General features: G+C 31.9%; 3 protein-coding genes and 1 long non-coding RNA gene across 4 annotated transcripts; 1 reads left to right on the top strand and 3 right to left on the bottom strand.

Moving 5' to 3' along the window:
- Window positions 1-45,283: 45,283 nt before the first annotated feature.
- LOC147808556 (uncharacterized) lies at window positions 45,284-48,395 on the bottom strand. The gene is made up of 3 exons (XM_087162613.1): window positions 47,412-48,395; window positions 46,763-47,278; window positions 45,284-46,705 (listed from the first exon to the last, which is right to left on the bottom strand). Exons 1-3 carry the CDS (start codon window positions 48,393-48,395, stop codon window positions 45,284-45,286), a joined length of 2,922 nt encoding a protein of 973 aa, XP_087018739.1.
- Window positions 48,396-48,418: 23 nt separating this feature from the next.
- LOC147808555 (uncharacterized) lies at window positions 48,419-50,476 on the bottom strand. The gene has a single exon (XM_087162612.1). It carries the CDS (start codon window positions 50,474-50,476, stop codon window positions 48,419-48,421), a length of 2,058 nt encoding a protein of 685 aa, XP_087018738.1.
- A 19,932-nt stretch (window positions 50,477-70,408) lies between these two features.
- LOC107436723 (cytochrome P450 3A11) lies at window positions 70,409-136,231 on the bottom strand. Its single transcript, XM_087163393.1, has 14 exons — window positions 135,946-136,231; window positions 107,635-107,731; window positions 100,994-101,046; window positions 99,400-99,496; window positions 98,451-98,567; window positions 96,303-96,391; window positions 90,409-90,554; window positions 86,591-86,703; window positions 84,312-84,459; window positions 76,873-77,033; window positions 76,135-76,231; window positions 72,806-72,944; window positions 71,360-71,522; window positions 70,409-71,279 (listed from the first exon to the last, which is right to left on the bottom strand). Exons 1-14 carry the CDS (start codon window positions 136,020-136,022, stop codon window positions 71,202-71,204), a joined length of 1,575 nt encoding a protein of 524 aa, XP_087019519.1. The 5' UTR covers window positions 136,023-136,231; the 3' UTR covers window positions 70,409-71,201.
- On the top strand, window positions 130,810-132,421 carry LOC147808554 (uncharacterized). Its single transcript, XR_015433604.1, has 2 exons — window positions 130,810-131,267; window positions 132,276-132,421. It is a non-coding gene; the product is annotated as an uncharacterized LOC147808554 (long non-coding RNA).
- Window positions 136,232-144,179: the final 7,948 nt, after the last annotated feature.

Below are 144,179 nucleotides of genomic sequence, written 5' to 3'. Positions count from 1 at the left end.
CATCTTTAAGATTAGGACAGGAATATGCTTATTCGAACAATTGAACTGAGTCTTAATTTCATTACTACCATTAGAGATTTCGAAGAACAATAGGAACGCAAACTTGATGTTTAGGTATTTACTGAAGGGGTTATAGATTCCCACAATATTTAAAGTGTTATTAAATATTTATCCCACTATAGTTCCCACAATATTAATTTATCACCTTACCAAAAATGTTTAGAAGCACAGGCGTAACTTTGCAAGCGTGTTAGTGTTCGCTCTTCACAAAATGTGTTTTTTCTATGAATAATGAATTTAATAATAGTATTAATTATTAAATTCTAATCTAATACTATCAAATTATACTATTTTTGAATTATACTATTATTATAATTGAATAATAATAGTATAATTTAATAAGAATAATAATAGTAGTAAGTAAATGATGAATTAATTCATTTTTTATTTGCAGGATTTAAATTAGACACATTTTGTTTAAAAGAAAATTAACAAAAAGTCAAACCTGGAATTTAAACGTAAGAATAAATAACTCTTACTCTACAAAAAAAAAAAATCTTGCAATTAAAATTTGACCAATTTTTTACTAGTATAATTGCTGAAATTTTTAACTGATTTTCTGTACATGATGAAGACACAATTTTCAAACGCTTACTGATCACTATTAGCACGACTTCTCGCCAATCAAAATTTTGATTATTTTTGGCCTGAACAAGCCAGGAGGCTCAAAACTAAAATGCAGAAAAAATGAAAATAAAAAATGCATACATATTTAAAATATCAAGTTTGTTCAGTAGACTACAAATGAGAAAAAAATTTATAAAAATTTTCACGCATAGCAAAAACCACAAGGGCAAAATTTTCAAAATATTCTATCATTATTCAAAATTCCACTTTTTTCGTTTTGGTAACAAAAATTCACATTTCTTTTTCAGAACACATATCAAACATGATATTTAAAAACATTTCCATTTCCGATTACACTTTTTAAAGGACTTTCCTTAGTGCTGGCCTTTAAAATATATACTCTCTGTGCATAGTTTATTTACTTAAATAAATTTTTATTCTCTAGCAAATCGAAAAGAAAAACATTTTAATATTTGAGTAAAAAAACAAGTTTGCTGAACGTATTTTAATAAAACATTAATGAGAATAAAATCAGATGCATATGGATAACTCTCCTGAATTATAAACTCAAAGGTCAATTTATTGGTTATATAGTAATAAATTGCTTTTTTTCCCCAAATGTTTTAGATCATAAAAACCAATTAGACAGGTTTCCTCCCCTCCTCTGCTTTGGAACCATTTTTTATATCATTTCGATTGCATCGCATACCGAGGATGTGGAGTCATTGTGAGTTTTTTCTTTTTTTTTTTTTTTACATTAACGAAGTTTATTTTATAAGGTAAAAGAACTTGTAAATGTTTGGGGAGCATATAGGATAAAATACATATTAAACTATTAAACACCAAAACGTTATAAATAATTAATTAAATAAGAAATAAAATAAACTGGAAAGGCGAAAACAAGATTTTTGTTTCAAATAATATTTCATTTAAATTTCACAAGAATTGTCAGAAACTTCCCTCTTCAGCAGCATAGCTGACAAAGACACGAGGAAGAGGGTTAGAACAAAATTTTTTATCAACATTATTTCCCAATATGTTTTCTAAGTTGGATTTTCGTTTTATTTTTCCCTACATGCATATTTTCCCCAAGATTTTTCTCACCAACCTTCGTAATAGCCACTCATACAACTTAGTTTGTTTTCTTCCTATGTCGATCTTTTTTTTAAAAAGAAAATATATAAATATTGAAATGTTATGTACGAAAATTTAATTAATATGTCAGTAGTAACAAAATTAACGATTACTTGCATATGAAAAAAAAATCAACTGAGCTTGAAAAAAATAAATATCTAAACACCGGGGATATATAAATTTTTGATAAAACAAGAAGTAATGTTACTGGCTAACTATCTAAAAGTTTTGGGTTTTTCGGATTGAATTCTTTGTAAACATCACCATTGTTATCATAGCAACTTTTTTTTTTTTGAAAATATTTTAAACTGTATTAATGTGTTTTACTCATTGCGGGGGAACATTATATAAGTATTATCGACAGAAAATTTTTGCAACTGAAATGGCCTGTTAGCGAAAAGACCTTGTCATTGAAATTACCTATCGACCACATGGATTCATTATCTCACAGATTCATTATATACCGTCTTTTTTCCTTCCCAATTTCACCCGTCATTCACTCCCTACATCAAGAATCGTTCACAATAGTTATTGTAATTGCTTTTGCGACGATAATCTACAATAATGTACATTAAAAACTAATCCTAGAAATAAATGTGTTAAATATTACTAGGAAAAAATTGTGTAATATACAACTTAAATGTGTAAAATACAATTAATGTTTCGTTTTTGCAATGTGATGTGAATAGAGGAGTGGGCAATTTTCAAATAAAATGCTTTTTTTCCGGCAACTTCATCATACTATTAAGATTTTGCACCAGGCTAGGTTTAAAAAATTTAATCATAAATATACTAAATTACAAAGAAGTGCAAGGGGCATAACGTCTAATGTAAAAAAATCATAAAACTAGTCTCAAAATTACGCATGACTTTCCCTACAAAATAATCTTTTCTTAATATTGTCGAAGAAATGACCCCTGTTGACGAAATGACCTTGCCGACGAAATGACCATGCCGATGTAATAACCTCGCCAAAGATATGATCCTGTGGACGAAATGACCATGTCAATGAAATGACCCTGTCGACGAAATGACCCTGTCGACAAAATGACCCTGTCGACGAAATGATTTGTCGATGAAATAACCCTGTCGATGAAACGATCATGTCGATGAAATGACCCTGTCGATGTAATAACCTTGCCAAAGATATGGTCCTGTGGACGAAATGACCATGTCAACGAAATGATCCTATCGACGAAATGACCCTTTCGACAAAATGACCCTGTCGATGAAATGACCCTGTTGACAAAACTACCCTGTCGACGAAATGATTTGTCGATGAAATAACCCTGTCGACGAAATGGCTTGTCGACGAAATGACCTTGTCGATGAAATGACCCTGTCGACGAAATGATCCTGTCGACGAAATGACCCTGTTGACGAAATGACCCTGTCGACGAAATGACCCTGTCGACGAAATGACCCTGTCGACGAAATGACCCTGTCGACGATATGGCCTGTCGACGAAACGGCCTGTCGACGAAATGACCTAGTCGATGAAATGGTCTGTCGATGAAGTGGTGTCGATGAAATGGCGTGTCGATGAAGTGATTGTCGATGAAATGAATGCGACCCTTGGTACATAGCCGTGGCTCCAATCAGAGGGGTATACAAAATTTAAAAAGCAAGCAAATGGGTAAAGACAATATAAGACATGATAATGAGTACAATAAGGATAGAATGAGATATATACAGGTATTTATAGAGAGATAATCTCGGTCACCTGCCTGCCTCGCCTCCCCCCTTGCGGGCTTCACGGGTGCACAGACAGGGACTTTGATTTGAGGAGAAAGGATAGTTGAAATTATTTGCTAGTTAAATCTTTTAGATAAAACTGCGTCTGATAGATAAAAAAAAACAGTTGCCGGGCTGTATTGGCTGTTTTCCCTAATGAGCTCGAAGTCAAAAATTTGGTTGTAGTTACACGTAGTGCATTTACGCGCATCATTGAAGAAAGAGATGCAGAGTTTAACCGTGTGTTCCTCAAATGAGTCAATGTTCAGATCTTTTCTGATGTCGCTTATTCTGAGCCTACGGGGGGCTCCCGTAATTCTCCTTAACATTTTATTTTGGGCTGTTTCTAGTTTACGCTTTTGGGATTTCGAAAGGGCACTCCATGCCGGGGCAGTGTAGCTCAAGATTGGCCTAATGCATTGTAGAAACAAAGTCCTTTTGGTCCTGAGGGCTAGTTTTGAGGTGTGGTTTAAGATGGGTTTTAGTGCAAAGAACGCACCCTCGGCCTTAGCAGTGATGCTGGAAATGTGGGCGTTCCACTTCAAGTTATGAGTGAGAGTTTGCCCAAGGTAGGTTGCCCTATTAACAACTGGGATAGCCTCCTTGAAGATGAGAATATTGCTGTTAATGATCTTTTTCTTGCGAGATTTTCTCAAAATGAGTAGAGATGATTTATTTGCATAAATTGCTATTTTCCAATTGACCCACGAGTTTTCTATGATGGGGATAGAGTGCCTGATATTGTTTATAGCCTTATTTGGGTTAAGCGATCTGCTAAGTAAGGCCGTGTCCAAGCACGTAGGTATAGTTTTTTCATGGGGGGTGTTTTGTGATTGAGGAATTTTTTATCTAGATGTAATTTAATTAAACCAGTTACATACATACAAGTAAACTCTTTTTGATTTTGATAAATTGATCTAATACAGAAGTTTTCAGTATAAGCTTCATTTAAAAGTTAAAAATCAAAACCTGTGATTTAAATGAAGATCAAAATAAAGACAAGCCATAAACTTCGTTAATCGCTTCCCTTCGATTAGGACAAACCACCGTTATTGTCAAAAATTCAAGTATAAAATATCAATAAAAATTCATCTGTTCACCGCAAATTATAATGCGTTTAAGCAGCCAAAATAATATATAAAAAATGAATTCTTTACGAAGTAGAATATATGGATAATTTTCAGAAAATACGACACATAGGAAATTATTTTTTTAATTTCTAACCTTTTGGATTGGAATAATATATTTAAAAAAAATAAATACTCGTTTATTAAAGTACCTCTAATATATAGAAAGCAATGTACAATATCGAGAGCAATATATAATAGTTAACCAGCATTTCGCAATTATTCCTTGGCATTTAAGTGCTAGAAAAATTACAATTTATAATTTTATAGCTTTTACTTCCATGTTCCATTTCATTTTTAGTTAGTCTTTGTGTTATTAAATCACAAGACTTTATTAAACAGCTCAGATTGAATAATATAGTTTATATTAATTATTTAGAAAACGCAGGAAAATGACAATGTGTAAAATCATTCCAAAAAGCTAATAATAATGGTGTTAAATAAACTTTTAAAAAAACTGTCATTTTATTTTATGATATCAGATTTCAATGGCAGTTACATTAAATTGTCGCATTTAACAAAAATTACACGTAGATTCATTCGTAGTACATTCGCAGAAGTCGGCAAATGAATATACCTTCGCACAAATTTTTCTTTTTGTTTTTTTCAATAATATCCTGTTAAACTACATTATTAAATAGAAGGTGTAAAACTTTAATAATGTAACAAAAAATTATAAATAAATACAAACGATATACAGCGTAAGAAAGAAAAAATTAGATACAAAGTCTCAAAATATTTCGTAAATAAATATTGAATGAAAAAATCCGTGTTTCGTAAGGTCACGGATTATCAAATTTGGATTTTGATAGGGTGGCCGCGGGCATTTCAACATTTAAAGAATTACTTATCACACTAAATTAAATTTAAATGTCAGAGAAACAATTAATTCTTTTTAATTTGTTGACTTTAAAAAAAGTTTTCGTTGCTTAATCAGTATAATGCATTATGTGTTTAAATGTTTTATACTCACACACACACACATATATATATATATATATATATATATATATATATATATATATATATATATATATATATATATATATATATATATATATATATATATATATATATATATATATATATATATATATATATATATATATATATATATATATATATATATATATATATATATATATATATATATATATATATATATATATATATATATATATATATATATATATATATATATATATATATATATATATATATGTGGTGCCAGCTCCTGTACACAAAGCCGATCTCAGTTCTCTGTGGTGCCAGTTCCTGTGCTGTAACCCGATATCAGTTCTCAGATCCGTCAGTTAGAAGTCGCCTTAAGCTAGAAGTCCCGCAAGTCAATGCAAGCTAAAAACTCATCCCTGTGCACGACGAGGAAGCAGTGGGGATTTCCCAGAGTAAGAGCGGGATGGAGAACGAACCGAAAAAGACGTGATAAACTCCAAAGAGGAGCTTTGATTATTCAAAACTTTTAAAGACGAACTCTCATTTATTATTATTTTGTTATTTAATCGTTAATTGTTAATCGTCCTCCCTATGTAAATTTAATCTTCAATATATATGTTTTTGTTAAAGAACGTGTCTTTTATTTAAGACGACCACTCATGCCGTCCCCACAATTTTCAGAAGCGGGATAAAGAAAAAATTGATAGTGAATGAATGGATTATGAAAAAGTGAGATTCTAAAAAAAAAAAGTTTTTTTTGATCATGAAACGATTGGATGATGAATGTAAAAATTGATGATGAAAAAATTGGATTATGAATGAATTGATAGTGAAAAAAATTGAACAGTGAAGAAATTTCAATTTGAATTGAAAACAATTTTCATTTTCCTCGAAACAAATACTTTTCATTCTCGTGAACAATTAGTAACCGAATGACATTGTGATGAAACTTTCGTTTCTTGTTTAAGCTCATATCTGCAACAACAATTGGGGTATGTACATTTTTTTCATTGATTTAAAATGATTCTTAACGATATTAAGCAAGTAAGCAAAGCATTGAAGAATTTTAAGACTGACAAAATAAAACTTCTACATAAGTTTATTTTCGATGTAGAAGGCGATCGGTCAAACAGAAAACGATTAAGAAATTTTAATGGTTTCAGTTTTATTTTGGATAGCGAAGAATTTAAAAATAAATTGAAAAATATCGAAAAAGAATTCACTCTTAATCAGTTAATAACTGTTTCCAATATTCTAAATATTTCATACGAAGGCAATAAAACAGAAATTGCAACAAACATTTTGACCTTGTTAATTGATTTGAATGAACTCTCTCAGCTTCTTAATGACGCCGCCTACGCGTCTAGCTCTGAGTCAGAAGATAACTCCTCGGAAGACATAAACAATCAAAACGAAACTGAAACTTTAAATAAAAAGAAAGAGAATGATTTTTCAATGCTGTGCAATAATGAAAATAAAAACATTGATTCTTGCTTAAGAGATAAAAATAATGCCTGTAGAAATTTTGAATTTCAAAATGTTGCTATTAATTATTCTGATATCGAAAGTACCATTTCTAAGTATAATGCAGAATCGCATGAAAATATTGTTCATTGGATCGAACATTTTGAAAATATTTCAAAATTGTTTAATTTGTCTGATTTACAAAAATTTATTTTTGCGAAAAGATCTCTTGGTGGGAACGCCTCTTTATTTGTCAGAACTGTCCCGGAAATAAATTCATGGCAAAAATTAAAAGAAGCTTTGATTGATGAATTTTCTTTCGAAATTAATTCTGCTAATTTGCATGATCTTTTGAATCGACGTAGAATGAAGGATTCTGAATCCGCTCAAGAATATTATTTAAAGATGAAAGAGATCGGTAATTTCGGAAAAATAGATGATGCTGCTTTTATGCATTATGTAATTAAAGGGATTAATGATAAACATGAAAACAAAATTGTTTTGTACGGCTGCAAAAATTTGTCCGAATTTAAAGAGAAACTCAAAGTCTATGAAATAATAAAAAGTGATTCTGCAAAGAGTAAAAGTGCTTTCGATAAAATCAAAACAAAACATGACTTTGATAGTAAATATAATTCTTATGATAGAACAAAAGCAAAATATGATGATAGGTATAATGTAAGAAAAGATGTTTCAAATAGGAATAAAAATAAATATGAAAATAATAATGAAAAGATAAGGTATAATACTGATGTTGAAACTTTTAATAATAAATTGTGTTACAATTGTGGTTCAAGAAATCATATTTCAAAATATTGCATACATAAAGATAAGGGTTTAAAGTGTTTTAAATGTGAAGCGTTTGGACACAAAGCTTCGCAATGTCCAAAATCAAATGCAAAAACGGAAGTTGCTACTTTAAATGTTAGCGTAGAGCCAAAGTTGTTTAAAATGGTAATAATTGATAACTTAAATGTGAAATCTTTGATTGATACAGGAAGTCAAGCCACTTTAATCAAAAGATCAATTTTCAATAAATTAAACTCTAAAGAACTATTTCCATTTAATTCTACTCTAAACGGATTTGGTAAATCAATAGTGACTCCATTAGGTTATTTTAAAGAAAGTATTAAAATTGATGATTTCAATTGTTTTTCTGAAATATGTGTTGTAGAAAATGATATGATGCCTTATGACGCTATTATAGGCCTTAATGTCTTAATGCAGGGTGAAACAATTATCAATGAAAAGGGTATCACAATTAAAAATAAAATTCAGTGTTTTGATGAAGAAAACTATTTGTCTATTTTACCAATTGATCTTACTATATCTGATGAGGTTGAAATTAACATAGATCCTTGTGTTCCTAATGCTTTAAAAAATAAGTTACAAAAATTAGTTTTAGATTATGCGCCAGATAAACTTAAGACAACTAATGTGGAAATGAACATTTTGGTTAAAAATCAGGAACCGATATTTCACCAGCCACGTAGATTGCCGTTTTCTGAAAAAAAGACTGTCGAAGCTCAAGTCGCTGAATGGTTGAAACAAGGAATAGTAGAGCCTAGTTCTTCCGAATATTGTAGCCCCGTTGTAATAGTAAAGAAAAAAGACGGATCTCCTCGTGTTTGTATAGATTATAGAAAATTGAATAAGATAATTGTCAAAGATAGATTTCCCCTCCCATTAATTGAAGACATATTAGATAGACTACAAGGTTCGAAAATTTTCAGTACGATTGATCTTAAGAACGGATTCCTACATGTCGATGTAAATAAAGATAGTAGAAAATACACTTCTTTTGTGACACATGAAGTACAATATCAATTTCTTAAAGTTCCGTTTGGACTTTGCAATTCTCCCGCCGTATTTCAAAGATTCATAAACACCATCTTCCGAACTTTGATTAATGAGGGTATAGTTTTACCATATTTAGATGACATTATAATTCTGTCTTTCTCCCTTGAAGAAGGTATTGAACGGCTTAATCGGGTGTTGAATATTGCTAGTGAATATGGACTTGATATTAATTTTAAGAAGTCCCATTTCTTAAAGAAGCGCATTGAATTTTTAGGTCATGTGATAGAGGATGGAAAAATATTCCCATCTACCTTAAAAATCAAAGCAGTTCTCAACTTTCCAGAGCCAACAAATTTGAAAAAAATTCATAGTTTTTTGGGATTGACCGGATACTTCAGAAAATTCATTCCGAACTATTCTATAATAGCTAGACCGTTGAGTGACCTGCTAAAAAAAGATCGTAAGTTTAAATTTAGCATTGAAGAAAAGAAAGCGTTTAATCAATTAAAATCTTTGTTAGCCCAAAATCCTGTCCTTTCAATATATAACCCTAAATATGAAACTGAATTACACACAGACGCCAGCTTAGAAGGATATGCTGCCATTTTAATGCAAAAACCCCCTGATGAAAAACATTTTCACCCCACTTACTATATGAGTAGAAAAACGACTGATGCTGAAAAAAAGTATTCCAGCTACGAACTTGAAGCTCTTGCTATCGTAGAAGCCCTTAAGAAATTTCGCATCTATCTGTTAGGTATTCCATTCAAAATAATTACTGACTGTGCTGCTTTTGAAAAGACTATGTCAAAACGAGATTTGTCGACTCGTGTAGCTCGTTGGGCACTTTTGCTGCAAGAATTCAACTATTTAATTGAGCATCGTTCTGGAAATAAGATGGCTCACATAGACGCCCTTAGTCGATCTCCAATTAATGTATTTTGTGTTACCGTCGAAAATATTCTACCAAGACTCAGATCAGCCCAAGATAAAGATACTGGAATTAAGACTATAAAAGAACTACTTAAAATTTCGAATTATGAAGATTATTGCAATAGAAATGGAATTTTGTATAAATTTGTTGATGGCAAAGAATTGGTGGTTGTGCCAGAAAATATGCAAATCGAAATTATAAGAACAGCTCATGAGAAAGGACATTCGGGAATTAAATATACGGAAAAAGAAATCGAAGAATATTATTTCATACCTAAACTTAGACAGAAAATAGAAAACCTCATAGCTAATTGTGTTCACTGGATACTCGTGAATCATAAAAGAGGAAAGAAAGAAGGACTATTGCATCCATTGTATAAAGAAGATTTGCCTTTGAAAACTTTTCATATTGATCATCTCGGACCTTTGGAGAGCACCCATAAAAATTATAAATATGTGTTAGCGATAATAGATGCTTTTACCAAGTTTGTATGGATTTATCCCACGAAGACTACTACGTCAGCTGAAACTTTAGCTAAACTAGAAATCCAAAAAACCGTATTTGGAAGTCCTTCCCAGATAATTTCAGATAGGGGTACAACATTTACCTCCAGTGAATTTGCTGATTATTGCTCGAAAGAAAATATTAAACATCATTTAATAACAACAGGTTTACCAAGAGCTAACGGACAAGTAGAGCGTATTAATCAAACCATCATATCGATTCTTTCAAAATTATCCCTAGAAAATCCGGCTGAATGGTACAAGCATACAAATAAAGTTCAACAAGCGATAAATTCAACCTATCAAAGAAGCATAGACACTACTCCATTTGAATTGCTTTTTGGGACAAAAATGAACACTAATGGACTGGGAAGACTAAAGGAAATGATCGAAAGTGAATTTCAGTCTCATTTTGATGCCCAAAGAGAGGAACTAAGAAAAAACGCAAAGCAACAAATTTTTAAAATTCAACAAGAAAATAAAAAGACCTATAATTTAAGAAGAAAGGAGCCAAAATCGTACGAAATTGGAAATTTGGTCGCCATCAAAAGAACCCAATTTGGACCTCATTTGAAGCTAAAACCTAAGTACCTTGGCCCCTACAAAATAACAAGAGTAAAAGGAGGAAATACCTATGATGTAGTAAAAGAAGGGAATCACGAAGGACCAAACTGCTCGACAACGTGTGCGGAGTATCTTAAACCATGGAACAGTTGCCAAGAAGAATTTTAGAGCTTGCGAAGAAGAAAGAATTAAAAGACGGAAGACGAAAGAATTTAAAGACGAAAGACGTGAAAGAAGACAAAAGAATTTAAAGACGGAAGACGTGAAAGAAGACGAAAGAATTTAAAGACGGAAGACGAAAAAATTTAAAGACGGAAGACGAAAGAATTTAAAGACGAAAGACGTGAAAGAAGACGAAAGACGTTAAAGAAAAAAAAAGACGAAAGACGTTAAAGACGAAAGACGTTGAAAAGAAAAGAAGACGAAGCCGTTGAAGAAGAGACAAAAGACGTGAAAAGATGGAAGAGTGAACGTGCCTGAACTGATACAATCTTACCTAACGTGCCTGAACTGATACTTACTTACCTAACGTTCCCGAACTGATACCTACTTACCTAACGTTATTAACCGAAAACATTTAATTTTCAGATATCAATTAAAATTTTCAGTCTGCTCTGCTCTTTCTTTTTTTCTTTACAGAGTCGCTGGAGGACCAGGCGAGATACAGGAGGGCCGAGTTTGTGGTGCCAGCTCCTGTACACAAAGCCGATCTCAGTTCTCTGTGGTAACAGTTCCTATCTGTGGTGCCAGTTCCTGTGCTGTAACCCGATATTAGTTCTCAGATCCGTCAGTTAGAAGTCGCCTTAAGCTAGAAGTCCCGCAAGTCAATGCAAGCTAAAAACTCATCCCTGTGCACGACGAGGAAGCAGTGGGGATTTCCCAGAGTAAGAGCGGGATGGAGAACGAACCGAAAAAGACGTGATAAACTCCGAAGAGGAGCTTTGATTATTCAAAATTTTTAAAGACGAACTCTCATTTATTATTTTTTTGTTATTTAATCGTTAATTGTTAATCGTCCTCCCTATGTAAATTTAATCTTCAATATATATGTTTTTGTTAAAGAACGTGTCTTTTATTTAAGACGACCACTCATGCCGTCCCCACACACACACACATATATATATATATATACACACAAATTAACATGAAAAACATGAATAAAATAAAAATAAAAAACTAAATGGTAGAGAAACAGGAATGGTAAAAGCAAATAGTCGTTGTCAAGACACATCTAATTGCCATAAATAATGCGATATTTCTGAATAAAGAATAATTATCCTAAGATAAAAATTATTCTTTATATGTGTCGATATCGCAAAAAACCTTATGTTGTAAAAAATCATGAAATAAAAGAAAAATGTAAAAGGAAATCAAACTTACCGGCGTGAATTAAAACGCGGTTTAGGTTTAAAAGTACAATAATAAAACAGTTAACAAAAATCGCGAAGATGTAAAATATTGCTTATAGCTTGAATCGAATATAATAAAATTAAAAAAAAAGAAGAAAAAAAACATTTGATCGAAGAAGAAGAAAAAAATGTTTAGGTAAAATATAAGTGCTGCCATCTATGAGAAACAATTAGTAAAAAGGTAATAAAATTGAAATAATAATAAAAATGTTTAACGGATTGAATAAATTAGCAGTCTTAAAAAAAAAAAAAAAAAAAATCATTAATAGGGAAATTAATTTAAAAGTTAGTCTATCAGGATAGAAAGCCGTTTATAGACTTATCCTTCATTCATAAAATCTAACATAATTTTACAGAATACACATATCCATCTTTCATAGGGTGACTTATTTAAAAATCAGAGCCTGCATACAGGAATAGAAAACCGTTTATAGGCTTTATTCTTCATTCATACAACCTTACATAATTTTAAAGTATACACGTATCACCTGCATTCATTTGGGGTGGTTCTTTACGAACCAGAGCCCATTCCACTTATACAAAAATAAAAAATAATTAAATAAATAAATAAATAAATAAACTGTTTATTATACTGGACAATTAAAATTAAATTAATTTTAAGAGGCTACAAATATTAAAAAGTAACTAAAAAATATTTAACTAATCCAGTATAAAAGGTCATACATCCAAACTATTCCGTCCAGTGGCTTTAGGAATAGTTTATCATAGTTAGTTCTTACCTTGAAAAAATCAGAGCTTATTCTTAAAACAGAAAAATTAAATAAAAATTAAAAATTAATGTACCAAGTTTTTTAAGATTTTTTTAAAATAGAAATTAAGAAATGAACTAGGAAAATGGCTATTAATTAAATCGTTTTTATATATATCAGTATCTAATAAAAACTCGTTATAGTTAGAATTATTCCTGTAAAATCTATGAATTTGATTGGCAATAATATTAGAAAAAACCTTATTGGCTAAGTTAGAGTTGAAATCTACGCATTTTTTAACTGGAAATTTAAATTCATTTCTTTTGTCAAAAAGTTTAAATGTAATATTTTTATCTGCATTAATATTAAGAGTCAAATCTAAAAAATTTGCTGAAGAATTACTATTATTGGTTTTATTAAGAATTAATTCATTTGGATAAATATGTTTTGCTAGAATATCGAAATCATTAAAATTAATAACTAATAGATCATCAATGAATCTGAGAAAGAGAGAATCAATTGGAAGATTAACATGTGATTTTACAAATCTATATTCTTGTAGAAAAAGAAAAATATTGCAGATGTTAGTACTGAAATTATTTCCCATGGGAATACCATTAATTTGTTGAAAAAGGTGGTCATTGAAAAGAATATAATTGTTGTTAAGGTTAATATGTACTAGAAAGTTCCAGTTATCTTCATTAATAATATCACTGAGATTAAACATGCTATGAATTTGAAGAAGGTCATCATGAATTTTATTAGTTGGAAGGGAAGTATAGAGGTTTTCGAAATCAAAACAGTGAATTGAATCTACATTTTTTAAAGTTTTTAGTGTATTTAAAACCTGAATGCTATTTTTAATATTCCAATTTAAATAGTTATTATTTTTAGTAAGTTTATTAATTTTGTTATAAACTTTTTTAAGAATGTTCTCAATGTAAATACCGATTTTTTTCATGTTACTATTAACGCCACTTGCAATAAACCTGAATTTCGTTGGAGTCTTATGGAATTTTGGATTGGCAAAAAGAAAAGGAAAATTGTTAATATTATTTGGTTTAATTTTAAGTCTTTTATAGATAGCATTAATTTTATTAATAATAATATCACTGTTGGTGTTAAGTTTTTTGTAGGTAATATTGCTATTAAGTTCATTGGAAAGAAGTTGTTTGTAAAAAAATTTTCAAATAATTGCAAAATTATTACTAGCTTTATCAACAGTGGTTATACAAAATTTATTTTGAATATTTTTAATATCTTGTCTTAAAACAGAGTTAAAAATTAAATCCTTTTGAAAAACTAATTTGTCCCTTTTAATATTGATTTTAAAATCTTTAATGATATTCTCTCTCCATTCAAAGAAACCTTCAATTGGGAAATTATGTTTGTAAGATAATTTTAAAATAAAATCATCGAGATTTTTAATAAAAATGGAAATAACTTTGTTTTTTGAAGTTGGAAAAGATATATATATATATATATATATATATATATATATATATATATATATATATATATATATATATATATATATATATATATATATATATATATATAACTATATATATATATATATATATATATATATATATATATATATATATATATATATATATAACTATATATATATATATATATATATAACTATATATATATATATATATATATAACTATATATATATATATATATATATATATATATATATATATATATATATATATATATATATATATATATATATATATATATATATATATATATATATTAGAGTTAAGCAGGGTTATGATATCTATCGATCTCTCTCTCTCTCTCTTTATATATATATATGGGTGATTCTCCCAAAATATGACTATTCACTGTCCCTTTCTCCAAGATCTAATACTATAATACTAGAAGAACATTTAAAAAAAAAAATAGCATTGCTGTTAGCATTTTTGCTAACATTAGCTGACTTTGCACTAGCATTGACTGTTTTGTATAGTTACAAAATTTAATTGAACTTAATTCATGTTACTTCACTTAATTTCATGTTTCACTTTAATTTCATGTTTCTGGCATGTCACAAACAATGTTTCCAATAATAGCTAACTTCAAAACTTCACATAAATTTTTCAATATCCAATTTTTTTAATCTCAACCGGTGTAAGCATTTCTAGAATATACGAGAGAGTATTATTTACAAAAACTTTGTTTAAATTAATTTTTTGCGTTAATAATTTGTTTGTCCCAAGAAAATCTGTCATTTTTCTGGCTACTTTTATTTAGTGATTTATAACCAAAATAGATAGAGCCAGCAATCAATATCTTATGTTAATAGATTGATTAGATGCCTTCCTATATGAACATGTCTTATTGCATGAATAAAGAACCAATTTTCTGGTTCAAAATCTTTTTCAAGCAATTTTTCAAGGTAAGTAGGGTTTGGTGTTGTCATTTTCCTCGCTTCTTGAAATCATTAATAACATAAACTACGTAGATTTATCTGAGTTATTTTAAGAAATCCTATTATTTTCTGCAGAATATAAACGTCTTAGGCCAAAATATTAAAGTGAAGTTATATGCTATAAAATGGCGAATTTGTCATTATCCTGGCTGTCATTTTCCTGGCATATGAATTCCAGGACATTGAAGTGTTACCAGAAATTTTTTTTTAACTGCTAATACTGTAAGGAGGGAAAGCAAATATTAACCTAATACCAAGTTCATGTATGATTGTAATATGCTTGGATGTAATCAAAGTTATTTATTTAATGATTGATTATTATACGCTATTTTATTAGCAACAAAGTATTTTTTAATTCTTTCTACAGTGGATAAAAAGAACTAATTTAAGCAATTTATGGTCCATCTAACATAAAGGCTTAAGTTGAGTTACTTACTATTAATTTAAAATGACTGTTTTTTAAACTTCTAAGCTAATATCTCATTTTCCTGGCATTCAAAATTTGGTGAATTTCTATTATATTTTTGTTTTCTACATTGCTGTCTGTAAGAAATTAATAAGTGTAACTAAAGAAGTATACAAAAAAAGATTTTAGATTATTTTGAAGACTTTAAATTTGAAGAAATTTTTCGGTCCGAATTATCATGTTTAAAAAGAATCACCCATAAAATTGATTTTATATATATTATACTGCATGAATATATATATTACTGCATGTATAATCACTAAAAATAAACATTAAATGCATAATTTTTATTTAGTTCAGAACATGTTGTCACAATCTTAATTATACGGAAAATTTATGAATTACGTGGAATTTATTATTACGAAAAATTTATTATTATGAAAAATTTATTATTACGAAAAATTTATTATTGGTAAATAATTTTTTTAATTACGGATTAGAAACTCCTGGATACTATTCTCATATTTTGTAATTTAAACTGATATTATTTAATAAGTGGATGTAAAGGTTTCCTGTTAATCTGTTGTGTTAGGATAAAATATTCATTATTTACTAAATTTCAGCTGGCATATATTTTTTTTAAAGATTTCTTCACAAGGTCTATGCATATAATAGCTAACGAAAAAGGGGTCTCGACTTTGCTATAAATATATATAAAATTAAGTAGACAAAAAAAAAACAAAAAACATTTGAGCTGATTTAAATTATTCTTAGAAAGTACTGAATTATTCTTTTAATTAACAATTCCAGTAATTTTTATGATAATTTAAAGTTTTGTTGACATTTGTTTTAATTTTATAAAACTGTTACATATATCGCTGCTTATGATCATGCAATGAAGTATTATCGTTAAAAATTTGTCAATATCATAAGTAACTTCCCTTGCAATAAGATCCCAAGAAGGGAAAGTTAGTAGTAGAAAGTTTTTTCAATTTTCTAAAAAATAGTTAAACTTTAAGTTACACTTACACATTTATACTAAGATAGTTTGAACGATTAACTACTCTCAGCTATTCATTCATGAAATTTTCGTGTTTCATTTTGAAATTAAATGTAATATAGATATTTCAATTCTGACTGAATTATAATAAAGTTGCTTCAATTTTCAGTTAAAAATTTCAAAAATTTTTAAGTCTGATTTCATAATTGTAAAATAAAACCAAAAAAGGGAAATAAAACTGTGCATGAATAATCAAATTTACTAAATAAATCTATTTGTTGTACAGTTTAAATGTTACCTATATGCGGAAAGATTGATTTAATACAAGTATTTGCTTACCTCCAATATTTTCGATTCAAGCTCTTTTTATAGTCAATAAAATAGCCCATTTTATTTACAGGAACAGAATTACACAATACAAACTAAAAATTAACGGACGAGATTAACAAATAAAAATTAATCCGAAAGAAAAAAAAAAAGAAATTTTAAATAAAATGCTACATTAAACAAAAGGAAAAATTTAAAACTAAGAGCTTTTAGGATGAGTGTCTAAGACAAAGTTCCCAGACAGAATGACCGAAAAAATTGCCAAGGAAGTTTTATGTCCTGAAAAGGTTAACATATATATGCAGTCCCAGAAATCCAAGAGAATTCTTAGTGTGAAGTATGCATTTTATGACCGTAAATAGGATCTGCGTACAGCCGATATTTTAAAAAGTAGATGAGATAAGATAGAACCCATTGGAAGAAAGGAAGAACATTTTCTCTTAGAGTAAGTAATATGAGCTGGCTACTTTTCTGAGGGGAGAAACTTTGTGGGTGGTAAATCAGTGAGGAAAGGGATGCTATCTAATTTAATCACTGAAGAGAAGCGTTTATTGCTCTCTTGATGAATGGGTAGAAAAGAGGCAGCAGTGACTATTTTATTTAAGTTACAGACTGATAAAAGTCTCCAAATAAAATGTCCTGGGAATTCTCTATTTTTTTCAGTAAATAAAATATTTACAAATTTTCTAAAATTAAGAAAAAATTATCTATAGTATAAAAAAAAAAGAGAAACTGCTTTGTACAATGGGGGGTGTTTGAACACCCTTAACACCCCCCTTACCTACGTCCCTGGCCGTGTCGTCGGCGTAGTACGTCATGCTTATATTATGATATTGTTCACTCAGGTTGGGGAAGTCAGCCGAATATATAAGGTACAAGGTCGGGCCCAGGATAGAGCCTTGGGGGACGCCAGCCTTAATTGATCTAACTGAGAAGATTGCGGTATTAACCTTAGTATGGAAAGTTCGGTCCTTAAGGTAACTATTAATAAGCAGAATTAAGTTATTTGGGATTTTGTAATTAATCTGTTTATAAATGAGGCCCTGATGCCAGACGCGGTCAAAAGCTTTGGTCACGTCTAACATTAGGAGGGCAGTGGTCTCATTTTTGCAGAAACTCCTCGATACTTGCTCCACGATTCTAACTAACTGTTTCGCGGTTGAGAGGTTATCCCTAAACCCAAACTGTTCGTTTGGTAGGAACGTTAGGAAGAATTTTAGTCTCCTCAGGATGGTCCTTTCGTATATTTTTGAAAAGGCCTTTAATAGACTTATGGGCCTGTAGCTGTCGGGTTTTAAAAGGTTTTTGCCCTGTTTGGGGAATAATACGATCTGTGCGTGTTTCCATTGCTGAGGGAAATAGCATTTGTTGAGGCAAGAGTTAAGGATATTTTTGAGTTGCTCAATGATATTTGGGGGGAGGTATTTAATCATGACATTATTAATACAGTCAGTCCCCGGGGATTTATTGTTTTGGTACTGTAGAGTGATATGATCTCTACGAGGAGCTCTACAATGATACTGTAGAGCTCCTCGACAGTAATCTGCTCATTATCATTATTTGGGAGGTGTGAGCTGATACACTCGTGGTAGGTTTTGAGAATATTCAACTCAGTAGTGGTATTACTGGGTTCACTGTTAATTGAGAATTGGGTTTCCATGGTATCAGCGAAAATTTCGCTCTTATCGATGTCTGAGTATGTTTTACCCCTAGGACTTAGGAGTGGCATATTAGTAGTTTTGGGGCTTTTAAGTGCCCGTACCATGTTCCACGCTGTTTTGTCCTGCGTAATAAGGCTCTCGACCTTTTTGTCCCAAGTCTCTTTTTTATATTCGTTTTTTTTTCTTTTTTGATTAGCTTGGTATAACTATTAACTTGGGTTTTGATGGCAGGGTTCCTAGACCTTTGGAAGGCCATTCTCAGTTTGTTTTTAATTTTAATAAGGCATTTAATGTGATATGGAAGCTTATAGTAAAGCTTAAGTAAAAGCAAAGTAAGTCAGCCAAATTACCAGCGACTACATTTAAGTTACCGTTTTTTTTAAAATTACATCCTGATTCTGATTTTGTACGAATGCTTTTCTGAATCACCCGTCCCCAAGGGGTAAAGGAACACTTTTACCACTCGAGTATAAAATAAATTTAATAATGCATTGAGTTGATAATTCGCGTAGCACAAATTTAGGAGGAAAAATATCGAAATCATTATTTGAAATTTTTTGTTTAGAAATAATTTGTTTTAAAATGGGTTTTCGTAAAAAAAACAAACAAAAAAAACAAAAAAAAAAAACAAAGTACACAAAATTGTTTATGCTTCAAGATGACAAGGAAAATTCGGTAAAGCTAATAAATAGAGGAGGGAATACTTACGTCTGAAACGCCTACTTTCCACTTAAAATCTTAAGGGGACGCATTCCATACAGCTTTAAAAGTTTAAATACACTCATGAAAGTACTTAACAGAGAGGTAAGCTTTTATTTAAAAAATAAATAAATAAGAAAAACAAAATAAGAACAGCTGTATATAAATAAGATATACAATGATAACTAATCTCTTCGCGGATACCTCTGCCAAACGCTATAAGTTTCGAGAAATGTGATGCCTACTCATTAGAAACAGTTGTTCTCCAATTCCATACCTGCCAACTTTTAATCCCTTCCATTATCATTTTCCCCAGTGGTATTAAAATGGAATTAAAACTTTAATTTTAAGCAAACAAATACTTTATATTTGAGAAAACTTAAGTTGACAACCATGAACGTTGGAACGTTGGAAATATGGAAAATCTCAGCATTCGGCGCGAAGCGCCGCTAACTGATTCATCTAAATTTTGATGTCATAAACTAGAAAGTCCTAGATAACACCATGAAGGGTAATATTTGAGTTCAGGTTCATATCATTGCAGGGGTGGGACGTTGCTTGGAGTAACATGGAACATCAGTTGGAAGGGGGGACCCCCTTTAGTAGAGTTTGTAGCAGGGACAGCACTTCCTGGTTTTTCATGAGATCTTGTAATTCTTTCACAAGTGACACAAGTCGATGTGCAGTGGCTGCAGGAGTCTTGGCTCTGGTCTGGAAATTCTGGAAATTCTGGTCTGGAAATTCTGGTCTGGAAAAGTTGGAGGTGTGGCTCTTTCCACAGTTGCAGCAGGTAGCTGGAGTATCACGGCTCTTCGTGCACTGATATGAAAAGTGCCCCTCGGCACATTTCATGCATCTGACTTCCTTGGTGCAGTTTCGTTGAGTGTGTCCATAATTCTGACATTTAAAGCACTGGGTGGGTCTCCTTCCTCCCCTGTACTTCTCTACTGCTATCGGGATCTGTTTGAGGCATTCTATGTGATATATCTTTGTCTGATTGGCCAGCAGAGGAGTGACTACGAGGAAGATGGGGAGTGGCCTATAGGCTCCTCCCACTTTTCTCTTGAATTGTACGACTTTGGAAATCTCAATGTTAGATTTTCCTAGTTCAAGTGAAATTTCATCTATGCTAAAGTCTACTGGTAGCCCACGTATGAGCACTTTTTCATTCTTTACAAATGGGACTTTTTTGTCGGTGGGTGAGATCTCCATGACTTGGGTGGTGGGATCCACACTCTCCGTCGGCATTGTATCAGCTGGGATGTCGGGAGCTGGGACTTGTGTGGGCTCGCTATCGGCAGTAATGTCAGGGAGCGTCGCCTGGTTGACACTCGTTTTCGCCTTTTTTCTCTTCTTCTTGTTTCTTTTCACAGTGGGGTCTGGAATTTCCGTAGTGTCCATTTCAATCGTTGGAGTAGGCACTGAGTCTTTGATAGTGTGCTCTTCTTCAGGCTTTTGAGCGTTGGGCACTGGATTGGCAATTGGAGTTTCAATCTGTCGATCTTTCTCTTCCTTCTGCTTCTTTTCCATGGCGTTGAGAAAACCTTCTGCTCCATGCAAGAGGTAGTGATATATAGGATCCGCGCGCCAGTATAATCCCTTTCGGAGTCTACAGTATGGGTGATACCATCTTTCTAATTCTTCCAGGGTAAACTGTTGGTAGTAATCTTTTACTTCATCCTTTTCCATACTCGTACTCGGGTGAAAGTATTTTAGGGGAATCCCACTTTTCTCAATAAATTCCTCTGTTGAAGTTTGGTCAATCCTGTTCAGCATATTGTTTCGGCCGGTGGCCGGGTAGACTTTTCCACCTCGTCCCGTTCTATGATACGGCATTGCTGCGCTGAGATAAAACACGTCTTTACTCGATCACGTCGTGAGCTGATCTCCTGGTCTGGTCTCTGGTCTGACAACCATGATAGTAACGCATAGTAATATATGTGCTTAATTTTTGTAAGAATAGTGGTGATCAAAATCATCTAAAAATTAAGCTTATAAAAGAAAAAATAGTATATACTTACTACCACTTTAAATATGAAAATAAAAACCACCATCCTACTATCCACCTTAAGGAACTACCTCATTGAACTTATCACAAGATGAAGGGGTAAAGGGCCGTTCCGGCCTCAGGCACCCCGAACCACCTAACAGAACAGAACAGAACAGGCAGGTATATTTCGTTCACCAGAAGTTGAGACTTGGCTCCACCTCCTGGGACGCAGAGTTCATTTCAGCGCGGGAGTTAGAAGAGAAACATCTCCGTTGTTGAAAGTGAGACAACCCTTAATTTGCGCCAAACACAAAAAGTGAATTCTTTTTCAGTCACTTACTTTGCTTTATCATCTACTATTATACCTTTTGTTACACTTGCTAATTAAATATAGTTTAAATTTAGAAACTGCTGTTCTCCCAGCGAAATGTCTCATAAAGGACAAACTATTCACTCAAAAGAAAGAAATATCATAAAAATTGGTGCAAATATCATCAAATTTATTAAATATTTATTGTTAAAAAAATGCACATGAAGTTGACGAAATAAATATTTTTGCCAAACGATCGCCAAATAGCAACATTGTTCAGGATTGCTCACAACCTCCCAAAAATAGCGAAATAGAATCGTCGTATACCACGTGATGAAGGCGGAGCCAAGTGCCAACTCCTGGTGAACGAGCTATATGCAATTCCATCAAAGGCCGCAAAAGGGCAACAACGCAAGTTCAAGATAGATAATGTTTTGATCGTTATTTTTGTAGGACATGGGTAAAAAAAGGAAACGAAAAACCTTATAAAGAAAAAAATTAAGGTTAGTAATTTATTTCTTACTCTCGCCTCAACCTATGTAAGAAAACAATTACGTTAAAATTAGTTTAAAGGAATCCAAATGAAAATTGTTTATATATCGAGAAGACATTTAGAATGCCTATTTTCATTCAATGTTAATGATCATAAAATAAGTCTTCTTTCTACAGATATCAGAAAAAGGGGGGTGATGCTTTAAAATGACCAATGGAAAGAAATATTGAAAATCATAAATACTTTGATAATTTCCCGAATCGTGTTAATTAAAGACACATATATCAAAACGCATCTGTGAATAAAATCGCGGCCTATGTTTATTTAAAATGTCAAATATCGATTCTATAAAAATGAAATATGTATATAGTAATCAAATTAGTTTTAAGTCTATTAATAAAGCTTAACTTTGTAATTCCCCCCCCCCCCCTGAATAGTATATACGTTCCGAATAATTAAATCAAGTGTTCTCAAAACAGATGTGATCATAACAGACGTGGCAACTGTATTTCAATCTATTTTATATTTCAGTTCTCGCAGTAATTATATAATTTTGAGTTCTGCATTAAGTTAAATTTTATTTTTACGAAAATATTAGTTCTTATCCTCTGGAAAAGTAATCAATTTAATAATAATACGTATGTATTTATTAAATAATTTTATTTCTTATTTCTATCAAATAAGAAAAGAAATTGAGATATCAAAAGAATGATACATTTCTGATTCAATATTGATTCTTTTTGCCCTTAAACGGAAGATGAAATAATTTAAAAATAAATCTTTAATTATGTGGAGAATTGTCTAATTTGCTTTGTAACCTAAAACGAAAATTAAGTAAATTTTAAATGTTTTGTTACAGATATATTCCTGTTACAGATATATAAATAGAAAAATACACACACGTACATTTTCGAATCTACAATCCACCAAGGTCACAGTGGGGGGTTCGCTTTCCGTGTATTTATTTCCGTTCCGTTCCGTAATATTTCCGTTCCTTTGTCTCGCTGAGCTTCGAAATTTTATTCATTTAAACAGATAAAAAGTACTAATAAAAATTTAATGATATGATAACTTACATGCGAGTAAAACGGGTTTAAGACAGGAAATCCACATATTTGCTTCTTTTCTCAGAATTCCCCACATGGAACATTCTAATGGTCTAGTTTTGAAAGAAGATGAGGAAAGCAACACTTTGTCTCGCTGAGCTTCGAAATTTTATTCATTTAAACAGATAAAAAGTACTAATAAAAATTTAATGATATGATAACTTACAGTTTAAATTCACCTACAATAAAAATCAGCTCACTTTATTATTTTTTATAATTTGAAATTTTTTATTTATTGTGAAACAGAATTTGTTGACAGAAATAATTTTAAGATGCAAAAATTGAAAACGGCAACTGGTGCAAAATATATTTACAATTACGAAAATTAAAAACGTGTCAATGGCGATTTCATGAACATTCTTTAAACGTTCAACTATTTATAAACATCATAATATAAACTTTGAATTAATTATAAAACATTAAACATAGAATAAATTTTTACAAAAAGAGATGGAAGTTGGCAGCTCTGTATACGTTGTGTCTCTTTAAGCTGGAAACTCGTTCTATATCTGAAAGTCAGAACACGATTTTTTTTTAACAAAACTGCAATACGAAAGGGCGGTGCGCGTCGACTAATCGCAGAGATAACATATATTTTCTTGCCGCCAATCCGAGAGTGATTACTCTCAAGAGGGTTTATTTATTTCTGTGCCTTCCACGAATTAAATTCTCTTAACACGATTCTTTTTAACATTAAGGGAAATAGGGAAACAAAATACAGTGTGAATACCGGTTAAGCTTAGAGTCACTCATCTGAGAGTCAGTAATCTCAAGAGAGCTTGTTAAAGTATTAGGAAAGAATGTAAAAAAGTAATCATTGATGCTGAATATACAAATACCATAAATATAGATTTGTAAATACAAGTGGTATAAAGAAATTATTTTAAACTTCTTTTTTTTTTATTTTTGGATTATAATGTGCATCATGGTTTCACGAATTTCTCTAACCATTTTCATAAACTATTATACGCACAAACATAGCTATTTTTTGATACTGGTAAATTTAAAAAATTATTAATTTCTTTATTTTGATAAGGAGGAAATCTTTTAATATACAATATTTTAATTGGGGTAGCTATAATAATAGAGCTGCAAATCAGATTGAGCCATCAAATAAAGGAGGGAACACTTATTGCTGACGCCTACACTGAAACGCCTACTTATTGCTTAGAGTCTTTAGAGCAGGGGTTTCCAACTTACATGAGGCCGGGGGCCACAATTCAAAACACAAATCAAATGGCTGGCCGCAACTTTATCAAAATTTTATATAGGACTCTTTAATGTTTGAAGGAACATAAAATATTACTGTCAGATTTTTACCAAGTTGTACAAAGAAAAAGTATCGAATTACAAATTAAAATAAGAAGTAGATTTTTAAAATTATTTAATTGTTATTAATAATATTTTTAAAAATATTAAGTATATAATAAAAATTCAGGCTACAATAACTTTAATGTGCACCTATGTATTAAACAATTACTGTGCAACAGATATCTAATTGTTAAGATATAAAACTTTAAAAAGGTTGTAATTAAACTTACATAGTAGCACACAAAATGTTCAGTGAGAAAATTGAGGTTTGTCTGCTACAACCACCAGAGAATAGATATTTACGTTTTAAATTTATAAATGTGTGTGAAATTATTTTCTTTCAAAATGAGTGGTTTAAAAAAGTTAAATGGGAGAATTTCTTCGAGAAATTTCTGATACGCACATGCTAAATTATATTTACAAAATACAAAAAGAGCAACAAAAGCGATTATTTTTGCATTTGAATAAATATTTCCCTGGGTGCAGAACATGAGATATAAATTTTTTTGCACAGTTGGTATGTTAAATTTCACAGAAACGAAGAAATTAGGTTTTCATTAACGAGAAAAGTAATTTAAACCCACATAGATTTCTTACGAAAATTGTCCGCAAAAAAATGACAACTAATATATTCTAGTTCGCGGGCCACAAAAAAGGCTTCGCTGACCGGATGCGGCCCCCGGGCCGCCAGTTGGAAACCATTGCTTTAGAAAAAACAATTCCACGCAGCTAAATACACCGATGAACAAAATTAAAGACAACTTAAATGATATGAATTAAACATGTAACACAGTTAAATTTGAATGTTTTTCATGCATGATATGGTTGGAAAAATGTTGCTCTGAGTTCTTTATATAGGACAACAACGCTATTTAGAAATAAATACCAATCATTATTAGAAATTAAATTAAGGAAAGCTGTTACTTAAAAAAAGAATCATATTTTGCTCACAGTAAGATAATGAAAGTTCCAGGAGCTTCAGACTAAAAAAGATTTACCCCGACCTGCCCCAATTTAGGGCATGGGGGTAAATGTTTATTAAAAACCCAAACACAGTACAAAACATAAAATACATACATTGCGTGGCAACTGCCCATAACCATGCCGGGCGAGTAAGATTGTATAAGAAAACAAAAAGGATTAATAATTCAATTCAGTAAACAGATCCACAGACTCTTATAATGGTAAATATACTTAAAAGTAATTATTAAAAACTCACCGGAGCAGAAATTGAACAACATTCTTAAAAGTGTAAAAGGGCCAAAATATTAAAAGTTATTTAGGAATAGTAAAATTTAAAAATATTAGGGAAAGCTAATAAGTGAAAGTTAAAAACAGTGACAGAAAAGTCCTCAAAGGTACAGAATAAAAGCTAAAACACTGCTAAGAATACATAGTAAAACAATAGTAACTAAAATAACTTACAAAAAATACAAATTTAAATAAAAGTAAAGTTCAGTTAAGATCTAGAGCAAAAGTTAAAAAGTTCAATAATTAAATGTTCATCTGGAAACTGGAGAAGGAGTCTAAAAGTTCGATAAAGTTAAAATCAACAAAACCAGGTGAAGTGTTTGAAAGTTCAGTAAAAAAAAAAAGTCCAACTAAAACCAAATGCAGAAAGTTTAAAAGTTCATAAGTAGTAAAATCGACTAAAATGAGGTGTAAATAGTTAAAATCAACCAAAATTTAAATCACTAGGTATCGCAGACTCCAAGAATTACAGGTCTGTTAAACTGTCCTCAAGAGCAGTTTTCATAACATTTTTAATAATTTTTCCACAGGACAACTCTGCGGAAAAAGTTTTCCGCAGGACAACAGGACAACTGTAGGGTCTTTGCATCAAGGTGTTCACCACGAAGTGGGGACAGTGACAAATTAAATGTCTCCGTGTCCCGTAAGAAACTGGTCAAGATAAAAGTCGGCCTGTAATCTCCTGATTTATGGATCTTTAACGCATTGAATGCCACTCTAATTTTACATGGCTTGCTCGTCGTCCTTACACACGGCAAATAACTACAAACTAAATTTGCAAATATAGACAGATTATGCTAGTTTATAAAAGGTTTGGCATGACATATCTGAAAAAAGTGGTGAATTATATATGCCTATGAATTGTTTAAAAATAGTGGCGGATAAAACTCTACTTAATTGAATTTATTAAACCAAGAATCACAATAATTAAGTAAATTTTGAATACATTTCCTGCAATTCCATAAAAGAGTGTAAATTTTATAGTTCTATATCATGTTATACGCTGTAAGCCAGCTGTTTTTCGCGGCCTATGTGAAAGGTCAGTGTCAGCAAGCGGTGGCAGTCGCAGCCTAAATTTAATTTCAGTGTCAGTCACCGGTGATTGACGCGGCCTGAATGTAATTTCAGTGTCAGTCACCGGTGGTTGACGCGGCCTGAATGTAATTTCAGTGTTAGTCACCGGTGGTTGACGTGGCCTAAATGGAAAGTCCAGTGTCAGTCACCGATGGCTGACGCGGGGCTCAACGTGTTAAAGAAATAATAATTTTGTCTGCCCTTCCCGCAGTCCTGCCACTCCAGCCTCCATGTTCTTAAATTTTGAAGTTTCACACTAGATTTGATCTGGAACTTCGAACTCGGGATCTCTAATTTTATCTGACTGAGACTGATATCTCCCTTGACTGCCTGATCCGCTTCCTCGTTACCTACGATACCAATATGTGCTTTTATCCAATTGCAGTTAATGTTAGAACACTACAGGCGCCACAGGAGCGTCAGACTATGTTAATTCTGATTGAGTCAAATTAAATTCTCACGATATTATAAATTAATTGAAGAGTTCAAAGCAAATAATTGCAATCGATTATAGCAATTGCTGATAAAAGTACAGCAATTAAATTACTTCAAAAATTACAAAAAAGTGAACATAGTGATGTAAGCTTCATCCAACCATGATCAGAAAGCCTCCACACGGTTTTTTCATTAGTCTGCACAGATTATTTAAAAGGTGAAACAGTTGTGCACGCGAACCCGATTTCTGTTTAAAAAGTAGCAGTCGTATCGGTTGGCCGGGTTCCCTGAGGCTGGAAAGGCCCTTTACTCCTTCATAATCAGGTGAGGATCGTTGAGGTGGAAACCTTCTGATCCTTGTTGCCTAAAAATAAAAGTAGGAATTAATAAATGGGCACATTACCCGAGTAATTATCATCAAAACTGATGAAATTTGAAAGTACATAAATATGATAACTAATACATAAATATGAAATATATATGCACACAGATAAAAAAAAGTCGAAAATAATCAAAATTTTTTCTTCCTGTACGAAGTTTGTTAGTATAACAAGAGAACACAAGCACGTTTCAACCACTTATCACTACAAATAAGCATCACAGCACAATGTATCACATATTGCTTTTATCGAACAAAAAGCTTAGTCTTCTTAGAAATCAAATATATTTTAGTCAACGCATATCATACATTCATTCATATCATACATTCAGTGGTCTATATCGACCCCCAGGGGTCGATATAGACCACTTTGGGAATTACTGGGCTAGAGGATACCCCAAGATAGTTTTACGACTCGAAGTAGACCATTTACTAGCTAGTCTGTGTGCTAATTTAGCTGGGGTGGGCGAACATAAGAAGAGTTTTGCTTTAAATATAATTAATTTAAAATGTATGAGTGGTAGTTACCAATATATTCACTAAGTTTTCATAATGAGTAAAATTAAAATCATAGAAAAAAATTAGAATGGTAGTGACAACTAATAAAAATATTTATACTCTGAAGTTATTTTGGAAACAAACTTTTTCAGAGTGTGGTTTGAAACTTTCAAAATAACTGGCAAAGAAAGTAATTCATAAAACTTTCATTGAGATAAAAATGAATTTTTCAAGGAAAAGAAAGTCCGCCTCAAACTTGCAAATTTTTCCATTTATTTATCGATTTTTTTACGGCTAGACACAGGAATTATTTGAATAGTTAAGTAATGTTTCTATCATTAAATTTATTTTTATTCAGTTAACAGCTTTAAAGAAATACTAGGAGGCTCCGCCCCCTGCTCGCTAACGCTCGCCAACCCCCGAGAATTGCTACGCAATCCTATGTGGTTCACGCCGTGAACCATGGCTCGCTGCGCTCGCTCGCCATTGAACACAATGTTCTAGCACAAAGACATAATATATTATCATCAAAGACATAGTACTTTATCATCAAAGACATAGTATTGTACTTATGTAGAAGAATTCTACCAATGTTCTCTTTGGCTTTTAAAAAAGTATATTAGCTATTTAGATTGTACATGGTGAAAAAATCAAAACATTAGCTGAATAAGAAACATATTAGCAAAATAAATTATCAAATATTGCTTCACTAATATTCTGTATTTTAAAGCGTGAAAATTCAATGCATAAATAAACGCGAAATATAAAAAAATTCAATGCATTCAATACAAACACTTAAACGTTTTTTAGACGTTTAGGTAGCTCCCAGTAGAAAAATATCAATTAAACAGCGGCCTTTTAAAGCATTCTCACTTCAATTAATTAATTAATTCCTAATTGAGTTTAAATTAAATATTGTCATGTTTTTAGTGCATGAATCTGAATTGAACAACCTGATAATGCTCACTCTGGTTATTGTTATCTGGTTGCTCACTACGTGCTCTTGCGCGCCGAATCCAATCAATTAAAAATGAATACTGTTGCCAGCGCGAGAAAAGAAATATCATCGGTTTTATTGATACATACATACATACGTACGTATTGGCGTTTTATATAATATAGTTAGATACGCAGACGAAGGAATCAAAACAATTACAACACTAAAACATTTATGAATTACTACGATTACCAGAAGAGACATTACCAGAAAGAAACGCCCACTTTGAGTAATAAATTGAATGCTTATTTATAAATGTAATTTTTTTTTCTCCATAGAAATCTAAGAAGTTTAAAAATGTTTTGAGTTCCCTTGCATTAAATAATAGTTCTGTTTATTCGTTTAATGTCTCCATAATGCTACCTGTGCCATCTTATGAACCTATGTAACAAATTAAACACCAAAAATAAACTATTTATCTTCTTTAAATTTTTTTCTACCAGTTTCTTTCGAAGCATTATTATTTTATATTTCCTTTTTTTGGAACTCGGTTGCAATTATGGAGCAGCGACATGCTGTCAAAAGAAATCAACAGGTATTTTCTCTTTGATTTTGTTACAGTGTAAGTAGTAGTGAATATTTCACTGTGACAACCTTTTGGTAGGAGCAGGTTGTCTCGGTGACAGTAGCAGAGGATTTTATTCTCACTGACAAGTCTTATGATGGTAGATCCAGTCCCTTTTGTGAGGTTTTTCACTGTGACAGAATTTTAGAGAGTCACTGTGACAAGTAACTGCTCCGTAACTTTTGACACATCAGTAGGGCGTGCGATCGATGATTATGTATAATCATATAGTCACACATATGTTCTTAGTAAATCGTTCATGTATCTTTTTAAGATTGGCAAACTAGGCCTAATTTTACATAGAACCTTACCAATCATATGCTTCAAAATGTTATATTCCCTTTTTAGATATGGTAAAAATCTGTTGTTTCAACAATTATTTAAGCATGAAATAAATAAAATTATAATGAAATATTATAATCTTATATAATTTTATGCAAAATCAATTAGATGTTCAACTTTACCATCAAACATCACCTCTAAAACATTAACACTAGAGATAGACTGGGTATTCAGCAATTAACCGAGAGAAGTTTCTTAAACTAGGTATAACCCCAAAACGGCAAAAGAATTTTACCACCCGGACTCGGTTTTTAGTTTTAAGATCCGGTAGTGGTTGCAAATTTCCAATCCTGCTGCTTTAACCCCTTGGGGACGGTTGATTCAGAAAAGCATTCGTACAAAATCAGAATCAAGTTGTAATTAAATAAAAAACGGTAACTTAAATGTTGGCGATGCTAATTTGACAGACTTACTTTGCTTTTACTTTAATTATTGTTAGTTTAATCATATATATATATATAATCAGTATTAATTCAAAATATAACTAAATAGTTTTATTTTGAAAAATGTAATGGGGAATTATATAAATCTAACTACTATAACTCCGCCTTAAATAAACTGCTAAAGAATTTCTTTGATTACCAGTTTTATCTTTTTGCATTGAGTGATACGGTTTCATGCTGGCACGCATTTGTGACAGTCGGCCCGAAAGGGTTAACGATCCGATGTCCTTTTTTTGGTATATTCTTAAATTAAAAAAAAAAAGCACTTTTTTTTCTCAAGCAAAACATTTTAAAAATTAAAAGTTTGCCTTACAATTAAGGCGGTCCAAAAATTTCCAAAAAAAAAAAAAAAAAAAAAAAAAAAGGTGAGAGTCATTAAAAGTCGCTGGATTGTAAATTAGCGATATAGCACGAGTTATTTCCGGAAAAACTAGTGAAAAATGATCGAGTTTTTTTTTTTGACGAAATATGTATATATGGGTACAGTGCAATGTAATTTTTGCAATTTCAGTTGTGGAAGGTGAATGGAAAGGTATAAAAGTATAAAAAAATTGGTATAAAAGTTATAAAAAAAATTTACGTACAAAGTTTAAACAATTTGATTACAGGTTTATTTTGAATTTCCTTTTATTAAAATCAAATTACATCAACTCAATAGAATATCACTTTCATCGCTGAAACTTACTGATACATTGGCATATTCAAAATCGTCAGTCATTCATTATCGGATAACTTTTTCAAAACAAGTTACAAAAACACATGGTAAAAATTAATTTATGGTTAAGTATTTACTTTTAAGATATTTAGCGCAAAGATTTGATACCACAATGATTATGATATTTTCCTTTTCCACAACAAAAAATTGCTTCATAACAAAGAATTCCTAACAAATCAATAGTTAATCATCAAAATTGACCACGTGGTTTACACTGGAAAAATGCTGCATAGTGGTGTCATCTATGGTTAATAATCTTAAGATGTGTCACACGCGTCAAGATAATTTAAAGCAAAATCATCAACGACGCGTTGTACACGCAGGCAGGCGATTATCACTGAATTAAAAAAGACGTTTTTGAGAACTAAAAAAGATGGTATTGATTTCTATGAGTGATCAATTTCTATGAATTTGTATTAAGCGATTGATTTCTATAAATATCTATAAAGGATTATTTATAAGGGATAGATTTTTATAAGACATAAATTTTTATAAGTTTCTATAAAGAATTGATTTCTATATATGATCGATTTCTATAAGAGATTTATTTTTGTAAGTTTCCATAAGAAATTAATTCCTAAAAGTTTCTATAAAAGATCGATTTTCTAAAAGGAATCGATTTCTATAAAACATTCGGGGAGAGAGATGCGTTTTAAAAACGGAAATCGGTCAAAAATAGTAGCTTATATAGCATATTACCTCCTTTTTTATTTTGCTTTGTAATGATGCTTTTGTGTCAACGATAATATTCATTTTTGATGCTTTTGCGCTATTTCTGAATTATCACTTTAAAAAAAATTGCAAAGCGCAGAAAATTTTACTGTTTTGCCCAAAAGTGCTCCCTCAAATATATTGATAATGGTTAAATGATATAGTTGATTGATATATACTTACAAATATATTAATAACGAAATGATTACCATTCTCTTATTTGCATGCTTTTTGTTGAAATTTACTTTAGATTAGAGAAAAGTGTATATATATATATATATATATATATATATATATATATATATATATATATATATATATATATATATATATATATATGGGTCATTCTCACAAAAACAGTCATTTTCATGTCCCCAGTATATTTTATGTATACAGTGAAACCCCGATTTTACGTTTCTCAGGGGACTGGGTAAAAAAAACGTAAAATCCGGGAAAACGTAAAATACGGGAAATACTTAGATAGCAAAAAATCATATAATAATAATGGGAAAATAAAACAAACTAAGGTAGTAAAGATGACTCTTTCAAAAGGTACTATTAAAATTTATATTTTACGAAAAGAATATTAGTATCTAAAGAAAAAAACATACCAGTTCAAAATCACTTTTACAATTTTTGTTAAGAATCATGTAATTTAGGTGCAAAATAGTGCGTAATAGTAGATTGTTTTTTAGACATTGAGTTCAAAGTAAATGCCTCATCTTCCAGGATTGAAATCTTTTGCAAATTTTTTTCCTGGTCTTTGTATGATAGAAAATAGTCTTTCACTATTAGCAAACTTCTCAATGCTGTGTTGAAAGAAGGAACGGGCTGTGCTTCTGTTTCTTCTTGTTCATCTTCATCGGCGGATGAAAAGTCCATAACATCGTCCACGGATGGAGCAGTAGTTCTCTCAGCTTCGCATGTTGCTAAGTTTTCTCGGATGTACTCGTCGAAGTCATAGCTAACTGTTTCATTGTCATTATCCGAGTCTAGATTATCTAATCCTGCATCTGTTAACGGTTCATTAGAAGCTACGATTCCGCTTTCTTCAAAACAGTGGGAAATGCACTTTTGTGTAACGCTTCTCCAAGCAGCAGAAATAAAATGCATAGCCTCCAGAACACTTAACTTTAGTTTGCAGGCGTCATTTAGGTTTCCGTTCTCTAGTTCAGCTACAGCTTTCCGGACAAGTTGCTTTCTGTAAAAAACCTTAAATGATCGAATAATGCCGAGATCACAAGGCTGTAATTTGCTTGTACAGTTTGCAGGAAAAAACTCAACACGCACATTAGATAGCTGCAAATCCGGATGTGCACTGCATTGATCGATAAACAAAATTATTTTGCGGTTCTGAAATTTCATCTTTTTATTCAGTTTCTGCAAAAAGTCTTCGAAAAGGGCTTTTGTTATCCACGCTTTTTTGTTTGCTTCATAATTTGTTGGGAAACTTCTCACGTTTTTAAAGCATCGTGGTTTGCGTGATTTTCCAACAACGAGTGGAGTCACCTTCTCACTTCCATCAGAATTACAGCATAGTAAAACAGTAAGACGCAATTTTGACATCTTCCCTCCGTGGCAGGAATCTCCCTTAGAAACGTAACTTTTATCCGGCAGAAGGTTAAAGAAAAGTCCGGTCTCGTCCGCATTGAATACGTCCTTTGGCTTGTATCCTTTGGTCAAATTTGGTAAATTTTTCTTCCATTCTTCTATTGTAGCTTCATCCACGCTTGATGATTCTCCGGAGAGCGATCTATACACAAGATTATGTCTTTTTTTCATCCGGTCAATCCAGCCATTGGAAGCTGTAAAGTCTTTTAAACCAAGTCTATCGGCGATTTCTACAGCTTTTTCTCTTAATATGGTGCCATTTACAGGTACATTAGCGTCACGAGCCTCTTTAAACCATTTTACTAAATTCCCTTCCATCTCGTCGTACGGGGATTTTTCATTGTTCTCCGTTTCTTGGCATTTTTTTCACCGACTTTTTCAAAGTTTTTATCAATGCATTCTTTTTTCTGTAGTATGGATTGCAGGGTTGTTACGGGAATTCCTTGCAATTGAGCGAATGCTACTTTTGTTCCATGAAATTCATTAAACTGCTTAACAATTTCGGCTTTCTCAGCAACAGAAAAGTTTTTGCGTTTTTTGCTCACCATTTTCGTACGAAAGGGTTTGAAATGCGACCACTTTGTGCTAAACAACAACAGAGTCTGAAAAGCTGTAGAAACGTAAAGATCCCCTTTGCTTTCCAAGGAAGAAAATAAGTCACTACATCTGATTGGTAACTAGAGTGTCTCTTCTCCTATCTGTCTCATTCCTGCACCAATGAAATGTGTTGTTTCTGTACTTTGTTTCTTCGCCCGCTGCCTTGTCCGAGACAGGCAGCAGGTGTTCAGCAAAGGATGGGGGTGAGAGGACTAAAGTTCTAGAAAACAGTAGTCTGTGGAATGCGTTTCTGCTTTCATAGATTTACTTTCAACAACGTGGATGAGCTTTAAAAAAGCAAACGTAGAAAAAATATTGCTTATTAAAACATTTTTTTATTTTTTTCTTTCTACAAAAAACGTAAAATGCGGGAAATTCCGTAAATTAAAAACTTACAATCCGGGTAAAATTAACATTGGAGGTATACGGAAAAACTGGGTCCTGATGAAAAAAACGTAAAATGCGGGAAAAACGTAAATTCGGGGGACGTAAAATCGAGGTTTCACTGTATATTACAACTTACCAATATATATTACAACTTACGAAAAAATTTTTTCAGGGAAAGTGTCCTTCAGAATGCAGGCTAACAAGAGAATAAAAATAAAATTATTAATTTTTATTTATTATTTATTTTAGGTAATTAAAATATACCAATATGTCATTCCCTCACTTGTCCCCACTGCTGATTTAAAAAAAGAAAAAAATTGTTTCTGAAATAAATTTTTTTTTTTTACAAATTCGTGTTTTTTATTTCAGAATACTGAGATATAGAATTCAGAAAATCAATTTTAAATTTAATTTCTGATAAAAATATTAACACAGCACTATTTTAAACTTCGTCCCCAGTGTTTCGCGTCATTCCCTCACAACATTGTTCTTATCACCTGCAATCTTCTTAGAATAAAAATATTTTAATAAAAACTTCAGAAGTTAACAACTGGCATCATAGAACAAAATTGCAGTATGTTTCCATCTTCAACTTAAAGGAGCTTTGCTGTGGAATAAGTTTGAATGAATCAAACCAGGTAAAATTTTTTACATTTGTCATTCCCTCATGTCATTTTTCAGAGTAAAATAAAATACAACTTCATCGAGAAAGTAGATAATTTTATGTTGCTTTCTGGTATGAATATAATTGTATGTGATTGACTTCAGAAATTAATTAGGCCTAACTGTTATTTTTAAATTTTATTAAATTTGTCATTCCCTCACTAGTGTATAAAGTGAGGGAATGACGCTGAAGTGAGGGAATGATTCAAGATGAATATATTATCAAATTTTTTTTTGTTCAATCGTGCCAGCCAATTTTATTTCCCAAACCTGTAAAAACTATTAAATATATAAGACTAAATTATAATAAATATTAGATATACTTAGTATGTAATCATTTTCAAACTTTAGGTAGATGTAACTTAGATAAAAACATGTATTAAAATAAAATATCATTCCCTCACTATTAGTGCCATTCCCTCACTTTTTAAATAGTGAAAATAATTAATTTACTTATTAATTAATTTGAAAAATAAATTAATAAATTAATTTATTAAATTAATTAATTTATTTATTAAATTAATTATTTTATTTATTAAATTAATTAATTAATTATTAAAAATTAATTAATTATACAATAATTATTTAAAAAATTAAATAATTTAAATATTAAGTATAATTTATAGGATATATACTTTCTTTATAAGGCCATTACATATTTCTATTAATATAAAAAGTTTCAGAGCTTTTTATTCACTTTACTTTTTTGGGATTTTATGAACTGAAAAATGACAGTTTTCGTGAGAATGACCCATATATATATATTGTTATATATATATATATATATATATATATATATATTGTTATATATATATATATATATATATATATATATATATATATATATATATATATATTGTTATATATATATATATATATATATATATATATATATATATATATTGTTATATATATATATATATATATATATATATATATATATATATATATATATATATATATATATATATATATATATATATATATATATATATTTCTCTCCTCTAGATGAAATTACTCCTCTGTGCACCTGCGAAGCTCATTATGGGGGGAGGGGAGGAAGAGATGTAATGTAATCTATCCCAACTATTACTCTATAACTCTCTTCTCCGATTAAGATCTACATCATCTGTTTTTCGCTCCGCTGTAAATATGTGTATACTAGTTTTTCGATTTTGTTTTTACTCACTCCGTTAAAAATTTTTTACATATTTATTGTATATATTTATTATATTTATTGTATATATTTATTTTTTCGACTATGTAAATTAGCTTATTTTTTCTGTTATTCAGACTTCTTGTAATCACACTTGCATCTTATCAACTATTATTCAAATCTTTTTTTCTTTTTTGTTTTGTTTATATATCACACTACTGTTTTGTATACTAATCATTCGACCGCATTCGCCCGTTGAATTTAGCAGTTCAATCTCAGATGAATAGGCTAGTGCCGCAAGGCAGGTACCTCGATCAATGCGCTTACATTAAAGCAGTGTTTCCCAAACTTATGACTTTGGTGTACCCATTCTAAATTTTTCGTAAAGCTGTATGCCTCTAATAAAAAAATGAATAAATTTTTTACTATAAAAAATTGCACAGAGTCATTACTCACTGTTGACACCACTAATTATTAACTCTGTTGACGCTGCAAAAAAAAGCCAATAGAAAAATACGTAATCGTTAATTTTCATGCATAGCTTAGTTTTTAAATGAAAGATATTGAAATTTTTGTTTGTTGCAAGATATTTCGCATAAGAACGCGTACCTCCACTAAACTGTTCCCGTACCCCTGGGGGTACGCGTACCTCACTTGGGGAAGCACTGCATTAAAGCATAAGAAAAGGGAAACGAAATTTCCTTATCTACCACATCATAATATTAACTGCATTGAAAATATATTTTTATTATCTGAGCTTTAACGAAATATAAAACCACTGCATACAGCCCTCCCCGACGAACAGTATGGATTCCGACAAAAATTAGATACCCCCAAACAGTTACTCCGAATAATAGACTATACTGGCAGAGCAATCATAAATAAAGAAACAATAGCCTTCCTGATGATCGACATATCCAAAGCATTTGATAAAGTATGGCAAAATATATAAACTCATACAGCAAAATTTTCCACCCGGCATAATCAATCTCCTATCCTGCTATCTTTCTAATAGAACATTTCAAGTCACCATCTAAAACAAAAAATCTACTAAGAGAAACATCACAGCCGGAGTACCTAAGGGCAGCATTCTGAGACCGATTTTTTACATATAATACACCTATGATTTTCCTATAAACAAAGCCAATTATAACAGCCTATTAAGCAGATGACACCGGTATTATTATTAAATCCAGAAACCCAAATCATGCTCTTTAAAAACTACAGGACCATATATACGAAATAGAAGACTGGTGCTTAAAATAAAAAACTGCTGTAAACGCTGGAAAATCACAAATATTAATTATGCAAAAAGGAAGAATTAAAATACTTCCACAACTTCAACCAAAAATGTTCAATATACCAATACCAATAGTTAAAAAAGCAAATTATCTTGGCCTTATAATCAATAGTGAACTCACCTGGAATGATCATATCAAAAACACAATAGATAAAGCAAATGCAGAAATAATAGCCCTACAACCATTAATATATAATCAGAATATGTCACTTAAACTAAAGATGCTACTGTATACAGCAATGATCCGCCCAATACTTACCTATGCCTCACCTGCCTGGACAACGATACCTCCACATCTACTGAAGAAATTAAACCAATGCCAAAACAGGATCCTTAGAAAAATAACCTGTGAAAGATGGCTCATCCGGAATACCAATATACATGCAGACCTCAAAATACCAACTCTATCACAGCATAATATACAAGCGAAACGCAGATTTTTTCAATAAAGCCATAGAATGTAAACTAGCAAATTTTAATTAAATTTTTAAATTTGAAAATTACATCAAAGATAAAAACTACAGACCAATAGTTGCACATTTCTCCTCCGACGCCTCATAACTATCAAAACAAATAATTTCATCAACCTTTCTGAAAATAACGTTTCCTCATGCTGATACAATTCTGAATAACACCAAAATCAAACAAACACAATTATAGAGCAAGCTGCTCATTTTATTTTTTCATTCCTTTTTAGTGTCCGGCAGTGGACTGATCGTTAAGACACGGTTCCCAGCAGATCACCGAAGTCAAGCATCACTGGCTGCGGTCAGTGTGCGGGTGGGTGATCCACTTGGATCAGTCTGCCTAGGGACCGAGGGTGTGCGGTATTGGTCCTCGTTAAACTGTTCTACCGTAAAGTGCTCGACTTCGCTCGCAGGTCGTTGGGCTACCGAAGCGGGGGAGCCATCCCCTCCGCAGAGGATCAAAATTGTGATGGAATGTCTTCGGATCATCCTCAGGGATGTTTCCCAGACCGTCGCCAATAGCCCATTGTGCAGCTCTAATGCGACGTAAATGAACAACAACAACATTCCTTTTTAGTTACTCAAGCAAAGTGCTTGAAACATTCAGAAAAGCAACTAAACTGCCTGCTTACCTCAATGTTCAAACAAAACAGTGTTAAAATTCCAGATTAATGGGATAGGGGTCGCTTCGTGGCCCAGGTGCCCAATAAAATCAAAACACTAGGACTTTAACGAAATACGGAACACTTGTAATATAGTGTAAATTATCACACATTTTTCTGTTCTGTATATTAGTCATTCGACCGTTGAATTCGGCAATTTAATCTCAGATGAATAGGCTAGAGCCGCAAGTCAGGTACCTCGATCAAAATGCTAATATCAAAGCATTAAAAAAGGGAAACAAAATTTCTTTATCTACCACAAAATAATATTATTAAAAATTAATATAAATTGTAATCTTTTATTTCATGAAGCGCATGGAATTGTGAAGTGACTTGAATTAAATAATACTTCCGCCAGTGAAAACTTCAGCTGGTAGATGTAATGAGTATATTATGAGAATTTATTCTTAGTCAGCGGTGGAATTCAACGCATAGATCTTGACTCGTCTGCATATAATCCAAATGCTACTTGTTCTGAAATCGTTTAATTTTCTTCGAAATTGCGAGACACTTTTTTGTGAGAACTCGTCTTTAATACAAATAAAGCATTACCTTGATTTGCGTGAGTAGAATATCATGGATTAACCCCAGTCAGAAGACCTTAACACGCTCACGCCGGGGTGACCCACCGGTGGGTCACGCTAGATTGTCTCACCTTGGCAGCGCTCCGGAGTAAAAACTGGTAATAATAAATTCATTTTTTAGTTTTTTCCCGGGAATAATAAAAATCCATAACTACCAATTGCTTTTAACGGATGCAATTTTTATATCGAATTGCTTCTTCGCCGTGCTAAATTCTTTATCACAAAACTCTACTCAACCCCATTCCAAAGATGATTTTCAATTCAAAACTAAAGATATATTCTGTAAGGGCTTGATTTGTCGTTACAACATACTACAACTTCAAAGATAATTAGGACCTCCTAGAATACGACAAGACAGAATCGATTAGTGGCGCTTCGCGCCAAACGCCGAGATAACCCCAATATCCAGCCGTGATAAATTTCCTTACAGTGAATTGTTATTGTTGAGAATAGATTAACTCCTCCCGATTATTATATAATATTGAAATAGTTCTTCTACCAGTATTTTCTCTTTTCCCGTACCAGTATTTTCACTTTTCCCGGCGTGAACGTGTTAAATCTTGTATTTTGTGTTATATATGTTGCGAATCATGCATCAAGAATTTCTAGAATAAAGGCAATTTTGAAATGTACCTTTGCAGTGACTTTTTACATGCATAATGATTAGCGCACTTAGCCAACACTTAACACGTTCACGCCGGGAAAAGTGAAAATACTGGTACGGGAAAAGAGAAAATACTGGTAGAAGAACTATTTCTATATTAGATAAAATTCGGGAGGAGTTAATCTATTCTCAACAATAACAGTTCACTTTAAGGAAATTTGTCGCGGCGAAGAAGCAATTCAATATATAAATTGCATCCGTTAAAAACAATTGGTAGTTATGGATTTTTATTATTCCCGGAAAAAAACTAAAAAATTATATTTATTGCTACCATTTTTTAATCCGGTGCGTTGCCAAGATGAGACAATCTAGCGTGACCCACCGGTGGGTCACCCCGGCGTGAACGTGTTAAGGTAATTTTTTTTTATGTTCCTGACTACTTCTTAATCTTATAATACTGTCACTTCAAATATTATAATAGTCTAAGGCTTTCAAATTGGCTGTTTTGCAACCACTAAAAAAATCTCCAAATGAAAGTGCTGTTGTTAGCAGCTCTGTCCTCGGCCCTAACTTATGATCTATTACTCAGTATACGATTCAAAAGAATACAAAATACGTTTCCAAAAAATTAAATATTTATTTCCATATAAAAAAATTCTGCAGTAAAGGTAATCCTTGATATATACCTTTGCAGTGTTACTTTTAAAACAAGCAATTTACAAGGCCTGGCTTCTTACGTGTGCCACTATCACATCAAATACTATATAAACATAATATGTTCGAAAAGTAATGCACGGTATTCTTTACACTGATTTCCGGGATTCCTATAAACTGACACTTTTTCTAAACTGCCAGTGTTATTAATAATCAAATTAACCAAATAACTCTTTTTGAAAGTTGCATTACGTTAAAAAAAACATTGACTGATTGAGTGAAGCAAATGATTTTTTTTCTTGAGCTGTCAACTCAGTGAAAATTTTTAAGTAATTAAAAAGAACTATTTGCCTATAAGTGCTTAGCATGCTCCGAAAATTTTTTCTTTTTACTAATATTATTATTCTCCCCCAAATTTATTGAGAATGGTTAAATGATACAGTTGATTGATATATACTTACAAATAAATTAATAACGAAATAGTAACCATTCTTTTATTTGTATGCTTTTTGTTGAAATTTACTTTAGATTATAGAAAAGTATATATAGTATATATATTTCATTCCTCTAGATGAAATTACTCCTTTGTGCACCTGCAAAGCCTATTGTGGGGGTAGGAGTGGCAGAGAGGTAATGTAATCTATCATCTACATTATCTATTTTTCGCTCCCCTGTAAATATGTATATATTCGTTTTTCTATTTTGTTTTTACTCACTCCGTTGAAAATTTGGTATATATTTATTTTTTCTACTATGTAAATTAGCTTATTTTTTCTGTTATTCAGACTTCTTGTAATCACGCTTGCAACTTATCAACTATTATTCAAATCTTTGTTCCTTTTTTTTTTCGTTTATATATCACACGTTTTACTGTTTTGTATATTAATCATTCGACCGCATTCGTCCGTTGAATTTAGCAGTTCAATCTCAGATAAATAGGCTAGTGCCGCAAGGCAGGTACCTCGATCAATACGCTTACATTAAAGCAGTGTTTCCCAAACCTATGACTTACTATGTTGATAGCCTATGTTGTGTACCCATTCTAAATTTTTCGTAAAGCTGTATACTACTAATAAAAAAATGAAGAAATTTTTTACTATAAAATAATTGCACAAGAGTCACAACTCGCTGCTGACGCCACCAATTATTAACTCTGTTTACGCTGAAAAAAATAGCCAATAGAAAAATACGTAATCGTAAATTTTCATCGCTAGCTGTTTTTAAATAAAAGATTTTGAAATTTTCGTTTGTTGCAAGATATTTCGCATAAAAACGCGTTTCCCCGCGAAACTGTTCCCGTACACCTTGGGGTACGCGTACCTCACTTGGGGAAACACTGCATTAAAGCATTAGAAAAGGGAAACGAAATTTCCTTATCTACCACATCAAAATATTAATTGCATTAAAAAAATTTTTTTTTCATCTTATCTGAAACGAAATTGAAAACACTTATAGTGAAGTGTAAATTATCACACATTATACTGTTCTGTATATCAGTCATTCGACTGTTGAATTTGGCAATTTAATCTGAGATGAATAGGCTAGTGCCGCAAGTCAGGTATTTCGATCAAAACGCTAACATTAAAAAAGGGAAACGAAATTTCTTTATCTACCACAACAAAATATTAATCGTAATTAATAAATGTTTTAATCTTTTGTATAAGTTACGGGCTAGTATCACAATCCTTAATTGAAATAATGTATTCGCCACTGAATACTTCAGCTGGTAGATGTAATTCGTATATGATGAGAATTTATTCATAGTCAGTGATGAAATTCAACGCATAGAACTTGACTCGTTTGCATATAATCCAAATGCTACATGGATTGATTGAGTGAAGAAAAATATTTTTTTTCTTGAGCTGTCAGCTCAGTGAAAATTTTTAAGTCATTAAAAAGTGAAAGAGATGAAAAAAGTTAGACACTGTTCCTTTCTCATTATTTACATGAGCTAAAATCATGCATTCACACTAGTTATTTCTATTGCGGATTTGTAATCATTAACAATGCCTAGGTTGTCATATTTCCTACTTTGTAAAAAAATTCAGGTTTTGCATGCAATAAAGAAATTTTATTACATTTTATAAACGTTGTTGAACAGCAGACACAATTATTGAATTTGTGATTATCAATGTTCAACTCCTTGTAATTTTGAACCCAATCCAGAAGAAAAGAGAATTCTTGGATCAAGTTTAAGAAGAAATTTGCGGAGATCTTTTCGATCAAAGGGGACTCCAACGCATGATCTGTCTACCACTGAGGATATTTTACGATAGCAATGTGGTCAGTGCTAGCCGGTCGCGAAATTCTAATCGATTAGCCATTACTGGAATTCAGGTCACTTCATTGAAAAGTTAGCGCTCTATCCCCTGATCCACCATAGCTTGCAATACAGACACTGTCGATAACATTTACATGAGATAGAAAATCATGCTATGGAGCTTCAATAGTGTTTAATATTAACAATAATGTTCATCTTTGATGTTTTTGTTCTGTTTCTGAATTATCACAGTAAAAAAATTGCAAAACATGTAAAATTTTACTCTTTTGCCTATAAGTGCTTAGCATACTCCGGAAAAAAAACTTTCTACTAATATTATTATTCTCTCACAAACATATTAATAATGGTTAGCTGATAAAGTTGATAGTGAAATTGTTTAGGTTTCTTTAAAATTGCATGTGGACACTTTTTTGAGAGAACGCGTTTTTAGTACAAATAAAGCATTAAGTTGATTTGTGTGCGTGGAATGCCATGGATTAACCACAGTTTGAAAGCCTTAAATCTTTTATTTTGAATAACATATGTTGCAAATCATTTATCAAGAATTTTTAGAATAAAGGTAATTTTTAAATGTACATTTGAAGTGCTTTTTTTAATGCAAAATGTTTAACGCCCTTGGCAAACTCTTAAGGCAAATTTTTTTTTATGTTTCTGACTATTTCTTAATCTTATAATACTGTCACTTCAAAGATTATAATAGTCTAAGACTTTCAAATTGGCATTATCGCTACCACTAAATAAATCTCCAAATGGAAGTGCTGTTGTTAGCAGCTCTGTCCTCGGCACTAATTTATGATCTATTTGTTAGTATACGATTCAAAAGAATAAGAAATACGTTTCCAGAAAAATGAAATATTTATTTCCATAGCAAAAATTTCTACAATGAAAGTAATCCTTGAAAAGTAAATCTTTGCAGTGTTGCTTTTAAAACAAGCAATTTACAAGGCCTGGCTTCTTATGTTTGCCATTATCACGTGAAATACTATGTAAACATAAAATTTTCCACTTTACAAAATTTTAGCTGCTGCCACTGCAAACATTTTCCAAATGAAAGAGCTAATGTAAGCTGCTACGTTCTTGGAAATTTTGGGATCTATTTACTGGGAGTTAATGCAAAATAAGTTTAAGGCAAATCCTCAAATTAATTATTAACACTTTCACGCCGGCGTGACCCACCGGTGGGTCACGCTAGATTTTCTCATCTTGGCGGCGCACCGGAGTGAAAACTGGTAACAAATTAATTTGATTTTTTAGTTTTTTTCCGGGAATAATAAAAATCCATAACTACCAAAGTGTTTTTAACGGATGCAATTTTTATATTGAATTGCTTCTTCACCGTGATTAATTTCCTTACAGTGAATTGTTCGCCGTGATTAATTTCCTTACAGTGAATTGTTATTGTTAAGAATAGATTAACTCCTCCCGAATATTATCAAATATTGAAATAGTTCTCCCAATATTTTTTCTCTTCCCGTACCAGTATTTTCACTTTTCCCGGCGTGAACGTGTTAAGTTAAGAGCTTCTCCAATAAAGGGAGCCTTTGAAATACTTTACCTTTCAAAGCATTGCATTGCATAACTTTACTCTTTTGTCCCGATTGTCACAAATACGTGCCAGCGTAAAAGCGTATCAAACAGGGTAAAAAGATAAAACTGGTAATCAAAGTAATTCTTTAGCAGTTTATTTGTGGGCGGGGTTATAATTTTTTGATTTATATTAGTCACCATTACCAAATTAAAATTATTTAGTTATACTTTGAACTAATCTTGATTATATATATGATTGATCTAACTGTCGCTAATAATTGAAAATAAATACTGCGGACGCCTTTTTGTGTTATTCAAATGAACTACAAGTTCTACAGATGAATAAACAGATACGAATTAAAACTTAACAAACATTTATGAATTCTAAAGCAATCAAAATTTAGTGATATTTAAAAAACCTAATTCGAACACTAAATAATCAACACAAAAACATTTCAAGTAAGTTGCCAAAATAAAAACCAAAGTGAAACAATAAAAATTAAATGAAAGTAGTAGTAGCTGTCAGAGTCACGTGACACCAACTATAAAAACATATTACAATCTCTAACATACTCCCACCTTGCAAAGTTAGGCTTATTGAACTTTGCAACCAAAATTTTACGAAAGTTGGAACTTTAAACTAACTGGAGCCGAAATAAAAAAGGAATGTTCATAAGTCCAACCGAAAAGGAATTTTGATGATTCTTCCCGACTTAGTTTTAGGAAAATAATTCACCACTAAAGCTTCATTGTTTTCTAAGAAATTGTCGGTCTGTCTAGCAGCTTTTAAGACCTCAATATCAGTTTTGGTAGACACTTCTAATGGGTAAAGCCTTTGAAATGGACGGATCCTTTCCCCCTTACTGGTCCTCAGTTTTGCAACTCTAGGAATACCATCTTTACCAGGAAAAATTTCTAAAATAACTCCAAGCGGCCAATCGATACGACGGACATTGTCATGTCCTATTAACACAACATCACCAATGTCTAAAACGTTATTTCTTCTTACCCCTTTGTGGACTAAAAGAGCAAGGTATTCATTTCTGAATCTTTGTCTGAGATTTTCACGTAGCTTCTGTAAATACTTTATTCGTTTTATGAGGCAAGATCGGTCTACATTATCTAGATCTGGTGTTTCGTTGTTACCGCCACCTTGAATAAACATTTCGGGTGTCAACGGTACTAATTCATTTGGATTATCTTGTATGTAAGTGAGTGGCCTTGAATTTATTACTGACTCACAGTCACACAATATTATGTAGAGTTCTTCGTAATCTATGGTAGATTTCCCTAGAACTCGACGTAGCAGTTCTTTGAGCATTCTGACCATTCGCTCCCACCACCCAGCCCACCATGCTGCGGTAGGTGGAATAAATTTCCAAGTGATTCTCTGAGCGGTTGAGTATGCGGCTATCTTGTCCCAATCTAATGCTTTCAATGCTCTGCTGGCTCCCACAAAGTTTGTGCCGTTGTCGGAATAAAGGATTGAAATCCGGCCTCGTCCGGCAATGAATCGCCTGAGGGCTTGGATGTAAGCATCTGTGGTGAGTGATTGTACCAGTTCAAAATGGACCGCTCGGTAAACGGCACACGTAAATAAAACGATCCAAGCTTTTCCTTTTGACTTCAAGTAGAGAGGACCAGCATAATCTACACCACTTACATCGAAGACTTTTGTCAAGGTAACTCTTTCTCTAGGCAGCGGAGCGAAGGGAACTTCAACTGGTTTAGATTTGAAACGCTTGCATGTCACACATTTAGAAATGACTTCTTTTACTAACTTTTTAGCCTTAAGAATCCAAAACTTCTCCCTAAGTCTGACAAGTACGATAGAAGAACCAGCATGCATTGACTTTTCATGCTCTTCTCGTATTAACTTCATAACGAAACTATTACCAGGTAAAAGAATGGGAAATCTAAAATCTTCTGTTTCATCACTATTTACAAGTTTGGTTCTTATTCGCAGTAATCCCTTTTCATCTCTAAATGCTTGCATTTTGTTAAGAAACTTCTCATCTTGAAACGCTTCTAATTGTATAGATTTGAGAACGTGAGTTTCTGCTTCTTTGAATTCTTCATAGCTCAAGTTACCCTTTAATTTATTTTAATGTGATGTGTTATGTATTAAACGAAGAATCCATGACATCACTCTGATGTTTCTACTGTAAGAGGAGAAATGATCGCTCCATATTTCTGTAACTTCAATATTTACAATTGAAGATACGATCGTTCTTCTTTTTTCTCTAATCACTTCTTCTTCATTGACATTTTCCTCTGAGTCGTTAGTTGGCCATTCACGGGATGGAAGATACAACCAACTGGGACCATCCCACCATTTTGACTGGCACAATTGTTTAGCTGAACAACCTCTACTTGGCCGATCCGCGGGATTCAAGGATCCAGGTATATGTCTCCATGCTTGAACTGGTGTCAGTTTCCTAATTTCTTGAACACGGTTCTGCACGAATACACCCCACGTTTCTTCTCTTTTCAACCAAGCTAACACTGTGGTGGAGTCTGTCCAAAAATATACATCGTCGGTTTTAAACTCCTTTCGGACCTCAATGGAAAGACGAGCAGATATAGTGGCACCAAGAAGTTCTAATCTTGCAATTGTTGTCTCTTTCTTCCCACAAGGGGCAATTCTTGTTTTACTTTGTACCAGCTGTACATAAATATTAGTCCCATAACAAACTCGCAGAAAGACTACTGCCGAATAGGCATATTTGCTCGCATCACAAAAAAAAATGAAGGGAAATATTTCCTTTATCGCAGTGCAACCATCTTGCCACCTTTACATTCTTCAGATATTCAAGCTCATTTAACCATTTTAGAAATTCTTCGCTCGTTTTTAGATCAACTTCAGCGTCCCATCCAATTTTAGACTTCCACAAATTTTGTAGCAAGAGTTTTGGACGCATCATCACTGGACTGGTTATCCCTATGGGATCAAAAACTCTGTATGAAGCTGATAAAATATTTCGCTTTGTGATCACTTCGATCTTTGTTTCATTAACATCAGGAATACTTATGGAAAGAGTATCACTTTGTCTATTCCACTTCATTCCCAGAATGTTGGTCTCACTAGAATTAGATTCTGATGGGTTAGTAGACTCCCATCCTCGTAAATCAAATTGTCTTTCAGCCATAATATTAGTAGCAACTTCTATGAATTGTTTCAACTCTGATTCAGTTTTCACGCTTGTGAGGCAATTATCTACATAAAAACTGCATATTAGTTCCTGTATAATCTCTTTAGGGTATTTTTCATTCCCTCCCATTGCTTCCTCTAGTTTATTATTCAAATGGTATTGAATAGTGGCCCCAAGCAAAAACGGACTACAGGAAACGCCAAACACAACTCTTCGATGACGAAAATGTTTCAACTGTCCATCTTCTCCATACCATAAGAATCGTAAGAAATTTCTATCATTTTCATAAAGACTTATTTGCAAAAAAGCCTTACGTATATCAGCTGTTACACCAAATTTATATCTTCGAAATTTATTTATCATTGAGGGAATTACTTCTATCAAATTTAACCCTTTTTCTACACAATCATTTAAACTAGGAACTCCTTTTCTCTTAGAAGAAGCATTGAACACGGGCCTGATTTTAGTTGTGCTGCTCTCCTTTATCACAGGTCGAAGAGGTAAGTAGTGACAAGGTATTCCCATGTCTTCTTTTGGAACCTCTTCAATTATTTCCTCTTTCTCCCAGTCCTTGAACACTTCTCCATAGGCATCATACAATTTGTCGGTTTTCAACTTGCGTGTTGTCATTTGCAATCTCTTTAACTCCAAATCTAATTATCTGGCAAAGGCAAATGCCCATCAATCCATGGCAGACTAACTATAAAACGGCCGTCTCCTTCAACTTTCACTGTATTTAAGAAATGTTCCATTGAGGCTTCTTGCAGTTCCTCTCTAGATTTTTGTTCTGAAGGATCTTTTATTCCTAAAGAATCTAATCTCCACAGCTCAGAAATATCCATTTCTTTTACTAAAAGTGAAGTAACCAACATTGCGTTGCTTGACGGTAAATCATATTCAGGTGCTTTCCCTGTTAAAGTCCATCCCAATAGTGTCTCTATTGCTACTAATCCACTTGCCAAAACTCTTCGTTTTCCTGTCATAAGTTTTCCTATTACGTCAGCTCCAAGCAGAATTTGAACTGGTTGTGACTCATTTCCGACGTCTGACAACTTTATATTCATTTCTTCAAGCTCTTTTAACCAGGGTCCAAAGCTAACAGGCGTTATAGTATCACAAATAGATGCTTGATCTAAAGCTTCCATGTTACAAGTCAAGTTATTCTCTGGATTCCTTAATCTAATTCTATAACACGTGTGTTCAAATTCATCTGATTTATGACCACCAAACAAAGAGTGTATGAGAGTTTCGTTTCTCAAGGTAACATATTCCATCTTTTCAGCCAAATTTTTTAAAATATATGTTCTTTGTGATCCAGAATCCAAAACTGCTCTCACCACAATTTCTTTTCTATCAGATATCAGCTTTAGTTTCTTAGTTTGGAGGAACACTTTCAGACCGTACGTGATGTTGGACATGTTTATTTCAGAACTTTCACTTTTCTGCCCAGATTTATCGGATTCACGATTTTTTGCAGCTAAAGATTCACACATTAGTACCACATGTCTTTTACCGCATATGACACATTTTATGAAAGCTTTGCACTTACGAACTGGATGTCCTTGCATTAAACAGGCAAAACAACATTGATTTTCTCTTACTATGTTCTCTCTTTCAGCTAAAGTCATATTTCGAGCGGAAAAGCAATCTGAACTTTTATGTTTCCCAGAACAAAACACACACCCTTTCTTCAAATCTTTTACATCTGTAGTCAATAGATTTGACGCTGTAGGAAATCTTTTTGTTGGCAAATCTCTTGCTTTCTTTTTAACGGGTTGGCGTTTTTCATCAGATCCCAAGCCAAAACCTGACATGGCCAAATTAATTCTTTCTTCACCTTCCGTTTCTGCCTTCAGAAAAGCCATGATGTTTGTTAATCGCTCTTTGGCGTCAACTGAAGCAACGCGCGAAGAACTTCGGTTCCAGGCTTTTAGAAACTCTTCTTGGAAACAAGATTCTACCATAGGGAATAGTATTGAAGCGCATTTCTCGGTCGTAACACCTAACGTTTCTAAAGCTCTAAGATATGACTCTAGTTTGTCATAAAGGGACGTCATGGATATTTTTTCATGCTTTTGAACGGAAACTATGAGCTTCAACAATTCCTTAACATAAACTTCGACCAAAAGGTCATCCTTGCCAAATCTGGCTTTGAGGCTTTCAACTGCTTTGGTATAGTTTGCAGCGGTTGGCGGAAAGCTTTCTACAACTTCTCTAGCTCTAGACCCAACAGTTGTTGCTTGAATCAGGTATTGAAATTTGTTTTCAGGGGCAATTTCTGTATCGTTATTAATTTGTTCAAATTGTCCCCAAAATGGTAGCCAATCTTTTAAATCTCCACTAAATTGCCTAAGTTCTAATTTTGGTAAATTAAACTGCTTTCTGGCACTGGCACTAATAATATTTGGCGGAGACTCACCGGTTCTTTGCGATGTAGCTTGAATTCTCGCCAATTCCAGTTCATGTTTTCTCATACTTTCTCTCTCTTCATATTCTCTTTGTTTCTCTTCATATTCCTCCTTTTTTCGTCGATCATTGACAGTAGCTACCAATACACTTGTTACAAAATCTGGATCAGCTAAATATTCTTTACTTTTCAAAATGATCGTTTTCAAATCCGCTACAGTAGCTTTTTGAGGTAATACTTCGCCAATTTCTTGGGCAACAATAATAAGATCTTCCTTTTTAAATCCTTTTGATGCTAGAAACATTTTTCAAATCAGAAATAGCGTATCAACCGTCCTGTCACGGACGCCACAAATGTCGCTAATAATTGAAAATAAATACTGCGGACGCCTTTTTGTGTTATTCAAATGAACTACAAGTTCTACAGATGAATAAACAGATACGAATTAAAACTTAACAAACATTTATTAATTCTAAAGCAATCAAAATTTAGTGATATTTACAAAACCTAACTAATTCGAACACTAAATAATCAACACAAAAACATTTCAAGTGGGTTGCCAACATAAAAACCAAAGTGAAACAATAAAAATTAAATGAAAGTAGTAGTAGCTGTCAGAGTCACGTGACACCAACTATAAAAACATATTACAATAAAGAAACATCGCGTCACGTAACTTTCGATTCGCGATCGCAACGCTCGAGTACGCCGTCTAGCGGGAGCCTGTAAATATCGGACATTAATTTATCACGTTTTCATTTAGTTCCATCAAAGTCATTGACTGAATCAGACGCCATTTTTTCGCAGCAAATAAGAAACAAAATTTCCCTAAGGAAAAGGCCGAAGAACTTGAAAAAAATCTCCAGAATATTAGTAAATCTTTCAGGAACAGAACACGCCAAACATTTGAAGAAAAATTCCTCAATAATTTTTAATTTCTATTATCAACAAACTTGCAACTGATGACTTCCGATTTCGGATACTGTTACAGATGTGTGTATTAAGGTAAAATGCATTTCTTCTGTCTTCAATTCATTACGAATTAAAGTGAAGTCAACATTGCTTTCGTCATTCCAGTGAATAAATATGAATTCAGAACATACAGAATTGTAATAGTTATAGCATATTCTTCTTCGTTATAGAATAGTATATATTTCTGTATCCATATAATTCGGATAACAACAATAAAAAATTATCCAAGTTACTTGAAATAGTGCCATTTGTGCTGATTCTTAATTAATTTAAATCGTTTTCTTGGTAAGTTTTTTTTAATTTTGAAAGAATAAGTTCAACTAGAATTCAGCTATTCTGTTTTTAGCTACATATTCAAATTCATATCAATTATAAAATTTTGCTGTATAGTATGTTATCTAAAAGTAATGAAGGTATAAACTATGTATCTATTATTTGAGAATAAAGTTTTCAAACAAGGAACTTATCATTTTGGAATTCTCCGGGAATCATAAATCAGGTAAGTGCAATGATTTTTACAATAAAAAATTTGCTTGTAAATATTTTTTTTTCATTTGATGATGGTTCTCTACAGAATGGTTTTTTACGTCTGATTAAGAACTATAAGAATAATAAAAAAAGAAACAATATGAAAGTTTTTATTTCAATGTTAATAATTCTTAAAATCGTTTTTTTTTATCCTAGGAATTCTTTATTTTCCGTTTTTTAGTTTATAATTTTTTGATAAAAATTGTTCTCAAAATACTTTTGAAAAATTAAATGGTATAACATTATGTGTTTATGTATACTTCTTGTATATTCCAATGTTTGAAATAATATGATTCAGAAAAGTATGGAATAAAAATTCGGTACTTACGACCAGTGCCGTAGCGAGCTTAACTCGCGCCCGGGGCGCAATACCTTTTTAGCGCCCCCCCCCATTCGAAATCCATCTAAAATATACTCGCAAAGTAATAAATAAATAAAGTAGAATTAATAAAGTCATAGGCTCAAGTTAGGCATTAAATTTGAGACAAAAAATGTAGTTGAGAAAACAAGACTAGACTTTGAAATGTATATGATCATCTAAAATTAGTTCATAAGATACCTATTATTTATTTTACATATTTATAAAGAAATATTTTAAAAGCACGCAGTTTTAAAACAATAAAAAAGTAAATATTTATTATCTCTAAGGAGATACATATATTTAATAATATGATTATAATACAATTATAAAACTAATTACTATGTGTAAATTTTCCGCTTTTGATGAAGCAAATTTATCAATAATATCATCAAAGTTGATCATTTCAAATTTTTCTCTTTCCACACTTAAAAATGCCAGGTCACTTAGGTGATCTTGTCCCACCGTTGATCGTAGATATGTCAAAATTAATTTTAATTTGCTGAATGACCATTCGCAGTTAGCAATTGATACTGAGATAGTCAGGAGTATTTGAAGTGCCACTCTCAGGTTTGGAAAAACATCTTCTCCATACGGGATTATAAAAGTAAGAAATTCTAATGGAGTTTTAAGTTCAATTTCTTTTCTACAAAGGAGTAACATTTTACAGTCACATTCTTCGATAAAGAGTTCTATTCCATTGAAATCTGTATTATACACTGTACAAACATACAAACGATTTTTGTACAGTGCAAATATTTGGAGATAATATATGTAACCACACAGCGTAGATGCCATAAGGAAGTGCTGACAGATACAGGTCGAGTCAGCCAGCCATTAGAAAAGACGTGTCATTTCTATTATGAATATATTATTACAGTTTGATTAGTGTTCCTTTTTATTTACGAATTAACATTTATCATATTTCACTGGCACTAAATTTAAAATATTTTTTGCAGAAATAAATTATAATAAAAATAAAAATTATCCAACAATTTTTTTTGTTTTGCTGACCATTTCGCGCCCCTTTGTGAGTAGCGCCCGGGGCATGATGCCCCCCCTTTCTCCCCCCTCGCTACGCCACTGCTTACGACGTATTAACGCCACCGCCGCTACAGATTTGGCGGTTTTTAAGTGCCGCCAATCTACACTTAAAATTTTTGCGACAGTTCATAAAATAAAACACTTTATTTAAAATCAAAATAGCTAGTTAATTGGATTTCGGTGGAAAATGAGCCGATATAGAGTTTAGCATAGATTCAAAACAATCATATCGCCATATGAACTCTGATGAATAAGATTCCAAATGAAATAACATTTCCAAAACGTACGTTTGCCAAGATAAAGTTTTATGTTGTGGGAATTGGTACATTTTCGTTTTTTCGGTAAAATATTTCCCTCCTGAAAAAATAAAATTGCATCTTGTTTTGTTTTTGGCAAATCCCAAAGACGAATATTCGTAGCACTAAAAATGGCGACAAAAAAGAATTGTTTTTGTTTTTGTTTCGTCAGCATTCTTTATTTTACGTTTCTTACTTTCTAAATAATGATTTTTATTGAAACTTGAAATTTTTTGATAAAAATTGTTGTCAAAAAACGTTGTTTACAAAATTAAATTTCATAAAATTATGAGGCTTATGTATACTTTTTGTTCATTTTAATTTTTGAACTAATATGATTCTTAAAACTATAGAATGTAAAGTTTAAATGGGCCTTTCATGTTATATCATTACATTTAGTAATACTATTTCTCGGGCATTAGGTTTTAACTCTTATAAGAATATACATATTTTTTTCTGTTAATGTACAAATATTTTTCCGATGTGTTTTGGATATTCCTTCTCTAATAAAAAGAGATACCATTTTGTTTTCGGTTGTACAAGAAAGAATATCAAGCATTTTTCTTTTTTAAATTTAATAAGCCACATTAAAGAAGGAACGTTGCAATGCTACACGCTACATTAACGACGTCTCCAGAGTAACTGAATGACGGTTCATATGGAAATCGCAGGTAAGCGTCTCATACAATAACGCCCCCTATAGTTCGTTGCGATCGCGAATACATTTTTAGAAATTTTGCATTGGTGAATTAATGTCTTTTTTCTAAACCTAGAGGAAATTACTTTACCCTAAGAAAAGACGTAAATTTCTCGTACTCCAATGGTACCTTCAAAAAAAAAGGTGACTGACTTTAATATTTCTTTTGCGATCTATAAAAATCAATTAGTAAAATCAAAGGTCATTTACTTTTGTTGTTGAATGAGTTTTGATTCTGTAATGATGCAATATGTTTGCCATACATAATTTGATCTCCATCAGAGCGAATCTCATTCCCAAACAGTTTCTTGGTCCTTCGACAAATGGTAAATTAGCGTACTGAGGATGCTTGATCCAGGAATTCCTTTGTCTTTTTGAATGGGTTCAAAATTTCAAGGCTATGAAGGATCAGGGACGCCGGTTATAAAATACTCAAATATGTGTGAAGGATTGGAGATTTATCTTCAGGGGTGGCTTGAAAGCAACATAGTTGTTACACATGAACGGCGAACTTAATTCGGCTTGTTCACAGCGACGACCACAATGTCAGAATCACGCCTGTTGGTCATGAAATTGTAAGGCCTTAACACTTTCGTTGTCCATCGAGTGACATCACGTGACGAAATTCTTCCCTTAAGTTTATGTCAATTAAATAGAACAAGCGATAGTAAGATGCCATCAACACTTTATAGCAACCAACTATTTTTGAAGAAATTGTGATGCTTCCTACTGACAACTACATAACGTTTATTGAAATAAACTTATTATAAAATTTACAAGTTAAAATGATTGCTTAAACAGGAAAATTTACCTTTAATTGATATCATTATAGACTACAATCTTTAATGACAGACATAGTATAACCACCTGCACTGGGCTAGCAATGAACGAGTTAATCACCATAAACCAGCGATCTCACTGCAAACTTTAGTGAGAATGTTTTAGTATAATTACAGGGCATACCCTTCAACTATTGTGAAATTTCTGTAGCTTCAGAAAATACTTTTCGTAGTGGTAGTCATGACTTTCCAGCGCATAAAAACAGACAGAAAAGGGGGCTCTATGGTTCAGGGATGTGACTGGGAGTAAAGTAAAGTAAAAAATGGTAGTTGCGATAATGTATCAATATTTTAGTCAATTAGAATACATGGTACTCTAATTGACTAAATGACTGATTTCCGGGATTCCTATAAACTGACACTTTTTCTAAACTGCTAATATTATTAATAATCAAATAAACCAAATACTTTTTCGGAAAATTAATGCATAACGTTAGAAAAAACATACATTAATTGAGTGAAGAAAATGATTTTTTTTCCTTGAGCTGTCAACTCAGTAAAATTTTTTAAGTAATTAAAAAGAAAAAGCAATATAAAAATTAGATACTGTTCCTTTCTCATTATTTACATGAGCTAAAATCATGAATTCTCACTAGTTATTTAACAGTGCATTTGTAATTATAAAAGATGCCTAGGTTGCCACATTTACAACATTGCAAAAAAAAAAAAAAAAAAAAAAAAAAAATCAGGTTTTGAATGCAATAAAGAAATTTTATTACATTTTATAAACATTGTTGAACAGCAGATACAATTATTGAATTTGTGATTATCAATATTAAACTCCGTAGCTTTGTAATTTTGAACCCAATCCAGAAGGAAAGAAAATTCTTGGATCAAGTTTAAGAAGAAATTTGCAGAGATCTTTTTGATCAAAGGGGACTCCAACAAATGATCCGTCTACCACTGAGGATATTTTACGTTAGCACTGTGGTCAGTGCTAGCCGGGTGCAAAATTCGTATCGACTAGCCATTACTGGGATTCAGGTCACTTCATTGAAAAGTTAGCGCTCTATCCCCTGAGTCACCATTTCTTGCAAAGCCGATATTGTCGATAACACTCACACAAGATAGAAAGTCATGCTATGGAGTTTTCAATAGTTTTGAATATTAAGGATAATGTTCATTTTTCGATGCTTTTACACTGTTTCTGAATTATCACTGTAAAAAAATTACAAAGCTCATACAATTCTACTGTTTTGCCTATAAGTGATTAGCATGCTCCGTATAATTTTTATTTTTACTAATATTATTATTCTCCCTCAAATATATTGATAATGGTTAAATGATATAGTTGATTGATGTTTACTTAAATAAATATTAATAATGAAATGGTTACCATTCTATTATTTGTATGCTTTTTGTTGAAATTTACTTCAGATTATAGAAATTTATATGGGTCATTCTCACAAAAACAGTCATTTTCATGTCCCCAGTATATTTTATGTTTGTTTCACTACTTACGGAGAAAACAAAATTCAGGGAAAGTGTCCTTCAGAATGCAGGCTAACAAAAGAATAAAAATAAAATTATCAATTTTTATTTTTTATTTATTTTAGGTAATTAAAATATACCAATGTGTCATTCCCTCACTTGTCCCCACTGCTGATTTAAAAAAAAGGAAAAAATTGTTTCTGAATTAAATTTTTTTTTTACAAATTCGTGTTTTTTATTTCAGAATATTGAAATATAGAATTCAGAAAATCAATTTTAAATTTAATTTCTGATAAAAATATTAACAAAGCACTATTTTAAACTTTGTCCCTTGTGTTTCGCATCATTCCCTCACAACAATGTTCTTATCACCTGCAATCTTCTTAGAATAAAAATATTTTAATAAAAACTTTAGCAGTTAACAACTGGCATCATAGAACAAAATTGCAGTATGTTTCCATCTTAAACTTAAAGAAGCTTTGCTATGGAATAAATTTGAATGAATCAAACCAGGTAAAACTTTTTACATTTGTCATTCCCTCTGTACCGTTACCCTTCATACTTTGGCAAGGCTGTGATTTTTTAGTTGAATTTTGGTAACGGTTACCCAGGTTCAAAAATAGACACTTGAATAATGAAGTACATGAAACTTTTAACAATAAAAAGTAAATTTTATTATAACTATAAATTAACAACAAACACAATCCCAATCATTTCCAGATGCCTTCATGTGCACTAAAAATTTCAATTTATACACTTTTAACTTTCCTAATGGTTTTACTCAAGATAAAACTTTTCGATAAAAAGCACTTTTAAATTTCATATGCATGACATTAAATTAATTCACACTAAACGAGGCATTTACGAAATAAAATTACTAGCTCATTCTAAATTCACAAAAACATTTAACTTTAGGTCATTATATTCCTACAACAGATAATTAAAAATAAATATCCATAAATATCCAATGCTCAGGACGTCAGAACAAAAAAAAGATCCACAAGAAAAACCAGCTACAAACCCACTAACACGCCATAAAAGTGATAATCTAAAGCTCCTTAAATATCAATACAATTTATATCCACAATCTACCCAAAAAATACAATTTTAAAAGGATCAATAAAAATTTCTCCTAAAATATAATTTTGATTGCATTTAAATTTTATCATAGTGGTGCCATCTATTGAAAAATAACCCTTCTTTAAAAAGTATTGATACAAAAAAAAACTCCAATAAATTCCTATTTATTACACCTCATGTCATTTTTTAGAGTAAAATAAAATAAAACTTCATCGAGAAAGTGGATAATTATATGTTGCTTTCTTGTATGAATATAATTGTATGTGATTGACTTCAGAAATTAATTAGGCCTAACTGTTATTTTTCAATTTTATTAAATTTGTCATTCCCTCACTAGTGTATAAAGTGAGGGAATGATTCAAGATGAGTATATTATTAAATTTTTTTTTTTGGTTCAATCGTGCCAGCCAATTTTATTTCCCAAACCCGTAAAAACTATTAAATATATATAAAACTAAATTATAATAAATATTAAATATACTTAGTATGTTATCATTTTTAAACTTTAGGTAGATGTAACTTAGATAAAAACATGTATTAAAATAAAATATCATTCTCTCACTATTAGTGTCATTCCCTCACTTTTTAAATAGTGAAATTAATTTATTTAGTTATTAATTAATTTAAAAAAATTTATTAATAAATTAATTTATTAAATTAATTAATTTATTTATTAAATTAATTAATTAGTTATTAATTATTATAAATTAATTATTATAAATTAATTAATTATAAATTAATTATTTAAAAATTAATCAATTTAAATATTGAGTATAATTTATAGGAATTATACTTTCTTTATAATGCCATTACATATTTCTATTAATATAAAAAGTTTCAGAGCTTTTTATTCACTTCACTTTATAGGGATTTTATGAACTGAAAAATGACAGTTTTCGTGAGAATGACCCATATATATGTCACGGCGAAAGACCGAAATCGGTGGTTGTTGACTTTCACCGGTGAATGTCGTCAAACACCAAATACGTCGGTGAAAGATCGAATATTTCATTACATTCTTGTACATTCGGACCCTCACAGGTGTATGTCGACAATCACAGATATGCTTTGGTGAATGTCCGAAATATTTATTACATTCGATTTGATATTAATGTATTCGTGGATATAATTACATTTATTCGATATTTTAACACTACACTGATGTTTTATTAAGGTTAAGTGCCACTGCCCGGTATACATTTGCCCGGTATACCCTACACTGATGTTTCTTCTAATCTATCGTCAGTATGTATTAAAATATAGAATAAATATAAATATATCAAATAAATATAATAATATTAACGAATAAATTAATATAAAATTGGATATAACAAATATTTCGGACATTCACCAAAGCGACTATGTGATTATTGACATTCACCGGTGAGAGTCAGAAATAAGGGTATTTAGCAAATATTTCGGACATACACCAAGCGACAACGTGAGTGTCGACATTCTCCAGATTTCGGTCATTCACCGTAACATATATATATATTTCATTCCTCTAGATGAAATTACTCCTCTGTGTACCTGCGAAGCCCATTATAGGGGTAGGAGTGGCAGAGAGGTAATGTAATCTATTATCTACAACATCTAATTTTTGCTCCGCTGCAAATATGTACATATATACTAGTTTCTCGATTTTGTTTTTACTCACATCGTTGAAAATTTTGTATATATTGATTTTTTCGATTATGTAAATAGGTTATTTTTTCTGTTATTCAGACTTCTTGTAGTCACACTTGCATCTTATCAACTATTATTCATATCTTTTTTCTTTTTTTTTGTTTATGTATCACACATTTTACTGTTTTGTATATTAATCATTCGACCGCATTCGCCCGTTGAATTTAGCAGTTCAATCTCAGATGAAGAGGCTAGTGCCGCAAGGCAGGTACCTCGATCAATACGCTTACATTAAAGCAGTGTTTCCTAAACTTATGACTTTTGTGTACCCATTTTAAATTTTTCGTAACGCTGTATACCACTAATAAAAAAATGAGTAAATTTTTTACTGTAAAAAATTGCACAAAGTCATTACTCGCTGTTGACACCACTAATTATTAACTCTGTTGACGCTGCAAAAAAAAAAAGCCAATAGAAAAATACGTAATCGTAAATTTTCATGTCTAGCTTAGTTTTTAAATGAAAGACTTTGAAATTTTTGTTTGTTGCAAGATATTCTGCATAAGAACGCGTACCTCCGCTAAACTGTTCCCGTACCCCTGGGGGTACGCGTACCTCACTTGGGGAAGCACTGCATTAAAGCATAAGAAAAGGGAAACGAAATTTCCTTATATACCACATCATAATATTAACTGCATTGAAAATATATTTTTATTATCTGAACTTTAACGAAATATAAAACCACTACATACAGCCCTCCTCGACGAACAGTATGGATTCCGACAAAAATTAGATACCCCCAAACAGTTACTCCGAATAATAGACTATACTGGCAGAGCAATCATAAATAAAGAAACAATAGCCTTCCTGATGATCGACATATCCAAAGCATTTGATAAAGTAGGGCACAATATATAAACTCATACAGCTAAATTTTCCACCCGGCATAATCAATCTCCTATCCTGCTATCTTTCCATACCCTCCAACTGCTACGGAATTTCCGTAGTTTCAGAAATCTTCTCTTCAGACGGTAGCAAAATTAATGTCTTAATATTTAAAAAAAATTAATTTTAGCGTAACTTGTTCACTATTACTTATAAAAGTGCAGGCCATATGGCTAGATTCTTAAGTTCTGATAAAAGTTTTATGAGAGATCCATTTGCTTTAAAAATTTCTACTTTGGTTCGTTACCACTAGAAAGAATTATTTTCAAAATCCTCATAAGTTGGAGGGTATGTCTTTCTAATAGAACATTTGAAGTCAGCATCAAAAACAAAAAATCTACAAAGAGAAACATCACAGCCGGAGTATCTCAGAGCAGCATTCTGAGACCGATTTTATACATATTATACACCTATGATTTTCCTATAAACAAAGCCGATTATAACAGCATAACAGCCTATTACGCAGATGACACCGGCATTATCATTAAATCCAGAAACCCAAATCTTGCTCTTCAAAAACTACAGGACCATACATACGAAATAGAAGACTGGTGCGTAAAATGAAAACTGCTGTAAACGCTGGAAAATCACAAATATTAATTATACAAAAAGGAAGAATTAAAATACTTCCACAACTTCAATCAAAAATGTTCAATATACCAATACCAATAGTTAAAAAAGCAAATTATCATTGGCCTTATAATCAATAGTGAACTCCCCTGGAATGATCATATCAAAAGCACAATAGATAAAGCAAATGCAGCAATAATAGCCCTACAACCATTAATATATAATTAGAATATGTCACTTAAACTAAAGATGCTACTGTATACAGCAATGATCCGCCCAATACTTATCCATGTCTCACCTGCCTGGACAACGATACCTCAACATCTACTGAAGAAATTAAACCAATGCCAAAACAAGATCCATAGAAAAATAATCTGTGAAAGATGGCTCATCCGGAATACCAATATAGATGCAGACCTCAAAATACCAACTCTATCACAGCATATATACAAGCGAAACGCAGATTTTTTCGATAAAGCCATAGAATGTAAAACAGCAAATTTTAATGAAAGCTTTAAATTTGAAAATTACACCAAAGATTAAAACTACAGACCAATAACTGCACATTTCACCTCCGACGCCCCATATCAAAACTATCGAAACAAATAATTTCATCTACCTTTCTGAAAATAACGTTTCCTCATGCTGATACAATTCTGAACAACTCCGAAATCAAGCAAACATAGTTTAGAACAAGCTGCTCATTTTATTTTTTGATTCCTTTTTAGTTACTCAAGCAAAGTGCTTGAAACATTCAGAAAAGCAACTAAACTGCCTGCTTACCTCAATGTTCAAACAAAACAGTGTTAAAATTCCAGATTAATGGGATAGGGGTCGCTTCGTGGCCCAGGTGCCCAATATAATCAAAACACTAGGACTTTAACGAAATACGGAACACTTGTAATATAGTGTAAATTATCACAAATTTTTCTGTTCTGTATATTAGTCATTCGACCGTTGAATTTGGCAATTTAATCTCAGATGAATAAGCTAGAGCCGTCAGTCAGGTACCTCGATCAAAACGCTAACATTAAAGCATTAAAAAAGGGAAACGAAATTTCTTCTTCTACCACAACAAAATATTATTCATAATGAATATAAATTTTAATCTTTTGTGATATAACGCATTGCAGTGACGTGTGACTTAAATTAAATAATACATCAGCTAGTGAAAATTCAGCTGGTAGATGTAATGAGTACATAATGAGAATTTATTCTTAGTCAGCGGTGCATATAATACAAAAGCTACCTGCTCTGAAATCGTATTATTGTTTAGGTTTCTTCGAAATTATGAGACACTTTTTTTGCATGAACTCGTCTTTAATACAAATATAGCATTATTTTGATTTGTGTGACTAGTATATCATGGATTGACCACAGTCAGAATCTTAGCATACTCCGGAAAATTTTTACTAATATTATTATTCTCCCTCATATATATTGATAATGGTTAAATGATATAGTTGATTGATGCATACTAACAAAAATATTGATAACGAAATGGTTACCATTCTTTTATATGTATGCTTTTTGTTGAAATTTACTTTAGATTATAGAAATGTATATTTGTATATATTTCATTCCTCTAAATGAAATTACTCCTCTGTGAACCTGAGAAGCCCATTATGGGGTAGGAGTGGCAGAGAGGTAATGTAATCTATTCACATCATCTATACTTCACTCCGCTGTAAATATGTATATACTAGTTTTTCGATTTTGTATTTACTCACTCCTTTGAAAATTTTGTATATATTTATTTTTTCGACTATCCAAATAGCTTATTTTTTCTGTTATTCAGACTTCTTGTAAACGCACTTGCATCTTATCAACTATTATTCAAATCTTTTTTTTGTTTGTTTATATATCACACTACTGTTTTGTATACTAATCATTCGACCGCATGTGCCCATTGAATTTAGCAGTTTAATCTCAGATGAATAGGCTTGTGACGCAAGGCAGGTACCTCGATCAATACGCTTACATTAAAGCAGTGTTTCCTAAACTTATGAGTTTTGTGTACCCATTCTAAATTTTTGGTTATGCTGTATGCCTCTAATAAAAAAATGAATGAACTTTTTACTATAAAAAAATTTCACAAAAGTTAAAAGTCATTACTCGCTGTTGACACCACTACTTATTAACTCTGTTGACGCTGCAAAAAATAGCCAATAGAAAAATACGTAATTGTAAATTTTCATGTCTAGCTTAGTTTTTAAGTAAAAGATTTTGAAATTTTCGTTTGTTTGCTACATATTTCGTTGAAGAACGCGTATCCCCGCAAAATTGTTCCCGTATCCCTCGGGGTACGCATACCTTACTTTCAGAAAACACTGTATTAAAGCATTAGAAAAGGGAAACGAAATTTCCGTATCTACCACACCAAAATATTAATTGCATTGAAAATTTATTTTAATCCTTTCACGCCGACTGTCGCAAATACTTGCCAGCATAAAACCGTATCACTCAGGGTAAAAAGATAAAGCTGGTAATCAAAGTAATTCTTTAGTTTATTTGTGGATGGAGTTATAATTGTTTGATTTATTTAATTCACCATTACTTTGTTCAAAATAAAACAATTTAGTTATACTTTGAATTAACATTGATTATATATATGATTAAACTGACAATAATTAAAGTAAAAGCAAAGTAAGTCTGTCAAATTAGCAACGACTACATTTAAGTTACCCTTTTTTATTTAATAACAACTTGATTCTGATTTTGTACGAATGCTTTTCTGAATCATCCATCCCCAAAAGGTTAACAAAATACGGATCACTTGTAATATAGTGAAAATTAGCACACATTTTTCTGTTCTGTATATTAGTCATTCGCCCGTTGAATTTGGCAATTTGATCTCAGATACATACCTGCAAACTCTTCCGGAAGATTTTATTTTCATATTTAAAGTGGTAGTAAATATATACAATTTTTTCTTTTATAAGCTTAATTTTTAATGATTTTAATCACCACTATTCTTACAAAAATTAAGCATATATATTAATATGCGTTACTATCATGGTTGTCAACTTAAGTTTCCTCAAATACAACGTATTTGTTTGCTTAAAATTGAAGTTTTAATTCCATTTTAATACCACTTTGAAAAATGATAATGGAAGGGATTAAAAGTTGGCAGGTATGCAGATACCTTGATCAATACTCTTACATTAAAGCATTAAAAAAGGGAAACGAAATTTATTTATCTACCGCAATAAAATATAAATCATAATTAATATAGATTTTAATCTTTCGATATGGATTAATCTTGATGGATTAGGGCTTCAAATCCTAAAGTAAAACAATAAATCCAATCCGCCAATTAAAACTTCAGCTGGTAGATGTAATGAGTGAGTACAGTACATAATGAGAATTTATTCTTTGTAAGAGGTGAAATTCAACGAACTTGACTCGTCTGCGTATAATCCAAATGCTACCTGCTCTGAAATCGTATCAGGCCTTAAATCTTTAATTTTGAGTTATATATGTTGCAAATCATGTATCAAGAATTTCTAGAATAAAGGTAATTTTGAAATGTACTTTTGCAGTGTTTTTTTAAATGCTTAACGCACTTGGCAAACTCTTAGGGCAAATAATTTTATGTTTCTGACTACTTCTTAATCTTATATTACTGTCACTTCAACTATTATAATAGTCCAAGACTTCCAAATAGGCTGTTTTGCTACCACTAAAAAAATCTCCCAATGAAAGTGCTGTTGTTAACAGCTCTGTCCTCGGCCTAACTTATGATCTATTAGTTAGTATACGATTCAAAAGAATACAAAATACGTTTCCAAAAAATTGAAATATTTATTTCCATATAAAGAATTTCTACAATAAAGTTAATCCTTTATATACAGTGGGTAAAAAAAGTCTCCGTACGCGGATACGAATGCAAATCAAAGTTCAATTTGTCACACAAAATTCATAATGATAAAAATGAAAACTTAAAAATGTGTTAAAACTAATATTATTTAATATTTATTCATATTAAAAGGATGATAATATTGACAAAATTAAATTATAAATCATAAAAACTCAAAAAATGCCGTAAACATGGAACAAAAAAGTCTCCGTACGGTGCCTAGCATACGAAAAAAGTTTACAAAAATGCAAAATACATTTACAAAAATGCATTTAATGATCAGACCTTTGGCCTTTATCACCTCTCTTAGACGTTTTGGCATTTCCCCTACAAGTTTTTTTGTTGCTTTCGGAGAAATATTACACCAAATGCTACTAATGGCACTTTTGAGTTCAACTTTGTTTTTAATGTCATATTTTTTAAGTTGTTGGCCAATTTCTTCCCACAAATGTTCGATGAGGTTTAAATCGGGTGACTGGGGAGGGCTATGAAGTTGTTGTTTAAGATGGTAAAGGCAAATCTTAGAGGTGTGTTTAGGATCGTTGTCCTGCTGAAAAGTAAATCCAGTTCCAAGAGATAGTTTCTCTGCCCTGGATAACACATTTTGTTTAAGAATGTATATCTAGCTTATCCAGATATCCAAATCGATCCATAGTTCCCTCGATGAATTGCAAATTTCCTATTCCAGAAGCACTCATACACCCCCACACCATAACACCGCCACCACCGTGCTTCACAGTTCCGCATAAATTCTTAGTTAGCATTTGCTTGTTTGGTTTTCTCCACACCATAACTCTGCCATCTGACCCATGAATGTTAAATTTTGATTCATCACTAAAAAGAATGGATTCCCAAAAAGATAATGGCTTGCTTACATGCTTCTTTGCAAACTCGAGGAGCTTTTTCCTATTGCACAAACTTATATAGGGTTTCTTCCGGGCAGCACACCCATGATAACCACTGTTTTTAATGACATTTCTCACGGTTTGAGTTGAGACTTTAAAGTTGTAACTAACCGTTAAATCAGCTGCCAATCGCGGTGCACTAATTCGTGGATTTTCTTGAACTTGGCGTATGATGTTTCTTTTATGCACGCGATTTAATTTGGACGGCCTCCCGGATCGATCTCTATCCTCAAGTGACTGAAGTTTACGATATCTTTCTATGATAGAGTAGAGATGATATATTGCTCAGATTTTTTAGTTATTTCACTAATCCATACCTGCCAACTTTTAATCCCTTCCATTATGATTTTTCCCAGTGGTATTAAAATGGAACAAAAATTTCAATTTTAAGTAAAAAAATGCGTTGTATTTGAAAAAGCTTAGGCTGCCTATCATGATAGTAACGCATATTAATATGTATGCTTAATTTTTTTAAGAATAGTGGTGATGAAAATCATTTAAAAATTTAGTTTATAAAAGAAAAAATAGTATATATTTACTACCACTTTAAATATAAAAATAAAATTTTACGCCAAATGCGTAAAAGTTGGCAGGTATGCTAATCCTTTTCATAAATAATCCATCTTTTCGCAATTTAATCACTAATTCCTGAATAGCTCTGGGAACTTCCATTTTGAGACGCTCAACTTTAACGATTAACTTTCTAAAGTCTAAGATTTACTGCCGGCCTGTTTTAAACACGTCAGAAAGAATTTACATAACGCGTACGGAAACTTTTTTTGCACTGCAATTTTCAATTTACCTTAGATATTGCAAATAATATGCTTTTCTCGTTTTGTAAAAATATAAATTTATAAAAATCTCTTTCTATAGACTTATACTAAACACATATAGACAGTATTTAAAGAAAAAATGCAATACTTTACAAATTATGCTCATATATTCTTAAATTTAGTGACCGTACGGAAACTTTTTTTACCCACTGTATACCTTTGCGATGTTGCTTTTGAAATTTTTTTTACAAGGCCTGGCTTCTTATGTGTGCCACTATCACATCAAATACTGTGTAAACATAATATGTTCGAATACTGTAACACGGTACTCTTTACACTGATTTCCGGGATTCCTATAAATTGACGCATTTTCTAAACTGCTAATATTATTAATAATCAAATAAACTAAAACATTTTTTTTAAAGTGATTGCATAACTTTGAAAAAAACATTGATTGATTGAGTGAAGAAAATGATTTTTTTTTCTTGAGTAGTCAACTCAGTGAAAGTGTTTAAGCAATTAAAAAGAAAAAGCAATGATAAAATTAAACACAGTTCCTTTTTCATGATTTACATCAGTTAAAACCGTGCTATCACACTAGTTATTTCTACAGTGGATTTGTAATCATAAACAATGCCTAGATTGCCATATTTCCTAATTTGCAAAAATATTCAGCATTTGCATGCAATAAAGAAATTTCATTACATTTTATAAACATTGTTGAACAGCTGGCACAATTATTGAATTTGTGATTATCAATGTTCAACTCCTTGTAATTTTGAACCCAATCCAGAAGAAAAGAGAATTCTTGGATCAAGTTTAGGAAGAAATTTGGGGAGATCTTTTCTATCAAAGGGGACTACAACCCATGATCTGTCTACCACGGAGGATATTTTACGATAGCACTGTGGTCAGTGCTAGCCGGGTGCGAAATTCGTATCGAGTAGCCATTACTGGGATTCAGGTCACTTCATTGAAAAGTTAGCGCTCTATCCCCTGATCCACCATGGCTTGCAATACCGACACTGTCGATAACATTTACATAAGATAGAAAATCATGCTATGGAGTTTCAATAGCGTTGAATGTTAACGATAATGTTCATTTTTGATGCTTTTGTTCTGTTTATGAATTATCACAGTAAAAAAATTGCAAAACACATAAATTTTTACTGTTTTGCCTATTAGTGCTTAGCATACTCCGGAAAATTTTTATTTCTACTAATATTATTATTCTCTCACAAACATATTGATAATGGTTAGCTGATAAAGTTGATTATATTCTTACAATTATACTGAAAACGAAATCTTACCATTCTTTTATTTATATGATTTTTTGTTGAAATTTACTTTAGATTATAGAAAAGGAAATTTGTTTATCTACCACACGAAAATGTTAATTATAATTAATATAAAATTTAAACTTCTGAGATCTAACGATTACCTAATTTATTCAGCAGACTTTCCAAATTTTAATAATATGAGAAACATCACCTCAGCCTTCTACGCAGATGATACAGCACTTATGAGCAGATCAATAAATCCCAAGAAGTCTGTTACTAATCTCAGTAATATCATACCTCATATCGAAACCTGGTGCACAAAATGGAAGGTAGCCATCAACACCACTAAATCTTCACTACTAATTATTAGGAAATCAAGTAAAAAGAAAGTCATTTATCCAAATATTACTCTCTTCAATGATGAAATACCACTAGTTTGAAAGGCCACCTACCTAGGCGTCACTCTTACTAGTTCTTTAAACTGGAATACCCATATTGAAAATATTATTAGCAAAGCGCAAGGAGCCTATAGATCTCTGAAACCAATATTAAACTATAATTCAAAACTATCTCTCAAAACAAAACGAACCCTATACCTCCAATGTATTCGACCGATCATCAGCTACGCAGCCCCTGCATGGAGCACAACCACTGTTAGTCAAAAAAAGAAACTGGAGATCACTCAAAATAAATTCCTCAGATATATCACAGGAGCCCCCAGATCCATGAGAATGAAAGAACTAAGACGAGAGTTAAAAATAAACAAAATAGATGAGCACATAGCTGAACTATGTGCAAGTTTCTTCAGAGATGCACTCTCTTGTCATACGTGCAATTACTTCAAAAATTTTGATTTTGAGCTCATCAAAGACAACATAAAATATAGCCCGGCAACCGCCTTTTTCCTATCCGACGGAGTTTTGTCCCGTAAATTTTGTAAATAGCTGTAAATACTTGTAAATAATTTTGCGCATTTATTATGTATTTCCCCTTTTCCCTGGGGCTATGTGGCTACTGTGCACCTGTGAAGCTCGGGGTAATACCTCGAAGGGAGGAGAGGCAGTCTGCCACAAAACCTCTTCTCTCTCTCTCAAACTTGTTTGTTCAATCTCACTACTTCATTTTAATTTTCTCTCAGTAAAAGATACTGAACCCCAACATTCACCTCTCAGTTGCGCTTCGGCGATTTATTATTTATTTCCACTCAGATGAATTAGTTGGAGCCCCTAGCGGGGCTGATGCTAAGATAACCAACACATATGAGTACATATGAGATCTAAGGATTCTGTCGTATTATTTTAAGATTAAGTAATACACAGGGCTCGAAAAAACTCAGAAATTTTACCCGTCCCCGGGGACGGCTTGTTCAACGATGAAACGAACCGCTGACGAACATCCTCCTTTGTCGAACCTTTGAAACTAACCCGTAGCTTCTAAGTAAATAAAAATATAATTTTCTCTTATTTATTACTAACATTCATATAAATTGCACAATGAATTAGTAGTTACTAGGATTACAAATACTAGAATTACATTATACAGTAATAAAAGAAATACTAGGTTACTAATAGTAAAACATAGTATTTCTTTTATGAAATAATTTATTTATTTTATGAAATAATTCAAATTATTAAGGTCAAGTTGTCTGGAATGTCAATTTATCCGAGAGTACTGCGTTTTCAATCAAATATAACGTTTGCCAGTTCCACAATCAAGCCAATGATTTACAGAGGTTTCTGCACAGAAATCTGAAAGGGGTTTTTCATTTAGGTAGATGTTCACAATTGCGTTTAACGCTTCTTGTTTAAGACCAGTACGTAATAAGTTTATTTATGTTTTTTTTTTTGTAAGTTTATTGCTGAAAAGCCTCTTTTAACCGCTGCATTACTCCCAGACAGAGAAAACATCAATTTCAGCATGTTGCTGTATTTCTAGATTAAAGAGTCATTTTAGAAGTGAGGCGCTAGACTCTTGTAAGATAACAAAAATGGAAAATGTATCACGAACCTTAACGGGAAAATGGCCGTCCGCGCGGACGTCGGGTTCGAGAAATTTGTTGTCCACAGGGAGTTTTTGACCGCCGAGGACGGGCGTACTGGCTGCTTTTCGAGCCCTGGTAATACATTCACCTGTGAAAACTTCAGCTGGCAGACGCATACCTGCCAACTCTTCCGGATTTTCCGGAAGATTTTATTTTTATATTTCAAGTGGTAGAAAGTATATACTATTTTTTCTTTTATTAACTTAATTTTCAGATGATTTTGATCACCACTATTCTTACAAAAATTAAGCACATATATTAATATGCGTTACTATCATAGTTGTTAACTTAAGCTTTCTCAAATACAGCATATTAGTTTGCTTAAAATTGAAGTTTTAATTCCATTTTAATACCACTGGGAAAAATGATAATGGAAGGGATTAAAAGTTGGCAGGTATGCAGATGTAATGAGTACAATGAGAATTTATTCTAAGTCAGCGGTAAAATTTAACGCCTAGAAGTTTACTCTTCGGAATACTTATGATCCAAATGCTACCTGCTCTGAAATAGTAATATTGTTTAGGTTTCTTTAAAATTGTATGTGGACACTTTTTTGAGAGAACGCGTTTTTAGTACAAATAAAGCATTATTTTGATTTGTGAGTGTAAAATCAACGCCTCCTATAACTAAAAGCCTCCACACGGTTTTTCATAGGAAGTCCGATCAGACCACTGTGTGAGAAGGATATCCACTTACTGAACGAGTCATTAATACAGAATATAGTTGAAATGAGAAAGTGGTAATAAATATATGACTAAAAATTTATTTCATTTATGAATATTACTGGTTTGCCTTATTCACTTGTCAACCACTGCAGGTTCAATTCTCAAATATATAAGATACATTTCTCTCAATTACTTTTATAAAAGGTTTTGGGTTCATGCCCACTACTGGTTCACTTTTTAAACAGTCTGCGCGGACTACTTATAAAAGACCGTGTGGAGGCTTCTTGATGTAGGAGGTGATGGTAAAATGCTATGGATTAACCACAATTTGAATGCCTTAAATCTTTTATTTTGAGTAACATATGTTGCAAATCATGTATCGAGAATTTCTAGAATAAAGGTAATTTTTAAATGTACATATGAAGTGCTTTTTTTAATACAAAATGTTTAACGCACTTGGCAAACTCTTCAGGCAATTTTTTTTTTTACGTTTCTGACTATTTCTTAATCTTATAATACTGTCACTTCAAATATTATAATAGTCTTAGACTTCGAAATTGGCTGTATCGCTACCACTAAAAAAATCTCCAAATGAAAGTGCTGTTGTTAGCAGCTCTGTCCTCGGCACTAATTTATAATCTATTTGTTAGCATACAATTCAAAAGAATACGAAATACGTTTCCAAGAAAATGAAATATTTATCTCCATATAAAAAATTTCCACAATAAAAGTAATCCTTGATATCTACCTTTGCAGTGTTGCTTTTAAAACAAGAAATTTACAAGGCCTGGCTTCTTATGTTTGCCATTATCACGTGAAATACTATGTAAACATAAAATTTTCCACTTTACAAAATTTTAGCTGCTGCCACTGCAAAAATTTTCCAAATGAAAGAGCTAATGTAAGCTGCTACGTTCTTGGAGATTTTGGGATCTATTTACTGGGAGTTGAAGCAAAATAAGCTTAAAGCAAATCCCTAAATTAATTATTAAGTAAAGAACTTCTACAATAAAAGGAACCTTTGAAATAAGTTTCCTTTGAAAACATTTCATTGTATAACTTAAAAAAACATCGCGTCACGTAACTTCTGATACATTTTTAGAAATTTTGCATTGGTGAATTAATGTCTTTTTTCTAAACCTAGAGGTAACTCCTTGACACTAAGAAAAGGCGTGAATTTCCTGTACTCCAATGGTACCTGCAAAAAAATAAATCACTGATTTTAATAATTTTCTTATGATGTATAAAAATCAATTAGTAAAATTAAAGGTTACTTACTTTTGTTGTTGAATGAGTTTTGATTCTGTAATGATGTAATATGTTTGCCATGCATAATTTGATCTCCATCAGAGCGAATCTCATTCCCAAACAGTTTCTTGGTCCTTCGCCAAATGGTAAATAAGCGTACTGAGGATGCCTTTGCGGAGATGAATCCATGAATCTAAAAACAAATAAAATGGAATTCGATAATCATGTTCTAAAAGGATGCAAGTGACATTATAGAAGCTTACACTTATAAATAAGATATCAGCTATAGTGTTTACCTTTTATAAAGTAGTTTATTATGCTGATTTCAAATCTGAAAACCTCTTCGATCTCGTACGACAGGTTTTGAAGATATCAGGGGGACTTTGGAAATTTACGTTATATTCCGCAAGCTTCCATCTGAGCGAGCTTTTTTTGAAATCTTACTAACCGTTCAGTAGTGTTAACTTGGTTTTACAGAGCTACTCTGACCCATTTCTGTTACAACTTTTTTAAAAAATTTTTAAACCTTCTTTCAAATTAACATAATGGCCGTGTTACAATAAGGTCAAGAAAAACGCCAACACAAAATAAAAATGAAGGATTCGTTATTACAAAATGTTAAAATGAATCGTATGATGTTACAACAATCAGTTGATTTAATTTTTTTAAAAAAATATATGCCTTAGTTTAAAATTTTAGTCCTCGAATTATAATAGGTCCTTAAAAAACTAAATATTTTTGGTTATTTGAAATAAGAAAATATACTTTCTTTAATTATACAATTTAGTTGGAAGAAGTTTAACTTCCATAGTATCCACGTTCGATTGTAAATGTTTGTTTTGTATGTGTGGTCGAAGTTAAGATAATATTCCACAACGACAGAGTAATTAAATTAAGGAATTTTTAAAAATCTCTTTTTCATTCACCTAAGTTTGATACTTTTTCCCGGACGCAACCGTATTTTACTGGAATTGAAGCATGCACACTTCAGGTGCAATTATTTCAAATCATACGTACAGGGGGCATACGGAATGAAACATAAGAGTGTGATATCTACTCCCTTTTGACAAAAATCAATTTTCATGGTGCAGCGTTAAATTTCCATGAAATTTACTTAAACTACACATTTTTGCCACAGATACAAGGAGCTTGCGAAATTTTTTCCAGAATGAATAATTTTCACCAGAACCACCTAATAAAGCTCCAAAAGAGCGAAAAGAAAAGCAAGGAAAAAGAGCACTGGAAAAAAGCATAGGTAAACAGCACAACTTTTGAATACCTACATGAATTTGCCTGTCCAATAAGAAAGAATACCCTGACTAACGTCATAGTTGCAAGACTAAAATTTGCAACCTAAATAATTTACTGTTTCACAAACGGTAACAACAGTTCCGATTATTAACATTTTCATAGCATAGCATACCATTCTTTATGCATAGCATTCGCCCCCAAGAAAATTATTATCCATGTTTTTACCTTTCGGGTTTAAATATTTCAGGATCTGGAAAATATTCAGCGTCATAATGCATTGCGTAAAGTGGAATAAGTATATTCATTCCCTTTGTCACCACTATCTCAGTGTCTCCTAATTTGTAATCTGCAGTTGCTACTCTACCTGACCTAAATAAGGAAAGAAAGAAAAAAAAGAAATTGTCTAAATGGAATGCTTTAAAATAAATTTTTCACGTTTCAACATTTCTAGATAACGTAGAACAACATTTGCAAAGAGACAAAACTTTCAGTTTTATCAACAAAATGTATAAACTATATATATTTACTTTATTTTAAAAATATCATAGATACCAGATGAATAGACGAATTGATAAATAACGTAGTTAAAATGTGACATAATTTATAATGAATTTTAGATGGTGTGATTGCTATTTCCCTATAGTGCTTTCGCTAGGGGATATTTAGTGTGTTATTTCATGTTTATGGTTTTCTCCTTCTCTGTTGATCCTTTTAGTTCGCTCATGAAAGGTAATTGCTTGTTTTATTTCATCTTAAAATATTTATATATACATATTATATCTTCACCATAAACTTCTGTCTATGGTCAACGCTACAGTTATTATTTATTTTGTTAGGTTGTCTTAAGTTATAATTTAAATAATGTTGAACAGTTAGTGTGACGTTAATTATTTAATTAGAAAAATATATATTGTGTATTTTTAGAAATATAAACTTCGTCACGAAGCAAGTATATAGATTTATTTTTGATCTTTTCTAAAATGGTTGTAGAAATTATAAACATAAACGGTGATAGGGTGACGCATATTGTTGGTGACGGAGCTCGCCTTTTGCGAGTAATCGTATGCATCTATTAATACAGTCAAACCCCGCTATAGTGAACACGGCTTATAATGAACTCCCGGATATAGTGAACGAAATGCTCGACACCTATACCTTGTTATACACCTTGCTATACACGTATAATGTTATTTTTAGTGGATATAGTGAACCAAAAAAGTGAGGAAGTTGGATATAATGAACTTTTTTCTGTCTTCGACTGATTCTCCCCCATTTTCTTTGTAATAATTTTGAAATTTCTACTTCAAAATAAATACATATACCGATTTCTAAAACCATCTATAGAAACTACTTTTATGTGCTTGAATGGCAGGTTAGGCAGTTTTAAAAAGCGGAATAACAGAAATTCAGGAAAAATTATCTGAGAGTCGGGAAGTGTTTCAATATCTGATGTTGAGGATTGCTCATCAGCTAAAGATTAAAAATTTTTATTTGTACGCAAGACGAAGAGTGATGAAAAATAACACATTTTTTGCTACTACATAATATTTTTTCAGTCATTTATATGAATATAATGTAATAAAATGGAGGAGTTTGGGAACCATTAGTGAAATTCCCTGCGTAACGGATATAGTGAACTCCCGGTTATAGTGAACCGAAATTTCGGTCTCTTGAAAGTTCTCTATAGCGGGGTTTGACTGTACTATACTTTACCGCAATATTGATAATATTGCAGACATGACTTAAAAATTGTTCAAGCTGAAATCAAAGTACTTTCGCGAGGGAAAAGTGACGGGCAACAGCTAAACGGAGAAAATATTTGGCTAATGCATTGTTTAAAACTAATTTACGCACTAGAATTAGAAAACGGGTTGAAGAATTAAAATATTCAAATAACCTTTGTTGTATTGTACGTTAGGCTTGGTTGCCATTAAAGTTTATATATTGTACAAGATTGTTAAGAAAGTCGACCAAGCTGGTAGCCAAAGGTGATTGCTAATATATTAAGGTATAGCTTAAGGTTTTATATAAACCTTAATAAATACCTAACATGGTTTAATATATACCGTTGGTAATATATTAAGGTTAATTATATTAAGGTAATATATTAAGGTTAATTATATTAAGGTAATATATTAAGGTTTAATATATTAAAGCAATGTATTAAACCTTAATATAATAAGGTTTCAAGGCCAATTTTTAAGGCTTTGTGTAGGAAAATCGTAAAAGACCTGCGTGCGATACAATGCTCAGCTGAGTCAAGTGAAGTCGTAACACAGTAATGCAGAGCTGCCAACTTTCTACACTTTTTTTTAAAAATGTATTCTAGAGGTAACTGTGTATATATGATTGTTTGCATTATTTTTTATTTATTTAAATATATCTTCCACACCACTACATATAAAATGATTTAAAAGTACTTATTCAAAGCCATTACTTCCAGCTTTTCTGTGGTGAGGCTTTTAAAATGTTGGTAAAATTACCAGAAACTCTGAAATCTTTGATTTTTAAATGTCTACCACTCTATAAAATATTTTGCAAAAAGCGTAGTAGTTGGCAGATCTGATATAATATTATTTAACCTCTTCGAGACGGGCGAGTCATATACACATTCCATACCTGCCAACTCTTTCGGATTTTCCCGAAGATTTTATTTTTATATTTAAAGTGGTAGTAAATGTATACTTTTTTCTTTTATAAACTTAATTTTTAAATGATTTTGATCACCACTATTCTTACAGAAATTAAGCACATATATTTATATGCGTTACTATCATGGTTGTCAACTTAAGGTTTCTCAAATACAACGTATTTGTTTGCTTAAAATTGAAATTTTAATTACATTTTAATACCACTGGGAAAAATGATAATGGAAAGGATTAAAAGTTGGCAGGAATGGCATTCTCAGGGAATCAGGGTTAGGAAAGATAAAACTGGTAGCCAAACTATTTTTATAGCAGTTTATTTGTAGGCGGGATAATAATAGTTTGCTTTATTTGATTCACCACATCAAAGTCGAAGTAAAAATTGTATAGTTGCATTTTTAACACTCAAATATTGCATGTTTTAAATTTAAAGTGAAAGTAAAGGTAAGTCTGTCAAATTAGGTATGCCAAAACCTGAGCTACCGTTTTCTATTTTTTGCTATCCTGATTCCGTACGAATGCATTTATGAGTCACCCGCCCCGAAAAGGTTAATGAAACTACTTACATTAACCCCTTGGGGACGGGTGATTCAGAAAAGCATTCGTACAAAATCAGAATCACGTTGTAATTAAATAAAAAACGGTAACTTAAATGTAGTCGTTGCTAATTTGACAGACTTACTTTGCTTTTACTTTAATTATTGTTAGTTTAATCACATATATAATCAATGTTAATTCAAAGTATAACTAAATAGTTTTATTTTGAACAAAGTAATGGTGAATTAAATAAATCAAAAAATTATAACTCCGCCCACAAATAAACTGCTAAAGAAATACTTTGATTACCAGTTTTATCTTCTTACCCTGATTGATGCGGTTTTATGCTGTCACGTATTTGTGACAGTCGGCGCGAAAGGGTTAAAGCAGGAGGATACATTCTCAAAGTTTCTGACACAACGGCATCCATAATCTTCATTTCTCGAATAGCATCATTTCCCAATTTTCCCTAAAATGTAGATTAACAGCACACTCATATTTAAGTCTTGTGAACAAGAAATGGCACAATGGAGATTAACAATTCTTAAATAATCTATAACTAATTGAATTAGGGGTCAGTTTTTACTCTTAAAAGTATTGAAATTTTGATGTTTTGTTGATGTTGATTTATTAACTAAATTCAAAACCAGCTCAACTGAAATGTTTGCAAATCTGTACGCAATTTTCATATAAAGTATAAAAAAGAGTGTTGAATTTTATAAATAAGTAAACAATATTGCAAAAATAAGTTTTTAATCCGTGGAAAATGTTTTAAATCATGCAAGAATAATGTACAAATATTTTTCAAGCCACTACATAATAAGGATTTTATATTGAATTCTTACAGTGAACTTTTTAAATCGTTACAAAGCTATGCAGTAACGATTATACTAACGCTAATTTTAAGTCGTTTTCACATCATAATTTTTTTTTATGGATAGCGACGCATTTACACTTCTTTGGAAGGTTTAAACTTCTTTAATTAGAGTAAAAGTTGGCAATGACGATTTTCGTAATTTTATAACTTATTGCATGAAAGGCAATCATATGGTATAGATTTTTTATTTTCGTTCAGTTTATCGATATTTACTCATACTATATTATACTCACGTGTTTTTCATATGCTTCATCTATTTCAAAAATTAATTTGTCTTGCCATTGTTGGTTCAAAGCCAGGACATGAGCCACGTAAGCTAGTGTTGATGCCGTAGTTTCATGACCAACAATGTAAAATAAGACACACTGTGCTACAAGCTCATCTTCCGAAAGCCCTGGGGAAAAAAACCTTTAATATTTTTTTTAATGCACGCAATAAGATATTGTTACGTTGTTAAGCAATTATATGAGTGTCAAAATTTGTACTTGCATTCTCAATCATATGATTAAGAATTATCAGTTTTTTCTTTCAATAAGGCAAGATCCCGGTCAAGTTTTACAATTAATGATGTTACTATTTTCTGACTCTTTCTTAACTACTGTCCTTTTTTTTCTACTGCGCAAGTTAGGGGGCGTTGTTTTTATGTTTATTTCAATTTAGTTGTGTCAAGCAGTCAGTTGTGTTATCTAGTTACTTGATTTTTGTTTAACACGTTCACGCCGGGGTGACCCACCGGTGGATCATGCTAGATTGTCTCATTGGGCGGAGCACCGGAGTAAAAACTATGGGCAAAGCAACTATGTGAATTTATTGCTTCTCTGATCACCATCAGCTCGGCCTCAAAAGCTGAGCAATAATCGGATGCTCTGGAGGAGGTCTTGGCAATGGTGACGCCATTATACTTTATGATTACTCCGAAACCTGTCCTGAAGTGTTGAGGTTTGACCTCCATCCTGGAGCCATCCGTATATATTTCTAAACCATTATTATTGTATAATGTTGTATATATATATATATATCATGATTAAATCAGGATTGAATCATCAGATTAGAGTGATCACAATTTATTTGTACTAGTTGGAATTAATATCTTGGTGCAACGAACGAGATCCTATCCTGTTTTCTTTTCTTTAATATGAAGGGCATGAAAGTTTAGTAATCACTATATGATATTAATGATAACTATATTTAACCGATAATAACCCCAAGAGATGTATGATTCATTGCACGATATTCCTTACGCTGTTTTCCTGGATTCCAATAAACTGACACTTTTTCTAAACGCCTAGCCATTATTAATAACCAAATAAAAGAAAATTTTGAAAATATTTATTGATTGAGTAAAGAATTTTTTTCCCCCTTGAGTTGTCAACGCAGTGAAAATTTTTAAGTAATTAAAAAGAGAAAGAGATGAAAAAAATTAGACACTGTTACTTTCACATGATTTACATAAGCGAAAACCATGCAATCTTACTAATTATTTCTGCAGTGCATTTGTAGTTGCCTAGGTTGCCATGTTTCCTACTTTGCAAAAGAAATTCAGATTTTGTATGCAATACAGAAATTTTATTACATTTTATAAACGTTGTTGAACAGCAGACTCAATTATTGAGACTGCGACTATCAATGCTCAACTCCGTAGCGTTGTAATTTTGAACCCAATTCAGAAGACAAGGGAGCTCCTGGATCAAGTATTGGGAAAAAATCTGCTTTCGTGGAAGACTTTTGATCAAACTAACCCGCATTTGCGTTACACATGGAGAGGAAAACAACCCACGGATAGCCTAGTGGCAAAGGGACTTTAACCCATGATCCGTCTACCACTGAGGATATTTAACGTCAGCACTGTGGTAGTTGCGATCAGGGAGCGAATTTTGTATCGACTAGATGTTACTGGGATTCGGGTCACTTCATTGAAAAGTTAGAGCGCTATCCCCTGATCCACAATGGCTTGCAATACGGACATTGTCAATAACATTTAACCTCTTGGGGACGGGTGATTCATAAAAGCATTCGTACAAAATCAGAATCAGGATGCAAATAAATAAAAAACGGTAGCTTAAATGTAGGAGATGCTAATTTGACAGACTTACTTAAGTTTAATCATATACATATTCAATGTTAGTTCAAAGTATAACTAACTAATTTTATTTTGAACTAAAGTAATGGTGACTTAAATAAATCAAACAGTTTTAACCCCGCCCACAAATAAACTGCTAAAGAACTAATTTGGTTGCCAGTTTTATCTTTTTACCCTGATTGATACGGATTTATGCTGGCACGTATTTGTGACAGTCGGCGCGAAAGGGTTAAATAAGATAGATAATCATGCTATGGAGTTATCAATAGTTTTTAATATTAAGGATAATGTTCATTTGTTTATGCTTTTGCGCTGTGTCTGATTTATCACTGTAAAAAAATTGCAAAACACATAAAATTTTATTGTTTTACCTATAAGTGCTTAGTATGCTCTGGAAAATATTTGCTTTCACTAATATTATTATTTTCTCACAAATGTATTAATAATGGTTTGTTGATATAGTTGATTGATATATACACAAATATATTAATAACGAAATGGTTACCATTCTTCTATTTATATGCTTTTTGTTGAATTTTACTTTAGATTATAGAAAAGAAAAACGAATTTTGTTTATCTACCGCACCAAAATATTAATTATAATTAATATATTTTTAAATCCTTTGAATTAAGCTAATGAATGCTCACTTAAATTTTACTATATTTAAATAATACATCCGCCAGTGAAAACTTCAGCTGGTCGATGTAATGAGTACGTTATGAGATTTTATTCTTATTAAGCGGCAAAATTCAACGCATAGAATATGACCAACGCCGCCTATAACTGAAAGCCTCCACACTGTTTTTTATAGGTAGTCCGATCAGACAACTGTGAAGGATATTCACTTTTCGAACGAGTCACTTAATACAAAATCTAGTTAAAATAAGTAAGTGGTAGCAAATATATGACTAAAAATTTTTTTTATTTATGAATATTATTGGTTTGCCTTATTTACTTGTCAACCACTACAGATTCAATTCTCAAATATATATGATGAATTTCTCTCAATTACTTTAAAAAAAGGTTTTGGGTTCATGCGCACAACTGGTTCACTTTTTAAATAGTCTGCGCGTACTACTTATAAAAGACCGCGTGGAGGCTTTTTCATGTAGGAGGTGATGACTTGACTCGTCGGCATATAATCCAAATGCTAACTGCTCTGAAATCGTATAATTGTTTAGGTATCTTTACAATTGTATGTGGACACTCTTTAGTGAGAACAGAAGATGTTGAATCATTTTTGGAAATGCTGGCGAAAAGGTTACTTGTTAAATTTAAGATCAGCTAACACGAGTCAAAATGTAAAAGAGTTTAAACTCAATGACATAGTGTTAATTGACGAGGAACTTTATCCTAGAAATATTCATTTTTCATTTGGTAGAATAACTGAAGTTTTTCATGGAAGGGATGGCAAAGTCCATTCTTGTTCAATAAAAACTCGAACAGGAATTATTGGAAGGCCAATTCAGCTTTTATATAATATGGAAATTAATAACTAAAGAAAAATTGAGTGTGAAATTTTAACATATTTGTAATGCTGTCTAATGTTGTATTTTCTTATTAATGTTCATTTTTTCTTTAGTAGATTTCATTCCAGAGAAGCTGAAATGTCAAGTCTGGTAAACTGTTTACTATTTTGTAAATTTAAATTACTTAAATTTGGTGGGGAGTGTCGCCGAATACCACCAGATGGAGTCTTATAATGTAAAAAAAAAGAAGAAAATATTGTTCAAAGAATCCAAAGAAGGCGGATGAATGCTTAAATGTGTAATGTATCGAAATAAAATTTTTTGTTATTGTTTTTGAATCGATCGCTCAACTTTGAATTTCACATGCTATCCGCTGACCCACCATGGCTTGGAATACCGAAATTGTCGCTAACACTTACACAAGATAGAAAATAATGCTATGGAGTTTTCAATAGTTTTTAATATTAAGGATAATGCTTATTTTTTGATGCTTTTGCGCTGTCTCTGATTTATCACTGTAAAAAAATTGCAAAACACATAAAATTTTATTGTTTTACCTGTAAGTGCTTAGTATTCTCCGGAAAACTTTTGTTTTCACTAATATTATTATTCTCTCACAAATGTATTGATAATGGTTAAATGATATAGTTGATTTCCCTAAGCAGGGGAAAAATCTTCTAAATCCTGAAAGCTACAGACCTATTAGTTTGCTGACCGTATTTTCAAAAATTTTTGAGAAGATAATCCTCAACAGACTAAAGCCCCATCTCAGTTTTATCCCGGATGAACAATTCGGTTTTCGAGAACACTTATCCACCACTAAACAACTAGTGAGAATTATTGAGAATATTAACCAAGGATTCTTCAAAAAAGAAACAACAGCGCTCCTGATGTTGGATGTGGCCAAAGCTTTTGACCGAGTCTGGCATCAGGGCCTCGTATACAAGCTCATAAATTTCAATATCCCCAAAGATCTAATACTACTAATTAATAATTATCTGACAAACAGAACTTTTCATATTAAGATCAATACAGCATTTTCTTCCGCTAGAAACATTAAAGCAGGAGTTCCGCAAGGTTCAATTCTCGGCCCTGTGCTCTACCTAATTTATTCAGCAGACTTTCCAAATTTTAATAATATGAGAAACATCACCTCAGCCTTCTACGCAGATGATACAGCACTTATGAGCAGATCAATAAATCCCAAGAAGTCTGTTACTTATCTCAGTAATATCATACCTCATATCGAAGCCTGGTGCACAAAATGGAAGGTAGCCATCAACACCACTAAATCTTCACTACTAATTATTAGGAAATCAAGTAAAAAGAAAGTCATTTATCCAAATATTACTCTTTTCAATGATGAAATACCACTAGTTCGAAAGGCCACCTACCTAGGCGTCACTCTTACTAGTTCTTTAAACTGGAATACCCATATTGAAAATATTATTAGCAAAGCGCAAGGAGCCTATAGATCTCTGAAACCAATATTAAACTATAATTCAAAACTATCTCTCAAAACAAAACGAACCCTATACCTCCAATGTATTCGACCGATCATCAGCTACGCAGCCCCTGCATGGAGCACAACCACTGTTAGTCAAAAAAAGAAACTGGAGATCACTCAAAATAAATTCCTCAGATATATCACAGGAGCCCCCAGATCCATGAGAATGAAAGATCTAAGACGAGAGTTAAAAATCAACAAAATAGATGAGCACATAGCTGAACTATGTGCAAGTTTCTTCAGAGATGCACTCTCTTGTCAAACGTGCAATTACTTCAAAAATTTTGATTTTGAGCTCATCAAAGACAACATAAAATATAGCCCGGCAACCGCCTTTTTCCTATCCGACGGAGTTTTGTCCCGTAAATTTTGTAAATAGCTGTAAATACTTGTAAATAATTTTGCGCATTTATTATGTATTTCCCCTTTTCCCTGGGGCTATGTGGCTACTGTGCACCTGTGAAGCTCGGGATAATACCTCGAAGGGAGGCGAGGCAGTCTGCCACAAAACCTCTTCTCTCTCTCTCAAACTTGTTTGTTCAATCTCCCTACTTCATTTTAATTTTCTCTCAGTAAAAGATACTGAACCCCAACTATTGACCTCTCAGTTGCGCTTCGGCGATTTATTATTTATTTCCACTCAGATGAATTAGTTGGAGCCCCTAGCGGGGCTGATGCTAAGATAACCAACACATATGAGTATGAGTATGAGATATAGTTGATTGATATATACACAAATATATTGATAACGAAATGTTTATCATTCTTTTATTTATATCCTTTTTGTTCGAATTTACTTTTGATTATAGAAAAGGAAAACGAAATTTGTTTATCTACCGCAACAAAATATTAATTATAATTAATATAGATTTTAATAATCTACACTTTAGTGATTTATTAAGGGAGATAATATTCCTTTAAATTATACATCCGCCAGTGAAAACTTCAGCTGGTAGATGTAATGAGTACATTATGAGAGTTTATTCTTAATCAGCCTATATTCTGAAATCGTATTATCGTTCAGATTTCTTTACAATTGTATGTGTACACTTTTTAGTGATACGCGATTTTAGTGCAAATAAAGCACTAATTTGATTTGTGCGTGTGGAACATCATAGATAAACCACAGTTTGAATGCCTTAAATCTTTTATTTTAAGTAACATATATATTGCAAATACAATATATGAAGACGTAAGGGATCAGTGGTTTGCTGAGATTGCGAAGATATGCGGTTCAATTCTCAGCGGTGGCTTTTCACAATGACAGTTGACCACAAAGGAGACATTGTGGACCCTCAACCTCCATGTCCGGATATTTTTGAGAAATACTTTGTGCGTTTTTTTTACCAATATATGAAATCTTACTTTCTATAGCTTTATATAGAATGTCTAAAATTGACCGACAAAGTTCCAAATAATTATTATGGCATTAGCTCCAAATGATGTTTTATGTACTACTACCAAACATTCAAAGAAATGCCTAATGACAAACATGTAAACTCTGGGAGTACAAATCCTAGTGAAATGGAACCCCGAATTAGGTACGATCAAGTACTTGTATATAAATTGAACGATAAATTTGTTTCCTAATGTAATTATTATGGTTCCGTTAAATTGAAAAGTATTAGGTTTAACGGAAAATTCTGGCAACGACGGAATGCTACCATTTTAACAAGTATAATAAGTCAAGGTGAATTTATACCTTTCAATATGTATCAGTTGTACCGATTAGTTTTGTTGGACAGTTTCTTTATAAGTGTAAATATGTATATATGCACTTTCTTTTTTCCGATATATATGATCTGTCTCTTTCAGCTACAGCATTACCATTGAGTTAAATACTCTACAACATTCTGTAAAATGAGGCTCGTGCTTTCGTGAATATAACCTTATTGTGGACCTAATAATTGTCTCGAATTACTGTATATGTTATAGAAGAAACGTTCATTCTCGTTTTTTCCACAAGAGTATGAATAGTTGAGTGAAATGAGTTTGAATATGAGAGTATGAAATGCCAATTTGCTTTTAAACTATAATTCAAAAGCAATGAGGCATTTCATAGTTTTTTACAAAACAACGAAATTATCTTTAAATATAAAAACAAAACAAGTGAAATTAGCACCAATTTAGATAAGTTAAAAACTATAATAATACTTAAATTTGAACTATAATTCAAAAGCAATGTGGCATTTCGTACTTTTATAAAATAAAACAACGAAATTATCTTTAAATTTAAAAACAAAGCATAATAAAATTAGCACACATATAGATAAGTTTAACACGTTCACGCCGGGGTGACCCACTGGTGGGTCACTCTAGATTGTCTCATCATGGCAGCGCACTGGAGTGAAAACTGGTAACAATAAATTTCATTTTTTAGTTTTTTTTCCGGGAATAATAAAAATCCATAACTACCAATTGTTTTTAACGGATGCAATTTTTTTATTGAATTGCTTCTTCGCCGTGATAAATTTCCTTACAGTGAATTGTTATTGTTGAGAATTGATTAACTCCTCCTGAATATTATCTAATATTGAAATAGATCTTCTACCAGTATTTTCACTTTTCCCGACGTGAACGTGTTAAAAAAAAGATGTTTAAAATTTAGAACCTACAGTTGTATTTCAACTGTTTAGGCACCTCACTGTTTGTTACGCATCCATATTGATCTGTTTCATCTTTTTCTTCCAACATTCTTTCCCTCTTCTCTGGTTTTTGTTCTTCAACGGCATCCATCAGACTTTGCAAAAAATCATCGTACCTCTAACATAAAAGCAACAAGCGAATCAGGCATAACTTTCAAAATTTAGCAAGATCAAAGGCTGGAAGAATTTAAGAAATTGTGTTGTTATCCTTAATTCTAAAGGCTTTAATTTCAAGTCGATTGCAAGACTGTTTATTTTCTTCGCTTAGTGGAGAAAAAAAATTTTCATGGTAGTAAATTTTATTTTTTAATATCTGATTCTTTGATAGTAATTTTGATATAAAGTTATATTCCACGCCACTATTAGTAAATGATTTAAAAGCTCATATGAAAGATCACCTGCTGTTCTGTCTTTGGTGGTGAGGCTTCAAAAATGTTGTGAAAATTAATTAATACTCCGAGAGCTTTAATTGTCCACAATAAAGCCTTAATAGTCTGTCATTCAGTAAAATATTTTGCATAAAGTGTTGTAATTGGTTGCCCTGAATTTAGAGTAGCTATAATCAGAATGAGAAGAAAAAGAGTGATACCCGAGTAACAAGGTCTATCGTAAAATTCCGTCCTCAAAAGAACGTTTCCGATTATACGACGATTCAAAAGGTGCCATTATAAAATAAAGTTCATTGGGCATCTATCCTTTTGAAAAACTTGTTTAATTTAAAAAAATAATAATCAATTGCAATCAATAAAAGTTCTTACTTTGTGTTTTCCGGCATAAAAATAAAAAAATGAAGATAATAATCTGTAAATATTGGTAAATAAGTCGCTGGAAAAGTTGCTATATTGAAAAACTTTGAGTGGAGGGCGAATTATCTCGTCTCTAACTCTTGGTGAATATTCCTTGCAGACGAGCTGTCTCGTCCTCGAGATGAAGGAGTTAAAATGATCTGAAATAATTCTATTGTGATATTTTAAATTAAAAAGTAGAAAACACCCTCGTTCAAGTACAAAGGTCCTACCATATTTACCCCAAAAGCCAGTTTTCTGGTGGCTACAAAATAAGGCATTCACACCTCCTCAGCAAGAAATGAGTAAAAATAAAAATACACAAAATAATTTTCTAACACTTGGGCAGAAACACAGTATTAAAGTAGGCAGGTCTTTCAGAACGCATAATATACAACACTCGCCGGCCAAAAATATCCGGACATCCAAAGTGGTATGGACTGAGACTCATATTAATATGATGTTGGTCTCCCTTTTGCCTAGATGACTGTCTGCACGCGTCTGGGAAGACTTTCCACCAGTTTTTGATAAGTGGACACATGGGAATTGACCTCCAGACTTCCATGACAGCTGAAGTGAGTGCTTGCTGTGAGGAGGGTTGATTTGGCTGGCTATGTAATCTGCGCTCTTATTTGTCCCAAAGGTGTTCTATTGGATTTTGATACGGGCTCTGAAAAGGCCAGGCCAGTATTTGAACACCCATTTCTTCAAATCACGTCTGTGCAAGCCTCGATGTGTGAATAGAGCAGTTATCCAGCTGGAAGAGAAATTGGCCAAAATATTGCCATAGAGTTGAGAGTGCAGAGCATTGTTCAGAAAGTCAGCATACATCTCAGAGTTCATATTTCCAACCACAGGAACTAACGGACACAGGCCAAGCCACGAGAAATACCCCTATACACCATTATGCTTCCATCACCATGACAACCGCGTGTCTGGATACTTTTCAGACACGCGGAACACCGGTGTCTCTTTCTTCTGTTTTTCTTAAACCTTTTTAATTTCAAGCAAAAATATATTTTGAAATTTTTTTAATTATAAAAAAAAAACAGTCTAATGGTTTCTAAAAACATCCAAAATCCAAAAAAGTACTTAGAATTTTTTTTCTCCATTCATACTGAAAATTTCCTCAACAATTGATTTAGTAAATTAAAGAAATTTTAATGATGAATAGCTGTTTCTCATACATCTACATAAGTGCAAATTTGAAACATTATTATTTGGAAGTGACCCATGTATGGAAGATTTTTCCTTTCTCGCTGAAAAAGACACCGGTGTTCCATGCTGTTATTTATCACCATAAATTATTAAATAGCTAAATCTAACATTTTTCACTTTGACCTAAATCAATAAAAAGTATTCTATAAAGTGTGAAGTATGTTCAAATTATGTAAAAATTATGTTTAATAATAATTCTGCGTCACATGGTTAATTAAAATAAAATATTTAATCTTTTATTTGTACCTGTCCTTTCTCTCTTCTTTCTTGTATGACATCTAAAACGATTCTCTTGAAGAAATCTATGGATTTTAATTCCTCTAATCTAAAGAGATTCAGCAAAAATTGGGGTACCAGAGCTTCGAAATTAATGAGAATGGAAAAATTATTAAGTAACTGAAATGAAGAAAAAAAAAGTGCAAACAAGAAAAAATATATAAACTATCATGGTTTCTAAATTGCTTAACTGAACAGTGGGAAAGCAGGTTTTTGGACGTACCTAGAACCGCCATTGGGGTCAATTTGACCCTCATGAGAAATTGATGTTATTCTAAAATAAATGATTCTTTAATTGTTAAAAATATAATAAGAAAGGGTTTTTAGAGATTTAGAAAAATGTTATGATTAGGACTGGGCGATATTAGAAATTATATATCGTGATGCATCGTTAGTTTTGCATCGCGATACAGCGATGTCGATACATTTAAAGAAAAAAATATAGTATTTTTGAATTTCATTTACTTGTAAGGCACAGAAAGTCAGATTTCTATCAAAACTTCATACTCAGATTGATTTAAATCAATTTATAAATTTGGAAGATATATATGTTTTGCTTAAGAGAGATATTAAATAAATTGACTACAATGTACAAATCTTACTTAAAATATTTCTTGAAATGTTTGTTTAGAAATTCATAATACGCGTAAAACAAAGTGCTAAAAACATTTTTTAAAGCGTTTTTTACGAATTAATATTTTCTTGTACTATTATGCATAAATAATTACATAATTAAGTTTGATCGTAATGTTCAATTTCTAAATGAAACGTTAAAAACTATTTGTATGTTTAAAACAAAGTGCTAAATAAATTTTAGAAAAAAAAAACGCTTTTGAAATACTATTTTTTATTATTATCATTTCAGTTATTATAGTTCTATTATAGTTCATTTACGTCACTCTAGAACTGCAAAATGGGCTATTGGCGACGGTCTGGGAAACATCCCTGAGGATGATCCGAAAACAATTTTGATCCTCTGCAGATGGGATGGCACCCCCGCTTCGGTAGCTCGACCACCTGCACGCGAAGTCGAGCACTTTACGATAGAACAGTTTAACGAGGACCAATACCGCACACCCTCGGTCCCTACGCAGACTGATCCAAGTGGTCACTCACCCGCACACTGACCGCAGCCAGTAATGCTTGACTTCGGTGATCTGCAGGGAACCGTGTCTTAACGATCAGTCCACTGCGGGACCTTATCATTTCAGATAAATAATTAAATTAAATAATGACTGAATTATGAACGAAAAACAAAGTAAGATTTAATTTCTTAAAAATAAAAAAATTGTGATATTCGATAATATATTTAGCTAATTAACAAATAATATGAAAATAATATTTAAAAAAAAAATTATTATACTCTCTAATAAAACGAAGTGCTAAATAATTTAAAAAAATGAATAAAATACGCAAACCTTTCAAATTTTTTTGTATAAACAAAGTTGATTGACTTATGTCCAAATCCAAATGACAAAAATAAATTTTGTTTTAACTTTATTTCTAAAAATAAAAGCAACAAGATTTATAAATTTAAAATCAGTAATAAAAACTCATTAAATTATTAGAAGTTTCATCCAAAAACTTTTAATAAATTAAAAGAAAGTAAAGAAATAACCTAACAAATTCAATTCTTTATGGGCGCCTAAATTAGATTGCCGATAATTTTCACATTTAAAAATAAAAAGAAGTTTTATTAAAAAAAAAACTTATCTAATTAATGAAGAAACTCTTCTTTATATATTCTTTTCAATAATAGATTGCCTTCAGAACAGGGTAACATCGGCGATCACGAAGTTAGTCCCACTGAAAATAATCTACAAGAAAAGTCGCGACAAAGAAAAAAAAAGCTAAGAGGTACGAAAAGGAACATGCGATATAACGATATGTGTTCTCAAAACTCTGATTCTACAGCTCACCAATCAAGGCCATTTCAACATAACGAAACGAACATCGTCTTCCACAGCGCGAGTCGACATCGGAACGTAAGAGAAGAGTCTTATATCGCTATATCGTTATCTTATATCCTTTCGTGTCTTATATCGCTATATCGTTTTGCGCTCGTTGTCTTTACTCGACGGCTTAAATCAGATTTCTGATGCATCGCCTTGAATGAAAGTCGCTGTATCGTCTTGCCGATATATGCGTTAAATCGATATGTCTCGATACATCGATTTATAACCCAGTCCTAGTTATGATAGTAATGAACGTATGGGGATGATGTAGGACCCCCCTTTTGCTTCGAAGATAGTCAGCTTCTCTTTTCGCTTGTTTTTGATAGGTAACCCTAGATATTGTCTTCCATTCGTCCATCGCAGCTGGAGTTTTGGCTGTGAGGATTGCCATCACCTACTACATCAAAAAGCCTCCACACGGTCTTTCATAAGTAGTCCGCGCAGACTGTTTAAAAAGTGAACCAGTTGTGCGCATGAACCCAAAACCTTTTATAAAAGTAATTGAGAGAAATGTATCATATATATATGAGAATTGAATCTGTAGTGGTTGACAAGTGAATAAGGCAAACCAATAACATTCATAAATTAAAAAAAAATTCAGTCATATATTTCCTACCACTTTCTTATTTTAACTAGATTTTGTATTAAGTGACTCGTTCGGAAAGTGAATATCCTTCACAGTGGTCTGATCGGACTACCTATAAAAAACCGTGTGGAGGCTTTCAGTTGACTGACTAAGTAATATGCATTTTAATTCGTCTCAAAGAAGTATCGTATTTAGATAGGGGCTCTAAAAATGCCAGTCCAGATTTTGAACACCCGTTTCGTCAAGCTATGGATGCGCAAGTCTTGCAGGGACGAGTAAATGAAGCAGTTATCGATCTGGAAGAGAAACTACCCGAAATATTGCTTTGGGAAAGTGATTTTGTCCAGAATGTCTAGAGACATTTAAGAGTTGATGTTTCCAACTACAAGAACTATGGCATCTAAACCAAACTATGAAAACATCACCAAATCTAGGTCCTTAGGTTGTTATCCGAATAGTTTTGACCATATAGTGTACATGTTACTGTTAAAGTTATAAATCCGGCTATTAATAATACTAACCATTCAATATTAATAATAACCGCTTCCTTTGATCAAAGTAAGAAATATCGGAAATTATTCCCATGAATCGGTTATTAATAACCATAACCCATGAAGTTTGGTTAATGTGATTAAATGGTTTATATAGCATTGGGACTTGGGTGGGCCTCCTTATATACGTGTTACGTTTAAAGTGACAAATTCGGTTATTATTAACACTAACCGGTCAATATTAATAATAACCGTTTCATTTGATCAAAGTCAGAAATAAATAGGGGAGATTTCTGTATTGTGATCAGTGGCAGAATAACCACCAACTCTGGCAACAGTCCGTAAAATACTTTTTAAAAGAAAAAAAAAAATTGGACCGACTTGAAGAGTTTAACTCATAACCTTCCCCGGGCAAACATCTACATGTTTTTTTTTAAAATTTTTTTTAAAACTTTTTCTGTTTAAAATCAATTTGGCGATCGTAGTTGACGTGGCAGATCACGTTGCGGAAATATCCCCAATAAAAACGGGAAAGAATGCCAATGACCGAACTTCATTGGTTATTATTAATAATAACCGGCTAATGTGATAAATTAGCTTAGTTTATAATTTGGTTAGTATTAATAATAACCGACTATTCGCATTGACCGTAGCATATATTTATATATGAATGCTCTTTTTACAGCATTTTTTATGAGTCAAATATTTAAATTATTTATCGGGGTAATTAATAAGATCTGATAAGTTCATACTTACATAGCAAAATTATCCGAAAAATATTAAACGCTTGATTACTTTCCTTAATCATTTTGACAAAAATATGGTCAGGGTTGTTAATAGAATCTACTTTAGTTGCAAAAGCTGCCAGTGCAATGACATCTGTCACAAAAGCCCCAAATAACCTGAAACAAAATTTAAAATTTCATTTCAAAAGCAAACTAATAACCATGACTTTTTTTTTAAACTGGATTTCTCAGGAACTCTTCGACCGATTCTGCTCAAATTTTTTATTTTCCCATAAAAATAATACATTCTTTAAAATGAAAAAAAATTTTATACCTAACAATTCAGAATTTTTTGGACTATCATCAAATAAAATAATCAAAAATAATAAATCATAATTAAAAAAATATTTTTTGCATGAAATTATCCTTTGGGCAAGTAAATTTTATAAATCAGAGCAAAAATTTTTCTATTCACTTAGTTTTCGTGATATGGCAAAATATGCAAAATTTAAATTAACATTAAGGGGTCCAGGCTTTTGGCCGTTCTCTTGATCAAACTATTAAATTTATATTTCCCAGATTGCGGCTACCTCCATATTTTGAGGGTCAAGAATCAAAATCTGTCAGAAAAAAAGGTATGTTTATTCAGAAAAAGTACGTTTTTGCGTTTAATTTCTGACTTAAAATATCCTCTTCATTTAGTAATTATCGTATTTGAGGTCACTCTTCCTTTCTCTATGATTTTGCGTTATGTATTTCATTGGTGATACGGTTTCGGCATAAGACCAGTGATTAATCACCCTATTTCAGTTTACCGACTAATCAGTAGGAATCATCAGAGGCTTCGACATGAGGGGGATTTGGGGAAATCCGTTTTTAACCCTATCGCACCGGACTGGACATGTGCTGTCCCAGTCTGGTAAATTTTTGATATTACGGCTGGGACAATATATGTCCCAGTTACTGAAAAATATCTAGGACAGAAAATAACGCCCACTTTGGTCTCCAAACCGAACGCTGGAAATGGGATAAATCTCGGCCATTGGCGCGAAGCGCCACTTACCGATTCATCGGAACTGTTTAGTCATAATGTGGAATGACGAAAATAGTTCAAAGTTGTAGTATGTTTAGAGAATCAAGTCCTTATAGGAGTGGGTCTTGGATTGAAAGTTCAGGAACATCACTGAGAAGGGGAATTCCCCTTTAGCAGAGTTTGTAGTAGGCTAAGCACCTCTTGGTCCTTCATGAGCTCTTGTAATTCCTTCATGAGTGAAACAAGGCGATGTGCTGATGATGCAGGAGTGTGAACTTTAGTGTGGGTTTTCTTCCTACTGGGGCGGGCCTCGCACCCAGAGAAGTTTGAAGTGTGATCCTTTCTGCAATTGCAGCATGTAGCTGGTGTGTCTCTGCTTTTTGTACACTGATACGAAAAATGCCATTCAGCACATTTCATACAACGTGGTTTTTCTGTGCACGTACGCTGAGAATGTCCGAATCCTTGACATCGGATTCACACCTTAGGTTTTCAGCCACCACTATTTCTAAATAATTCGAAGGCTTCTTCCTCTGGTGAAGGATCGAAATGAGTCGAAAGAGAATTTACCCTGGTAACATGTTGTGACAGCTCGCTTTTGTTAGTGAGTCTTCTGAAACTGAAAACACTGAAGAGGAGACCGACAATGAAGGCGTTTCACACGATGATTTGTTTGACGATGAAGTTGAGCTCCAGAACCAGAATCCACCGTCATTTTCATGGTCCCATCCAACTAACTTTGCACCACGAATGCCACTAGTTACTTACATCAAGGGTCAAACAAATTTCTCTATTGGCAACGAAGCCACCGAAGTGGATTCTTTCTTCAAGATCTTTCCCAAAAGCTTATTTATTTACATTGCCTAATGTACGAACGAAAGTACAGAAATGGAAAGAAAGAACATTTGGAAATGCTAGCAAGGAAGTCAATAAGCAAAGGCCATCTTCCTCCAAAACTATATCCTCATCATCAACAGCGAGACTTTTCAATGTTGGAAACCACTTCCCAATTGAGGGAAAAACGTGCAGAAGATGAAGATGTGCAGGGGCGGATCTACTTAAGGGCTTTATGGGCTGCAGCCCAGGGCCCCGTGGATACAAAGGGCCCCAGTCCCCACTGAAAACAATAGGTGATATTTTGAATTAAAAAAGTATCTAATATTAAAGAAAAAACTATTACAAGGTTGGCAACCCTGAGATCAATCAATATGCACGTGCGCGTTTATCGAACTGAACGGGGAATTCCCGTCGCTTGTCTTTGGTCAGTGTATTTTTTCGCGTCTATATTACGGGGGACTTCCAGCCGCGCCGCTAACGCCCGACGTAATTTTGTTTTTTTTCCTGCACTTCTGTTCTCGTCGTCAAAGTGACAAACTTGTTTAGTTTATAAATGATAAGTTACAAGTTATAAAGACAGGACCTTTCTTATTTTACTTATAATTGAAAGTACATAATCAGTAGAAGAAAAGATTTTCTGTTCTTAGTTGGTAAGTAAAAAGAATTATAAATAATGTTTTTTTCTGTTTTTAATGTGTTTTTTCAATACTAAATGAACATTTTAATCGATTTTAGTGATAATTTGTGAATTGCTGCACTCATTACAAAGTAATGTGACGTGAAGAACAATATTACATCGATTATCTCGTTCCCTGTTTATTACCAGAAAATTATCTAGTTCATTGTTTATTTTCAGAAAAATATCAGTCTTATTTCACAATATGTCTGGTTGAAAATATGAAAGAGAAGCTGAGAAACGGAAATTACAGCTAGATCAAGGAAAAGAAAGAAAGAAATGTGCACAAATTGAAACTTTTTTCAAATTAGAACATAAAACTGAAAATAAAATAACTATAAATTTATTAGCAAGCGAAAAGAAAGTGATCTTATCCGAAGAGAATCTATTTGAAGGGAGCAGAAAATCGCAACACCAGGAAAAAAATACAAGTGATGAAAATGTACAAAGTCTTGACTACCAGCAACCCTCTGATCCCACTGAAAACTATAGTGGTGTTCAGCAAGAGGAAGGTAATACCGAGGCGGAAAGAAATTTAGAGAATATTAAGATTGAGCTTGAGAAATATGACAACGTGGGCCTGTGGCCAGAATTGTTAAATAATGATTTTATTAATGACATCCTCTCACATGAACTTGATTTTCGAAATAAAGATCCGAAAAATATATATTCAGCTTCAATAAAGAAATACAAAGAACAAAACAGAACATTTTTAAATAGGTATTTTATTAAGAAAATGAAAAATTGTCAATCACTGGAAAGATCTTGGTTATGTTATTCAATCAGGGTTGGTACTGTTTTTTGTTTGACTTGCAAACTTTTTTCTAAAATTTCTTCTCAATACATAACCGGATTTTCTGATTGGAAACACATAGGAACTTGTTTAGAAAATCATGAAAATTCTAATGAACATAAGAAATCAATGTTAGTGTGGTTGACACAAAAGGAAAATAGATCTGTTTTAGACAAACAGCTTCAGAAGCAATTAAGAAAAGAAACAGAATATTATCACAATGTCCGAAAACGGGTAATTGCAGTGGTCAAATTTTTAAGTATAAGGGGCTTAGCATTTAGAGGTTCCGAGGAAGTACTTGGTTCTCCACATAATGATAATTTTATGGGTCCTCTGGAGCTATTGGCTGAATTCGATCCATTCATTCGTGAACACATTGAACAACGAGAGCTGCGACCAAAACCGATAATATCGTACTTATCAAAAACAGTATAGGAAATAATTTAGATTATGGGCCGACAGATAATTAAACAAATTATATCTCAAATAAATAACGGCGACACAAAGTATTATTCAATTGTGATGGATTCTACTCCAGATCTATCCCACAATGATCAACTTGCTATTGTATTACGATACTGTTTTCAGGGAAAAGTGTATGGATGATATGTATCCTTCATTAAAATTGGTCGTCATACTGACTTACATTTATTTAATATTCTACAAGACTTTTTTAGAAACAAATGGGCTACTAATGGATAATTGTAGAGGACAATCTTATGAAACGCTGCCAATATGGCGGGTCACTACATTGGTGTTCAAGCACTACTAAAACAAAAAAATAAATCCGCGGATTACGTGCCAAGTGCTGCACATTCCCTTAACCTAATTGGTTAAGAATCTGTTAAGGTTGCGACCGAAATTGTGAACTTTTTTGGAGTAGTGCAAAAAAAATACGTTTTCTTTTCTACTTCGACCCATAGGTGGGAACTGCTAAATCGTGAAACAAAACTCAAATTTACGATAAAAAGTTCAAGCCAGACTAGATGGTCTTGTCACTGTGATACTGCCAAAGCTTTGAAAAATAATTATGATAACATTATAAAAATTTTCGAAAGTTTCGGCGAAAATGAGGATGAGAAAGTTGATTTCCGGAAAGAGGCGCGAAATTTATTCAATAAAATGGCGAAACTCGATACTGCAATTTTGATTATTTTTTGGGAAGAAATTTTGGGGAGATTTAATTTAGTTAATAAAAAAATACAGAGCCCTGGTTTAGATATTTGTGAAGGCAACAAGTTAATTGTGTCATTAAAAGACTTCGTGAACAACATAGGGCACCAATCAGATCATAAACTAAAGGAATGCGAAGAGAAAGCTAAAAAATTAAGTGCTAATGTGGGAATAGACAACAATGACATAAACAAGAGACACATTACTCCAAAATTTTCAGATAAGTCTTCAGATGAATTCTGAGCATACGACGCAGAAAAATTTAAAAGAGGCACGCTAAACGTTGCGTTGGATAAGCTAATTATGGATTTAAATAAAAGGAGCCAAGTCCATGAGATGTATAGAAAGACATTCAAATTTTCAATGGATTTGCAAGACAAAAATATGGAAAACATAGATCTGGATAGTGTACGTAATATTGTTGATTATTATCCAGATGACGTAGACGAGCATTTAGTGAATGAGTGATGAACTTACAATGAGATGAGCAAATAAAGGAATTTGCAGCACAAAAATGCAGAAAGGTTGCTTTATAATTTATATAACATAACTACACATAACCTGTCAATTTCTTTTGCAATAATGTTGCACAGTTGCTGTTTGTAAACACAAATAAAAATAAATAAATAAAATTGTTTTATTGTCCTATTTTTTTCCATATGCTTATCTATATCACTATAGAAAACCGTTTTTTTTTGTTGACAAAATGGCTATTAGGGCCTCTAAGTAGTTTCAGCCCAGGGCCCCTTAAATTCAAGATCCGCCCATGAAGATGTGCATGGTGCATAAAAATGAAGAAAGAGGCATGCTCGAAAATAGTGTGCACCTCTTGCACCGTAGCACTGTGCAAGAACTGTTTCCAGCCCTACCACACCCTCAAGAAACCAAGACTTTAGATACTGTTTTTCCTCCACTACTTTCAATTTTTTACAGTATTTTATAACAGTTAATTTCGAAAAGTGTTTATAAATAAACATTTTAATAAAAATTCTACAGCAAATGTACATGAAAATGTTAATTAAAAAAAGCGTTACTTAAAATAATCATCAAAATTTTTTAAGTGAAATGTCAATAAATATGAGTTATTGACTCTAGAATTCCGGCCGGGACATACCCTGTCCCGGGGTTTATATGCTTTGGGCTTACGGCGGGGCATATACTGCTTTTTCGCCGTATTGAAAGGGTTAAACATAAAACGACTATGCAACGTTGAGGTCGTCCCTCATTATTAAGATTGAGTCCTAGTGCGGGAAGATAGATCCAATCACTAGGTCAGAAGTTACTCAATGAGTTCAGTTTCTTTTCCCCACACTGTATAAACTTTCCTCAAATAGAAGCACTTCTACTTTAAAAGATGTGCATTAATGAATTAAATTATTATACGCATGCCGAAAATAAATCAGCAATACATACGATTTGCATTCAACTGGTTCTCCATTCTGGTAATGTTTTTCGAATGTTTTCAATACAGTTGCAGCACAGCTATTGATGATATGCTCCATCTAAACATTTATAAAATTTTATAATTAGTATCTAAGTCAAAATTTTCTTGTCAATCAAAATTTATTTTCAAATATTAATAAGAATAATTTCGCTATTGCCAATAATATATATATGATAAAAAATGAACTGCCGCGCAATTGAAAAAGCGTATATAAATGTGTTTCGTGAAGCACTAGCGTCATTTTTCAATTGCACGGCTGTACAGGATGACAATTAATAACTGAGACGATTTACTTAAGGCTGTTTCTTTTTTCGAAGGCACTGTCGTAATATGAAATGATGAATTTTTTGTGAATAATATGTTATTTTTATAATTCCTGTGAGTTTGCTACTGTTGCTCATGACTGTTCGGTCAAGTTTAGCCTATCTACAGCCAGCGCTGTCTTCGCTTATTTTGAAAATGGCACATCAAGATGAAGAAAAGTCACAGTTTTGTGAAAATGAAAAGCTTTTGAAGTCTAATTTTTAATATTTAAAAACTTACCCCAATGCTGCATTACTTGTGCTTAAAAAAATTTGCAAAAACTGAGAATAAGGCATTGATTTTGATACTTTTCATGTAGGCGGAAAAATCTCGCTAAATTGGCATTTTTTTAAAACAAAAGTTTAATATCTTTTAAAATATATATGTTATTTTTTAGTTTTAAAGCCCAGATAATTTTCCACTGCAAGATTATTACAGTTTAAAATAATCGCATTGCTTCAAGTGTAAGGCACTTAAACCATGGCGTTTTTACTTTCTCTGGCGATAGAGTTTCGAAAAACAGTGCTAAAACATCTGTAGTTCTCTCAATTTTGCTACCATTTACGGAAAAATTTCCAGATCTTGGCAACCCTGCAGGGATCTCCACCATAATAATTAAAGGTGTGAATGTTTATATCGTACGAAGTGTACTTTCCTCGCAAAAAGTTCAAAATCGCCACCTGTTTTCTTCATCTGAAATGTGTCTGTAAAAATCTGAAACCTTCCAGGTAAAATTTTAAGAGGTTACAAAATCTGGTAACTTTTCTTTTGTTTCATGATTCATTTATAGTTCGTATAAAGTAAGAACCTCCCTAGCCATACGTTTTGACCCATGGCGGTGACTATGGTAACGAGCTATAACTATTTCAAGTGTGGGGTCACAGTTTAGGACAAGTTTCGGCTCGAGACGGAGAGATAGAAAAGAAATCTTTTTCTTCCGTCTATTGTGTTTGCCCTAGAGAGAAGAGAAGCTACCCTCCCTGAAATGCGCTATTCTTGTTTGCATAGCTGCAGACGGCCTCAAACTTTCTGGCGGGGGAAGTTCTTACCGTAGACAAACTATACTAGTAATTAAATATTTTTGGTGTACCTCTGGGAACGCTGAATTAGGGGAATTATTCAAAGTGGCTGTAATCTCAGAAATGCTAACTTCTCCGGATTCGACAAAATATTTTAAATAAACAGTAGAGAACTAATACTAAAATGTACAGACTTTTGGTTAATATTGTCAACTTTTAAAAAGGCTTAAGAACGGTTCATGTGCAACAAAGAAGCATATCAGATAAGTTTTGGAATTATTTAGAAGTAGAGGTGAGTAAAAACTCTATAAATTGATAACAATATAAGTATGAATTCATTAAACTAAGAATCATACAATGAAAGACTAACAATAGAAAATATTTATCCGCTGTCCGGAGCAAGTTGGCTACTCTGCAATATGATCCAACAAATGATTTATGATATAACCGTAAATTTTATAGCTTTTAATTTCACTTAAAATTTAAAAATTCAGTTGGTCTGTTATAACACAGATATTAAATTTTTAAATATTTCTGGATCTCAGTAATTTTTTTAAAAATTGTTCTGGTTCTTTTTTTTTACCAGGTTTTGAATTTTTCTGGAATGTGGCTATTTTTGAGTTAGATTAAAATGCGCTATTCGAAATTTGATGCTTTAAGACTAGAGGATATTTCCTTTTCATAAAAAATTCATTCTCAAGTTATTTTTTCTTGTTAAACTTCTGCGTCTATTTTTTTTTTATATAATAATCAACTCTTGCATATAAATATCATATTTAAAAAATGTAAAAGTACTTTTCTCATTTGTCTAGAAGTAAAGGCTGGTGTCATAATTGTCCGAATTCTCTTCCAGTCTTCTCCCTTCAGCACTGTCACCATTTTGTCCAAGACTTTATTCTTAAAGGACTGATTCTTAAATGGAATGAAAAATAAATACAGTAAGAAATATATAAAAATAATGCAACAAACCATTCTTAAAGAAATATAACTAGTCACCTTAGAGTATGTTACATTGTTAAATAAATATCACTTAGATTCATAAATTTAAATGTTAGTGGAAAACCAATTAAATACAAAAGAAAATGGTAATTTTTCAGGCTCACTGTACACAAAATTTACTGTTTTCAGCCTCTAAATTTTTCTTTAGCATCGATAATTAGTTTTAAAATAATTGGATGCCGTCAAGCAAATTTAAAGTTACACAATATGCATAAATTTAAAAATAAATTTGTAGTCCGGTAACCACTTTTTAACTACAGAGCTCCAGACCGAAGCCTTAGATTTGTTAGTGTCGCTCAAGGAGCTTTGTTTGACATTTAAATGACTTTGTTTAACATTCAAGTACAAGATATTTCTACAAAAGGATAAGCAATGCATTCTCATAAGTTGTTGACATAGTTCACACTTAATTTCGAAACTATCGATATTATGAAGATAAATATATATATTCGGAACCCAAAATTACATGTCATGTACAAACTCCTAGTTTTAGACATTTATAAAGATACGTAGGCTAGCTGCATAAGAGAAGAAATTACAATTAATGTATTATTTTTTGAAGAAACTAATATAACGAGATGATTTTCTTAGTAGGTTTTGCTTTTCTCTGTCTAAATATTTTTAATTTTACCTGATTAGCATATAGAACAGTAATTAGTAAGTGCGATGAGATTTCTTGGAAAATTTATACTTCATTAAAAAATATTAGCAGTTTCATAATGAGAATAACAACTTAATCACTTACCTGTCTTTGACTGAAGTAACTAAAATCTTTCACCAATATGTTTCGCAAATATTTGGGGTCGCCAATAGTAAGTACAGGTTGTGAAAACTGGAACGATCTGCAAATAGATTAAAAAACTCTAAGTAGAAATCAAAATAACATTTTAACCTTAAAATTCAAGTGTAATTTTTTTAATATCAAAATGTACATCTAATTTTAATTTTCGATATCAAACTAAAAAATATAGGGGGGAAAAGATGACTTTAGTCCTTTGATGCAGAGGGAACACCGGTGTACCTTTTATGTATTTTTTTTCAGATGCTCTAACAACCAGCAAAAATATATATTGGTATTTTTTAATTTTAAAAAGCAGTCTTTTAGTTACTATCATCAGAATGATATTTATACTAAAATATAAAATCCAAAGAAAGTACTTCGAAAAATAATTTTTTTTTGGATTCATATTCAAGCAATATGCGATATTTGGTTTTTAAATTAAAGAAATTACAACGATGAATCTTTTATATTACACTTTGCATAACTAAATAGGTGCAAATTTCAAAAATTATTATTTGGAAGTGAACCGTGTTTGAAAAATGTTACCTTTAACGCAGAAACAGACAGGGCTATTTTATGCTGTATTTCATAACCATAAATTACTAAAAAGCGTCAAAACGTAGTTTACAGTTTTGCGTCAAAAAGTAATTTAGAGTTTGTTTTTTAATATTCATTAAAAAAAATCTTTTACTTAATTTGATTTAATTTGTATTAGATAAACTAGAAAAAGTAAATTAGAACTAAATTAGAAAATTAAATAAATTAGAAAAATATTTGAACAGCAAAGATAAGGTATTCTTTAACACGTTCACGCTGGGGTGACCCACCGGTGGGTCACGCTAGATTGTCTCATCTTGGCAGCGCACCGGAGTAAAAACTGGTAACAATAAATTTCATTTTTTAGTTTTTTTCCGGGAATAATAAAAATCCATAACTACCAATTGTTTTTAACGGATGCAATTTTTATATTGAATTGCTTCTTTGCCGTGATAAATTTCCTTACAGTGAATTGTTATTGTTGAGAATAGATTGACTCCTCCCGAATATTATCTAATATTGAAATAGTTCTTCTACCAGTATTTTCTCTTTCCGTACCAGTATTTGCACTTTTCCCGGCGTGAACGTGTTAATCTTTTTTGGAAAAAATAGCCGCTTCACTAAACCGCTACAGCTTTATAAAAGAAAGCAGAGCAGTTGGCATCACTGGCGTAGGCATCCTGCTGGCAGTCAGCAATTACGGAATTATATTCGCATTTATTTATTTGTCTATATATGTCAAAATAATTTAAAGAGCACGATGTTTTGATTATCTTTGAAGTTTCGTACTCATTTTAACTTTATCGTCCTCATCATCAGGGAGTAACAGCCCTTATAGAGCCTTGGTATCTAACAAGATTCTGAAAATTTATTTTCTGTTGGTCACCTCTTAACTTCATAAATTTTAACTTAATGAAATTTTATATCCTGACTTAATTTTAATTTAATTAGAAAAAATTCCTAAATTCATTATCGTGTTTTGCATCCCACAAGTTAGTACTTCTAAAGATTTACCACTTACCCATAAAGTCGTCCATACTTGTTATAATTCTCCCTTATATATGTCGCGAATGTCTGCAAAAAATGACACATTTTCAATATAGACTATCCAATATAATATTATTTAAATTTCAAAATTTTATTAACAGTAGCATGGATTTTCGTAAAATATCAGATATTTTTCGTAAAATATTACAAATGTAAATCTATGTTGGTTTTTTTTCCTTCTTAATACTAAGCCTTTTTATTAGAATTCTCACAACTTATGGACCATAAGAAATATCAGTCTTTGAGTTTTAAGATCTTACATGCTTTTTAATGATGACGGCTGACAACTTTTTCGCACGATCTATCCTAAAACAGTTTAACTGCTTTGTTAACACTAGACAGACTGAAACTTAGTACATATTGCCCAAAAGCAGTGAAAATGACTGAATTGTGATAGAATAACTAATGAGTAAAAAATGGTGTAAAATTAATTTTTAATATTTTTTTTAATTATTTACAGTTATATAACAAGTCATTGGTAAATATTAGCAATGAAAAAATTATATGTTGCACTAAAAGTCACAAAATTCTAATAAATTGTGACATTATATACATCATTGTTTTTCTAATTGAAATTAAAAAGTAGTGAAAATGACATCCTTGGGTAATCTAGTGTTAAAACTACTATATCTCAACCTAATGTTGTTACTGGCACAATTTGAACCTTTGATTTTTAAACTTTCAACAGGGATATTTTTCAGTATCATGTACAGAGTTTTCAGTGTTTCTAAAAATATTAAAAGGGGGAGATAAAAATGAAACAGACACCGATGTTTTAATTACTTTGTTATTACAATGACGACACAATATTTTATAAAAAATTTTGGACTTGAATATGAGTTTGGCCGAAGTACCTGCCCGCGAATGCGGGCACCTCACTTCTTCTTCCGATTTCTGGCCCTAGGGCAACTGAGACTAGTGCCTTTGGTTCAGGGGGGGGGGAAGTATTAGCAGTTTACTAACATAGGTTAACTATCGATAATGTTAATTACTGGGAAGGTCCCTAGAGTCATTAGCATGTAAAATACAATAAACTGAAAAGATATGTACGAAATTATTTACAGGATTTGAAAATAGGGGAAATATAATATCATATATTTACAATATTTACATATTAACATTATTTATATAACATGATGTTTGTATTATTTAGAGTGATCCTCTGTTATAACGATGACCATGGGTGAAAGCCCTTATATAGCAAAGACGGTAAAGAGAAAAACCTGGTACGTAAAACATTTCATTCCAGCATTTTTTTCGAGAAAAATGAAATATCTGTAACTATCAAGATTCTTTTATAATTCTGGCATATATATAAAACTGCTTCTTTTCCAAGATAAAGTAGTTATTGTTGAAAAATTAAAAAAAGAATAAGTAAACTCCTCCCCAAAACTAGCTATAACTGAAATGGTTTTACTACCAGCCTTTCCTCTTTTCCGTCTCGCTTTCACCCCTGACGATGACCCGGTCGTCCCGGTGGAAAATTGAATGCTGTTAAGTCTCTAAAAGATAAAGTGGTAGCTTAAAAGAAGAAATTTTTACTAATTTTTGCATAAACTGTTTTTTTTCTTCCTAATTGTCACCACATGAGTTCTTTACATTAATCTAGGATTATAGCAAGATAACGGTACCATGCTGAGAAACATCTTATTTCCTACACAGAAATGGAGTCCCCCTCAAAATCCTCCTCCTTAACAATTGAAAATGTGGCTAATCATTATAGGGCACATAATCTCGCAAATAACCATAATATTTAAAGAATGTACCTTTTATCATTTTTACCAATCGGAAAACAAAGTCCCGTAAAATTCAAAAGTTATAACATTATTGTCGTAAGTACGAAATTTTTTAATGATACAGTGACTCTTAAACTAATTTGTGTCCAGGACTGTTAACTACTTCGTTTTTGGAAAATATTTTTAATATTTTATACAGTGGTAGACCTTTAAAAACCTAAGCTTTCTGAATATTAGGTAATTTTGCCAACATTTTAAGAACCTAAGCATGAGATAGCTTGAACAAAGTGCCGTTTCATATGAACTTTTGAATCATTTACATGCAGTGGCGTAGAAAATAAGTTGAAATGAATAAAATATATACATTAAAACATAATCAGTAAATATAATTATAACTAACACTAAAATAAGTTTTTACAAAAAGCGCAGAAAGTTGGCAACCTTATATGTCAATATCAAAGAATTTGTGAACTACGTTGTGAAGACGGCTGAAGTGATATTTTTTAACTAAATAGTAAAATTTAAAGATAAAGTTTAAATAAAAATAATACAAAGAAAAACAACCCGCCAGCTCCCAATCTGTAACAATTACACAGCAGCTAACTTGTACGGTCGTTTAACTTGTACGGAAAAAATAAACTTTTTGTCCTGGAACTTATCCTGATTTTTTCGCGTTTCATATAATTTTTTTTCTCCAGTTTACAGCAAATCAATAAATTTAACATATGTGTATTACATCTGTTAGTTAAATTGTTATAGTTGCCAACTTTTGCTAATATTTCGTAAGTTTTACAGTAATACTTAAAGCTGTAGCAAAATGTGCCCTTTTCTTTTCATAATTTAACAGCATTCCCACGACCGGCAAAAAATAAATGACTGGCAAATAGAATTTTCAAAACTACTGAAAAATGCTTCAACTTATCTTTCATTTGTGTACGAAATTATTCCAGCGTTATTTTTTGTACTCATGTATATTTCCTTTAAATTAAATATTTAATGATAGCTTAAAACATCTATATATATATCTCAAATTTGCTACAACTTTAGAAAAAATTCCAAACCGTGAGAACCATGTTTAAAGTACGGTCTTTAAAAATTAAAAAAAATTGTGAATAGATACCTAATAAGAGTTTATTACAATTTTCTTTTTATTAGCTTTTAAGATTATAAATTCTGATATTCATATTTGGCGGCTGAATATATTTACAGGAAACTATTGACACATGGCTTGCCAGTCTGGCCAAACGGTAAATAACTACTTACTATATTTGCAAATACACTCTATAACAAAAAAATCGACGCACCAAGAACGCACTAAGACGCGCAAAATCGACTCTCGATCAAGCTGGAATGATGCTGACTGGGGACGTATAGACTTTAGCGACGAATCCCGCTTCCAACAGTGTCCTGACGATCATCGAAGACGTGTTTGGAGACGCACAGGGCAGAGGGGGGATCCTGCCTTCACTATTGCACGCCAGACCGGCCCTCAACAAGGCATTATGGTCTGGGGTGCCATTTCCTTTGATAGCCGGGCCCTTTGGTCGTCATTAAAGGTACACTTACTGCACAGCGGTACGTCGACGACATCCTAAGACCTGTTTTGCTACCGTACCTTTTGCAGCGCCCTGGGCTGGTTTTTTAGCAGGACAATGCCAGACAACATACGGCACGTGCTGCTATGAACTGTCTGTAAGCTTGTCAAACTCTTCCTTGGCCTGCCAGATCACCAGATCTCTCTCCCATCGAACATGTCGGGATATGATGGGAAGGCGATTGCATCTGGCACGGTATGTTGATGACCTCGTTCGACAATTGGATCGAATTTGGCAGAAAATACCGCAAGAGACAATCCGGGAGCTTTATCGGTCTATGCCACGCCGTGTGACAGCTTGTATCCAGCCCAGTCCTGCTATGTCCAAATTTAGGAACACCAAAAAATAAACTACTAAGCTTTTTCTTTTAAAATTTTTTAACCAGTTTTAATCGAAGCATTATTATTTTATAATTCCCATTATTTTTAAAACTCAGCTGCTATTATGTAGCGACGGCATGCTGTCAAAAGAAATCTACAGATATTTTCACTTTGATTTTGTTACAGTAAAAGTAGTAGTGATTATTTCACTGTAACAACCTTTCGGTAGGTGCAGGTTGTTACAGTGACAGTAGCAGAGGATTTTAGTAACTATGACAGTGTTTTGGTAGGTACTTAGTTCACTGTAACAAGGAACTGCTCCGTAACTTTTGACCCATTTCTATCGTGTACGATCGATAATTATATGTTCTAAGTAAATCGCTTATGCATCTTTTAAAGGTAGGCAAATTAGCCCTAATTTTTACATAAAGCCTTATCAATCACATGCTTCAAAATGTTGTATTCCCTTTTTAGATGTGTTAAAATCTGTTGTTTTAACATTTATTTACGTATGAAGTAAATAAAACTATCGTTAAGTGTTGTAATATTATATTATTCTATGCAAAATCAAATAACTGTGCAACTTTGCCATCTAACCTCATTTCTAAAGCGTTAAAACCAGAGATAGACTGGGTATTTAGCAATTAACCTCGAGGAGTTTCGTAAACTAGTTATAACACAGACACGGCAAAAAGAATTTTACAACCAGGACCCGGTTTTTGTTTGAAGATCAGGTAGCGGTAGCAATTTTCTGATCCCGTTGCCTTAACGATCCGCTGTTCTTTTATTGGTATTTTCTTAAATATAAAAATAATAATAATAATAATTAATTCATTAACTTTTTTTTCTCTCAAGCAAAACATTTCAAAAATTAAAAGTTCGACTTACAATTTGGACTAACTACTTTTGTCCAAAAATCTCCAAAAAAGAGTGCGAGTCGTTAAATGTCGCTGGATTGTAAATCTAATTAATCATAATAATAATGTAAGTTTTTATTTCTTTCAAAATTTGTTACCTGATCTAAGTCTTTTTAATACTATAAGAAATTGCCAAACAGAAGAGCGAGTCTTAAAAGCCACTGCATTGAAAGATCGCAGCCCAGGAACATAATTCGTATCAACCAGCTGGGATTCGAACCTGGGACACTTCATTGAAAGGCGTCATATTTTGCACACGATGATGGTGAAAAGAATTGTAAACCAAACTTATTGATTTAAAATTGAAACGGTAATAGATAAATTTATGGTCACTTTAAATATTTGGGAAAAATCTTTTTTAACCTCTCAAAGCACCAGTTATTTTCGGAAAAACTGCCAATAAATGATCGAGTTTTGTTTTACAGAAAATGAGTATATAGGTTTAGTGTAATTTATTTTTTGCAAATTCAGTTGTGGGGGTAAATAGGAAGCAGGGGATGGTGTATCAGTTATAAAAAAAATTACTGTACAAACAAAGTTTAAGCAATTTGATTACAGGTTTATTTTGAACTAGTGGGCTGCGCCCCCTGCTCGCTAACGCTCTCCAAACCCCGCAAAATTGCTACGCAATCTTATATGGTTTGCTTCGCAAACCAAGCTCGCTTCGCTCTCAGCTAACTTAGGTACATTGCAAATGCACGAAATTCTAAGAATTCAAATCAATCATTCAAATCCATATAACAACTTTTTTTTTTTTTTTTTTTTTTTTTTTAAAATAACATCTTTTTAGTAAATACTAAGTCATTAAACTAAATTTGAATTCAAATAAATGACATGTAATTCGTTAAACCTATTAGAAATGTCCTATAGTATAAAATCTGAAGAAACAATTTCTAAAACTGATATCTCTTTAAAAAGGTTAAAATTTCGGCTATAATTAAGTCTATTAAAAATTGAAATAAGTGAATTGCAATGGAAAAACCTGCATAAACAAATAAATTCTAGTAAAACAAATAAATTTGTGATATAAATCAAAAATCGTCAAATAAATTCGTAATATATAAATTCGTGAAAAAAGGCGCTTTCGACAAGATCTATCGACAAAGGACAAGAGATCTATCGACAAAGACTACTCACTTCTGCCTAGCTTATGCTCTCTCTGGTTATTTCAGTTTCCGTTTTTAAAAGCGCTATATGTTGAGCCATCTCAGCTAGATTTGGCATGTGACAATTTTAGCGGCAATCATTGATCGATTTTCTAGCGTTGCCATTCGGGGAGTTGTAATGAGACTTTTTTTGTCACCGTGTAAGAGAAATATATATATAGATTTCAAAATATTAAAATCAAATTAAATCTATTCACGAGATCTTCACTTTCATCTCTGGAACTTTCTGTTACATTGACATATTCAAAATCGTCAGAGTCACTCATTATCCGATAATTATTTCTAAACAAGTTTCGAAAACACTTAGTAAATATTTATTTATGGTTAAATTTTTACTTTTTTAATATTTAACGCAATGATATGATGCCTCAATGCTTATGATATTTACCTTTTGAACACCAAAGAACTGCTTTATAACAAAGAATTCCTTACAAACTTATAGCTAATCATCAAAATTGACCACGTGGTTTACACTAGAAAAATGCTGTATAGTGGTATCATTTATGTTTAATAAAATTAATTATAATCTAGCTTATCCAATTTTACTAGAACGGGTCTCAGACGAGCATTAGAAATAAAATAACGCAAGATTGCCTGTGTGAGACACGGGCATTTACAAGTTAGCCGGTAACTTTCGCCCGTGGAACTTTTTATGCGGGCAAATGCATTAAGGGGTGAAGAATGAGAAAAATTTGCTTTGTGAAAAAAAAAAGAAACTCAATCTTCTAAAAATAATTTAATTTTTTTTTTTAAAAATAATATAAACATCTTCCACCCACTTTAGCCTTCACTTCTAACGTACTGTAATTGAACGCAATATCATAACAAATTAAAAATTTCATAAATATGTATTGTTTTGTTTGTAAATTTATTATCCTTACCATAGAAGAAAACAAGCGAAGAATAGTAAATAAATTTCTACGAGGCTGGTATTTCACACCTCTTCTCTTCCAATAATCATCATTTCTTCTGAGATACCTGAAAAACAAGGTTTATCGCATTATTTCTCCAATAATAGATAGATTAAAAGTAAAGAAAACTGTTGCATTTATCTAAGTACTTGATCTTACCTAATTCAGTTTTCAAATCTAAAATTAGTTTGAAAAGGGAATTTTTAGTTTACTATATGTATGCTACTAAAGTATGAAACGCCGGCATTGTATAGAATGCCGGATGTTTTTAGGCAAAGTATGAAATGTGAGAAGTATTACATACTTTCCCTAGGCATTGTATATAATGCCTAGGCATTCTATAGAATGACAAATGCTATTTAGGCAAAGTATGAAATAAATGTTCTGATGAGGTTATTATGTAAATGATGTGGATGCTACTGCGAATGACCGAAATCGGTGGTTGTTGATTTTCACCGGTGAATGTTGACAATCACATAGTCGCTTTGGTGAATGTCAGAAATCACAATTACATTACAACCGATTTGATATTAATTTATTCGTAGATATAATTACATTTATTCGATATTTAAATACTCACTGACGACAGATTAAAAGAAACATCAGTGTTTGAAGTATCGGGCAATTGTATACCGGGCAGTGGCACTGAACCTTAAAAAAACATCAGTGTGGGATATACTGGGCAAATATATACCGGGCAATGGCACTTAACTAGACCTAGTATGACTAGACCTTTGGTAAATGTCCGAAATATATACTAGGTCTAGATAAATGCCACTGTCCGGTATACGTTTGCCCGGTATACCCTACACTGATGTTTTTTTAAGGTTCAGTGGCATTGCCCGGCATACCCGACACTGATGCTTCTTCAAGGTCAAGTGCCACTGACCGGTATGCATTTGCCCGGTATATCCTACACCAGTGGTTCCCAACCTGGGGGCGATCGCCCCAAGGGGGCCGTAGAGGTCCTCATGGGGGCGATAATCCTTAGGGGGGCGATCGGGGGGCAACGAGTGTTCAAAAGATAAAAATTGCTAATAATATTAATGACAAAAGTTATTTGAGATCGAAATTGAAAACATATATGAAGCTTATGGTTCTGGTGTAGATAAAGAATTACGATAGTTAAAAATTAAAAAAATTCAAGTTTAGGATCATTTTCGTCATACGTTTTGGTATCGCTGGCGGAAATCTGACGTTCAAGAATTCTCTTTTGTTGAAAGTCATGGTCTTTTATATACCTTCTTCTCCTCAAATGTTCCTCTCTCGTTTCATTCCCATCCCTCCGATTTTAAAAGGCATGTAATAGGAGAAACGAATTGATAGACGAAACATTTATATAACTCTAAACCTCACACAATTGGTAAACTCTTATTTTACCAGATACTAAAAAAATTTTTGAAATCATGTTGGGTGAGGGATCGAACAATAAGATAAAACCTCTGAGCAATATTACTGTTTCCAGGCTTATTGATGAGGTAACCGCAGACGTTGAATCAAAACTCATCAAATTTATGAGAGAAGGTAAATTTGAGTCGCAGATTGATGACTCAACTGAGATTGATAGCAAAGCTATTGTATTAGCTTACGTGAGATTCATAAATGAGAGTAAGGAGATTGGATGAACGAGGAAATGTTGCTTACAAGAACTTTGATCACTGATAAAAAATGTTCGTAGATTTTTAAATTGGTCAAAGACTATTTTGTGGAGAAAAAAAAATTCCCCTTACAAATGTAAGTGCTCGTGCGACAGATGGTGCTCCTGCCATGTCTGGTCGTCATACTGAGCTTCTAGCGTACCTTAAAAAAGAAGTACTGGTGGTCATCACCATTCATTGTCAACATTTTTCTGCAAAAAAGTTAAGTGGTGTCCTGCATGACACTTTACAATTCGTTATTTCTGGCATCAACAAAATCAAAGCTGATCCTCTCAATGACCGTTTGTTCTGAGAACTTTGCCTTGAAAATGATGAAGATTTCGAATGCTTGCTCCTACATACAGATGTGAGATGGCTTTCAAAAGGAAACTGTTTGCGTCGTTTTTTCGAATCGTTGACTCGGTTACTGAGTTTCTCGACACCCCTGATCCCGTTTTAAATGAGAGTTTGAAGCAACACAAGTTAGAAACTGCGTACCTCACGGATATTTTTGAAAAAATGTACGAAATCAACATAAAACTTCAAGGAAATAAAGTGAACATTATCAAGGCTAAGGGAATCATATCTTCATTCATCGCCAAGTTTGATATCTACAAGTCAAACATTGGTCGCAAAGAGCTAATGCAATTTCCAACTCTTAGAAAGTGTTCAATTGCAGATATCGAGATTCTCGAAAATAAAATCTTTAATTTTTATTGATCACCTTGACCAGTTAAAACTGATATGGAATCAAAACTTAAAGATTTGATGAAATTAGAAATTCCGGATCGGATTTTCGATCCTTTCTCTTTTGAAGTTGTGGATAAGCTCACTTCCTCTTTGCAGACTGAGTTTTTAGATTTGAAGTATGCTAAAGTCGTCTTTAAAAAATACGGTTACGAGTTAGCTTGGGTAAAGCTTATGGCCACTTATCCACAATTGTGGAAACAAACTGAGCCGCTCCTCATCTCGTCATTACCGTCAACAAATTTAGTGGAGAGAGGATTTAGTTCTGTCGTCCAGCTCCTCACAAAGCAAAGAAATAGGTTGACATTTGCTTCAAAGGAGACCTGCGTTTAAATCTGACGAACATAAAACCTGACATTCAAGCTTTAACTGAAATACACCAATCACAGGGCAGTCATTGAAGTGGTAAAAATGTACTTTCTCACTCTTCATTTTTTTTCTCAAATTTTAGTTGCTAACGTTTTAACTTTTTCTTGATTACATTAAAATATGAATTTTAAAAAATGTACTTTTGTTTTGATTATTCCGTTTTAAATATAATTTCTTTCTCAAAAAAAAGATGCGCATTTTTTTTTAATTAATAAAAATGGCAGGATAAAATTGCCTCCTTATTTGCATTATATTTTAAATTAAAATCAAATATAACTTAGCGTTTGGTTGCTCACAAGCAGCAAAGAATGGTTTTTGAGCAAAAAGAAAAAGGGGCGATGTGTGTCAGCCAACCACAAGAGGGGGGCGATGGTCCAGAAAAGGTTGGGAACCACTGTCCTACACTGATGTTTTTTTAAGGTTCAGTGCCACTGTCCAGTATACATTTGCCCCGATACTCCAAACACTGATGTTCCTTCTAATCTATCGTCAGTAAGTATTTAAATATCGAATAAATGTAATTATATCCACGAATAAATTAATATAAAATCTGATGTAATAAATATTTCGGACATTCCCCAAAGCGACTATGTGATTGTCAACATTCACCGGTGAAAGTCAACAACCACCGATTTCGGTCATTCACAGTAACATGCACATCATTTACATAATAACCTCATCAGGACGTTTATTTCATACTTTGCCTAAATAGCATTTGGCATTCTATAGAATGCCTAGGCAATGTGTGAAATATAAATCATTTCATACTTTGCCGGCTAATTTTAGGCATTCTATACAATGCCGGATTTCATACTTTGCCGGTAACATATATATTACCTGTAATATTTATTAATCATCACTCTCTCTTAGTATTCTTTGCTGTTATTGTGTTTTTGATTCAAATTAAAAGCTTAAAACTAAAATCGATGTTTCTATATTATAAATTAATGATATTACTCTTGATATTAGCACTTATGGTGTATCTTCATTACTCGACATTTCATGATAAGTATTCTTAAATCGGTATCAAAACTTATTAACCGTTTCCCAATTACTATTCGCAATGGAAAGACGTGTCACACGCGTCAAGACAATTTGCCACAAAATCATCAACGTCGTGTTATACACGTAGAAAGGCGATTATCACTGAATTAAAAAAGACGATCATTCACAGAAATATAAAAGTTGGTTTTGATTTCTATGAGTGATCAATTTCTATAAGTTTTAATTAAGCGATTGATATCTATAAATATCTATAAATGATCACTTTCCAAAAGTTTCTGTAAAAGATTAATTTCTATTAGGGATCGATTTCTGTAAGTTATTGTAAAGGATTATTTATAAGGGATAGAGTTCTGTGAGAGATAAATTTGTATAAGTTTCTATAAAGAATTGATTTCTATATGGGATCGATTTCTATAAGAGGTCTATTTTTGTAAGTTTCTATAAGAAATTGATTCCTATAAGTTTCTATAAAAGATCGATTTTTATAAGGGATCGATTTCTATAAAACATTCAGGGAGAGAGAAGAGTTTTATAAACAGAAATCGGCCAAAAATAGTAGCTTATTGATTTACTTTAAATTTTTTTTTTAACTATAGCGAACTACCTCCTTTATTATCTACTTTGTAAATATGCTTTTGTGACATGATAGTTCCTTGCATTCTTTGCGTTGCAGCTCATAAATATTTGCGTACCTTAAAATTTCTGATTTACTTAATTTTTTTAAGCTTCAAAAGTTTTGCTTTGCGAAATGATTGACAAAAAAAATTTAAAAGCTTATAAAAAACGAAGAACAAAACACATGAAAAATTGATGGTGTTCAATATGGAGAATTTAATTACTCTGTATACATAAAACAAAATAATACACACAAATAATAAACAAACAAACAATAAAAAACAATATAATTCGAACAGATAATTTGCTAGTACAGGATCAATATTAAGCTCTAATTTTCACAACTTTGATTTAAAATAATTTTGACAACTACGATGACTGATAAAGAATTTAATTATGATAAAATAAATAATCATGATGCGTTGTCCTCAACACGTTGAATACCATGGGGGTCACCGGTGACCGGCACTGAGTTTGTTCGTAGCGCCATGGGGGTCACCGGTGCCATGATTATTAAAAACATATAATTCAAGAAAATTTTTTATTTTTCTAATATTATTATCGTTACTAAAATGGTTTGCAGAAATTAATGCAATATAGAACACACAAAAATTGTTTTATTTATATACACAGAGATGCCAACTTGCTACGGACAACGAATCAATATTTTCAAGTGGTAGTTTATTAATTGTGATTCTTGGTTTAATAAATTCAATTTGGTAGATTTGTATCCACCACTATTTCAAAACAATTCGTAGGCTTATATAATTAACCACTTTTTTAATCAGATGAAAGGATCCAGATCTTCAGAATCCACATAGATCTCTGCTCACCCCACCAAGCCACGTCCACCAAGACATCCGCAGCTTCACTGTGGAATACCGACACCCTTATAGACAACATTCCAAGTGCCCACGGGCACAATCTTCGATGAAAGAGTCAATTGTCCGCTTCGCGGACAGGTACTCTATATCACACCTTAGTTCAAGTTCCCGCTGACGTGGGCAGGCACCTTACCAAATCCAGATCGTCGTCGTCGTTAATCATTTATAACATACTTTTAAAAAACTAGCTAAATCTGCGTAATATTTCCAAATTTAGGTTGTATAGTTATTTACTGTTTAGCCAGACGGGCAAATCAGATAAACTTAGCGCGGCATTCAACGTGTTAAAATGCTGGCAAACTTATAAAGCCTGAAAGCATTTGTTGTGACATAATACTTAATTGCATTTGCGTTACAGTGCATAAATATTTGGGTAACTTTAAATTTCTGATGCACTTTATTTTTTTAAGCTTCAAGTTTTGTTTAACGAAATTATTGAGAAACATTTCTTTAAAGCTTATAAAAAACGAAGAACAAAGCACATGAAAAATTGCTGCTTTGCAATATGGAGAATTTAATTACTCTCTATACATAAAACAAAATAATACACACAAATACTAAACAAGCAAACAATAATAAATAATCTAATTCGAATAAATATGTTGGTAGTACAGGATCAATATTTAGTTCTAATTTTGACAATTATGACTTAAAATAATTTTGACAACTATGACTGATGAAGAATTTAATTACGATAAAAGTGATAATCAGGATGCGTTGACTTTAACTGCTGGTGTGAAATTATTAAAGAAAATTTCTTATTTTATTTATTCAATTCTCTATTTTCACTAACATTAGTAAAAAAATATATTGAAACGAGAGACATCTCTGACTCTCTTTCTATTGCCTATGCCGATTTCCTTGAGTCAGTTCTGTGACTCAAATCTATAGTTGCATAGTTAGGTAAGTAACAACAGCTAGATTTAGTGGTAATAAAACATTAAGTCTGTGAGATTCACTAGGTACGTTATGCAGCTGAGATGAAGTAAGATAAATCAAAATGTTATTGTGGAACACTAGGAGTACTTTTTATATTATGCAATTGAAGAACACTTTGCATTACAACTCATGTTCGAAAATTAGAGTTGCTTCCTGAGAAAATTTTTGCAGTTTTTAGTGATGTATAAAACTTTGTTCTGCGAAAAAATGTAGGGGGGTCTGGATCTTGAGGCTTAGTCGAAAAATATCCAAAATTTGTGAATGGCATGTTCTGTCGAAGTTGCTAAACAACTGATTGGCAAAAGTTGAATACTCAGGCACTTGCATACCTATAGGATGCATTTGAGAATGATTACAGCTACATTTGTTGCAGCAGTCACAACTTTTGTCATATTTGTCCCGTTTGTGTTTTCATCATTGCAATTGTATTGTCAGTGAATTCGTCATCATACATACAGCTCACTACTATTATAAAAATTCTACTTCAAACAGCATAAGGGTTGTTAACTGTTATTCCTTCTGTATGACTCTTGGATACTGTGTTAGTTCATTTCCTTGAGTCCCATCTGCGATAACTACAGTAGCATAGTCAGGAGGTAGATCATCAACATCTACTGAATTTCGTGATACTCGTACATTAAGTCTGTGAGATTGACTAGGTAAATTATGCATCTGAGGTGCACTTGGTGCAGTTATGTTATACAACTGTGGTTCACTAGGTGAACTTATTATATTATATAATTCAGGAGCACTTGGTTCAACTGCTGATAGAATAATTGGGTTTTCTTGAGAAAATATGGTTGCATTGTTTTGTGATGTATTAAAATTTGTTCTGTTGAGAAGCGAATGCGTGGCGGTATCTCCTCGCTCTGTCGAAGAATCTTCCAAATTGGTGAAAGATGTATCATGCTGAAGTTGCTGTGGAAATGGTTGATTCATGGTGTTTACTCCTATCCTTGCATGGCTAGGAGTAGTTGGAGAATAACTATCGCAGTACTGGTCGTACACAGTTACTGTATTGTTGTTCACTCTCTGACTTATGCAAATATCTCTGCAGCCAAAGAAACACAGTACTGCCAGTACACAGATTCGCGATCGCAACGCTCGAGTACGCCCTCTATCGGGAGCCTGTAAATATCAGACATTAATTTATCACGTTTTCATTTAGTTCCATCAAACTCATCGGCTATGACGGACGCCATTTTCTTAGCAGCAAATAAAAATCAAAATTTCCCTAAGGAACAGCTGAAGAACTTGAAAAAACTAACCAGAACATGCCAAACATTGAAGCAGAACACGCCAAGCATTTGAAGAACAATTTCTGAATAATTTTTACCTTTCAATTACCAACAACATAACTTACGATTTCATGATCACTTGCTGTTACAGATGTGTATATTACGGTAAAATAATTTTTTCTGTCTTCAATTCATTACAAATTAAAATGAAGTCAACATTGCTTTCTTCATTCCAATAAAGAAATGTGAATTCAGAACGTCAAGAACTGCAATAGTTATAGAATTCTTCTTCGTTATAGAACAGTATATATTTCTGTATCTATATAATTCGGAAAACAACAATAAAGAATCAACCAAATTACTTGAAATAGTGTCATTTGTGCTTATGATTAATAAATGTTTTATTGTTTTCTTGGTAAGTATTTCTTAGTTTTGAAAGAATAGATAATTTCAACTAGAATTCAGCTGTTCTGTTTTTAAGCTACATATTCAAATTCATATCGAGATCTTACAATTATAAAATTTTGATGTGTGGTATGTTATCTAAAAGTAATAAAGGGATAATCTATGCACATATTATTTGAAAATAAAACTTTCAAACGAAGAACATTTCATTTGGAACTCTACGGATTTATAAAGAAGGTAAGTGTTATGATTTTTATAATAAAAAATTAGCTTGTAAAACTTTTTTTCCTTATTTAATGATAGTTCTCTACAGAATGGTTTCTTACGTATGATTAAGAACTATAAGAATAATAAGAAACTATATGAAAGTTTTTATTTCAATGTAAAGAATTCTTAAAATCGTTTTTTATCCTAAGAATTCTTTATTTTCCGTTTTATAGTTTATAATTTTTTGATAAAAATAGTTGTCAAAATACTTTTTTTGAAAACATAAATGGTATAACATTATATGTTTATGTATACTTTTTGCATATTCGAATGTTTCAAGTAGTATGATTCGGAAAAGTATTAATAAAAATTCGGTACTTATATTAACGCCACAGCAGCTACATATTTGGCGGTTTCTAAGTGCCGCCTATCTACACCTAAAATTTTTGTGTCAAATCATAAAATGAAACACTTTATTTAAAATCAAAGTAGTTTATCGGATTTCGGTGGACAATGGGAAAAATATTTCGCTCCAGAAAAAATAAAATTGCATCTTGTTCTATTTTTGGCAAATCCCAAAGACGCATTTTCGTAGCACTGAAAAATGGTAACAAAAATCGAAGAACAAATCATTTTGGAATTCTTCTGATTTATAAGCAGGTAAGTGTTAATTTTTATAAAATTAAAAATTTTACTTTTAAGCAGTTTTTTTCTTGATGATAGTTTTCTATAGAATGGTTTTCTACGTCCGATTATGAATCAAAAAAGAAAAAACATGAAAGTGGTTTATTTTAATATAAGGAATTTTTAGAATTGTTTTTGTTTTGTATCGTAAGCATTCTTTACTTTACGTTTTTCAGATTCTAAATAATGATTTTTATTAAAACTTAAAATTTTTTGATAAAATTACTTGTCAAAAAACTTTATTTACAAAATTAAATTACATAAAATTATGAAGCTTATGTATACTTTTTGCTTATTTTAATGTTTGAAGTAATATGATTCTTAAAACTATGGAATGTAAAGTTTAAATAGGCCTTTCAGGTTATATCATTAAATTTAGTAAAACTATTTCTCAGGCATTAGGTTTTAACTTTAATAAGAAGATACATATTTTTTTCTGTTTATTTACAAATATTTTTCAGATGTTCCTTCTTTAAAAAAAAAAGAGATACCATCTTGTTTTCGGTTGTATAAGAAAGGATATCAAACATTTTTCTTTTTTAAATTTAATAAGCCACATTAAAGAAGGAACGTTGCAATGCTACACGTTACATTAACGACGTCTCCAGAGTAACTGAATGACGGTTCATATGGAAATCGCAGGTAAGCGTCTCATACAACAACGCCCCCTATAGTTCGTTGCGATCGCGAATTATGACTGGTACAATAAAGTAACCTGCAAACTCAGCTGCACTCATGCCATCCGTCCAAACTAATTTTCTTCCAGGGCAAAAATGATCATCGCAATCGCATTTTTCAACTAAACAAAAGAACACAAAAAAAAATTAATTTCTGTTGGAAAAACATTTGATTGATTGGTTTTAACTGATAGTAATATTTAAAAAGAAAATGAAGAATGTGTGATTTTCGTGTGAATGCTTGTTTCAACTGATCACTATAACTACTATAAAACTCAAAAATTTGCTTAAATCCGGAGTGGAAGAGGTATTCCAGAATATCACCGAAAATTCTGAAAGCTTTTATTTTTTAATTGTTTATACCATTCTGCAAAATATTTCGCAAAACGCATAGTAGTTGGCAGCTATGTATATATGCAAGTCCAATATTATTTAATTACTGAAACTTATGTATCGAAAAGAGAATTTTCTAAACATTAAAGGGGCCTCCCTTCCGAGCGGTATCTCCCGACAATTGACAGGTAATTCTATAGATGTATCCCACTATAGATGTAGACCCACCACTCTGATTGTGAAATTATTTTCATCTTAATGTTTAGTTACCCCTTCATTCAGTGATCTCCGGGTATTATGAGGTAAGTTTGTGAAAACTCTTTCAAAATGTCAGTGGTTGCGTCCATTTTTTTGACTGTTAAAAGGATTTCGAGTGCAAAGGGTTAACTTCTGATCGAACAGTTTATGTTTTGAAAATATTTTGAGCTATTTTAAACTTAGCATTAATTTTAAACTGTTTTGACATAGAAAAACTCTGAAATTGTTTGAATTTAGAAATATTTTGAGGTATTTTAGACTTGGTAATATTTTCAAACTCCCTTGACTTAGAAAAATTCTGAAGTTTTATGAACTTAGAAATATTTTCATGCTGTTTGAACTTAGAAATATTTTGAGGTATTTCAGACTTAGTATTAATTTTAAATTATTTTGACATAGAAAAATTCTGAAGTTTTTGGTACTTAGAAATATTTTGAGGTATTTTACACTTAGTAATATTTTCATGTTGTTTGAACTTTGAAATATTTTGAGGTATTTTAGATTTAGTATTAATTTTAAACTGTTTTGACATAGAACAACTCTGAAGTTTTTTGTACTTAGAAAATATTTTGAGCTATTTTAGACTTAGACAAAAAAATGTAGCTTTTATAAACAACGAAAGAAAAAACAGGGCTGCCAACTTTTTGCACCTTTTGTAAAAATTTATTCTAATGGTAGTTAAGTTAATGTTTCAATGTAATATTTTTTATTCATCTAAACTTTATTTTCCATACCACTACATATAAATGAATTAGAAGTTTATATGCAACGCCATTTTGTACTAGCTCTTTCGATAAAATAGTAAATGACCACTACAATAATATTATAAATCAAGACAACCATATTGAGAACAACATCGAACAGACATCAGAAGACGAGGTCACCTGCATCATTAAAACCCTCGCAAATAAGAAAGCTCCTGGGCACGATAATATTACGAACATCATGATAAAAAATCTCCCTCGAAATAAAGTATTCCAAATTGTTAATATTTATAATGCCTCCATTAAAAACCTATATTTTCCCGAGGAATGGAAGAAATCAGACATCATTCTATTCGCCAAGCCCGGTAAAACAGCCTCTAATCCTGAAAACTACAGGCCTATTAGTCTACTCCCTATGTTATCAAAAATCTTTGAAAAAATTATTCAACGAAGACTCAATGATTATATTCACCTACTCCCAAACCAACAATATGGCTTTAGGAAGCACCTGTCAACTACCAAGCAGCTTGTAAACATCCTCGAATACATCAGTAATGCTAAATTTAAACACGAAACCGCCCTTATGCTTATGCTCGACGTGGCCAAGGCCTTCGACCGAGTATGGCATAAGGGACTTATCGTAAAACTACATAAAATGAATATTTCATTAGACCTTATTACTTTAATAAACTCTTTCCTTACTGATAGAAAGTTCAGAATTAAAATCGGTAGCTCGTTCTCAGCTTATAAAAACATTCAAGCCGGTGTGCCCCAAGGTAGTATCCTCGGGCCTCTACTATACATCTTATACACAGCTGACTTCCCTATTAATAACGAAAATCCAAACGAATTCACAGCCCTATATGCCGACGATACAGCAATTATCACGAAATCTATGAGCCATTTACAAGCCTTCAAATACATGCAAAACAAGATCTACAATATCGAAAAATGGTGCTCACAATGGAAGATAAAACTACACCCGGATAAGTGCCAAATGATTATTTTCAATAGTAAAAAGAAAGGTAGAACTATTCCTGATATAGTCCTATACAAGCAGATCATTAAACCCACAAAGAGTGCAAATTATCTAGGAGTCACCATCACCTCTAATTTAAGTTGGAAACAACACATAAATAAAATTATTGAAAAAGCGAATGGCGCCTATTGGGCCCTCAACTCCATATTAAACTCGAAGTCATCTTTAGACTTAAAATGCAAGCGCACTGTCTACCTAATGGCAATTAGGCCAATTCTAACTTATGCCTGCCCCGCCATTAACACTCTAAGTGATCACTTAAAAAATAAACTCTCTATGGCAGAAGGGAAGATTATAAGAAGACTCGTCGGTGCCCCTAAATGCATTAGCAATAATAGTATAAAAAGAGATCTTAAAATTGATGACATCAACGTCTATATAAAAAATTTAAACCAAAATTTCTACGATGAAGCAAAAACTTGTACCACCAGCAATTTTAACTCACTCCTAGATATTGAATTAATTGACGACAACACTAAATTTAGCCCAATCACTGCCTTTTTCCTTAGGGATATGACGTAGCCCTAGCACACGAAATACACTCTCGATTTTTGGTGCTAAGCACCACCTCTTCCCCCCATCTCCATTCCACCTCACTACTCCTCATCATCGAATTACTACTACAGATGAATCGGTTAATGCCGCTTCGCGGCAGCGCACCGAGATTTATATGATTTCTACCATTCTACCACTAGCTCTTTCGGGGTAAGACTTTTTTAAATGATGGTAAAATTACCAAAAATTCTGAAAGCTTTGGTTTTTAAATGTCTACCACTCAACCAAAAGTTTTTCAAAAAGCCTAGTATTTGGCAAGCCAGGAAAAACTAGGAAAACCTCAAATGGAAAGAAAGCATGGTGCAGGGTTTCCATGGTCCATAAAAAATGTAATACTAGTTGCAGTAAATTTATGTTAAAGTTAATAAAAATATCATATTTTAACATACCAGTCTGACGCTTAGAACCCTGGTAGGAACCATGCTACCATCTCTTTAAAATTTTTGAACACTTGGGAGTTTTAACATACAAATAGGAATTTGTGAAAACAATCCGTTTCCTCAATTTTTCTCTACTATTTTCAAATTATAATTCATTTGAAATCAATCATAAAACGATTAATAACTTAGATACCATATTAAATATATTCATCACAAAGTGTTGCGTAATAAGTTAATAGTATAATGGGATTACTATATAATAAAGGAATGCCGCTTTAATTTCCAAGGCTTCAATTTAGAATAGTAACTAAGCATAATAATATGTAGTAGACAATAATGCTAAGAAAGGATGATAAATAAACTTTACAGATAAATACCGTAAGATAAAAAACAAAGAAATATTTTACAATCTTAAATTCAAAAGTCAAATAAATATTACAAAATAAATCAAGATCTTTAACCAAAATGAATCTGGATCTTATTTGTAATAAGGAATCATATCATGTGACTTTTAGACCAATACACACCCACCGCCGACATCCATGAGAAATTGTATCAAACCATTACTTTTTATGTCATGGATCGAAATGACATTATCCAGGTGGGGTCTCGTACCTAGAATATGCCTTCCTTAACCGAAATAAACCCCACCTGAGGAGCGAAATGACAATCGTAACTCGATTTTTTTTTATGACAATGTGGTAAATATTTTAAACTTCAGAGAGAATATTACAAAAAATAGTATCACAAATTTACGCCAACAATTTCTTTTTTTTTTAGCCGCAAAAATTAAATAGAGGCTATAATGTGACCCAATACACTCCACACTTAAAAATTTAAATTTTTTAAAGTTTCAGTTTTCTCTTAATTTTACGAAGGAAAATAAGGATAATCTAAAAAAAAAATTTCTGATCATTGAAATATAAGTAGAAAATTTACATTTACACGTAAATTCAACTAAAAGAAAATTACGTCATTTGCTAAAAATTCTGATAATGATAACTTAATAGAAATTGGAGCTAATAAGTTTTAAAAAATTAATAGCCTTACACAGCCTTACACAGAAATCAACACATCACTAATGATATTACATCAAATGTGCGTGAAATTTTTTTTACATCTGATAAATATTTTTATGGCTTGAGAAAAATTTTTACCCTTTACGAGATGGGCGAGTCATATATGCATGGCAACAATCAGGGTAAGAAAGATAAAACTGGTAGCCAAACTATTTATATAGCAGTTTATTTGTAAGCGGGGTTATAATAGTTTGCTTTATTTAATTCACCCCTATTTAGTTCGAATTAAAAAAATATGTTTAGTTAGAAAAAAATTACTTCTGTCTAATTAGTCATGCCCAAGCTTATGCTACCGCTTTTTATTTTGTTTAAATCCTGATTCTGATTCCGTACGAATACATATATGAAACCCCGATTTTACGTTTTCTGTCGGACTAGCGATAAAAAACGCTCGAAGCGGAATAACGTAAAATCGGGGTTAAGAAAAATCTATGCATATTTTTAAAAATTGACACCTGCCAGTTAAATTAATGGAAAAAATGAGTAATATTTACTTGCTTTTCATTTTAAGCTGCAATTTCGTATACAGCTCATTCAATACTAACAATTTTTTTGTAAATTTGCTTCTTGATTTACATTTGCAAGTAAAAATTGTTTTAGAGTTTTTATGCTTTGTATCGCTTGATCAGCTGTTGGCACGTCTTCTGTTATTTCAACTTCATCGTCATCAGCTCTATTGTCGGAATCAGGCATTAAATCACTTATGGAAGGGATTTCTGAAGTAATGACGTCTGTGTCACAGTCGATGTAAGCATCATCGACTTCCGGAAGATCCTCAACTTCAGACACGCTACCTTCTTCTTCTTCCAAAACAACAGCGCTCTCCTCCTCCGATATTAAAAATCCTGCTTTATTGAATCCATTGATAATGCACTTTCGGTCAACACTGTCCCAAGCTGAAGATATCAAATAAAGAGCCTCAAGAACATAAATTTTTGCCTTAGAAGCATCCTGAAAGTCACCAGAATCAAGAAACATTAGAGATTTTCTAACCAGTTGCTTCCGGTAACTCTCTTTAAATGATCATATTGTTCCTAAATCCAGTGGTTGAAGTTTGCTCGTACAGTTAACTGGAAAAAAGTCTATTCGCACGTTTTTCAATTTAAGGTTTAAATGCGCAGTGCATTGGTCTAGGAATAAAATTATGTTGCTCTTTTGAAAACTCATTTTCTTATCCACTTTTCGAAGAAAATTTTTAAATAATGCTTGCGTCATCTATGCTTTTTTGTTTGAATCGTAATCGGTAGGAAAACTTTTGATATTTTTGAAACACCGTGGTTTCTCTGCTCTACCGATCACAAGAGATGTTAACTTTTGGCTTCCATCGGCATTTGCACAGAGCAAAACAGTCAAGCGCATTTTTGAAAGCTTTCCTCCATGGCAATTTTCACCTTTAATTGTCAGTGTCTTCTTCGGCAATAGGTTGAAAAACAATCCCGTTTCGTCATTAAATATGTCACTTGGATTTTAGCCTTTTAATAAACTTGGCAGAGTTTTTTCTTTCCACTGTTGCACAGTTGTCACTATCGGATTCGCAACAGATAGATTTGAAGCATAAATTGTTCCTTTTTTTTAATCGATCGATCCAGCCATTTGATGCACTGAAGCCTTGGAGTTTAAGCCGTTCAGCAATTTCAAGCGCCTTTTCTCTCAGGATGGATCCATTTATAGGAATCTTTGCTGCTCTGTCTTCCTTAAACCAGTTCATTAAAATTTTTTCTAACTCATCATACGGAGATGTTTTTAAGGTTTTTCTCTTCTTGGCAATTTTTCAGAGTTTTTCAGCGTTTAGTTCTACTGAAGCTTCTTGCTTTAAAATCATTTGCAAAGTTAAATAAGCAATACCCAAAGATTTAGCAAGATCATCTTTAGTGCCATGAAATTCTTTAGCTTTTTCAACGATTTCAGCCTTTTCGGCTAGAGAAAAGCATTTTCGTTTCGCCATCTTCGTTCGAGAAAAGAACACGATGACTGGGGTTTCGAAAATGGGAAAAAATGCTATAGCTTTCGAACTCAAACAAAACCGACAGAAAATCTCATTTGGTATGCTAGCACGGAAAAATGAGTAAAACCATTTTGAAAAGAATAAAAAAAATTTTTGAACTGTTTGTAGAAAAACGCATCAAGCGGGATTTTCATAAAAGGGGTAACGCAAAATCCGGGATTTTTTAACATTATCGGTATAGGCAATTTTCACGGATCAGCAGAAAATGACGTAAGAAGCGGGATAACCTACGAAACGGACAACGTAAAATCGGGGTTCCACTGTATATATATATATATATATATTTAATTTATCATAAGTTCCCTGTAATTTGCACGTGGTCCTATGCCTATTAAAATATTATTATGCAATATTATTATGCACTCTATAACAAAAAAATCGACGCACCAAGAAGGAGTTGTCCGAGGATAGGAAAACAATGTACGGAATAGTAAATGATTAAAATTTCAGAACAATTGAATAATTTGCTGCAGAGTTACAGTAACAAGTTCAATAAGGTGTTGACCAGCCTCTATCCTGGATACTAGCTGCCACACGGCGTGGCATAGACCGATAAAGCTCCCGGATGGTCTCTTGCGGTATTTCCTGCCAAATTCGATCCAATTGTCGAACGAGGTCATCAACATTCCGTGCCAGATGCAATCGCCTTCCCATCATATCCCAGACATGCTCGATGGGAGAGAGATCTGGTGATCTGGCAGGCCAAGCATGAGTTTGACAAGCTTGCAGACAGTTCATGGCAATACGTGCCGTATGAGGTCTGGCATTGTCCTGTTGAAAAACCAGCCCAGGGCGCTGCAAAAAGAACTGTAGCAAAACAGGTCATAGGATGTCATGGACGTACCGCTGTGCAGTAAGTGTACCTCTAATGACGACCAAAGGGGTCCGGCTGTCAAAGGAAATGGCACCCCAGACCATAAGTTGACCCTTGTTGAGGGCCGGTGTGGCGTGCAATAGTGAAGGCAGGATCCCCCTCTGTCCTGTGCGTCTCCAAACACGTCTTCGATGATCGTCAGGACACAGTTGGAATCGGGATTCATCACTAAAGACCATACGTCCCCAGTCGGCATCATTCCAGCCATATCTGTTCAAAACATTCATGCATGCGAAATTTCAAAGCAATAGGATGATTGCTTCTTGGTGGGTCTATTTTTTTTTTGTTGTAGAGTGTATTTTAAACTTCAGAGAGAATATTACAAATAATAGTATCACAAATTTACGCCAACAATTTCTTTTTTTTAGAAGAAAAAATTAAGTAGAGGCTATAATGTAACCCAATACACTCAATTCTTTAAAATTTAAATTTTAAAGTTTCAGTTTCTTCTTAATATTACTTACGCATAGTTACAAAAAATAAGGATAATCTAAAAAAGAAATTTCCGATCCTTGAAATATAAGTAGAAAATTTAAATTTACGTGTAAATTCAGCAAAAAAAAAATTATGTCATTTGCTAAAAAATCTGATAATGATAACTTAATAGAAATTGGAGCTTATAACTTTAAAAAAATTAATAGACTTACACATAGGGACTGCATATCAATATCACTAATGATATCCCATCAGATGTGCGAGAAAAAATTGTTACATCTAGTAAATATTTTTATGGCTTGAGAAGATATATAACCTCTACTAAGTGAGTCATATATGCATTCTCAGGGTGGCGACAATCAGGGTAAAAAAGGATAAAACTGGTAGCCAAACTATTTTTATAGCGGTTTATTTGTGGGTGGTGCAATAATAGTTTGCTTTATTTAATTCACCACTATTTAGTTCGAAATAAAAATTATATATAGTTACAAACATGGGTTAAGAAAAACTTAATTCTGTCAAATTAATCATGCCCAAGCTTATGCTACCGCTTTTTATTTTTTAAAAATCCTGATTCTGTTCGAATACATTTATCACTCGCCCGTCCCGAAGAGGTTGAAATCAGATTTGTAGGAATACTACATTCATGGTTTAAAAATGCTTAATTCGATGTGTGAACTTTTGCTTCATCCACTTAATGCACTGAAGTGATTACATATATATCTATATATATATATATATATATACACCTTCGCCTTCAAGATATGATACATAAACACATTAAAATTTCTGACTGACAGAAGTTCATGAACTACTTAATAATTTATTTATAATTAGAAGCATATCTAGATTTTCTTTTAAAGCTGATTACTTTTTTAACTTTCATAACCATAGTGCAGCCAGAGAAAAACATTACTAATTTTAATGCATAATTAACTATTTATTAAATACAATTCATTAAATGCATTTCTAATCATTTTAATTTTTTCAGAAAAAAAATTTCTTGCCATTTTTTTTAAATTTTAAACGCCTAGCAATTAATAGCTTAAGCATTGAGATTTTAGATAAACCAACTTTATCTTTACTGATTATTCTTGATACAAAAAAGGCTTTGATTCGCTAAACGAAGAAACCGAATCCAACCAAGCAATTTTACCGCGGCTTAGAAAATCTGAAAACCCTTCGAAAACATAAACAAGGTTGAGAGGCTACCAGACGACCTTAAGTCTTGAAGGCAGCCCTCTAGCATGATATATCGTCCTCGTTGGCGGCGGCTCTGTATTAATAATATTATTATAAATTAATATTATTGCATATATATATATATATATATATATATATATATATATATATATATATATACATATATATATATATATATATATATATATATATATATATATATATATATATATATATATATATATATATATATATATATATATATATATATATATATATATATATATATATATATATATATATTATGCAATGTTAAATAATTATATATTAAATATAAACCATAAATAGAGCATTTATCAATCGGGCAATCGTTTAATTTTTCTGTTTCTTAACTCCAAAGTCATAAAAATAAAGTTCTAATCGGAGATCAAAGCGAGAAGAAAAAAATAAAATAAAGAGAGAAATTACTTTCCTCGCTCCGCGTAAACACACCCACGCATTCAAATTTCTAATCCAAGGTTATGAATCATTTTAGAAGAGAAAGTCGATCATCAAAAGATGTATTCCATTGTTAAATTAAATATCATTTTCAGTTTTCAATAATAATTTTTCGAGGCAGGAAACTATCACTGCCGACTTATTTGTTACGATTTGAAAGCATAAGCATTGTAGATTCGTAGTGTAGCAGGTGCTTATTAAAAATATTCAGGAAAATGCAGGAATCATATAATTTTTTTAAAGTTAGGGCCGGAGACCCACAAATGAGAACATTACATGTTGGTGGTTAGATAGAGAAGAGAACATTCGACCTTGGAAAGAGAGTTTTTATATCAAATGTAGAGAAGATGTTCAAAATGTAGAGAAGACAAGGGGAAAATTACGGAACAATGAAAAAAGGGAGAAAAAAAGGAAAATAATAATAAAAATAACAAAAAACCGGAAAAAAGGACAGAAAATTTTAAAAAATCCGGAAAATAAAAGAGATCATCTTTTCATCAGCCCACACGATTCTATCCGCAATATATATATATATATATATATATATATATATATATATATATATATACATTGCAGCTTCCAAAAAATTCATATACAGTTGTATTGAATTTTTCTTTAAATCTGAGAAAAATTAAATTTTACTTAATGCTTTATTTTAATTACACTTAATAGTTTTTGGAAAAAGATGCAAATACTTAAATACTTTTACATGCAATAATAGCCTCAAAATTTACATGCTACTGCTTAAAAAGTACACACGAATAATATAACACTCTTATTATTAGTAGTATTATTTCTAATGGGACGATGTGATCACAGCGTTATGCTTCGAAACAACACAACAAACTCAATCAATATCTTGCTGATATCACTCGAATATTGTAATATTTATCTACAGTCATTAAAATATTGAATGGATATTATTTTTGTGCCTTCTGCTGAAAATAAAAACATAAAATTTTAGCTGTTTTAAAAATTATACTGATTTTACAATCATAATGATATATTATTTCACAACAGTAATCGAAATGAATTAATTTATTGATATATTTTAGTGAGGAATTTCAGGATTTTTATAAATGAAACACTTCAGCTACCATTCCTCAACTTTTCTTCTTTCAAAAAGATACTAATCCGCCGCAGTTCGTACAAAATATTTATAAACACATCTAACTACTTTATGTTTAAGTCTAACAAATATTTAAATTTTCACTTTATATTAAACATATTTGTCAATTTTTGAAAGAAAATTACGTATATCTAAATTATTTACATTCCTTTAGTAACCATAACATCTTGCCTCGTTAAAAATTAGACGAATAATATCGTAATACTTCGAATAATTTTTTATTTTTATTGGGATGCAGTATGGCCACTGCTTTAAGCTCTAAAGTAACACAAAATATCCGTTCAATCTTTATATATATATTTCGTCTGTTCGTGTGTATGTCACTGAACTCCTCCTAAACGGCTGGACTGATTTAAATGAAATTTTCTGTGTACCTTCAGAAGGATTCGAGAATGGTTTAGATTCACAATAGAACATTCTGCCACAAACCGTTCCAGCGGTATCAGCGAAAATCGAAATGGAATTTTCTGATTGGTTAAAAGTTAGCCATTGTTTTAAATTTTGCTGTACACGAATCAGTTTTCAAATATCTTAAAGATAACAACAGTGATATTTTCTATCTTATAGCTCTATTCTTTTAGAAAAGTAAATTACATATACTTTAATATTTAATCATAATTCGGTTCTTTATTTCAGGTGAGCACAAGCACGTAAAATCAACGAGAATAAGTTTCGTAATTATTGGTCGTATCACGGATTTAGTATTGTGAAAACTGTTTAATAAAAATCAAGGCAAAAGCAAATTTTATTCATCTTGCACGCTTTTAATAATTATTTATATTTAGTATGCAATTTTAGCTCAATTTAGTATGCAATTTTTCATTGCTGACAGTTGTCATTTGAAAACTATTAGATTGTTTATTATTACAAAGTTTGCGAATTCACATTCATTTTAATTATTTCATTTAAAAAATAGGAGTAGACTATATTTGAGGGTGCCCCTTGATTCTCACCAAGTTGTGATAGCGGTTGATCTCCAAGCTGGCCGATGTTGATGAGTCTGATTCGTTTAAATTTCAGCGTTATTTTTAAATGTTCAACGGTATATGTAATTTCAAAAGTCCGTTAGTTCTATGTTGGATACCGGCTGGTTAGGTTACTTTTGCTTCTGATCAATAGGATCAAAGGTATGTGGGCAGTCATAAAAAAAGGACTTTAGAAAAAAATGCCACCGCCATTCCGATACCACAGACGCCATTTTCAATTCGTATTTCGCCGAATTTATGTGGCGATGGAGGAACACAGATTCTATTCATGATAAATTTAAACAGTATGTAACTGCTATTAGAGAATTCTGTGCACCTAAAACTGAGGAAATTCAAGCTTAATGAATAAGTGAGATGTTTTTTTTTCCTTTTCTTTCTGTGCTTACTCCATTAATTTTTATTTCGATTCAAAATGCATTTTATTGGGTTTATTAATTTTGCTTACATTGGGTTCATTGCAATTTTATAAAGTTTTGGCCGATGTCTTGCTGAAATTTTCCAATGCATTATTAAAATATCATTATGTTTTGGCAGCCATTCCTGTTACCGCGGTGTTCCGCGCAAACAGGAATGGTGATAAACATAAGTTACCAATTTCGTCAAGGGACACCCACAAGTATATTTTTACCAAAAATAGATTTTTGTTTTAAATTTTATCATTATTATATTTCTTATTTAATTTATTTCATTTTTATTGCTTTTTTATGATTTAAAATAAATACGTGAATTTTCGAATTAGCAAATTTGCGACCACTGTCAACATCTACATTTCTTTTTGTTTGAAAGAGAATATTTGCAAAAATATGCCGCCTAAACGAATCGCTCTTAGTCGATCAACATCTCAAGCACGCAAGAAGAGAACTACCCGTGTTTCAGAAAAATCGGAGCAACGGGAAGAAAGACTTGAAACTAATCGAGAACACAATGCTTTAGCCCGTTCCTTACAAACGTCTGAGAAACAGGAAAGAAGACTGTTAACAAATCAACTACGCACTACTCAAGCCTGTTCCTTGGAAGCATCAGAGCAACGGGAAAGAAGACTGTTAACAAATCAACTACGCACTTATCAAGCCCGTTCGTCGGAAACATCAGAGCAACGGGATGCAAGAATAAAAATCAATCAAGAACGCACTTCGCTATTCAGACGCTGCCAATACTCTGATTTGAATCTCAGTGCATTTCACTATGATCCGACAACCAACTATAGTCTTTCACCCAAGCGTCATCATCGGAAAAATGGATCAATTATGTATGTTTTGTAGTGCTCTCAAATTTAAGAATGAAACAGCTGGAATTTGCTGTTCTGGACTCAAAGTGTAACTACCAGATTTAACGTCGCCAGCCGAGCCATTATCAACGTTGTTATCGGGTCAAGCAAATCAATAGAAACTTTTCTTGGCGAATATAGGTTAGTACATTCGTGTTTCCAAATGACTTCATTCGGTGCTGCTACAAGTATCGGTGCGCATATGGACAGCTAGAGTTATTTATTACATTCACATGCAATCCTGCTTGAGCTAAAATTAAACAGCTTTAGTAACTTAGGCAAACATCATCGGATCTTCATGATGCATTTTCACACGTGAGTTAAAACAAATATTAAGCTCTAAACTTGGTTTTATTGCGAAAAGTCATGTTTTTAGAGAGACACGGTGTTTGATGCATTCTATTGAACGGCAGAAAAAGAGAATTGCCACATGATTTGGTCTATTGAAAAACTCACACCAGGACAAATTGGTCAGCTCATATCAGCAGAAATATTCATGACGCCATTGATCCAGAATTATTTCAGATCATCATCCAAAATATGTTTCATGGTCAGTGTGCATTACCATACATGTCTGTTTGAAAATGCACTAACGATATCCTAGAGAATTAACTGTTGAGACTATCACTGGTTTTTTCACCATTAAATAAAATTCTCTATTCAAATCATAATCACAAATCTCATTTACACACTTAAATACAAAATTTAAATTCAAACTGAAAGCTTTGCAACGCACGCAGGGTACAGCTAGTATCTTAATAATATCACTCAAATATTACAATAGCTGTTTAACATCATTAAGATATTGACCGGATACTAGTGTTCAATCTGCTAAAAATGAAAGAAAAAAGTTAAAATGGTGTCAAAAATTACAGGAATAGTAATCTAAATAATAATTTTTAAAAAAAAACCGGATAAGGAAGTCTTATTTTGAACTTACAGTCGTGGCTAACTTATAGTTGAATTTCTTGATGTTAAAAAATCGTGACGACCGCCGATGCCGCCGCCCCTGTTTTAGGTGTTGCATTTGTTGTGTTGTGCAATAACTGTAAGACTTATGGCTATATCACACGAGAGAAAATATGTGCAACTGCAAGTGTAACTGCAAGTGTAAGTGCAACTGTAAGTGAAATTTCTCCAAAAATCGCTCGTGTGATATAGAAATTACGGTTGCACGAAATATCTGCAACCGTTCAGGCAATTTCTTTCATGAACCAATCAGATCGTTTGCTTTTTATGACGTTTCAATTTTATGTGATGACATATACAAATGTAAATAAAAATGGCGGAGACGTTAGGAAGAGGATGATCGGATGAAATTTTTTTCTAGATGAGACGGAACAAGTTTTTAGTTTAATAATAACATTTCCTTTAAAATGAAAGCATTAAAAATACTTTCGCACTATGAGATGACCATCTCAATGCAGTTGATGTATTACCATAACAGGAACCTGCACACGATTTTAGTATCGGTAAGTATAGTACATTATTTTTGCGATAAATTTTCTTTTAAAATATTTATTTATTTTAAGCTAATAAAATTAAAACTTATTATAATTTGTTCCGATCAAAGTTTTAATTACTTTAAATAGAAATAATTTCTATTTTTATATATGTAAAGAATTATACTGGCGAAAAGCTTTACTTTGAAATATTCGCCAAGCAACTCGCCAAACTTTGTTTCAGTATTATAACATAAAATATAATAATGATTATATTTCTTTATTTTTAAATTTTAATCTTTGTTTCTGTTGATTGTAAAAGCATGTGTCCGATTATTTGAAAGTTTTATAATTATTAGTGAAATAATTATTTTATTCTTCCCTAAGAATTCTTTTAATTTTTGAAAATCTCATTTTAAAACAAGTTAGAAAATATGTGTGGTAAATATTACCTTGTTTCTCACAAAGTTACCCCATTTTCCAGTAATTATTGAAAAGTATTACAAGAAAGGTAGTATATTATATATAAAAAGTAATTATTAAAAATGCAAATTCCCAATCTCCTTGTCTTTTTCTACATTCATCCCTTCTATTTTTTTTTGTGTATGATGATTTGCATAATATTTCGTTTATAATTATTCAAAGTTAACTAATGATACTTTACTTTTTATTTATACTTCACATTTATCTCTTGATACTTAGCTTTTCTATAATGACAGTAAGTATGTAAGTGTACCTTACTAATTTTTCAATATACTTACATTTTTAAGAGTCTTCGTTTATAAATACAATTTATTTTTCTTGAAACAAATTTCAATCCAAACATAAGAACTACAAAACTAAACACACCTGCCATCTTTCATTAGTGTATAGAATAATCTTAGAACTATAATCAAAATATCTGTCAAACTTAAAATAAGTTTAAAAGGGATACCTAAGGACTTAAATGATTTCAAATTAATGGCATTTAATCTTCCTTATTCTAATAATGTGTTGGTAAAATTTTATCATGAAAGTGATTTCTTTCTTTTATTTCAGATATTTCGTATAATCCTGTAAGGTTTATCTGGTAAAGAAGGAAAGAGATGTAATACTGTTTTTATGGAAGAAATTAAAAAATAAGAAATAAAAATGAATAATGTTCTAAATGTTTCACTTGACAATAAATGTTTTATTTTTTAAATTGATTCTTGCATTATTTAAAATGCAAAACAAAACACGTAAAGGGCTATAACAAAATAATATGATACATTAAAAGTAAAACAAGTTCTTAATAAAATAATGTTTTTTTTTCATAGTTATAAATAAATTTTAATTTATATACTGTATATTACAATAAATTTGTCCCAAAATAAATCCTATAATTTTTAATTAAATTATCTTATACCAATAATGAATGTTTTAACATGACTTTACATGTTTTAACATAACTTTACATGATCATGATAAAATAACTAGAATTTGACAAAGAACTGTTTTCTTGATTATATTAGCCATTAAAAAAATGATCAAGAGATTTTTCGGTTCGATTTCAGAGGGTGGAAAATAAAGCCTAAAATTGAGAATATCTTGCAAAATACAGCATGAGAGAGCAAGAATCTCATACGATATGGACTGACGGTACGCTGAAATTGATCATGGTTGAATGAATTCTGCTGTTGTTGTTAATTTACGTCGCACTAGAGCTGCACAATGGGCTATTGGCGACGGTCTGGGAAACATCCCGGAGGATGATCCGAAGACATGCCATCACAATTTTGATCCTCTGCGGAGGGGATGGCACCCCCGCCTCGGTAGCCCGACGACCTGCGAGCGAAGTTGAGCACTTTGCGGTAGCACAGTTTAACGAGGACCCATACCGCACACCCTCGGTCCCTACGCAGACTGATCCAAGTGGTCACCCACCCGCACACTGACCATAGCCAGTGATGCTTGACTTCGGTGATCTGCTGGGAACCGTGTCTTAACGATCAGTTCAGTGCGGGACGAATGAATTCTGAAAACGTGAAATAGAAAAATGTGAAAAGTACGTTTTTACGTAATATGTGGCGAAAATCAACATTCCTTTTCATAAATCTCTTTTTCGAAAAAGGAAAATAAGGCACTTTTTAAAAACACTTATTAAGAAAAGCACCTTTAAGGGCCTTTAAAAAATGAAAATCAAAAATAAGCACCTTTAAGCACTTTTTAAAAAACGCTACGCACCATGTTTTATACCTTAGTCACTCAAATCAAGATAAAAAAAATCGTCAAAATTCTAGATAGTATTTAAGTCCACCCCCATTTCACCCCTTATCTTTTTAGGGACACAACATGAAAGTCATTGATATCTTAATATCATTTTATATTATGAGGTAGAAATCATAATCCTTTTTATACTATGCTACTTCACTTAAAAAGCACTTTTTAAAAATGCTACGCACCATGTTTTATACATTAGTCACTCAAATCAACGTAAAAAAATCGTCAAAATTCTAGATAGTATTTAAGTCCATCCCCCTTTCACCCCCTTATCTTTTTAGGGACGCAGCATGAAATTCAATGATATCTTAATATTATCTCATATTATGAGGTAGAAATCATAATCCTTTTTATACTATGCTACTTCACTAATGGGGAAATAAAGTTTTCAGAATTTTAATTTCCTGCTGAAGAAAAGACTTAACACAAATACAAATGTAAAAAATTAAATCAAAATCAATCAATATTCTACAGCATCTTTACGAACATCGTCGAGAAACTATGATATAATAGAATCATATGATAAATTTAAATATGAGCGAAAAGTAAAGATAAATAACAAAATATGGTAACCCAATTTCATGCAACCGTTCAGGCAATTAAGCAACCCTTTCGGCAACTCCGAACGGAGGAATTTCACTTACAGTTGCACTTACACTTGCAGTTACACTTGCAGTTGCACATATTTTTCTCTCGTGTGATAGAGGCATTAGAAACTTGAAACTGCGAATGTGTGTAAAAAATGTACTGAGATGATGATTGAATTAAAAATATTAACATTCGATGAATAGTTTGAGAATAATTAATTCTTAAACTTGATGGGGGAAAAATGCCATACTGGTAGCTCCAAAGGCCACAGTAATGCAATTACATACTGAAAGGGCAATATTTGTTTAGGAATTTAACTTAGTTTTTTTCAAAATTCTGATTTGTTACAAAAATTATTAGTAATTTTAGTGATTTTTTTTTGCTTTAGATATTAACTATTTATCCATCGTTGTAGAATATTTCATTTTGCTCAATAGATCTTTATTTATTTATTTTATATGCTCGCCCTCGTTTAGATATCAATAAAAAGTGGCAAAATAGAGATCACATGTTGCCAAATCTAAATCTTAACAATCATAGAGAAATTTAAAAAAATAATAACAGCAATAAAAACCGTTCCTTATTTGAATTGTTAAAGTCCCTTTAACACTAGGTTTACGGACGTTTCTTATATACCTATCTCTACGAACACACGTCAATTTGACGCGTGAACGAATACAATATATACGAATACATATTTAATAAATTCAGTTTAGTAGATTTTTAACCACCACTATATCTAAATAATTTGTAGGATTATATTATTCGTATTAACTGACCTGCGTTTGTTCTTTCAATTATTGCTAGTTTCATTTAAGATAACGAATCGAAGTATTGTCGGTACATTCCTATTTATTATTGATGTGGTGCTTGCATGTTTACTCAAAATTTTGTGTAAATTACGATCGTGTCAAATTGACGCATATCCGTAGAGATAGGTATACCACAAAGAGAATTTCAATATTTCAACGCTTTTGAAGAAAATAGACTTCAATATATACTTACCTCGATCAATGTATAAAAGTCATTACAAGAGATTAAAAAAAAAATTCAAATAGGTTTTGTAATTTTCCTTACAAAACTCGAAATGCGTCAAAATGACGTGTCCCGTAAACCTAGTGTTAAAGAGTAAAATTAAATTTCTTTTACTTTATTTCTTCCGATTGAGCCTTAGAATTTGTACTCATTAGAAAAAGAAATTCAAATACAGATCTATTAATCATCTATTTCAATACGATTAACACATTAACAAAATGCTTTTATTTAAAAGCTACAAAAATTGTATATTTTTATACTGAAATTATCAGTGTTTTTGTAGAAAATATTGATGCTTCATAAATAAATAATAATGAATGAAAATTATTACGGGAGTGGTTAGGGGAGCGAGAAGGGGGCAGAACCTTCTTCACTAATAAAAACTTAAATTTCAGCTCACGCTTTATTTTAAAAATATTTGACACTTTTTAAAACCATTACTCAAATCTAAATTATTGACACTCCATTAGAAGACAAAATATTTTGCTTCATCTGAAATTGGAAGAACAACATTATAATTCTCCTGATCCAATTACTTATTTTCATTAATATGTTGCGACCACAACATTAAGCTTCCAAATAACACAAAATATCATTTCGTTATCTTAACGAACTTTACAATATCTAACTTCATTAAGATAAGAAATGAATATTTGTGTTCCTTTCTCTAAAAATAAAAACAAACAGTTTTATCTGTTTCAGAAATCATACCGATCTAGAATAAGTATGAAACACATCAGTATTATTAGTTTAAATTTCCGTTATATAAACAGATTAAAAAAGATTTAAAATTATCTGTCGAATTTATTGTTTTTAGAAGTCAAGAATCACTATGAGTACTTACCATAAGAAAACAGATATGCAAATAAAAACCAAGGTCAATGTTGACATCGCTAACGACAGTACGCAAATTTCAAACATTTCGGAATAATTATTCTGAAACTAGATTTGGTGGCAGACGAGGTTTCAGACGAGGGCTTTTTTTTCTTTTTTTTTTCTGTCGCAGAAGTAGTTTAATTTACGCCAACACTCGATCGTCAGAAAACGTAACCTAACAACACGGAAATAAGCTTTCAGTGATAAAAGAGCGGGAAAGAAAAGAAGAAAAATATGAAAACTAGTTGCGTTCAAGGCTAAAGGCAATTCTAAACAACGTCACTTTTAATTGAATCAAGTTGGAAGGACAAAAATCATATCTTCTGCTTTTATCATGATACAGCAGTTCCAAAAAAGTGTTCCATGGAACCCTAAAGTTCCATCACAGAGATTCTGAATGAGGTTCGACTTTTTATTTATTTTTGAAACATGCAATAAAATTTATGTTGAATCAAATAATACATAATTTATTTAATATTTCGTTTTATAAGTAGAAAGTAAGTAGAATGCCAATGAAATTAGTGATTGCAAAATTTAAAAACACTATTTCTTTCTGAAACAAAAAAATTAGGAAAAGGAAATGATGTTTTTAAAACATTACAAATTAAAAAAAGAGCCAAATTGAAGGAAAGTATGTATGCCAAAAGTATGTTTCTCTGATACCATTGTCACCGCATATAATAGTTATTTAAAATGCATAATTTGGCATATTTTATTCATTTTAATTCTTAAGCTTGTGCATAAGCCAAGGACAAATTCAGATGACAGAACATCTTAAAAATAAATAGTATTCGTTCCTTAGTTACTATATTCTCAGCTGCTACTGAACTTTATTTATAAAGTAGGGGTTCCACCAAAAAAATAAACAGCCGACATAGAATTTTATATATCTGACATTGAAAAAATTCGATTTCTTAGAAATTACTAGACCAATTACGTTTCAATTTTGTATTTTGCCATATAAAATGACATTTTTTAAAATTTTGTAAAAATTTGTACACCTTGCAATTCAACAAATTTTCAGCCACTATTAAAGGAATTAGCAAAACTTAATCTTTGGATAAACGAATTTTAATATTGTATGCAAAAATTTTTCAATACACTTGAAAAGTTCTCCAGATACGAAAAACGTAAATTTCACCTTTAAGGAATTAAAACTTTCAACCACAAACTTGACTACACTTTTGGGACCATATTTCCCACGTAGCGGCTACCCCCTAAATTATATTATAATCCGTCGAAAAAAAGCTATGTTTATTCATACAAAGTACGTCCTTTGTGACGAATTTCGTAACTTAAAATATCGTTTGCACTAGCGATTTAGCATAATTGGGTTTCTTTAAACCAGTGGTTTTCAACTTGCATGAGGCCTGGGCCGCTAGCGAATTGTCAAAACATACCGTAGGTTGCAAAGGGTTGGCGAAAATTTCTATTGGCGTTAAAGGTGCGTTCTCGCAAATCGCCTAACAGCTGTGTGCTTATGATTTTGTTTTGTTTTCGGTATCGCATAACATTCAACAAGTTAGATATGGGTGCGACATTTTAATTAAGCGGGTCTTCATTTGATTCTTCTTCATCAAATAAAATATAAAGCGTATTTTTTTGTTATAGTGCCGACATAATCGTTTGTATCTGTTGACTAAATTGTTTTTATTAGCGTTTTTTTAAAAGGTCTTAATAGAACTAAGATAGAAAAATTACACATTATTACATATTCTATAGTTTCATAACTTTCATTAAATGTATTTCAAGTAATGAAATTCTTTTCCTACTCATCCACTAAATCGAATTAATAATTTCACAATAACCTTTAATCCTTTATAATGAAATGATTATTATAATAAAGTTTGTTTATTTAAAAGATTAAAAAAACTTTTTTTTATTGTTTAGCAGAGACTTAATTTCCAATTCTATGTTCATTAATTAAATTTAATGGTTCTGCTCGACAACCATTTACAATTTTTTTTAAATTTTATTTAATTTTCTGTTATTATGAAATTCTTTAAATATTTTTCGACATTATTTAGCAATAATGCGAAAAGCTGAAATTTATAAATGTATAATATTTATAAATGTTAAAGAGAATTTTAAGCAGCTATTTTGTACTAATTATTTTAATCGAAATGTTCATTATACGAAGTTTTATAATGATAATCGTAAAATTCATTAAACAATTGAGTATTACATTTTAAAATGCAAGTATAATTTAAAAATTATTTCATTTTATAACTGCAAAACGGTAGATAAGTAACTTCGCTATAAAGTTTTACATGATACGAGAATATTATACGATTGCTTTATAATGAAAGAACAACAATTTAAGTTTTAAACTTTTAGTGGAAAAGAAAAAATTGAAAATTTCTCCTGTCATCGGTGTTAGCGATTAGAGAGTCGTTTATCGTATAAATATTAAGTCAGTATTGTTCCCTTTTAAATAAAAATGCATTTTGCTCCGGAAAAAAAATTACTTGAATTTTGTCGATAGAAATTCCCTAATTATAGCAGCAAAAACTTTTAAATTTCTAATCAAACTTTCCTACATTACAATTTTGTGTAAATAATTATTATTAATAATATAAATGACTATTGAAAAGAATTAATTGAGAATGTCCAATTTTAATGAATTAACTGTTTACGCAATCAGATTAATAATTTTTTTCATAATTTACAAATGGAGAAAAAGTCTTTACAGTTTAAAAGTGAAGAGAAAAATATAGTTGAGATTAAATTAATAAAGTAAACACAACCCGAAGGAGATTGAAGTAATGGCATTAAAATCGAAATTTCAAAAGAAAAAAAAATCACGTTTTAGTGTACAGTGAGCAGTAAACAAAAATCTGAAACTAACTTTTGATCTAATGATCAGATGTTTACGTTCTAGGACTCAATCTTAATGGATCGAGAGGGTGAATTCAAATATGCCGCTTAATTATAGCAGACAATATATTTTAAGTTCGGAAATCAGACACTAAAACGAGCCTACTTTGAGAAATTTTTTTCCTGCGTATTCGGATTTTTGATCCCCAGTATATAGGGGTTGCCGCAATCTGGAAATATTATCCCAATAGTTTGGTCAGGAAAGCAATGCAATGTTAGGCAATGCAATGTGTTAACCTTACTTTTTGCGCATTTCACCATATCTTGGGAACTTTCTGAACTTTTAAGTGAATTGAAAATTTTTTGCACTCAATGTTTTAATGTTCATTTAATTTAGAATTTCCTTCATTCCCTACCACTATTGTAAGATATTTACTTTTCACCTAACTTGTAAAATTAAAAAGTTTAGAATTCTTAACAAAATCACTCAGGCGAAGTGATTGCCTTTTATTTAAATCTTATTTAGAAGGTATTTTTCTTAAAGTATTTCATTTAAAGTTTTTATCATTTTAAGTTGAAATGAATGTCGCCCTGCTTTGCATAGTTCAAGAATTATTTCAAAGGAAACATAACTTAACATTAAACACTCAGGACTTACAATTATAAATCAAACAATCACTACATTTATTTATTAAAAAACACTTTTATAAACTGATAATAAATTGATCTAAGTCCTAAATGTGAGTTCTATAATATATAATTTATTTAAACTCAGTATATACATCTGACCTCTGTTGTCGCCAATGGCTCAATTTTAAAATATAGTTTTTCTTTTACAAATTTTCGGATATTTTCATATGAAGAATAGTATTAAGTTTGAGAATTAAAAATTTTTGTTTAAAAAAGTTGTTAAAAATTATAATTATTATTAATACTTGACAACAGGAAGTTTTCAATTAAAGGTTGAAATAATTATGTTATTTTTCAATTCTGTTATTTTTTTAATTATGTTTTTAATTAAATTCATATAACAGTATTTAGGAATCTATAAATTTATGCTACGTATGATCGTTGCAGAATAACCTGCACCCAATATATGTAAATAAAATATATTTTTAAAATTGTGCATTTTCTATTAATTGCTTTTATTATTCTTATACTGAAAGAGTATCAAGGTATCTATGACCTCCATAATAAATGAAGTATTTACGGACTTTTGTATATACTAAGGAATTGAGTCAATTTTTCACGAAGTTTAAGATCTTATCCCATTGAAAAAAAAAGTTATTTAATAAATATTTTTTTGCAATAAATGCTTCTAGTAATAAAACAAATGCGATGTAGGTCATTGAAGAAAAATCCCTTCATTTGTACATTTTTCCCTTCTTGAAATTATTTCACATATTTCTTTTTTCACTAGCGAATTTCCGATTACTTTAAAATTTTAAAAATATCGATTTTTTCATTTGCAAGAAATTTTTACTTTAACCCTTTCGGGCCGACTGTCACAAATATGTGCCAGCATAAAACTGTATCAATCAGGGTAAAAAGATAAAACTGGTAATCAAAGTAATTCGTTAGCAGTTTATTTGTGGGCGGAGTTATAATTGTTTGATTTATTTAATTCACCATTACTTTGTTTAAAATAAAACTATTTAGTTATACTTTGAATTAACATTGCTTGTATATATGCTTAAACTAACAGTATTTAAAATAAAAGCAAAGTAAGTCTATCAAATTAGCAACGATTACATTTAAGTTACCGTTTTTAATTTAATTACAACTTGATTCTGATTTTGTACGAATGCTTTTCTGAATCAACCGTCCCCAAGGGGTTAAAGCGTGATAACATTTTTGAATACTCCAATTTTTTTTTCTAATAAATAATATGTCTTTGTTAATTTCTAAAAAAAATTTTCATAAAAAGTTTACATTATTCTTTTATCAAGATTGATTTAACAGAAAAAATCACTAAATTAAAACAGGTTATGTTTTCTTACAATAAAAGTTAAATAGAATTAATTCTTTAAAATAGCGTTCCAATAAAACATGGTATTAAAATGTTACATTATTTTTTGTGATTGGTTCAATAATAAATTATTTTTATTTCTTCACAAACACAATTCTTGTAAAAAAATTTAAATCTGTTATATCAAAAAACTAGATCGTTTTATAAAATATAAATTATTGCGCTTAATAAAATATAAATACAGTTTATTTGTAACGTGATCCTAAGAATAAAAAGGTTATTTTCGTTTTTAATTCTCTACTAAAATGAATTAATGAGTTATTTTTATTCAATCATGGCTAGTCGAGAAGGAGAAAAAAATATCGAATTTCACTGTTTAGGTTAATGTAATTTCGTTCTCCCACCACATTTACGCGTAATCCATTGCCAATTCCACTTGCAATCGCCTAGTTTATAATCTACGGTATGTTTTGTCAATTCGCGGGCCGCTATTAAAAACACTAGTTAAATGGCGGGCCGCAACTTTAACAAAATTTTATATAGGACTCTTTTATGTATAAAGGAACAATAAATACTACTGTCAGATTTTTATCAAAGTTTTTTTAATATTACGAAGCAAAATAACAAGCATTACAAATAATGCTTGTTACGTATTATTTTGAATCTTCTCTTAATCAGAAACTTAGTGACAAGATTTTTTTTTCTTTTAAATTTAATTCTGTGATAAATTACCAATTTTTTTCGACTTATTAGGAATTATAACAGCAACAAAAAAATTCTCGATCATATGAAACATTTTTTCTTTCTTTCTTTCTTTTTTTTTTTTTTTTTTTTTTTACAGTTATGCGATATTCAATTCAAGGAATTTAGATAAAACATGATATTCATTCCCTCTCTTATGAGTTTTAAAATTTTCAAATGTAAATCCAAAATTAGTGGTTTCAAAAAGCTAAATGGAGAAAATTTCTGATACGCACATGCTAAATTATATTTACAAAAAAAAAAAAAAAACGACATAAAAAAAGAGCAACATACACGATTATTTATCTCGGGGGAGCCTGTAACCCCTAGAGAGCGCGTCCCCAAGGTGGCAGATAGGGGAATGCCTCGATCCACTGGTTTCCAGTGGGAGGTAGAAGGGAGATAAAATACCTTCCGCTGACCAACAGGTAGAAGTCTAACCGCTCGAGGCAATGATGAACCCCTCTATGACTCAGCAGATTACGGACGGGGCACATGAGAGGTATGAAGATCATGCCCGACGGTTCTAGAACCTAGGCAGATTGCAGGCACTGCCCGGATGCTCAGCTGGACCAGAGGCATCTCTTCAACAGTGTCTCTGTTGCCCTCTTCAATATCGACCTCAACCTGCTGCCACGACACCCTTTATTCCGAAAAAGTAGGCTCCATGCCTTCCATTTGACTTTTCTGCACTTGTCAAACGACAACAACACACGATTATTTTTGTATTTGAATAAATATTTTCTTGGGGGCAAAACCAGAGAAATAAATTTATTTGCACCGTTGGTATGTTAAATTTCACAGAAACGAAGAAATTAGGTTTCTTTAAATGAATGAAAAGTAATTTAAACTCAAACAGATTTTTTATGAAAATTGTCCGCAAAGAAACAACAACAATAGATTTTAGTTCGCGGGCTACAAAAAAAAAAAGAAGAAAAAAAGTCTTCGCGGCCGCCATTTGATAACCACTGCTTTAAATCATTAAGATTGAGTCCTAGAACGTAAAAATCCGATTGTAAGGTTCAAAAGTTATTCGGGGTGTTTCGATTATTTGGGTCAGCACAATAAATATGTTTTCTTAAGCACACCACACGAACATGCGAACACTATGAAATCTGAGGCAAAAGCAACTGGGGTAAAATATCTCATTTAAAAAAATGCGGATTTAAGACGGTTTTAAGTCAAAAAGTGATTGCTGAAGTGCGTGATTCGAAATTCGTGAATTGTAATAAATAATATCGTATTGAAAATATCGTGATTTTTAAAAACCATACGTAAATCAGAATGAATACCTGTTGAAAAAAGTATGGAATCGTCGGGTCAAAAAGTAAAAAACTCATATGAGGGATTTGAATTTGACATATTTTAGTAACATCGTTTAAAAAAATACAAGGATTTAAAGTTTTTTTTTAAATTTAATAATCAATAACTACCGAACACCACGATTGAATCACCAAGCGGATTTATCATGAAATCAACGCAAATCTAGTGCGTACGACGGCTTGAAGTGATTACTCATATGAGTAATTCGAATTTCACGTGTCGTAACAATGTAGTATGAAAAATATCAGAATTTTAAAAATTATATGGAAGTCTGTGTAAATACTGTAAAATCGAATAAAAAACAACGGTGGAATCGACTCGTCAAAAAGTGAATAACAAATACTCGAGTCGAAGTTTGAGTGTCGTAATATCATATAAAAAAAATCTGGATTTTAAAAAATCATTATAAAACTTGTAGCAATGATTACCTAAAATAGATCGAAACTCTGATGAATTTGTGATGGAATTGAACGCGTCAAAAAATGATTACTCAAATGCTTACTTCGAAATTTCTATGTTGTAAGTATTATATCAAAAGTATCAGAATTTTCAGCTAAATAAAAAAAGAAGTAATATACTGCATATTAATTTAAAAATTGTTTAGTTACAAATCGGAACTACTTGCGAAATCCACAATCGTTGATAGTTAACTCAAACTTAATCGTCAGGAAGAAGGTTTAAATAATTCTTATAGCACGAGATTTTCTTGTTTACGTTTGAAGAATAAGTGCCGCATCCTGGAAAGCTTTTCCAGACATGTCTAGCGTAGAAGGCTTCTTTGCGGTTACTATGGTTATGATAGAAAGTTACTTCGGACAAGGTTGTGGAATAAATAGTTTTGTTGACATGATCTTGGCACAAATTGGCGTGAGAATCTTTTGCTTTGCCGCTAATCGACTCCTTTATTCCACCAATGCACTAGAGATGCTAATATTTTTTGGATCAGGTATTTTGTACCTGTTATTGAATCATACTTAATTATTGAATAATATTGAATCAATTATATTGAATCATAGGTAATTAATCAAAATAACACATCACTTCCGAAAGCCTGTTTCGAAATACAGTCAATTCGCTATAACTCAAAGTACGATAACTCGAATATTACTATAACTCGATTTTTTTATGAGGTTTCGACCCTTTTATCCTCAAGTTCATGTTAATTATTCTCGATTACTCGAATTTTACTCCCTTTAACTCGATTTTTTTTGGATCTGTTGAAGCAAGAAAAAAACCTAGGAGCTGATATCTTGTCCCTTCCTTTGCAACACACACACAACGCCTTTCGCACTCTTCATGGCGGAGCTAAAGCTGTCCCTCTTGAAGTATGTGAACAGTGTTTAAATGAAACG

Source organism: Parasteatoda tepidariorum, chromosome 5, assembly GCF_982258835.1.
Source record: "Parasteatoda tepidariorum strain Cologne lab strain chromosome 5, Ptep-v5.0, whole genome shotgun sequence".
Lineage (NCBI taxonomy): Eukaryota > Metazoa > Arthropoda > Arachnida > Araneae > Theridiidae > Parasteatoda > Parasteatoda tepidariorum.
The sequence above is the reverse complement of the archived record's forward strand: the minus strand, read 5'-3'. Positions and strand labels throughout refer to the sequence as shown.

Bases quoted from the DNA above. Each gene is read 5' to 3' on its own strand.
- LOC147808556 (XM_087162613.1), bottom strand. From the start codon at position 48,395: ATGACAACACGCAAGTTGAAAACCGACAAATTGTATGATGCCTATGGA. The intron at 47,279-47,411 runs GTAAAGGTGGCA...ATTTATGTACAG, and splicing joins AGCTTGAATATCTGAAGAAT to CTGGTACAAAGTAAAACAAG. The intron at 46,706-46,762 runs GTGATGTCATGG...AATAAATTAAAG, and splicing joins CTTACAGTAGAAACATCAGA to GGTAACTTGAGCTATGAAGA.
- LOC147808555 (XM_087162612.1), bottom strand. From the start codon at position 50,476: ATGTTTCTAGCATCAAAAGGATTTAAAAAGGAAGATCTTATTATTGTT.
- LOC107436723 (XM_087163393.1), bottom strand. From the start codon at position 136,022: ATGTTTGAAATTTGCGTACTGTCGTTAGCGATGTCAACATTGACCTTG. The intron at 84,460-86,590 runs GTACAAATAAAA...CTTTTATGTTAG, and splicing joins AAAGAAGAGAGAAAGGACAG to AGGTACGATGATTTTTTGCA. The intron at 76,232-76,872 runs GTGAGTATAATA...TCTACATTTTAG, and splicing joins ATGAAGCATATGAAAAACAC to GGAAAATTGGGAAATGATGC.